Source organism: Nomascus leucogenys, chromosome 4, assembly GCF_006542625.1.
Source record: "Nomascus leucogenys isolate Asia chromosome 4, Asia_NLE_v1, whole genome shotgun sequence".
Classification (NCBI taxonomy): Eukaryota; Metazoa; Chordata; class Mammalia; order Primates; family Hylobatidae; genus Nomascus; species Nomascus leucogenys.
The window spans coordinates 20,978,248-21,113,136 of record NC_044384.1 but is presented as its reverse complement, the minus strand read 5'-3'; the positions used below and the strand labels follow the sequence as shown (position 1 = coordinate 21,113,136).

At 40.4% G+C, this 134,889-nt stretch overlaps 1 protein-coding gene and 2 pseudogenes across 1 annotated transcript; all 3 read left to right on the top strand.

Moving 5' to 3' along the window:
• The first annotated feature begins 17,808 nt into the window (after positions 1–17,808).
• Positions 17,809–18,707, top strand: LOC100594816 (annotated as a pseudogene).
• A 38,364-nt stretch (positions 18,708–57,071) lies between these two features.
• MALT1 (MALT1 paracaspase) lies at positions 57,072–131,382 on the top strand. Its single transcript, XM_003264277.2, has 17 exons — positions 57,072–57,532; positions 66,708–66,874; positions 82,243–82,364; positions 83,997–84,147; positions 92,120–92,298; positions 92,717–92,813; positions 93,654–93,686; positions 96,815–96,841; positions 98,655–98,687; positions 105,753–105,956; positions 116,007–116,184; positions 116,930–117,004; positions 117,847–117,974; positions 123,136–123,285; positions 125,603–125,760; positions 126,888–127,013; positions 128,634–131,382. The coding sequence occupies exons 1-17, from the start codon at positions 57,324–57,326 to the stop codon at positions 129,069–129,071; spliced, it is 2,475 nt and encodes an 824-aa protein (XP_003264325.2). The 5' UTR covers positions 57,072–57,323; the 3' UTR covers positions 129,072–131,382.
• On the top strand, positions 75,467–78,242 carry LOC105739613 (annotated as a pseudogene).
• Positions 131,383–134,889: the final 3,507 nt, after the last annotated feature.

Here is a 134,889-nt window from a genome sequence, read left to right as displayed (position 1 = left end):
GTGCAAACAGGATTAAGGATTTTAAGATGGTGACAGCAGAGCATTAAACCAAAGACGGCACCCGGCCCGGCGCAGCAGCTTACGCCTGTCATCCCAGCACTTTGGGAGACTGAGGCGGGTGGATCACAAGGTCAGGAGTTCAAGACCATCCTGGCCAACATGGTGAAACCCTGTCTCTACTGAAAACACAAAAATTAGCTGGGCATGGTGACTCATTCCTGTAATCCCAGCTACTCAGGAGGCTAAGGCAGGAGAATTGCTTGAACTGGGATCTGGGAGGCAGAGGTTGCAGTGAACCGAGATCATGCCACTGCACTCCAGCCTGGGTGACAGAGCGAAACTCCATCTCAAAAAATAAGAATTATAAAAATAAAATAAAAAGACAGCACCCTTCTGGGCTCAGAGCTCTGTGTGAAGACACAGATCTTGGCCCCTGAGGCCCACCTCGCTTGGTGGATGCTGCCCTTGGAGCATTCTGCTCACAAATGCCTCTAGTGCTTTCTTTTGAGATCACTCCTGCTGCTTTGGAAGTTCCCACAGCATTTCCTTAATCTCAAGATGTTCTGTTTAGAAATATGGTGTGAACTGTATTTCCCAAAAAGCGTTCCCAAACTGCCCCTCCATAAAGCACCTACACTCTGTAAATATCAGGGTTAAAAAATAAATTAATTAAGGGGAATACACTGCCTTCCCTTCCTCAGGGAGAGTGTGTGCAGGAAGCAATTTCATGCTTAAACCTGAAGTTAAATTAATTCACATGATGGGTAGAAAGAGCTGTAAGGTTGAAGAAGTGATATGGTAGCAATGAAAAGAGAGAAAACTGCTTGGGCGTGGGACAGAACACATGAGATGGGAGAGAGGTTTGAGAGACATACCTGCTGGGACAGGTATGAAAGACTGAGCAAGAGAGGCTGAACTGAAGATTTTTCAGAAACTATGCATTGTGATTGTGAATTGGGTCCTTTTGACATTCTTTAACAAATGACTTACATTTCCAATTATTTTTGGTTATAGAACTTCTTAAATGTAACTGTGCAGAGGCTGGATGGCATGGGGCTCTGGTTAATACATGTGGTATTTCAGAGCATAGTAAGCCCCTCTCAGCATAATGGCAAATTAGTTGCACAGCACAGGAAGAAAATTCATCTCCTAGATAGCAAATAGATACCTCCATTCCAGAGTAGGTTACGAGTACATTTGGTGGTTAAGCAATGGATATCAATTGGTATTTTTTAAAAACCAGATTTAACAACAGCCCAAGGCTGGTCTTGAACTCCTGGGCTCAAGCCATCCTCCCACCTCAGCCTCTTGAGTAGCAGGGACTAGAGGCTTGAGCCTCCATGCCCAGCTCTTTTACAGCCTTAATGAGATATAATTACCATACCATACACAATTTACTCATTTAAGGTGTACAATTCAATGGCTTTCACTATATTCAGAATTGTGCAACCATCACCACAATCCATTTTAGAGCATTCTCATTACCCTAGAAAGAATTCCTACACCCCTTTTACCTCCTCATCTCCCCATTTCCACTGCCCCAACACACACAGCCAGAGGAAATCACTAATCTACTTTCTGTCTTTATGTATTTGTCTATTATGGATTTTTTTTTTTTTTTTAGAGACAGGGTCTCACTACATTGCCCAGGCTGGTCTTGAATGCCTGGGCTCAAGCAGTCCTCCCATTTGGCTTCCCAAAATGCTAGGATTTAGGCAGAAGACACAGAGCCTGGCCTATTCTGGACGTTTTATATAAATAGAAGCTTTCACTTAACACAATGTTTTTGAGGTTTGACCATGTTGTCACCTGTATCAGTACTTCATTCCTTTTTGTGGCCAATCAGCAATGCTTTTTAGAAGCAACTGTTGAGACAGAGGGATGACTACCCCACTCTTCATATTCCTAGGGAAGTTACTCAGATGGAGGGGGGCAGTGGGGGGCAGGGCAGCTCTCATAGCAAGAAAACACCCTCCTGACCAGGAGGCCCCATAAAACTGTGAACACAATGCAGGCTTTGCCACCTGCCAGGAACAAATCTACATCCAGCTCTGCCAATTATAAGGCAAGGCATTGAGCTTACCTTCTCATCTGTAAAAGGAGGGAATGATAATAGTCTAAGGATTGGAATAATGTATGTCAATTGCCTTGTAAATATCTGTTACATAATTAGTTTTCATAATGGTAATCAGGGTAGTATAAGGAAAGAGTTCACTTGTTTCATCAGTTTCCTTTTCTGCTGTGGGTTACCACAATGATTCTTTTTTAAAGTGATATACCAACTAATGTATAAAAATGTCTCTGGGTGTAATTCTCACCTGCAATAGTAATTTACAGGACATGACCTTCCATTCTCATTCCTGGAGATAACTGCTATGAATGGAGAAGGAGGAAAGGATAAATCCAGCTGTCAAGAGCTGGGCTGACGTTGAGGAGCTTCTGTGTCATCTGTGACTCCTCCCCAGGTGATGACTTCCTGACAGTGTTGTCCCACATGTGAAAATACTGACAAACACACACTATTTGACTCACATAGTCAGTTTAGTGACCACATATCTGAGCCACAGAGCACTGACTGTACTCTGGAGAGGAAAAGGACAGTTAAGTCAGGCTGTGGCTCGTGTTTCGTGGCTTCTCTGAAGGTGAGAACCCTTGATGACAGATTTATCATTCTCTGCTAGAGATGAACAATCAATATTGAATTATTGGTATTAGTGGAGGAGTTTGTGGTAGGCTTCACAGATTACCTTGGAAAAACAATGTTTTAATTGGAAAGAATGCTGGATTTGCCTTTTTTCTTTTCTTTTTTTGCTGTGTGGTTATGGTGTTATGATATATCTGTATATTTACTGGTTCCCATCCACAGTTCCTGGCTCCTAACTCCCATAGTCCTTGTTATAATGCTGGGGCACTTTTGGCCTCAGGAAACAGCATCTCTCCCTCTGAGCTTCTATCCTTCTTTTACCTGTCCAAGGCAGGACTCTGTGGTCAAAAGGCCCTTATTCCAAAAGACCCTCATTCCTGCCTCATACTCTAGAGGAAAGAATGCCACACAGAGAAAAGAATGCCAAGAAAAGTCTGAACAGATAGGCCTTGCTGGGTTCAGATCAGGGGCTTTTTGTCCAGTCACATTTCTACATGGTTGTCAATCGTGCCTGTGTAGCGAAGCCTCCATAAGAACCCAAAAGGACAGGGTTTGGGGAGCTTCCAGAGAGCTGAACATGTGGAGGCCGATAGGAGGTGACGAACTCATCCACACACTGAGAGGGTGGCACATCCCAACTCCATGGGGACAGAAGCTCCTGCAAATTGCCTATGCATCTCTGCATCTGGCTGTTTACTTGTATCCTTAAAATAAGCTTTGTAATAAACCAGTAAATGTGTTTCCCTGAGTTCTGTGAGCTACTCTAGCAAATTAACCCCAAGAGGTGCTCATGGGAACCCCAACTTGAAGCCAGTCAGTCAGAAGTTCCGGAAGCCTTGACTTGCAGCTGGTGTTCTGGGGGCTTAGGGGGTGGGTGAGGAGTAGCCTTGGGGACTGGGCCCACAACCTGTGGGATCTGACACTATCTCCAGGTAGACAGTGTCGGAACTGAATCCGAGAACGCTCCACCGGTGTCTGCAGCTTGGCGTATGGGGCAAATTCACCACAACTTTGGTCACAGAAGTCTTCCTCTTCCTCTGTGTTGATGATTGTTGTTGTGGTGGTGGGAGAGCAGAGAAAAAACAGTTTGAGAGAGATTTTCCCTAAACAGTGGATCGTGGCAAGTTTCTTTTTATTTGTATTTGAATTTATTTATTTATTTATTGAGAGAGAGTCTCGCTCTGTCACCCAGGCTAGAGTGCAATGGCACAATCTCAGCTCACTGCATCCTCCGCCTCCTGGATTCAAGTGATTCTCCTGCCTCAGCCTCCTGAGTAGCTGGGATTACAGGTGTGCACCACCACGCCTTAATTTTTGTATTTTTAGTAGAGACAGGGTTTCACCATGTTGGCCAGGCTGGTCTCAAACTCCTGGCCTCAAGTGATCTGCCCACCTCGGCCTCCCAAAGTCCTGGGATTTATCATTCTCTGCACAGGCATGAGCCACTGTGCCCAGCCAACTTCTTTCTTTTTAAAAATTTTTTTTACCTTTAATTATACTGATCCTAAGTGGATACATTTATGTTCTCAAAAATACATATAAAGGTAAAGTCTTCCAGAGGCATCATCTCTCCATCTCAGTTCTCTACCAAGAGGAAGGATCTGGTATCCTTTTAGGCATTTTTTTCTATTCATTACACATATAATCATCTAAATATATGATAATTTTGTTGTATGTATGGCATGAATGGTATATATGTATGTTGGTATGTATGGTACCTACTTTGTTGGCAATTGGCTTATTTTGCTTAATAATAAGTTTTGGCAATCTTACAGTGTCAACCCAATCCATAAGGCTCTCTATCAGTTTTTGAAAGCTGCTAAATATTAGTATTCCATAGTATGGCAATATCCCACTTAACCCATCTGCTCTTATATTGATGTATAGCTTGGCTGGAGTGTTTTAGACTTCCAATGACATCCTAGTACATGCTTCCTTAGACACATAACTGGTCTCTAGCCTAAATGCCAAGAAATAGAATTACCAGAGAGAAGACTATTCACATATCACATTAAAAATATATATATATTTTTGAGATGGAGTTTTGCTCTTGTTGCCCAGGCTGGAGTGCAATGGCATGATCTCGGGTCACGGCAACCTCCGCCTCCCAGGTTCAAGCGACTCTCCTGCCTCAGCCTCCTGAGTAGCTGGGATTACAGGCACATGCCACCATGCCTGGCTAATTTTTGTATTTTTAGTAGAGACGGGGTTTCACCATGTTGGCCAGGCTGGTCTCGAACTCCTGACCTCAGGTGATCCACCCGCCTCGGCCTCCCAAAGTGCTGGGATTACAGGCATGAGCCACCCCGCCTGGCCTACATATCACATTTTAATAGCTACTCTAAAATGGGCAGGACCTTTAACAGGTAGCAGAGTGATGTCATGATGCGGGGCGTGGATTCCTGTACCTGCTCCCTAGGCTCCAGCCTCAGCTCTGCCACTCAGTAGCTGATCATCTCTCTGCCTCAGTCACTTCTTCTATAAAACTAAAATAATAGCAGTATCTGTTCATTTGACTGTTATGGAATTTGAGTCAGTCTATGAAATGCTCTTCTGAATAGTATATAAAGTAAGCACTATCTAAGTGTTAGCTGCTGCCAGTGGCTTTGGGTTTAACATTGGCAAGATTAAAAAATAATGTATTTCTCTCAAATTATTGTAGAACAAAGGCTACAGGAGTGTTATTTGAACATTTAAAACACTCAAGTGATGTCAAGTTTATTTTGACTAATCTGCATCCCCCTTCCCCTACTCTCAATAGCCAGCAAGTCGCGTGGCTGCTGTCACCAGAAAGCTTGCTGTCAGCTGAAAGGATCAGGGAAGAGGTCACAGCTCACAAGCAGACCATGGGTAACCAGCTCTTGTGGAGCTGGCAGGAAAGCCAGGAGTCAGGGCACCTACTCAGTGGGGACAGGAGGGATTAGTTCTGATTACCCAGCCTAATCCAATGGCAATTGTCTTCCTGAATTTGCCATCTCAGTTACTGTAGATTTGGACACCACACCCTCTGTCACCTAATACCCAGTCCCGTGTTAGTTAGGGAACCTTATCCAAAGATGGTTTCTGTAAATTGCGTGGGGAGGAAGCAGACCATGTCAGGAGAGACACTTAACACATTTCGGGTGCCTACTGTGTGTCAGCCCCAAGGCTGGGCACTTCACAGACGAGATCGTATTTCATCTTCACAGTGAACTTGTCTGGTGGGTATTCTTTGCTATTTCCCAGCTAATGACTTGGAAGCTTCAGCCACTTCTAAAGGTTGGTGTAAGAAGCATAACTTCTCACAGCCTGCAAGTGGCAGAGCTGAAACATGAGTCCAGATTTGCTGGAGTGGAATATTGGTGAGGATGTGGAAAAGAACAAGAACCCTCATTCATTGCTGGTGGGAATGTAAAAGTGGTACAGAGAGTTTGGAAAACACTTTGGCAGTTTCCTAATCCATTGAGAATACTGTTGTCTCCAATCCTAATGTAATATTACATACATTTCTGTTACATTAGAATTAGAGATAAATTATGTTTAGAAATAACTCCAAAAACAGTTTTTATATTTGATTTTCACATTGAAAATCAGCCAAATTTATTTCAGCCTCAAAGAGTGTGTTTATGTAAAATTGAGTGCTGGCAGCAAGCTGCACTTTTTGTTTTTTTCTAAACGGGAAATGGGTTTCAAAGTTAAACATAAATTTACCAAATGACCCAGCAATTCCACTCCGAGTTATCTTCCCAAGAGAAATGAAAATGTATATTCACACAAAGACTCGCACACAAATGTTCTTAGCAGGATTATTCATAATAGCCAAAAATTGGAAACAACCTAAATGTCTATTGGAAATAACCTAACAGTCCAGCTAGTGAATGGGTAGACAAAATGTGGCATAGCCATACAATTGAATACCACTGAGCAATAACAAAGAACAAACTATGGATACAGTGGGGTGCGGTGGCTCACACCTGTTATCCCAGCACTTTGGGAGGCTGAGGCGGGCAGATCACCTGAGGTTGGGAGTTTGAGACCAGCCAGGCCAGCATGGTGAAACCTGTATCTACTAAATACAAAAATTAGCCAGGCATGGTGTCGGGCACATGTAATCTCAGCTACTTGGGAGGCTGAGGCGAGATAATTTCTTGAACCCTGGAGGCGGAGGTTGCAGAGAGCCGAGATTGCGCCATTGCACTCCAGCTTGGACGACAGAGCGAAGCTCCTTCTCAAAACAAAAAAACAAAAACACAAAACTACGGATACATGGTATGACATAGATGAACCTCAAAAACATTCTCAGTATGCTCAGTGAAAGAAGCCATACACAAGAGACCATACAATAAATGGAATTATACAATATAATTATACAATATAATTCCATTTATATGAAGTGTCCAATAGAAACTATAAAGACAGAAAGTAGATCAGTGGTGGTTGGAGGTGAGGGCAGCGGGGATAATGCTAATAATAAATGTGCCTGAAGGATCTTTTCGGGGTGATGACAATCTTCCAAAACCAATCTATGGTGATGATTGCCCAACCTAGTAGATTTGTTTTTTAAAAAAAAATCATTGCATTTAACAATTAGAAATGGTGAATTATATGATATACAAAATATGCCTTTATAAAGTTAATTTTAAAAATAGGAGCAAGGAGACAAACATTTAATGAGCCCCTACTAAATTCATTGCGGCGTTGCCTGTGATAGCAAAAGCTGAATGTCCATCAATAGGAATGTGGTTATTGTATATCTAAAGAATAGAATCTTTTTTTCTTGTTAACAACAATGTACATTTAAAAAGAATGAGACAGGCCCGGCATGGTGGCTCCTGTGTGTAATCCCAGCACTTTGGGAGGCCAAGGTGGGTGGATCGCTTGAGCCCAGGAGTTCAAGATCCACCTGGGCAACATGGCGAAACCCCATCTCTACAAAAAATACAAAAATTAGCTGGGTGTGGCACATGCCTGTAGTCCCAGTTACTCAGGAGGCTGAGGTAGGAGGATGGCTTGAGCCTGGGAGGTTGAAGCTGCAATGGGCCGTGATTGCACCACTGCACTCCAGTATGGGCAACAGAGCAAGGCCCTGTCTCAAAACAAAAAAAAAATGAGACACCGATAATGGAACAAAAAAATGCACTGATATGGAATAATCTCCAGGATACATTAAATGAAATAAACAATGTATATCACTTTTTTTTTTTTTTTTTGAGACGGAGTCTCTCTCTGTCACCCAGGCTGGAGTGCAGTGGCACTATTCTCGGCTCACTGCAAGCTCCACCTCCCAGGTTCACACCATTCTCCTGCCTCAGCCTCCCGAGTAGCTGGGACTACAGGCGCCCGCCACCACACCTGGCTAATTGTTTGTATTTTTAGTAGAGACAGGGTTTCACTGTGTTAGCCAGGATGGTCTCGATCTCCTGACTTCGTGATCCACCTGCGTCAGCCTCCCAAAGTGCTGGGATTACAGGTGTGAGCCACCACACCTGGCCAATGTGATCACTTTTATAGGCAACGAAGAAGGAGGAGGAGGAGGAGAAAAGAATCTAATATGCTTGTTTATACATATATTGACTAGAAATACACAAGAAAGCCGTAGCTTGGTTGCTCCTGGGAGGAGGCCTACGTGTTGGGGGGAAAAGAAGACATGCCATTTGGAGACAGTGATAGTCTTTGTATATCTTTCTGGATACCTTGAATTTATGTATCTTACCTAATAAACAAGTAAAAGCTAACTTTTCAATATTAATACTGAGCGCCTCCATGTGCCCAACAGTGTGTTGGGTGCACAATTTGTCACATAGACATGGTGAATACTGAGCTGGCAGCAGCTCCCTCTGGATTTGTCTTGAATTTATTTTAGGTGGAAGAGTCTTTCCACTGACTCTCCTCTCCCCTGCTGTTCAAAATGTGTGGCAGTTTCCAATCTTTATGAGAGGGCTAAAAAAAAAAAAAAAAAGCTCAAGGTTAAATAAAACCGTTGCGAGGCTGGGCATAGTGGCTCACTCCTGTAATCCCAGCATTTTGGGAGGCCGAGGCGGGCAGATCACCTGAGGTCAGGAGTTCGAGACCAGCCTGGCCAACATGGTGAAACCCCATCTCTACTAAAAATACAAAAATTAGCCGGGTGTGGTGGCACACACCTGTAATCCCAGCCACTTGGGAGGCTGAGGCAGGAGAATTGCTTGAGCCTGGGAGATGGAGGTTGCAGTGAGCCGAGATCACACCATTGTGCTCCAGCCTGGCCAACACAGCAAGACTCTGTCTCAAAAAAATAAATAATTAAATACATAAATAAATAAAACCTGTGTGAGAGTTTAGTACCTCCCCTGATTTTACAACTGAAAAACGCACCTGAAACACAGACAGGTTAGGTGACATTTCCAAGGTCACACAGCTTGTTAGTGACAGAGTCCAGGTTTCTTGATTCTGATTTTCCAGGTACTGCATTGAAAGGATACATCCTCTTGCCTATCTTGGGGTAAAAACAGGGAAGAGAGGAGACCTTATGGTGCTATAAACATACTAAGTGTGGCAGTGCTGTAATTGGACCCACTTCCATGAGTTAACTGATTAAAATCACTTTGGTTTGAAGTTGAATGTCATGGGCCGACTGCTGTGTCCAGTCTAGGAATGTCATCAGTGTCATCACAAACACTTCGTAGTAAAGAAAGCCCCTCTCTGGCTCATTTTCCTCTTATCCTCCGCATTTGCCCAGGCTCCTTATGTTCCCACCCTCACTCCCCTGTAATGAAAACTCCAAAGCCACTTCAACTAATCCCTCTTGGGAGAATGTTTACTTTCAATGTGACCAAGAGGTGAAATGCTGTGGAATTTCTGGCATCAGACAATATAGGGGAGAACCTGAAAAATCTTAGGCTATCTTCTGTCTCACTCCCCACCCCCCAACAAAAATAAGACCAACCCTGAGTGTAATTAACTGAGCCCAAGTGTAGTTAACTGAGCCAGAACTCATTATGCTGAACTAACCACCTGTCAGCAAGTCCATTCAGAAAAAAGTGGTGTGAGGACAGGGAAGAGATTCGCAGGAGATTGGTAGTCTGATCTCTGCCACTTTCTACCCTCATCCTTCAGCCCAGCCAGTCAGAGTGTCTTAGGGGAACACTTTTCATATAATGCCTCCACTTGCCTTATTTCCAGAAGATTTTTTTTTAATAGAAATGGGGTCCCACTATGTTGCCCAGGCTATTCTCATACTCCTGGGCTCAAGCAATCCCCCCACCCACCTCAGACTCCCAATACAGAAGATTTTTAATGGTTCTTTATCTAATCTTGTTCTAGTAAATAAAATGTGCCTTAGAGATAAGGAACATCACATGCAATAAAAAGGGCCATAGGGTGTAGTACTGTAGCCAACGGTTCATTCCGTTTCTTTTTATTTCTTTTGAGATAGGGTCTCGCTCTTTCACCCCGCTGAAGTGCAGCAGTACAATCTCGGCTCACTGCAACCCCCGCCTCCTGGGCTCAAGCAATCCTCCCTCTTCAGCCTCCTGAGTAGCTGGGATTACAGGCATGCACCACCATGCCTGGCTAACTTTTGTATTTGTAGTAGAGACAGGGTTTTGCCACGTTGGCCAGGCTGGTCTCAAACTCCTGACCTCAAGTGATCCTCCCATCTCGGCCTCCCAAAATTCTGGGATTACAGGTGGCTCACGCCACCATGCCTGGCTGGTTCATTCCATTTCTGAGGCAGGACTGTTCTGTGGAAGAACATTTTAACTTGTCTGGGCTGAACTGTAAAGCACGCCCATCCTAATTTTTTTTTTTAATTTTTCCTGGCTTGCCTTTAGCAGTAATATCCTAAATCTTTAAAGTATAAATGCTCCCCATGGCTAACTTTATGACTAAGGGAAGAGGTGGTAAGATTTTAGAGGCCTTTCTCCAAAATATCCAAAATCTCCTAAAGTGACCATTTGCTTGTCCTCCTAACCAAGCCTCTTCCGTCACTCAGCAGCCTGGGGACTCGGTTGGCGAGACCTCACTCTTCCTGCTTTGTTGGCTCTGATTGGTCTAAACTGTGGTGCTCTTTGTCACTGATTGAGTCATTAACCAAAGTTTAAGCCAATCACATGTGGCGCTCTCCAAAAAGTAGTTCAGGGGTGACCGAGTCAATGCAAAGCTTAGGTTGTTCACTCTATCATCCACAGAAAAAGGAAAGCACGTGAATCTCAGTGAAAGCCAATAGCTATCTTGAGACTGTGCTAAAGCTGGCCTGATAAAACCAAAACAGAAATGAGCAGAGCTTCCAGAAATGCAGGAAACAGCAGGGTCCTGACCAAACTCCTGGACCCTTCCATGGTATGAGCAATAAATCCCTCTTACTGATTTAGGTAGTTTGAGTTTCTTTCTTTCTTTTTTTTTTTTTTTGAGACAGAGTTTCACTGTTGTTGCCCAGGCTGCTGTGCAATGGCACAATTTCGGGTCACTGCAACCTCTGCCTCCCGGGTTCAAGCGATTCTCCTGCCTCAGCCTCTCAAGTGGCTGGGATTACAGGCGTGTGCCAGCATGCCCAGCTAATTTTGTATTTTCAGTAGAGACAGGGTTTCACCATGTTGGCCAAGCTGGTCTCAAACTCCTGACCTCAAGTGATCCACCCACCTTGGCCCCCCAAAATGCTGGAATTACAGGCGTGAGCCACCCAGCCCGGCCAAGTTGATTTCTTTGTTGCTTCTAGAAGGCATACCCTCTCGTCATTGGCCCACAGTGCCTGAAATTCCTACCATTTGGCTCTCCATTCCAGATCTCTATGTTGGATATCAAGTTACAACCAAGTTACCGACAGAAGTAATGGATTGAAGATTAAATGGCTTAATCAAAACCATCTAACTCTTGACAATTCTTTCATCATCAAGAAGGCGGGGGAGGAGAAGTGTGAAAAGCGTAGCCCAACCACACTAATTTCTGATTTTCATATTCATTCTTTCTCTTTCTGCCCTCCATGTTTTTATTTTGCTTTTCTGGATTTCCTTTACATAGAAGGACCACTTTCCATCTCAGTCTGTTCAGAAACCCCGCCAGGTTTTCAAACCCCTAGCTCAAATGCTGGTTTCTCTTTGAAGGCTTCCCTGATATCCTCAGCTGAAAAAAAAGAAAAGCCCCCTAAAAACTAGAGACCATTAGCCTCAGTGTATTGTCCCCACATTCAGTGTCACCCCCAGCAGCTAGACTGTAAACTGCTTGCCTGCAGGGCCCCTGATGGGTTAACCTTTTGTGTTTGCAGCACTGGCACACTGTATCTGTGTCTCTGGCACCCCCTGAGAAGTAAGGAAAGTTTGGTGGTTGAAAAGAATAAGCACAAATAGGTTTTCTTCAGGAACTGCAGGCCGAAGAAACGGCTACAGCAGTGGTTCTCAGAGTGGCCCCTGGGCCACGCCATTAGCATCACCTGGGAACAAGGAAGAAATGCAAATTCTTGGAAACTTCAGAATCAGAAACTCTGGGGGTGGAGCCCAGCAACCTTTATTTTAATAAGCTCTTTAGATTCTGTTGCACTTGAAAGTTAAGAACCACTGGACTCAGAGGAAGGTCTTAAACTAGGGGTTGAGGAGCAAATGAGCCTGTCTAAGAGCAGGGGCCTGGTTGTCTAAGAGCAGGGTTGAAGATCAAGTGAAAATCAAGGTGAGTTGTGCAGCCAGGACATGAGGATAGCAGTGGAGGGGCTGGCCCTCGAGAGGGAGGGTGCAGTGTATCCAGACCTGAACTCTCGGACTTGAGCTTCTCTTCAACTTGCTGCCTGTCTCTTCGAGCTGATGTCTGAAGTCTCCTGATCAGTTTTGTCTATTTGGGCCATGCCCGGTGGGTGTGCATAGGCGGAAATCCCAATAAGGGCTTGAAACATGTTCAAATGTTTTATTTGATGTAGGTTAGGTGTTTATTCTTTCGTTTTCGCCAACCCTAAGATGACGTGATTACGTTCTCCCAAGTTGGTTTACATGTTTGCTTTTTCAGTTTTTCTTTTTGGCAGCATTCAACCCAGAGTAAAGTATCCTGGGTTCCTTGTGAACCTGTCTGTAACCGAAGCGAAGAATGTATCGAGGTACTCCAGTGTGCCTGGGAAAGAGCTGTGGGGTATCTCAGTAAAAACAAGGGGCAACAAGAAAGATGTCTGATAAAGTTCTTGGGAGCTAGCCCACAAGCCCGCTTGTGAATCTCTGCTCCCTCCCATCCCTGACTGGCCTTTCTCCCTATTCATTGTGTACTTTTATCACTGACCCCGCGCAATTCTATCCCACAGTGCGATCCCTACCCTGGAAACTACACTTCTTCTGAGTTGGCCCAAAGCTACCGCCCCTGCTCAGCTCCTCCAAAGGCTAGTCCACTTCAGAGAGTTTTCACCTCCACTCCTGCCCCCACCTCTCTCAATGCAAGACTCGACTATAATGTTTGAGGAAAGGCTGGGCGTGTGCCTTCATTTTCATAGTTTTCATCATGATCACAGGCCTTTCATTACTATGGATTCCCAAACACTCATATTTAAATATGGTAATGATATGTATTAAAAAGCATTCCCAGAGGATGTTGGTAAATCTCTACTTCTGCTTTTAGATAATAAGCATCAATTATCCGTCAACTATTTTCAGTAAAAAAATTTTTTTTCTTATTTATCATAGATACATTCTAAAATATAATCTTTTTTAATTTTGTTTTCAAACACATTGTTTCCAAGTGTAGAATGTTTCTCAAAGAATCTAATTGTCTGTGTTATGTTTGTTTGATTATTGCACTCATGCAGATAATGTGTAGTTTCTATTACTTTATATAGTTATATTTATGGTAGTATTCTAAAGTTTTAGCAAAAAAAAAGACAGAAACTTTTAATTAAGGTGAAAAACTAACTTTTGTTGAGAAACTATGATTCGACAGATACTTTAGGTATATTTATTCATCTAATCCCCCATCAATCCTGTTAAAGTGAATACTGTTATGATTTTACAGATGAGTAAACTGGGGTTCAAACAGGTTGAAAAGTTATGCTAAAGTTAGGAGTCGATTCCAAATCTGACTCCAAAGCCTTTCTCAGGACCTCCCCTGCTTCTCCCACCTCCATCCAGAGTAAGATACTAACTCAACTGCATCGCCATCACAGGGGCTGGTACCTACACACAAGTGTTCAGGAGGCTGTTAAAAACTCAAGAAATTGGAGGAGGAAAAAACTTTGCAGGTAATGACGATAGGAACTCTGCCCTACCTAAAAACTTCCCCAAATTATGATTAAATGTTTGGTAAAAACATCAAAAAGACAATATAGGCCAGGCACGGTGGCTCACGCCTGTAATCGCAACAGTTTAGGAGGCCCAGGCGGGTGGATCACCTGAGGTCAGGAGTTCAAGACCAGCCTGGCCAACATGGTGAAACCCCATCTCAACTAAAAATACAAAAAAATTAGCTGCGTGGTGGCAGGCACCTGTAATCCCACCTACTTTGGGAGTCTGAGGCAGGAGAATCGCTTGAACCCAGGAGGCGGAGGTTGCAGTGAGCTGAGAGCGAGACATTGTATTCCAGCCTGGGCAACAAGAGCAAAACTCTGTCTAAAAACAAAAAACAAACAAACAAATAAAATAAAACAAAACAAAACAAAAAAAGGACAATGTAATTTGGGAGCTAAAGTTCATTTTATTTGTTTTAAGTCCTGATTTCCAAGATCTGAACATGGTTATTGGCCATCCATGCTTTTTAATACAGGATTTGTGAAGTTGTTGATTCAGAAGGTAACCCACAACATCCTTGGTTTCAATTCAGAAGCCACATGGCAAAAAACTCCTTCAATTTGTCCTTAGTTGATATAGAGTTATAAAACATATCACATATCTCTGGAATGACCATTCCTGGTTAATTAATCTTTATAAATAAAGGCTACCTTTACTTAAGGAAAAGGTTGTGGAAAGAAAATAATTAGAGCAGAAGCAGCTCTAAATGCTGTTCTTGCTTTTATCTATTTTTAAATGATTGCCAAATGTCTGTAACTGACACCCTTAATCAAGGCTTTTAAAGTTTAGATGTGTTCATTAAACTGTAATGTGACAGTGGTGGCATTTAATTGATGGATTTTTTTTGGCTGACTTTTTGCCTTAAATTTTTTTAAAAATCTATTTAACAACTTGATAAATGTTTACATCAGCCATTTTGAAATGCCTGATAGCTTTTCAGCAAATTGCATTACCTGTTGTCAGACAATATACTCCTGTGTCTACCCAGATAGGAGAGATTTTCAATCATTCAGTTAATTCACAGTAAAAGGAATAACTCTCAACTAAAATACTCAAATATTTCAGACAAAAGTCTCTGGGGCCTGAGTTACCTGGATAGTTGACTTAACTTTTTCTGTTACTTTGCAAAGCTTTACATATCACTCGTTTGAGTCATTCTGTATATTTTTTCTAACTGTTAAGATAGACATGATGTGAAAGAAACTGTTTTCATTCATTATTGTCAAGCCAAAATAAGCACACTTAAAAATAGCAATAATTTTCAAAAAGGGTCAAAATGGACTTAAATTACAAGACTGTGAGAGTTTGCCCACTTTAAAACCTTATATGCCCAAATATCCCATATAGCCACTATTTGTTTCATCTCATTCTATTTCATAAGGAAACCATCTGCTTCGTTCTTTGTTGCAGAAAATGTAAACAACTATATATTGACAGCACAGCCATTCCTTATATAAAAACCAAAGTCTACATACTTACTTTTCAGTACTCTTTGTCCAAGAAATGTTATAGGAGGGCTGGCTCGGCTGTGGATTCCCCAGGCTGTGCGTGAGGAATTGATGGGGTGTCCCTGTTCCCGGGACAGGGATTCAAAGGAGTTTATAGGACTCAGGGTCTTCCACGATCAGGTCAAAGCACAGATGGGTCTGCTTCCAGAAAGTTCATATCTTCCTAAGAAGGGAAATTCCATGCCCGGGGAAGTTCTGGAAGAAGAGCGTTTTTTCCCCACCCTTCAATGAACTAGGTCATTGCTGAAGCTGGAGAATATATTTTAGCATCCCTGTGATGAAACTTGAGGGCTGTTTCTGCAGTAGGTGCAACACTTGTTGACACGACACGCTGGGGAGGCCCTGGCAAGGGGGCCTGGTGAAATGCAGCCCCAGGGAGCTGACGAAACCCAGACGAGCTGTCACTGGCTGCTGCTCAGGAGACCGAGCAGCTCTTTACAAAGCCCATGCTGGACGCTGGGCTTAGTTGCTCACTCCTTAGGAAAGGAAAAACTTGCTGCCTGATAAAGGGATTAAGGCCGGAGTAACACAACCAGTTCTCGTACCAAGGTTATCAGGCATTTGAAGTACACATAGGAAACCCATGGAGGGGGTGGTGGGGAGGTGAAAATACAAGTCATATGTTGTTTGTTTAGAACAGGCATTATAGCCGTCCTCTGAAGTTCTCTGAGAAAGGCAGAAGCCACAGAAGGAAGGCAGGATCCACCCTCCTCACCCTCCTTACCCCCCTTACCCCTTGTCTGTCTGTCTATCTGTCTCTCTCTCTCTCTCTCACACACACACACACACACATGCCCCTTCCTATTTTGACCATAATAGAAAGAAGAGAACAAAGATCAGAAGAAATCCACAGAAAAAATACCACAGGTCCTATTCCTTCAAATTGCCTGGAATGGTTCTTGTTGGGAAAGTAGATTTTGTAATATGGGCATTTCTTTTATTGAATTTTATCCAAGTCCAAAAACATAGAGAATCCTTTAGCATCATTCTGTAACTACTTAGCCTCTCCCCAAAAATATTTTAATGTATGACACTTGGAAATTGACAGCTTAGACAGAAACCTCTTTTGAGACTCACGGAGATGGCTCAAATTAGCAGCTCCAGGGGTGACTTTGAAAGGGACATAGCTGTAAATATTCACTCTGTGTTGAGCACTGCAATCCTCAAAAGCAAATTGTTTTTACATTGCACAGAATGTACATCATTGTCCCTTGATGGAATGCAACTTTTCACAAGATGAAAAATCATCTAAAATGATGAAATATTAAGAAATGTAGGGGTGATGTGTTCTGTTTTTCAGTTTTATCTTCATATGAGAAAAAAGATATTAAAGCTGAGGCACTGTAAAATAATGACTATCTCCTGGGGAACACATCTATGAAATGCCACAGAACGCAGAAATTACCAACTCTTTGCAAATGGTTGGCTTTATGGAAAGCTGAGGTCTTCACCATGTAAGGTCTTTTCCAGACAAGAAAGAGGAGATAACTTCAAGTTGGGAATGAAGAGAGGAGGAAGGTGTGATGATAAAGAATAAACAAATGCTGTCGCACACCACAGAGAGGATAAAGTCAAAAATGAAGGAATGTCCCAAAGCAATAGATAAATGTGATATGGTTGTGAAAGAAGTGTTGCCTGGGAGTTCTTAAATGGAAAAGTTGAAATTCACTATGAAACTTAATTTTGTTCCTCTGAAATAATTTGAAAAACCAATTCCCTCAACTCCTAACATTCATCTCCTAGCAAAATAAATGTAAAGAGCAGAAGGTTTATATGTGTGTATATATAGATATATATACACACACATGCATACACACATATACATGCATGCATACACACATGCATATATATACACACACGTACATACATATATATACACACATGTACATACATACATATAATGGATTTAACTGTATTTGTTTTATTCATCTCATGAATTTGCAGCCACAGAATGTATGTTTTAATCTTAGGTTTGGGGGAGGAGGCATGAAAGAAAATCAGAAACAGAAATCTTGGAATTAAACTCAAATTAGTCCTGTAATCCCTGCACTTTGGGAGGCCGAGGCAGGTGGATCACTTGAGGTCAGGAGTTCAAGATCAGCCTGGCCAACATGGTGAAACCCCCCGTCTCTACTAAAAATATAAAAAATAGCTGGGTGTCGTGGCTCACACCTGTAATCCCAGCTACTCAGGAGGCTGAGGCAGGAGAATTGCGTGAACCCAGGAGGTGGAGGTTGCAGTGAGCCAATATCACACCACTGTAATCCAGCCTGAGGGACAGAGCAAGACTCCATCTCAAAAAAAAAAAAAAAAAAAACCAACCTCAAATTAGACCAGGACACTAGTTCTGAATTTTCTGTGAATATCAAAGGAGGGATGGAAGAAGTAAGACGTTGAAGAGAAAAAGAAAGGCATATATCTGTGCCCCGCTAATAGCATCAAAAAATACATGACTCTCTTTGTCACATCTACTGCGAGATTGAAGACCATTCTTAGCAATCAGACTATTGACATTCCCGAAGATGTCAACATCACTGTGAAGGGACACAGTTTTTGTGAAGGGCCCCAGAGGACCCCTGTGGAGGGACTCCAGTTACATCAGTGGAGAACTCAGTCTCCTTAGAAAGGAAAAGAAGAGGCTCCAGGTTGACAAAGTGTGGGGAAATAGAAAGGACCTGGCTACCATTGGCACTATTTGTAGTCACAAACAGAACATGATCCAGGGTGCTGCATGGGGCTTCTGTTGTTAAGACGAGAGCTGTGCATGCTCACTTCCCCATCAACATTGTTAGCCAGGAGTCTTTTGTTGAAATCTGAAATTTCTTGGGTGAAAAATAAATCTGCAGGGTTTGGATGAGGCCAGTTGTTGCTCATTCAATATCTCAAGTCCAGAAAGAGGGGTTAGTTCTTGAAGGAAATGATATTGAACTTGTTTCAAGTTCAGCTGCTTTGATTCAGCAAGCCACAACAGTTAAAAACAAGGACATTGGCAAAGAGCAGTGGCTCATGCCTGTAATCCCAGCACTTTGGGAGGCCAAGGTGGGTGGATCCCTTGAGCTCAAGAGTTTGAGACCAACCTGGGCAACATGGTGAAACCCCATCTACAAAAAAAATACAAAAATTAGCCAGGTGTGGTGGCGTGTGCCTGTAGCCCCAGCTACTTGAGAGGCTGAGGTGGGAGGATGGCTTGAACCCAGGAGGCTGAGGCTGCAGTGAGCTGTGATCATGCCACTGCACTCCTGCCTGGGTGACAGTGAGATCTTACCTCAAAAAAAAAAAAAAATCAGAAAATGTTTGGAGGGTATGTATATCTCTGAACAAGGAACAGTTCAGCAGCCTGATAAATAAGATCTAAGAGTTGTCCAGCTACACAAACAAGATGCCAGATGATTCCCCAGACATATGTGTGATGTTTAATAATTCAATAAAATACCTCAATTGAAAAAACACCTGAGTTTGAGATTAAAAGTAAAGACATAAAAATGTGTAGCATTATTCGAAGTAAAGTAATGTAGAGTATAAGAAATTATGTTTAATCTATTTTTCTGAAACTATAGGGAGAATTTTCTTAAAACTTAATTTTAGGAAGATTCTCCTTCTAAGGAATGTATTTTTGTATCAGATGTTTATTAATTCTCTCTCTCTGAAAGTTTATTAATTCTCTCTCTCTGAAAGGCATTTTCAGCTTTCCCAAGTTCCAACTGTTATTTTCTTGGTTTCTTGAATGAATGAGCGCCACTTGGTTCACCGACCACCCTAAGTCTGCTGGAGAATGGGATCGAATCAGTTCCCAACGAATCTGAACAATTAAAGCAAATTCATTAGGCTGTTATGCTGCTCTATGCTCCTATAACGTGCACTGGGATTGGTACGTGAGAGGTTTATCTGCTCATTTTATTGTTTCTTGCACTGAAGGCCCTTGGACACTAGTGGCAAGGCTGATGGGACAGTCTTTCCCAGTAAAGCATATTCTTGGCGGAGGCTTAGTACCAATCACGTGGCAGATCAGAGACTCTGCCAGGGTCCTCGGGCCAGACTGGAACTGAGCAGGTCACTCTTGCTGCAGAGAGAACTGTCAGTGTTTGGGAAGCTCTCTGGAGCACCGAGAGCCTCCCTTCCCAACAATTCATCCCTATCCAGGGTCCAGGGATTCCCGTTAGCAGATGTGACCTGAATCATGCATTTGCAAACTTCATTCAGTTATTTTATTTTATTTTATTTTTTAGACGGAGTTTTCACTCTTGATGCCCAGGCTGGAGTGCAATGGTGCAATCTCGGCTCATTGCAACCTCTGCCTCCTGGGTTCAAGCAATTATCCTATCTTAGCCTCCCAAGTAGCTGGGATTACAGGCATGCACCACCACGCCCGGCTAATTTTTTGTATTTAGTAGAGATGGGGTTTCACCATGTTGGTCAGGCTGGTCTCAAACTCCTGACCTCAGGTGATCCACCTGCCTCGGCCTCCCAAAGTGCTGGGATTACACACGTGAGCCACTGTGCCTGGACCAGTTCATCTATTTAAAATAGCTGCCAGTCACTCGGGTAGGTCAACTAAGCAGGCATTTTCCTCCCATAAGTGCAGTGGCAAAAGAAATATGAATGTAAATGAAACTCTGTCCTCTCATGATGTTTCTCATCCCAGGTAACATCTTTCTATAATATTCTTAATGAGAAGATGGAATTTAAAAATATTTGCAAAACAAGCCAGGCATGGTGGCTCACGCCTGTAATCCCAATATTTTGGGAGGCTAAGGCAGGAGGATTGCTTGGGTTCAGGACTTTGAGACCAGCCTGGGTAATATAGTGAGACCTTGTCTCTACAAAACATCATAAAAGTAGCCCGGTGTGGTAGTGTGCACCTGTGGTCCTACCTACGCAGAAGGCCGAAGTAGGAGGACTTTTGAGCCTAGAAGGTCGAGGCTACAGTGTGCCATGATCGTGCCATTGCCCTCCAGCCTAGACAACAGAGTGGGACCCTGTCTCAAAAAAAAAATTGCAAAACAACAATAAAAATGCAATTTTATCAGAATTGATATATCTGAGAGGGACTCTTTCAAGCATATGAGTGTTGTTCGGAACCTGGAATTCATTTTCCCCCAGAGTAGCAAAATTATAAATGGTAGTTAGGTTCACAGACACAGAAGTATTTTATCCATCATGTTCCTGAAGGACTGTATTTGAGCTACCTAAAACCAAAATAGCAAAACCAGCTCAAAATTCAATGTAACAAAATATGAGAATCTAAGTACCTGAACAAAAAGTACCCAAGTTTCCAAGATAAAATTTGTCACAGTTCATTCTAATGCTTCAGTTTCAGTTTTAGAACAACCACAAAAATGCATTGCAACTCTCCGAACAGGAGCAAAATTCCAATTTTGTAAATGTGAGGCCCTATTTCACAAATGCTAAGTAAAATTCACTAGTTGCTATGAAAACTTAAAATTTTAAAAATATTTGCATATGTTCTATGTACTACTTTGGAACGGTTTACTTTGGTCTTTTTTCTGATTATAAGAGCAAAACATACTCATTACTAAAACTGCTGGATATTTTCGTCAACCAAAGACATATAACAATTTGAGAAGCATTTATGATTGGAAAACTTCTCAGCTTCGGGTACTAACAGTGAGTCTCTGCAGTGCTTTTGCCTGGAGCTGCTCCCATTCCTCCACCCTGTTCTGCTATCACAGGGGTTCTACCAGGGCCACCTGTAAGCACTGGCATTTTCACTGCCATGGTCAAGGGGGTTCACTGGATTTGAAGCAGTGGACAATGCCTATGCACAGCAGTGTTATTGATGGACATGATCCTGGCAACAGGCGAGTGGAGTGGGATTGGGGCAAGCGTCTGGCTGATGCGGGCTGCACGTGTGTGCAGGGCAGACCGTGGGGAACCTGGCTATCCACAGTTTCCCAGCATGCTCAGAGGAGACATGAAAGGGCCCAACAAATAGTGAATATCAGGCAGACTTGAAAATGGAAGAAATTTAAATGCAACTTTTGTGCTTCAAAAGCCATCATTACCTGCCACACACTGGGAGAAAATATTTGCAAATCGTATATGTCATGAAGCACATACAGCCAGAATATATATTTTATTTATTTATTTTTTTCCAACTTTTAATTCCAGGGTACATGTGCAGGATGTACAGGTTTGTTACGTAGGCCTACGTGTGCCATGATTATTTGCTGCACAGATCAATCCATCACCTAGTTATTAAGCCTAGCATCTATTAGCTATTCTTTCTGATGCTCACCCTCCCCGCCAGCCCCCAATAGGCCCCAATATGTGTTGTTCCCTGCCACGTGTCCATGTGTTCTCATCATTCAGCAACCCTTATAAGTGAGAACATGTGGTATTTGGTTTTCTGTTCCTGCATTGGTTTGCTGAGGGGGAGAGAGCAGAATATATATTTTAAAAACCCATGAAACTCAACAATAAAAAGATTAAAAACCCATAGCCAGGGATGGTGGCATGTGTCTGTGCTCCCAACTACTGGGGAGACTGAAGTGAGAAGATGACTTGAGCCCAGGAGTTTAAGACTGCAGTGAGCTACGATTATGCCACTGTACTCCAGCCTGGGCAACAGAGTGAGACCCCATCTTTCGATAGATAAATAAATAAATAACAAAAACCCAATTTAAAACATGGGCAAAAGATTTGAATAGACATTTCACCAAAGAAAATCTATAGATGGCTAATAAGCACATGAAAGGATGCTCAACACGTTAGGCCAGGCACACTGGCTCACACCTGTAATCCCAGCACTTTGAGCGGCCAAGGTGGGAGGATTGCTTTAGTCCAGGAGTTCTAGGTCAGCCCTGGCAACATAGCAATACCCCATCTCTACCAAAAAAACGAAAACAAAACATTAGCTGGGCGTGGTGGTGTGCACCTGCAGACCAAGCCACTCAGAAAGCTGAAGAGGGAGGATCACTTGAACCTGGAAGGTCAAGGCTGCAGTGAGCCATGGTTGTGCCACTGCACTCCAGACTGGGCGACAAAGCAAGACTTTGTCTGGAAAGAAAAAAAAGATACTCAACACCTTTAATCAATAAAGAAATGCAAATTAAAATGGAAACACAATGAATAAAACAAAAAAAGAAATAGAAAAAAACATATTGGAAAACCACGATGCCCACAAGGATGGCTATAAAAAAAAAAAAAAAACAAGACGAACAATACCAAGTATAATGAGGATGTGAAGAAGAAACTGGAACCCTAATACACTGCTGGTGGGAATGTAAAGTAGCACAGCCACTTTGGAAAATAACTGGTCATTTCTTAAAACATTAAACACAAGCTTCCCATATGACTCAGCAATTCCACTCCTAGAACCCTCCCTATGAGAAATAACAACACAAGTTCAAATAACAACCTGTATGCCAAAAACTGAAAACAATCCAAATGTCTGTCAACCAATGAATGGATAAGACAAGTTATGGCCCGCGTGCTATTCAAGAACAAAAAGCAAAGGACAATTGATTCATGTTACAGCTTGGATAAACCTCAAAAACCCTGTGCTAACTAAAAAAGGCCAGACACAAAAGACGACATATTGAAATATTCCAATGTTATGAAAGTCAAAAAAGACAAATTTATAAAAACAAAACATCAGTGGTTTCCTAAGGCTAAGGGAAACAGGGTTAGCTGCAAATAGACATGAAAGAATATTTTGGGATGATGGGACTATTCTTGAACTGAAGTATGGTAACAGTTGCACAAACCCATAAATGTAGTAGAAATTGTTATACTGTACACTAACAATGACAAAATTTTATGTAAATTATCCCCCAATAAAGCTGTTTATGGCTGAGTGTAGTGGTCTAAGCCTGCAATCCCAGCACTTTGGAGGCCAAGGTGGGAGGACCACTTGAGGCCGGGAGTTTGAGACCAGCCAGGGCAACATAGCAAAATCCTGCCTCTACCAAAAAAATTAGCCAGGCATGGTGGCATGCACCTGTAGTCCCAGCTACTCAGGAGACTGAAGGAGAAGGATCACTCAAACCAAGGAGGTCAAGGCTGCAGTGAGCCATGATTGTGCCACACTGCACTCCAGCCTGGGTGACAGAGTGAGGCCCTGTCCAAATTTTTATTTTTATTTTTATTTTTTTTTTTATTTTTTACGATGGAGTCTCGCTCTGTCACCCAGGCTAGAGTGCAGTGGTACAATCTCAGCTCACTGCAATCTCCACCTCCAGTGTTCAAGCAATTCTCCTGCCTCAGCCTCCCCAATAGCTGGGACTACAGGCACGCACAACCACCCCCAGCTAATTTTTTTTGTATTTTTAGTAGAGACGGGCTTTCACCATGTTGGCCAGGCTGGTCAAACTTCTGGCCTCAAGTGATCCACCTGCCTCGGCCTCCCAAAATGCTGGGTCAATTGTTTTAAGAAATGTAAAACAATAGAATAAAGCAGTTAGTGGATCCCTTGCTTATCTTGCCCTACAATAGAGTATTTTCTGACTTTTATTCTTAAGTCACGTTCAAAGCATCAGACCTACTTGATAAAACTGTGACTTGAACAACTACTTCAGATTTTCATCTCCATGAGTCTGAGAAGCAGATACCTAGTGAGTAAATCCTCCTGAACATGATATTCCTCGTGACAGATACCCGGAGAGCCAAAAGTCTAAGGCAAGAATTATCACCAGCTGCCTCGTGTCCCATTGCTCATTTGACAGTGTTACTATGCTGTTCCCTTATGTACCAAGACAGTGTGGAGCCTGTCCTCCGACAAATGGAAAGGTGGCAGGGAGAACAGGGTGCTCTAGGAGCTCTGCAAAGGTCAGGAGATGGGGCTCCTGGACTCTGTCACCACCTGCTACTGGCTGGTCAGGGAGCCTTGAAGAATGCAACGCCTAAGTTCTTATTAATGACATTCTTTTTTTTTTTTATAAAAGGCATAATGAAGCTTACCTGGTCTTAAGTCAGAGTTTTTGGCAAAATATTATGTTTCCTGTCCCTACCATTTACTTTTATGGTTACGTGGCCAACTGAGCGATCAATCAATTCTACCTGATTGATCAATCAGGAAGAAAACTTAAGTTTCTTGCCTGTAGCAAAATTTCACAAAGGAGGTTCACTCCAAGCCACAGCTTTCTGAAGCATAGTCTACCCCAGTTGCCCTCTTTCCCTTTCTTGAGCTCCTAAGTCTCATCCAAGCCTCATGCAACTAGTCCTTTTCTTGGTGTAAAAGATCCATGAGGCTGAGTTCTGGGCTCAGTTTTGCCAGCCCCACAAACTCCCATCTTTGTTGCCCCCAGGAGAGGCCATGACTACACCCTTGAGAACTTGGCCCTTTCCGCTCTCTGTGTTCCGCAGCCCCCTTTCTCATAAGCTGTCCAAACCTGTCTTCCTGAGGACAAAAAGAACTTCATTACAGGGTGAAAAACTATCTTCCCAATCTGCAAATGTGGCTGCACGTGACAGGAATAATTTAACTACCAATTAAAGTGTGTGTGCTACACAAGCATTTCTCATCCTCATTTGCTTTATCAGTGTTCATTTATGAGTCCATTTTTTTCCTCTATTACTCTACACCCGTCGGTAATGAGACCTTAGCAATAGCCTCCCTGTCCCCTCTTGCCAAATCTGCCATCACCACCCCTTTCCAGCACCACAGACACTATCGTGAGGACTGCCCAGACAGCCATCAGGCCAATCTTCTTAGACACTTGTTTTTCATCTCTCTCTCTCTTGCTTATGAATCTTCTGTGATTCCCCATCACAAACAGAATAAAGCTAAAACATCTCCACTTGACATTCCTGAGTTTAGCCGGCTCTTTCTCCATTGCATTTCTCTTGTCTTAATAAATCGGTTCTATGTAGGCATCAACCAAGAAGAATCCACTGGGCTAGGTTACAGAAGAACAAGAATAACTTCAAAAGCACTTCACAACTACCCCATCCAACTTCCTCATTTTACTCACTTCACAGATTCAGACAAAGTTCCAGACACACTCAAAGACCTGGTGGAGTAGGAAGTGGAGATATTTCTGCTGCATTCTGAAAACCACACCATTAAAACAGATTAATTCCTGGTGTTCAGAGAACAATTTACATTGCTGATGAATTCATTACTTGTGCCACAATGCTTTCTTACCCATTGCTTGGCTGAAAAAAAAAGTCTCAAACCGCATAAGTCCCCAGAAGAACAAAACATAGACTGCAGGATATTTTCATCTCATTTTATTGTAAGCTTAATAGACCTTAAAGCAGTTAGTTTTGAACTTTACCATGTGTCAGAATCACCCAAGGCTCTCATTCAGATGCAGATTTTAAGGACCCAGAGACTCTCATTCAGCGGATCTGAATACGGGGCCACAAATCAACAGTTTAAATAAGCTCCCAGTGAACAGCACACCATGAATCACTACTTTAAGACATTTATAGACAATCAACCACATTTCACCAGATTGTGTAATCATTTTCTGCCCAGTATTTTTCCAATCTGCTTTAGGCTAGAGTAAAAGTCTGTGAAAAATTCATACTCAATATACTGTTAGGAATTTAATGCTTTAACATTGGAGAACATTTGCATTTTAAAGAGAATGCCCAAAGAGAGCAAACATTTACCTCAAAGCAATGAAGCTCGAAGGTTGATTCTGAGTTTCAACCATCATCATTAAAGGTGTGGGGCAGTAAAAAACACCCTCTTTAATATGCAAATGTGCTCTTGTACTATTTAAATAAAGGAAGCAGTCTGATCAGCGGAGTGACCTGTTTTCTGAGGTTTGTTTACACCGTGCTGTTTCAAATGTAGGCTTACTAATCTATCATGGTTTAGGCTACTAGTGAGAATAAATAATATTATTAACTTCAGCTCACTCTTATTAGCACCTCTGCCCCAAGATGTGTGAACCTTGACGTGTTCTATCTCCCAGAGTCTCCTTTGTTAAAAGAGAATGATTACAGTTCCTTCCTTGTGTTGATGTGAGGATTGAGTTACTTATGCACTATTCCTAACGCCGTACTTGCTATGTAGGAAGTATCCACTAATAGTTGGTAATTGGCACTATGATAGGGGCTGGGCAAGCAGATTTGCAGAGACAAAATTCCTGCCCTTAGGGAGATATGCCCAGGTAGCAAAGGGAGCTAGGGGAGGGACACTTACCAGGATTGGAACAAAGAATGCCTGATGGAAATGACATCTGAGGGTTTTTGATGGATGGGTAGAAGCTTCAGGGAGGAGGATGCAGGCTCTATGGAAGAATATTCGGATAAAAACAACAGCTTGTGCAAAGTGATGAGTAAAAACTTGGCTTGTTTAAGAGAACTGCAAAAATAGTTTAGTATGGATGAAATATAATTCATGGAAAGCATGCATCCCCGTGACCTGTACAGACATACAGGGCCCCTTGTTTACAAAGATTCTGTGCTTTTTAAATGTTCTGTTGTTATCATCTTGAAGTTACTAATTTTTGGACAAGAGACCTTGCATTTTTACTGTGCCATGGGCCCTGCCAATTATGGAGTTGGTCCCGAGGGCAGATGTGATAGCACGCTTCATCAGAAAATGTGTAAGTGTAGGATTACTCATAGACAGGGAAATACGGGTATTTATATGAGAGGAATTCATGTAAAATTTAATGTCAGTCCCAGAAAAAATCTTGAAGAGTGTCACGCACATCCATGTGAAGAGACCACCAAACAGGCTTTGTGTGAGCAATAAAGCTGTTTATTTCACCTGGGTGCAGGTGGGCTGAGTCCGAAAAAGGAATCAGCAAAGGGACATAGGAGTGGAGCAGTTTTACAGGATTTGGGTAGATAGTGGAAAATTACAGTCAAAGGGGTTGTTCTCTGGCAGGCAGGGATGGGGGTCACAAGTTGCTCAGAGGGGTAGCTTCTGAGCCAGGAGAAGGAATTTCACAAGATAATGTCATCAGTTAAGGGAGGAACCAGCCATTTTCACTTCTTTTGTGATCGGTCAGTTGCTTCAGGCCATCAGGATGTGTATGTGCAGGCTTGGGCTCAAAGGCCCGACATTCCTGTCTTTTTATATTAATAAGAAAAATAAAATAGTGTTCAAGTATTGGGGCAGCGAAAATTTTGGGGAGTGGTATGGAGAGATAATGGGCAATGTTTCTCAGAGCTGCTTCGAGCGGGATTGGGGCGGCATGGGAAGCTAGAATGGGAGAGATTAAGCTGAAGGAAGATTTTGTGGTAAGGGGCGATATTATGGGGTTGTTAGAAGGAGCATTTGTCATATAGAATGATTGGTGATGGCCTGGATGAGGTCTTGTATGAATTGAGAAACTAAACAGAAGACAGAAGGTCCGAATAAGAGAAGGAGAAAAACAGGTATTAAAGGACTAAGAATTGGGAGGACCCAGGACATCTAATTAGAGAGTGCCCAAGGGGGTTCAGCATGATTATTTGCTTGGTTGGTGAGTTTTTTGGGCTCTATCCTTGAGTTTTTTTATGTTGTCATATACCAGGCCAGATTGATTTAGGTAAAAACAACACTCTTCATTTAAAAATATACAAAGTCCTTTTTTTTAGCAGTGAGTAAGCCGAGGCCTCGGAGATTTTGGAGGAAAGAAATGCAAAGCCAGGAATTGTTTGTTAAAGAAGGATTAGAAATGGCTACGAGAGAGTGAGTGAGATTGATAGTGTGGTGGAGATAGCTGGGGAGAGGTAGATGGTGGCATAAGAACCAGACCGAGAATAAGAGTGAGTATAAAAGTGAGTATAAAATAGGTATAAAAGTAAAGAATAGGACTTCATCAGGGTGAAAGTATTGGAATGTACCTTGCCACTGAAGATCTGCTATCCACTTCAAGAGAGACTTATGGGTGGCAATTTGAGGTAAAACCAGGAGCCACTGAATACCAAGAGCCTGAGAAACTGCTTGGGTGATTTGACTAATAAAGGCTGGTCCGTTATCAGACTGTATAGAGGTAGGAAGGCCAAACTGAGGAATTATGTCTGACAGAAGGGAAGAAATGACCGTGGTGGCCTTCTCAGACCATGTGGGAAAGGCCTCTATTTATCCAGTGAAAGTGTCTACCCAGACCAAGAGGTGTTTTAGTTTCCTGACTCGGGGCATATGAGTAAAGTCAATTTGCCTGTCCTGGGCAGGGGCAAATCCCTGAGCTTGATGTGTAGGGAAAGGAGGGAGCCTGAGAAGTCCCTGAGGAGTAGTAGAATAGCAGATGGAACACTGAGAAGTCATTTCCTTGAGGATAGATTTCTACGATGGAAAGGAAATGAGAGGTTCTAAGAGGTGGGCTAGCGGCTTGTAACCTACATGGAAGAGGTTATGAAATGACGACAGAATAGAATGGGCCTGTGAGGCTGGAAGGAGATATTTTTTTGGTCTAAAAACCATCTGCCTTGAGTGGGGAGGGATTGATAGGTGGAAACTTCAGTGGGAGAGTATATAGGAGTGACTGATGAGAAGGAAAAAAACTGGCCATGAGGGACAGAAGTAGGAATATTGGTTGCTTTTGTAGCTGTCTTATCAGCATAATTGTTGCCTTGAGCAATGGGGTCTGAGGCCCTTTGATGGCCTTTGCAGTGAATGACTCCAGCTTCCTTTGGAAGTAAAGCAGCCTTGAGAAGAGTTTTTATTAAAGAGGCATTAATGATGGAGGACCCTTGCATAGTGAGGAAACCTCTTTCAGCCTATATAACAGCTTGGTGGTGCAGGATATGGAAGGCATATTTAAAGTCAGTATAAATATTGTTGCATAGTCCCTTTGTAAGAGTGAGGGCCTGAGTTAAGGCAAAGAGTTCAGCTTGCTGAGAGGCAGTGGAGTCGGGCAGAATGGTAGCCTCTATGGTAGATGTGGAAGATACGATAGCATAGCCTGCCTTTGCTGGTGAGTGGAGATTAGTTTTGGTGGAACTGCCATCAATAAACTAACTGTGATCAGGGTGAGAAACAGGAAAGAAGGAAATATGGGGAAATGGAGTGAATGCCAGGTGGATCAGAGAGATACAGTCATGGGGGTCAGGTGTGGTATCAGGAATTTTGTGGGGGGCCAGCCTAAAACAGTGAGGTCAAGTTCTTTGTACAGAAAGGCTACAGGGCGCGGTTCTGGCTCTTGTGTAAGAATTCCGACGGCAACGCCCTGCACTTTGGCTGTGTGTAATGAAAAAGGGCTGGGATGAGTTAGGGAGAGCTGGTGTGGGAGCAGCTTCTAGGGCTGTTTTTAAGGATTTCCTTTTGTGAGTTTATATAATGGTTTAGTCAGGATGGCAAAACCAGTTATCTACAGGTGAAAGTACCTAACAATACCTAGGAAGGAAAGGAGTTGTTTTGTAGAAGGAGTTGGGGTTTGGGAGATTAGCCAGACATGATCAGCAGGGAGAGCACGTGTGTTTTTATGAAGAATTATGCCGAGATAGGTAATGGATGAAGAAGAAATTTGGGCTTTGGAGGGAGATACGTGGTATCCCTTTGAGAACAGATGACAGAGGAGCAGGAGGGTGTCCTGTTGGGAAGATTTGTAGGAAGCCTGGCCATCAATACCCACAACAGTTAGGGAGGCAAGGGAAACAGGCCCTTGAAAAGAAGTTAATGTGGAGTGGGTAGCCTCTGTATTAAGAAGGGGATGGATTTACCCTCCACTGTAAGAGTTACCCAAACCGTCTGTGATGGTCTAGGAGGCCTTTACAGTGATTGGGCAGCGTCAATCTTCAGCTGCTAAGTCGAGAAGATCTGGGAAGAAGTCAGTCAGAGAGCCTTGGGCCAGAGTTCCAGGGACTCTGGGAGCCGCTGCCAGGCAAGTTGGACAGTCCAATTTCCAGTGGGGTACCGCACAGATGGGACACAGCTTAGGAGGAATCCTGGGCTGCGGGTATTCCTTGGCCCAGTGGCCAGATTTCCAGCACTTGAAGCAAGCTCCTGGGGGAGGAGGTCCTGAAGGAATTCCTGGCCACTGCAGTTCAGGCATTTTCAGGTTCTTGTGTGCTGGAGATGTGGCTGGGGTTTGTCTCACAGGGGAGGCAAGTAATTGCAACTCTTCTCTATTGTACACCTTGAAAGTGAGGTTAATTAAGTCCTGTTGTAGGATTTGAGGGCTGGGATCTAACTTTTGGAGGTTTTTGTAATGTCAGGAGCAGATTGGGTAATAAGATGCATATTGAGAATAAGACGGCCTTCTGGCCCCTCTGGGTCTAGGGCGGTAAGGTGTCTGAGGGTTGTTGCCAAACTGGCCATGAACAGGGCTGGATTTTTATATTTGATTAAAAAGAGCCTAAACGCTAACTGATTTGGGAGAGGTCAGATAAAGAAAAAGGAGCATTAACCCTGGCTATGCCTTCAGCTCCAGCCACCTCTTTAAGAGGAATTTGTTGGGCAGGTGGGGGAGGGCTAGTCATGGAACGAAACTGTAAGCCGGACCGGGTGTGAGGAGAGGAGGTGACAGAAGGATTATAGGGTGGGGGAGCTGAGGCTGAGGAAGAATTGGGACCTGGCTCAGTCTGGCGAGGAGCAGCCTGGGGAGGAGGGGAGAGGTCAGATGGGTCTGTAGAAAAAGAGGATTCAAAGGACTCAGAGCTTGGGGTGGAAACTGAAGGAACAGACAGGAGAGAAAGAAGAAAGATTTGGGATGAGTGGCATTGGGAGCAGAGACTAGGGACGGACTAATGTGTAAAAGAATGCCTGGACGTCAGGCATCTCAAACCATTTGCCCATTTTTTGACAAAAATCATCCAGGTCTTGTAAGATGGAGAAACCAAAAGTGCCATTTTCTGGCTATTTAGAACAATTATCGAGTTTGTACTGGGGCCAAGTGGTGTTGCAGAAGAAAATAAGATGCTTAGGTTTTAGGTCAGGCGAGAGTTGAAGAGGTTTTAAGTTTTTGAAAACACAGACTAAGGGAGACAAAGGGAGAATGGAGGGTGGAAGTTTGCCCATAGTGAAGGAGGCAAGCCCAGATAAAAGAGAGAGTAGAGATACAAAGAAGGGGGGCGGTGAGCAGCCCTGGGCTGCAATGTGGGAGAGGAGCCAAAGCAGGCGTCCCCACATTGACTTGCCACCAAGGGAATGTGGGTGAATGATGAAGGCAGGCATCCCTGTGGTGATCAGACACCAATGGAGTATGGGCGAATAATCAGGCCGGTGTCCCTGCAGTGATTAAACACCAAGGGAAGACTGTCTTCCCGAGTCCATGACCAGTGCTGGAGTTTTGGTTCCACAGATAAAATGTGTCTCCTTTGTCTCTACTAGAGAGGAAAAAGAACTGGAATTAGAAGGACAGGGAGATTGAAGGGTAGGGAGACAGGGAGATTGAAGGGTAGGGAGACAGGGAGATTGAAAGGTAGTCGGCTGGGCACAGTGGCTCATGCCTGTAATCCCAGCACTTTGGGAGGCTGAGGTGGGCAGATCACGAGGTCAGGAGTTCGAGACCAGCCTGGTCAACATGGTGAAACCCCATCTACTAAAAATACAAAAAATTAGCCGGGCATGGTGGCATGCACCTGTAGTCCCAGCTACTCAGGAGGCTGAGGCAGAAGAAGCACTTGAACCCAGGAGACGGAGATTGCAGTGAGCCGAGATCATGCTGTTACACTCCAGCCTGGGTGACAGAGCTAGACTTTGTCTAAAAAAAAAAAAAAAAAGAAAAAGAAAAGAAAAGAAAGGTAGCGAGAGAGGCTGGAGAAGGGACTGAAAAGACCACTTACCCGATTTGAAATTGGTGAGATATTCTTTGGGCTGTTTGGTCTGAGGACCTGAGGTTGTAGGTGGATCTCCTTAAGGAGTAAGGGCAAGGACAGGGGACCAGTCTCCCAAAGGAGTCCTCCTGTCCCAGGTTTCGGCACCAAATGTCATGCACTTCTATGTGAAGAGACCACCAAACAGGCTTTGTGTGAGCAATAAAGCTGTTTATTTCACCTGGGTGCAGGGAGGCTGAGTCTGAAAAAGGAATCAGTGAAGGGAGGTAGTGGTGGGGCAGTTTACCAGGATTTGGGTGGGTAGTGGAAAATTACAGTCAAAGGGGTTGTTCTCTGGCGGGCAGGGACAGGGGTCACAAGGTGCTCAGTGGGGGAGCTTCTGAGCCAGAAGAAGGAATTTCACAAGGTAATGCCATCAGTTAAAGGAGGAACCAGCCATTTTCACTTCTTTTGTGATTCTCCAGTTGCTTCAGGCCATCTGGATGTATATGTGCAGGCTTGGGCTCAGAGGCCTGACAAAAAGCTCCTTCTCTAAACTTTAGAACTCAGCAAGCAATAGTTTTTGCTTCACTTAGGTTTTTTAAGTCATCCATATGAACATACATGAACTGTATCACACATTGGCTGTCAGTGAGGAATTTATCTTATTGTAGCTAAGGAAGTGTGTGATATTTTATTCTTCTGGTGATGGCTCCCCTCTGAAAGTCTCTTGTGCACCCTCCTCTGCCAGAATTAATCATTGCTTCTAGAATGTTCTTAGGGTATCTTTGTATATGGGTCTTTCATAATTATCAGAAAAATTCCTAGAAATGAAATTGCTAGGTCAAACAGGAAATACATTTTTCATTTTGATAGATATTTTTAAATTGTCCTCAGAAGAGTAATGCCAATTTACATTCTTCCTAACAGTATATAAGATGTCAGACTTGAAATACTTTTGCCAACACAATGTAATACCAGAAATTTTTATTTGGTAACTTGATAGATAGGATTAGTATTATTGTATTATTTAATTGCATTTCTGTTATTTAAAAAGAGGTGAAGTATCTTTTCATATACATATTTAAAAGCCATCAGAATTATTATTGTATTTTTTAAGACAGAGTCTCCCTCTGTCGCCCAGGCTGGAGGGCAGTTGCCCGATCTTGGCACACCACAACCTTCACTTCACTGGCTCAAGTGATCCTCCCTGGCTTCAGCCTCCCAAAGAGCTGGAACTACGGGTGCATGCCACCACGCCCAGCTAATTTTTGTATTTTTTGTAGAGACAGGGTCTTGCTATGTTGCCCACACTGGCTTTGAACTCCTGAGCTCAAGTGGTCCACCCACCTTGGCCTCCCAAAGTTCTGGCATTACAGGCATGAGCTATGGCACTCAGATGATTTGAATTATTTCTGTGAACTGCCGGTCCATGTTCTTTGTCAACTTTGCTGTTTATAATTCATCTTTGTAATTGATTTGTAAGAACACTTTATATATATTAAAAATAGTACACCTTGTCCCTCATATATTTACCAGCTTGTCATTTCCATTTTTCCAGGAAGAAAATCTTAATCTGTACATAGACAAATTTACCAATCATTTCTTTGAAAGATTCTGAGATATTTCATTTTTAGAAAACCCTTTGTACTCTGAAAGTAGACGTTCTCCTGAATTCTCTTTTTGAATTTTTATGGTTTCACTTAAAAATATTTTTTTAACATCTTGAAACACTTGCAACTTGCTTTGGTGTGATGTGTGAGTTAAGGAAACAAATTTTTTCCCAATTGTCTCAACACCCAATTATTTAAAAACAAATTTTCCCCACTGATTCAAATCGCCACCTTCATTATAATTTAAATTCTCATCTATTTTGCATCTGATTTATAGTTCTGTATTTTGTTCCATTGATTTGCCTATCCATGAGCTGATGTGAAACCGGTTCAGTACTTATGGCTTTTATAATCAATTTGTTTCTTTGTTTGTTTGTTGTTTGTTTGTTTGTTTTATGACAGAGTCTCACTCTGTCACCCAGGCTGGAGTGCAATGGCATGATCATAGCTCACTGTGTCTTCGAACTCCTGGGCAAGAGTGATCTTCCCACCTCAGCCTCCAGAGCAGCTGGGACTACAGGAGCATGCCACCACACCCAGCTAATTTTTTTACTTTTAGTAGAGACAGGGTCTCACTGTGTTGCCCAGGCTGTTCTCAAAGTCCTGGACCCAAGTGATCTTCCTGCCTCAGCCTCCCAAAGTGCTGGGATTACAGGCATAAGCCACCGTACTTGGCCTGTAATCTACTTTAATATTTGATGGGGCTGACCCCTTCTCATTACTCTTGTTTTTCAAAAACTTCCTGAGTGTTACCTGTTTACTTTTCCATATGAACTTTATAAGCATCTTGTTAGGTTCCTCCCAAAATCCTGTTGGTGACATGATCAGATCTGAATTTCAAAAAGATTATTCTGGCTACAGTGTGAAGAAAAGAGTATATGTAGGGAGACCCACAAGATATGCAGAGGTTCACCAGAGATGAGGGGAACTTGGACAAGGATCGTGGCAGTGGAGATGGAAAGAAAACAGGATCAAGTGATATGGAGGAATAAGAATTGTCAGGACTTGGTGATGAATGTGATTTAGCAGCTTAGGAAAATTTAAGTGTTTTTTCTAGTCTTGCTTAGAGCAGTCCTAGACTTTAGTCCAGTTCCAGAAAAGCCCCAGACAAAATCAATCCAAAAATACAGAATTAGTTTTATAGTTGCCCTAAAAATAAGGGTCCTCTTGGGGAAGGACCTGGAGCTCTTCTGTAGAGAGATATCACAGGTTCAGACAAGATACCCCAAACTGAATTGCCCTTTATGAGAGATACCAAACCAGCTCTAGAGCATTTGATAGGCTGAAGAGATGTCCTCCTGACCCCAAGCCTCATTCTAAATGGCAATGGTATTCTGAGATATTATGTCACATCACATTTGGGGCCTGGAGATACAACTTGTGGTTGGTGAAGAAAAAAGTATGATACCGCAACAGTTTTCCTTTGCTCAGTTCCTCAAAAAGTTAAGCAGAATTACCATACCATCCAACAATTCCACTGCTAGGTGTATATCCTAAAGAACTAAAGCAGGGACTCAAACAGGTCCTTGCATGCTAATGTTCATGGCAGCATTATTCACAATAACCAAAAGGTGGAAACAACCCGAGTGGCCCTCAACAGATGACAGATAAGCAAGATGTGATACATACATGCAATGGATTATTCAGCCTTAAAACCGAATGACACTCTGATCCAGGCTACAACATACATGATCACAGAAAACATTATGCTAAGAGAAACAAGCCAGACACAAAAGGACAAATATTGTTTGTCTTCACTTCTATGAACACCTAGAGTAGTCAAATTTATAGAGACAGAAAGTAGAATGGCGGCTACCAGGGACTAGGTGGAGGAGGAAGAGGGAGTTATTGTTTAATGGGAATGGATAGTGGTGATGGTTGCACAACCTTGTGAACTTAATGCCACTGAATTATACACTTGAAAATTGTTAAAATGGGCTGGGAGCAGTTGCTCACGCTTGTAATCCCAGCACTTTGGGAGGCCAAGGCAAGCAGATCACTTGAGTTCAGAAGTTTGAGACCAGCCTGGCCAACATGGTGAAACCTTGTCTCTACTAAAAATACAAAAATTAGCTGGGCATGGTGGTGAATGCCTGTAATCCCAGCTACTTGGGAGGCTGAAGCAGGAGAATCACTTGAACCTAGGAGGAAGAGGTTGTAGTGAGCCAAGATTGTGCCATAGCACTCCAGCCTAGGCGACAAAGCAAGACTCCGTCTCAAAAAAAAAAAAAAGAAAGAAAAAGAAAATGGTTAAAATGGTAAATTTTACTTCATGTATATTTTACTACAATAAAAAAAATTAAGTTTATTCTTTCCTAGGAAAGAACTGGTCTTGGGAGAAGCACCTCCTCTCATCACTGGGACAAATTATGATCATGTGACTATGTTTATAAATCATATCTCTGCAGCCTAGGTATCACAGAGTAGACAATGCACTCTCTCACACAAAATGATACAAAATATTTTGGGAAACAAACTGTAAAGCCTGCATCTCCGGAAATCCCCTCCCAAAGTGGCTAACCACAAAGGGAGGAAACATAACAGGGTGAAACCAAAAGTTTACAGTCAAAACTTAGAGTCCATGTTACTTCATTCTGTACTAGATAGATGCAGTGCAAATGTGCATTCAGGAATGATAGGATTGGAGCATTTAAGCTGTCTTTGCTTTAGTCTTTGCTCCACATTCTAGGGATAGTCTTATCCCCAAATGTCTTTTGAAGCAAATAAGTTTGAAGCATTTGGCTAAACAAATGCTGTTTAACTCAATTTTCAAACCACCTGAATATGAAGTTACCAGAATTAGTATCCATTGAAAATATCAGAAGACAGCTAGGGACAAAACTGAGTTACTTTCAGTCAATGTGGTGTTACAAATGAACACTGAGCTAGGAGGCTGTCAAGCTGCCCATACTACTTCCATGACCTCCCCAAAAAATATTCCAGAGGACAGCCTTAGTGATCTGTCATAAAATATGGGAACATATACATGCATACATGCATGAACAATCTACAGAATGAATAGTAACATGGTATCCAAAAAAAGGAAAGCATAATTGATTAATATCATGCTCATTAGTGGCTATCAATTACTTATAGTGATGAATTTCTTTGGCCAAGTTCCACACAAAAAACAAATTTTTCTAAACACATAGTTGACATAGGATTGAAGAGTGTGCATCCGCTCAGCTGTTGGCTTTGTGATAGGACATGAAGGGTAGGAATAAAGGGAAATGCGTCTCAAGGGAGGAAGGCAACAGTTCTTTCGAGAGTCATTGTTGGCCAGGCGCAGTGGCTCATGCCTGTTATCCCAGCACTTTGGGAGGCTGAGGTGGGCAGATTACCCGAGGTAAGGAATTTGAGACTAGCCTGGCCAACATGACAAAACCCCATCTCTACAAAAATACAAAAATTAGCCAGGCGTGGTGGCACATGCCTGTAATCCCAGCTATGTAGAAGGCTGAGGCAGGAGAATCAAGCCTCTCGGGAGGCTTGAACCCAGGAGGCAGAGGTTGCAGTGAGCCGAGATCGTGCCACTGCACTCCAGCTTCTAAATTTCTAAGGATTATTTTTTCTAATTCTGTGAAAAATGGCATTGGTAATTTAATAGGGATTGTGTTGAATCTGTAGATTTCCCTGGAAAGTATGGTCATTTTAATGATATTCGTTCTTCCAGTTCATGAGCATGAGATGTTTTTCCATTTGTTTGTGTCATCTATGATTTCTTTCATCAATGTTTTGTAGTTCTCCTTTTAGAGATCTTTCACCTTCCTGGTTAAATATATTCCCAGGTAGCTGAGATCGCGCCACTACACTCCCGCCTGGGTGACAGAGCAAGACTCCATCTAAAAAAAAAAAAAAAAAATGTGTAGCTATTATAAATGGGTTTGCCTTCTTGATTTGGTCCTCAGCTAGATCATTCTTGATATATACAAATGCTACCAATTTCTGTACATTAATTTTGTATCCTGAAACTTTCCTGAATTTATTTATCAAATCTAATAGTTTTTTGGTGGAATCTTTGGAGTTTTCTAGATATAAAATAATATCATAGCAAATAATCTAATTTGACTTCTTTTCCAATTTTGATGCCTTTTATTTTTTTCTCTTGCCTGATTGCTCTGGTGAAAACTTTCAGTACCATGTTGAATAAGAGTGGTAAAAGTGTTCTTGTTCTAGTGCTTAGAGGGGACGCTTTCAACTTTTCCCTATGAAGTATAGAGTTGGCTGTGGGTTTGTTGTATATGACCTTTACTCTGTTGAGGCACATTCCTTCTATGCCTAGTTTGTTGAGGATTTTTATCATGCATGAAGGGATGTCAAATGTTATCAAGCATTTTTTCTGTGTCTATTGGGATCATCTGGTTTTGTTCTTAATTCTGTTCATGTGATGTATCATGTTTATTGATTTGCATATGTTGAACATTCCTTGCATCCCTGGGATAAATCCCATCTGATTATGTGTATTATGGGGTTTTTTTTTTTTTTGAGATGGAGTCTCACCCTGTCACCTGGACTGGAGTGCAGTGGCATGATCTCAGCTCACTGTAACCTCCGCCTCCCGGGTTCAAGCGATTCTCCTGCCTCAGCCTCCTGAGTGGCTGGGAGTACAGGCGTGCACCACCATGCCCGGCAAATTTTTTTTTTTTTTTGTATTTTTAGTAGAGACGGGGTTTCACCATGTTGGTCAGGCTGGTCTCGAACTCCTGACCTCATGATCCGCCTGCCTCAGCCTCCTAAAGTGCTGGGATTACAGGTGTGAGCCACTGCGCCCGGCCATGTATTATGTTTTTGATGTGCTGCTGGATTCAATTTTCTCATATTTTGTCGAGGATTTTTGTGTTTATGTTCATCAGAGATATTGGTCTGTGGTTTTGTTGTTGTTGTGTCCTTGTCTGGTTTGGGTATCAGGGTGATACATCTCCTTGATTTTTCAGAACAGTTTCCAGAGGATCAGTATTAGTTCTTCTTTGTATGTTTGGTAGAATTTGGCCATGAATCCATCTGGTCTTAGACTTTTTTTTTTTTTTTTGCCTTGGGGGATTTTTTTTATTACTAATTCAATTTTGCTGCCCGTTATTGATCCATCCATGTATTAATCCATTTTCACACTGCTGATAAAGACATACCTGAGACTGAGAATTTACAAAAGAAAGAGATTTAATGAACTCACAGTTCCACATGGCTGGGGAGGCCTCACAATCATGGTGGAAGGTGAAAGGCACATCTCACATGCCAGCAGACAAGAGAAGAGAACTTGTGCGAGGAAACTCCACTTTATAAAACCATCAGATCTCATGAAACTTATTCATTATCACAAGAACAGCATGGGAACGACCTGCCCCCATGATTCAATTACCTCCCACTGGGTCCTTCCCACAACACATGGGAATTGTGGAAGCTACAATTCAAGATGAGTTTTGGGTGAGGACACAGCCAAACTATATCAATCCAGATGTTCTGTTTCTTCCTGTTTCAATCTTGGCAGGTTATGTGTTTCCAGGAATTTATCAATTTCCTCTAGATTTTCTAGTTGATGAGTGTACAGCTACCCATAATAGTCTCTAATGATCTTTTGTATTTCTGTGGTTTCAGTTGTAATGTCTCCTTTTTCATTTCTGATTGTGTTTATTTGGATCTTCTCTCTTCTTTGTTAGTCTAGCTAGTGGTTTATCATTTTTGTTTATCTTTTCAAAGAACCACTTTTCATTTCAACAATCCTTTGTATTTTTAAATCTCTATTTCATTTAGTTTTGCTCTAATCTTTGTTATTTCTTTTCTACTACTAACTTTGGGGTTTTGTTTGTTCTGGTTTTTCTAGTTCCTTGAGGTGTAACATTAGATCATTAATTTGTGATCTTTCTACTTTTTTGATGTAACTTCTCACCTAGCACTGCTTTTGCTGTATCTCACTGTTTTGGTATGATGTGTTTTCATTTTCATTCTTTTCAAAAACATTTTTAACTTCTGTCTTCATTTATTCATTGACCCAGCGATTGTTCAGGAGCATGTTGTTTAATTTGTATAGATTCCAGAGTTCCTCTTGATATTGATTTCTAGCTTTATTCCACTGTGGTCTGAGAAAATACTTGATATAATTTTGATTTTTAAAAATTTGTTAAGACTTGTTTTGTGGCCTAACATGTGGTTTATCTTGGAGAGCATCCCATGCGCTAATGAAAAGAATGCACATTGTAGTTGTTTGTGGTTTGGGGGCAGAATGTTCTGTAAATGTCTGTTAAGTCTATTTGGTCTAAAGTCCAATTTAAGTCCAGTGTTTCTTTGTTAATGTTCTGTCTCTATGATTTCTCTAGTGCTGTGAGTGGGGTATTAAATTCCCCTGCTATTATTGTATTGCTGTCTATCTTTCTTTAGGTCTAGTAATATTTGTTTTGTGAATTTGGGTGCTCTGATGTTGGGTGCCTATATATTTAGAATTGTTATATCCTCTTGCTGAATTGATCCCTTGATTATTATATAATGGCCTTCATTTTTTAAAATTATATTACGTTTTTGGTTTAAAGTCTGTTTTATCTGATATAAGCATAGCTATTCCTGCTCACTTTTGATTTCCATTTACTTGGAATCTCATTTTCCACCTCTTTACTTTTAGTCTATGTGTTTTTATGGGTAAGGTGAGCTTCTTGTAGGCAGCATATAGTTGGATCATGTTTTCTAAATCCATTCTGCCAAACTCTACCTTTTAAGTGGCACATTTAATCCATTTATATTCAAGGTTAATATAGGCACAGGAGGCTTTGTTCCTGTCAAATTGCTGATTGTTTTCAAGTCATTTTTATAAATTCTTTGTTGCTTTTCTTTTCCTTGTCTTTGTAGTTTGTTGAAATTCTGTTGTGTTGCCATTTGATTCCTTTCTTTTCCTCCTTTGTGTTGCTGTTTTATATGAACTGCGAATTTTCTAGATTTTCTAGTTGGTGAGTGTACAGCTACTCATCATAGTCTCTAATGATCTTTTATATTTCTGTGGTTTCAGTCGTAATGTCTCCTTTTTCATTTCTGATTGTGTTTATTTGGATCTTCTCTCTTCTTTGTTAGTCTAGCTAGTGGTTTATCATTTTTGTTTACCTTTTCAAAGAACCACTTTTCATTTCAACAATCCTTTGTATTTTTAAATCTCTATTTCATTTAGTTCTGTGTGTCTTTTATATTTCTGTGTGTTTTCATAATGGTGAAAATTAACCTTTCATTTCCATGTTTAAGACCCCTTTGAGCATTTCCTGTACAGCTGATCTAGTGGTGACAAATTCCCTCAGTGTTTGCTTGTCTGGGAAGGAGTTTATTTCTCCTTGATTTATGAAGTAAGCTTCTGGCAGGACACAAAACTCTTGGCTGACAGGTTCTGCTTAAGTTTAATATTTTTCTGTGGCTGCTAATTGTTCAGATGTTTTCATTACAAAGTAATTTTAATGCCACTTTGGTGGGCTGTTAATCCCTTTGGGGGCCTCATGCAAGCAAGAGCCAGCACAAAGGATCAATTTAGGTCTTGTCCTGGGGGTTACCTAGAGGGGCAGCAAACCTCAGTAGAGTAAGCCATAAATAATCTGAAGTTCTGAAGGGCTGAAGAAAAAGGAAATGGCCATCCAAAATAGAGCTGTACTTGCCGCAGCTAGGGAAATTAGGAACGAGAGATACCCAGTGATGAGGGTTGGGTCTTTGAAGAAGAGTCTATTAATATGGCCACCAGAGAGCTCTAAACATCTGCCAAGTTTCTAGAGCCCCCTGTTAGCTCAACACAACAGTACCAGCCAGGTAAGCATTCCTCGTACCCCATACCTCTTCTCCCTTCCTGCAGTTTATGCTTGCAGGGTCAGAAACCACACTTGGCAAACTGCAGAAGAAAAGGTAAAAGCAGGCTGGGTGTGGTGGCTCACACCTGTAATCCCAGCACTTTGGGAGGCCAAGGCGGGGGGATCACGAGGTCAAGAGATTGAGACCATCCTGGCTAACATGGTGAAACCCCATCTCTACCAAAAATACAAAAAATTAGCCAGGCGTAGTGGCAGGCACCTGTAATCCCAGCTACTTGGGAGGCTGAGGCAGGAGAATCACTTGAACCTGGGAGGCAGAGGTTGCAGTGAGCTGAGATTGTGCCATTGCACTCCAGCCTGGGCAAAAAGAGTGAAACTCCGTCTCAAAAAGGAAAAAAAAAAAGTAAAAGTATTAGATGGAATCATATGGAAACAGCCTACCTCCTTCCTTCCTCACTGCAGGCTTCTCATCTGAGCTTGGGAAAGGAGGAGCCTCCTAGATTTGATTATGTGATGATTACCCAAGATTGGACATTTTAAGTACTAATTGCAAGACCTTTTTATTACACATGAATAAATGGAATAGTCATATTGTCCTAAATTTAATTGAGGGTGGGACAAAGACTAATTCCACAGAATACATTTAAAGCAATAGTAGGAGTTAAAAGTAAAATTGCATTATAATTAGACCCTCCAAGTCCTGCCCGTTCAACTTAAGGTTACTCACACTACTGAGGCAAGATAGAAAAGTAGTTGGTGAATTTCAACTGGAAAAGTGTAGCCATGGGAAGGAACCTAGGAGTCTCATCTCTCTCCTGAAGTTAATCTGCCCAATGTCTCAAAGGCCTCAAGAATTGTTCTCAGGGAAGTATTAGAATGCAAATAAAACCACCATTCTACTTTTGACTAGAAATCCTCTGGTGGTTGCCTGAGATGGGGAGGTATTGTTTAATGGGTATAGAGTTTCAGTTGGGAAAGATGAAAAAGTTCTGGAGATGAATGGTGATGTCACAACAATGTGAATGTACTTAATGCACACTAAATTGCACACTAAAAAATGTTCAAATGGCAAATCTTATGTATTGTATATTTCACCACAATAAAAAAATAGCATAGGATGATTGTTTATCCACTGGGAAAATAAAATAAAATAATCATTATTACTTCTAAAACCAAAATAAAACCCTGATGGATGCTTTGCCAGTTAAAGCATCTTCAGAAAGATGACAAGAAGTTAGACACTGTATCCACAGGGACAATTTGGCTTAGGCAGAAAAGGGACTGGAACACCACCTACCCTTTCTCTGTCTCTTGTTTCTGCTTCTCTCAGTGCACCAGCTACTCTCTCCCACCACAGACTGGCTTCTTCTGCACAGCCTGTGGGACATGGCCACCAAACAGCTCAGACTCATACCTCACAGGTTTGCCACCTGAGCAAACCCAAGATCTTCCATCTGGTTGAAGGTCAGAAGTCTCAGGACTGAACTTGGGGAACATGCCTACCTGTAGCCAATCACTGAGTTAGGGAAGCAGATCAGTCAGAAACTGGGGGATCCCATTAAACCACACTGTGCAAAGCAGTATTTCTGAGAACAGAGTGCTACTCCACGCTAGGCAGACAAAACAGTAGCCACCATCCATCTGCACAGTCCTTCCCTTCTCTGGAGCAGATCCCAAACAGCGCTGGGAAGACCTCAGCAGCACAGTTGGACCACCTATATGCTCCTTCCGCCCTCATTACTTGTGCATTCTGGATCCCTGGATTTCTTAGCTGATGCTGGGTTGGCAGAAATGACGGGGAGGGGAGCAATAGAATCCTGCCCTAAATTGCAGCCAGTCATCTGAGGCCATTTTTTTTCCTTGTCAATGCTATATCCCCAGAGGGCTGGACCCTTCTCTATTCTGTTATGCTTTATTCAGACAATTTCTAGAACAATGTTGGCCAGTGTAGATGATTCCCATCATCTTATCTCTACCACCTAGGTCCAAAGATTCCCCCCCCAACCTTGTGAATCTCTGACTCAGTGTTATTAGTCTTAAAAACCCAGGTCCTGAACCAGACTATGCTTTGCTCCTCTTTGGAGTGAATCTTGGATTATCAAATAATCAAATAATGGCTAAGATCAGCCCTTGTTTCCCCACGTCCCTGCTCAGTGCCAGCCCTGTCTTCATCCCCTCCCAGGCTTGTCCCCTCTTCTGCTGAGATGCACCCTAGCCTGTTGCCCATAAAGGAATGTGAAAAAAGTATCTACACTTTTGAAGATAGTGTGCTCCACCCTTCAAAGCTTTAGGAAGATAAATTTAGACATAAAACAGGAAGTATTTCTCTGTGTGGCTAAGAGTGATCTAAGAGAAGTTATTGCCTCAAGATATTTTGAAGCTGTAGTGTGGGGAAACAGTTCTCAAACCCCAGTGTGGATCAGGATCACCTAGAGGGCTTATTAAGCTACATATTGTTGGGTCCACCCCAGAGTTTTGATTCAGTCGATCAGGGGATCAGAGGTGGGGCCTAAGAATTTGCATGTTTTTAACTCTTTTTTTTTTTTTTGAGATGGAGTCTCGCTCTGTCGCCCAGGCTGGAGTGCAGTGGCAAGATCTCAGCTCACTGCAACCTCTGCCTCCCAGGTTCAAGCAATTCTCCTGGCTCAGCCTCCCAAGTAGCTGGGATTACAGGTGCAGGCCGCCATACCCGGCTAATTTTTTATATTTTTGGTAGAGACAGGGTTTCATCATGTTGGCCAGGCTGGTCTCAAACTCCTGACCTCAAGTGATCAGCCCGCCTCGGCCTCCCAAAGTGCTGGGATTACAGGTGTGAGCCACCACACCCAGCCAGAATTTGCATTTTTAAAAAGGTCCCTGATGTTTCTGAGGCAGGACCACACTTTGAGAACCACTATGGTAGAGGTTTAGGAAGAGACAGAGAAAAATCTCTCCAGGCTACAAGACTGTCTGATGCTGAAAGTCTTGGCCTAGGTCAGCTAAGGTGCTCTTTAGGGCTGACATTCTGTGATTGTTAAACAGGTGACTAAATATGTATCTGTGTCAAGCTACTCTTACTATCATTAAACAATTCTTGACTGCTTACTTTATTAAAATATAAGAATTTCCAAGAGCTTCGGACCTCTGATCTATATATAACAGAACTTCACTAAATATAACTCACTAAGTCACTTAGTGAAAAGCTTGAACTATAGAATAGTCTAATTGCCCTTTCAAATAGGCATTTAACAATAATTTCAACTAGGCTCCTACAAAAATGTTTCACAGCAAAGCTTTCACTGATGTTTTTGCAAAATGAATTTAATTACTCATTATCATATAAGGATTAGCATATAGCTGATATGTAAATGTCTGAGATATGATTTAAACTATTGAGTCAACTGAACATGTACCTTCCTCTCCCACTTCCTCCAACAAATAAATCTTACTTGTATTTTAATTTAATACTGTGTCCATTCTTCTGAAATAGCTGTTTATTCTCAACATCTAATTTTAGACATATAACTAATATGTTACAATTTTCAACTGCCAGTTATTTAAATGCTGCCCCCTCCCTGACACAAATAAATCTTATTTACATATTATTTGCTTCATAAGTATTCCACCATCCTGCAGTCACTGTGATCATTGTCCCCAGCTAGTCTTTGATCCGTGATAATTGTCCACAGGTAGTCTTTGATCATATGTTCTTTCTGGAGGAACTAATGTCCTTCCAACTCTGCTCAGCCTTCAGGGTACAATTTAGGCCCCTACTTTTCTCTTAGGCTTTCTTTAGCCACTGTAACTTTTTTAAGTTTCTCCCTTATCCAAGTCCCTTACTACTTAGAACCTCAGGAGTAAAGGGACCTCAGAGAACATCCAGTCCACACTGCCCTCTGTTTAAACGTGTCTACGGTGTACCACACCAAGGAACTCCCACACTCCGAAGGAACAGCCCAGCAATCAGGAGCTTTGAATCAATTCTTAGCACCTAACACTTTGTGATGAGTCTGCTAAACTCCCTCTATCAGAAATCCCAGAAACTGAGAACAGGTCATCCTTGGAGGTATGTAATACAGTATTTAACCACCTTTCTACCTGAGTGTGCTTACCTGCAAAGGGTTATGTCGATATTAACCAGGAATGGTCATGGTTGTCACATTTAAACTAATAATAATAAAGTACACAATTTATTATGCAGAAAGAATCATGCCTTCATAATCAGTCTTCACAAAGATTCCTTTAACGCTCTGCACCCACCATTCCTAATCCTGGAAAATTATTTCTCTTTGCTCTTTGCTCATCCATAGGCCCTTTGACAAGTCTCCAGAAAACTACTGAACTACATACATCAACAATAAAGAAGTCCTAATGTCCAAAACCTTGCTTGTCACTTTTTTGTGTGTATAATTTATCTCCTCAACTAGATCATAGGCTTCTAGAAAACATGAGTTCTGTTTTACATTTTGTGCCCCTTGGCAGCTGTATCTGAAAGGAGTCAGGATCTGGAAGCCCAAGTCTCCTTGTCAATGTCTGCTTGGTTCCCAAGGACATCTGTAAATGGAAGAGGGGCATAGTACACAGAAGACATTGCTGGCAAGTGTGCTCTCTTTACGATTGGGTGAGTCATCCCCTGAAATCTTTATAATAGACTTCAACCTTGATGGAATGGGTTGGACTAACGAGGAACCACCGTTACTCCAAGGCCCAGAGCAGAGCTGGCCTCATCAATTGTCTCCATACTTCCTGTCTTCTAGGTGCCACCCTGATCCCTCATTGCCTTTCAGCTGCATGTCTAAATCCCCACCCCACCCCTCGTCTAGTTGGCTTTGATTCCAAGGACCTAGGGCTGGAGTAGGGCTTTCACAAATAAGACAGCAGGAATGTAATGCAACCTAATAAGCAGACTAAGAAAGCATCTATACAGAAGAACAGACATACAAATACCAAGGCAGATAAGAGTGACAAAAGACAAAAGAAAAAAAAAGAGAGAGAAAAAGCTGAAGCCGGTCAGAATTCATCAGAGAATGGTGTATGTCTACCACCTCAGTGGTCCTTTAAAGGTAAATGGGCTTATTTTTCATGCACCAGCCTATGGTCCCTTCACTGGGACACTCTCAACAGCTCCAGCTTTTTATAACTCTGGCTGGAAAGGTCAGCTCTGAACTGTTCCTGGGCAGGGAGAGGGGTTCACATAGGGGTTGGGGATGGAGTAGGGGAGCAGAGGAGCCGTGCCTATGTTAGAAACCCGTAGGAAGGCCGGGCGCGGTGGCTTGCACCTGTAACCCCAACACTTTGAGAGGCTGAGGTGGGTGGATCAACTGAGGTCAGGAGTTTGAGACCAGCCTGACTAATATGGTGAAACCTCATCTCTACTAAAAATATAAAAATTAGCTGGGCGTGGTGGCATGTGCCTGTAGTCCCAGCAGCTGGGCAGGAGAATTGCTTGAACCCAGGAGGTGGAGGTTGCTGTGAGGCAAGATAGTGCCACTGCACTCCAGCCTGGGTGACAGAGGAAAACTCCGGTTTCAGGAAAAAAAAAAAAAAAAAAAAAAAAAGCAGCAGCAGCAGCTGGTAGGAGCTGGATGCCTGGAAGAATAAAGAGCCTTTCTCCCTTAGGAGTGAGCCTAATAGATGGATCTTTACTCCCTTTCCCGTGGGCCCTCTACTGGTCTTTGCTTCTTCCATTTTTCACATTCTGACTGCATATACATACATGGCAATATATAGAGAATTTGGCCCCTTGACTCTCACCAGAGCACCTCCCCAGCCCCATGACTCTGATTTCTTCAATGACGTATGTTAAGTACTTTTTCTCCAAAGGTGAAATGATCCTAGGCTTTCTTAAGAGTGATGATTCTGAGCCTTACCCACATTTTAGAATCAGCTGAGGAATCACAAAAAAATCTCAATGACCAGGCAGCACCCCCAAGCCAATCAAGTAAGAATCTTGGGTGTAAGACCCAGACATGAGTGTATTTTTAAAAATTGTTTATTTTTATGGGTACCTAGCAGGTAACTATATTCATGGGACATATGAGCTATTTGGATACAGGCAGACTATATAATAATCACATCGGGGGAAATGAGGTGTCCATCACCTCAGGCATTTCTCATGTCTTTGTATTACAAACATTCCAATTATGCTTTTAGTTATTTTTAGGTGTACAATGAATTTTTTTTTACTTTAGCCACAGATCTAGGTACATTTTTAAACTCCCCAAATGATTCTAATATGCAGTCAAGGCTGAGCCAGCTGCCCTGGAGATGGTCCATCCCTTTTCAGGCCTTGCTGCACATCAGACCCATCTGAGGAACTTTTAAAACCACTGTTGCCTGTGCCCTACCCAGACTAATTAAAATCACTGTCTCTGGGGACTACAGCCAAGATATCAGTATGATTCTTTTTGTGTGTGTGATAAACTATATATAACATAAAATTTACCTTTGAACTATTTTTGAGAGTGCAAATCAGTGGCCTTAAGTCCGTTTGCAGTGTGTACAGCCATCCCCAGAACTTCTTCATCATCTGAAACAGAAACTCTGTACCCATTAAACAATACCTCCCCATTCCCTTCTCCCGCTAGCCCCTGCAATCCTGGCAATCACTTTTCTACTTCCTGTCTGTATGAATTTGACCATGTGAAGTACCTCCTATAAGCAAAGTTGTACAATATTTGTCCTTTTGTGTCTTATTTCACTTAGCACAATACTTTCTAGGTTTATCCATGCTGAGCATGTATGAGAATATCATTCCTTTTTTATGGGCCAGACATAGTGGCTCATGCCTGCCATCCCAGGTGTGGGAGGGATCATACGCCATTGGGAGACTGAGGTGGGAGGATGGTTTGAGCACAGGAGGGGTTCAAGACTAGCCTGGGCAACAAAGGGAGACCCTATCTCCAAAAATAAAAAAGAAGCTGGGCGCGGTGGTTCACGCCTATAATCCCTGCACTTTGGAAGGCCAAGGTGGGCTGATCACTTGAGGCCACGAATTTGAGAACAGCCTGGCCAACATGGCGAAACCCCCTCTCTACTGAAAAATACAAAAATCATTTGGGTATGGTGGTGCACGTATGTAATTCCAGCTACTCTGGAGGCTGAGGCATGAGAATTGCTTGAACCTGGGAGGCAGAGGGTGCAGTCAGTCGAGGTGGCGCCACTGCACTCGAGCCTGGGAGACAGAGTGAGACCCTGTCTCAAAACAAAAATAAAACAAAAAATAAAAACAACAAACAGACACTTACTTTTGAAAAAAGAAAAAAGAATGTCATTATTTCTATGGCTGAATATTATTCCATTGTATGGATATACTATATTTTTTTTAAAGAACTTTCAATTCTTTGGAGTATGTACCTAGCAGTGGCATTGTTGGATCCTATGGTAATTCTATGTTTAGCTTTTTGAGGAATTCTTTATCCCTCATGTAACTCTTAGGTACAGCCAAGGGAGAGGAAGGAACACTGATATGGCCAGCATTCCTCTTAAAACCTAAGAGTGGCCAGGCGTGGTGGCTGATGCCTGTAATCCCAGCATTTTGGGAGGCCGAGGTGGGGAATCACGAGGTCAAGGAATCGAGACCATCCTGGCCAACCAACATGGTGAAACCCTGTCTCTACTAAAAATACAAAAATTAGCTGGGTGTAGTGGCGCACACCTGTAGTCCCAGATACTCGCAGAAGGCTGAGGCAGGAGAATTGCTTGAACCCGGGAGGCGGAGGTTGCAGTGAGCCGAGATCGCGCCACTGCACTCCAGCCTGGGCGACAGAGCGAGACTCCGTCTCAAAAAAAAAAAAAAAGAAAAAAGAAAAAAAAACCTAAGAGTGTACTGATTGGTCGTTGGTAAATATTATTGAATGAATTTCTTCATAAATTATATGATAGTCCAATGCATTTGTTATTATCCCACATTCAAAAAACTATTCCGTGGATTAATGTAGTTATTACCCTGTTGAAAATCCCATTTTCCATTCAAAATAACATCCCAATTGAAGTTTCTACCCACAGTTGAAATGTGTCCCCTGTGATAATTTAAGTATCAGAGTTTCTTAATGATTGGCTTTGTAGATAATAAATTAGGCCTGATTCAAGACTTTTCCTATCACAATGCCATTTTTGTAATAATGCCTGGTGTTATTCCTATTGTAATACTAATGCTCAGATAGCTTCTCTTGAATAGAAAGGAGAAGCTGTCTATATCCATAGGAACAAGTACATATAAATGTCTTCCATCTCATAAAGCATTGCCAAACTCTCTTTTTCTATCAGGCCTCAACACTTTTACCTGAAAATTAACTGCAAGGATGCTTTACTACATTATAATATACCCTTCCTACCCAAGCAGTGTCTGCTCTAAGATGTCAATGACCTTTTGCAATGCACTATTGCCCTTTCTGCAAATTGAACAGTTTCTTCAGAATTTACAACTTCTGTTTCTTTTTTTTTTGAGACGGAGTTTCGCTCTTGTTGCCCAGGCTGGAGTGCAATGGAGCGATCCCAGCTCACTACAACCTCTGCCTCCCAGGTTCAAGCAATTCTCCTGCCTCAGCCTCCTGAGTAGCTAGGATTACAGGCATGAGCCACCACGCCCGGCTAATTTTGTATTTTTAGTAGAGATGGTGGGGTTTCTCCATGTTGGTCAGGCTGGTCTTGAACTCCCAGCCTCAGGTGATCCACCCACTTCGGCCTCCCAAAGTGCTGAGATTACAGGCATGAGCCACTGCGCCCGGCCTACAACTTCTGTTTCAATGTAGGAGCCAGGTGGGATGCTCTATGCAGAGACAGGGATGGGTGGAGAGAGACAGAAATACATGCAGTCTCCCTATAAAGGTTCTTCAATTCCATACCTCAGTGTATACAAATCTGTTAAAATGTATACATGGATAAACATGCATCAAATACAGAAATACCAAAGTGAACTTTGGGGGAGAAAAAAAAGAAAAAGTTGCCAACCAGTCTAAGCAATAGTGAAAACCACTGTTGTCTCAAATAATTGATCAATCTCTTACCTTTTTCTTGTTGCTTTACCATTTTTAAAAAATGTGTCTGAAGTTTTACAACCATTCCTGGATGTGAAGTGGAACAATAGTGGTTTGGGGCATCAGCTGGGATAGGTCAGGGGGATAGGAAAAGCAGAGGAGAGTCAGTGCCGCCTGGAGAGTTGATTGATCTGAGAGGAGAAGTGGCAGCACCTGTGAGTTTTGAGCTCTTCCAGGTATGTTCTAAGATAGCACTTCCTAAAGGAAAATCCATAGAACACTAGTTCTGGGACACACTTAGCAAAAACAGGCCCAGTAAGTAAAGAAGTTTGGAGACACTCTATATACCGGTGAAGCCACAACATATTGCAGTTTCTTAAAGGCTCTGAGACACATAGAAAAGAAACCTGAAAAACTTTAACAGAGGGTTTACCAAATTAGTTTTGCCATGGAGCTCTTTTTGTAAGTAATGCACTAATAATGTGTTTCAAGGAACTGGTGTTCCCCAGGACATAACTTGGGAAATTTTGCTCTAGAGCAACTGGATACTCTTGCAACCATTGTTCTTACATCCCTGGACCTTCAAACCCTATTATTATTATTTTGAGACGGAGTTTCGCTCTTGTCACCCAGGCTGGAGTGTGATGGTGCAATCTCATCTTGGATCACTGCAACCTCTGCCTCCCGGGTTCAAGCGATTCTCCTGCCTCAGCCTCCCAAGTAGCTGGGATTACAAGCATGCACCACCATGCCTGGCTAATTTTTTGTATTTTTAGTAGAGATGGGGTTTCGCAATGTTGGCCAGGCTGGTCTCGAACTCCTGGCCTCAAGTGATCCACCTGCCTTGGCCTCCCAAATTGCTGGGATTACACGCATGAGCCACCGCACCTGGCCCTTCAAGCCTTATTCATTCTTCCTAGTGTTCCAAGTCCTCATTCAACCACAGCTTCTCACAACTCTCATTTCCTTTTATTAGCCACTTTTCTTTCCAAGACAATGTGTATCCCATCCCTTGAATGCCACCTATTAAAATCCACCTCCTGCACCTTTGCCCCTTCTCATTTCCCCCACTTGGAACATATCCATCCCTTCCTTCAAGATCCAGCCCTAAACTCTGACTATAGGAAGCCTTTTCTGAAGAAGTCCACTTACATGGAAAGTTCAGTTATTTAAATTCTGCTTTATTTAATCCTAGTGTGTCACAGAGAAACTGCTGATGATACAGTTACATGAATCTTCTCTTGGGAATAATTTGTCATCTCTACCTTTCACGCTTACTCATTTAACAACAAGACTAAATCTAATACCATTGCCCTCTCTACTGCACGTTTACTATATTCCATACACCAGAAATGTTTGTTTCATTTCCTTCTGACTAAACCAAGTAGAATGTAGAATAACACATTTGAAAGTTGGCTGAGGCGAGTGGATCACCTGAGGTCAGGAGTTGGAGACTAGCCTGACCAACATGGTGAAACCCTGTCTCTGCTAAAAATACAAAAATTAGCCGGGCGTGGTGGCGCATGCCTGTAATCCCAGCTACTCAGGAGGCTGAGGCAGAATTGCTTGAACCCGGGAGGCGGAGGTTGCAGTGAGCTGAGATCGTGCCATTGCACTCCAGCCTGGGCAACAAGAGCAAAACTCTGTCTCACAAAAAAAAAAAAAGTTTAAACGTTCTTTATAGTGATTCATGCAACCAGGCACAACCACAGACTAGTAAAAAATAATCCCAAATATTTGTTCAGTTTGCCCCTCCTCTCCATGCCCAATGTTGTGGCTCTTGGTGGAGGCCTTTTTTTCCCATCTACATTACTAGAATACTTCTTGGACTTCCACTCTTTCCCCTCCCCACATTGCTGCCCAAGAGATGTTTCAAAAATCCAAAAGTGAAATCACTATCCTGCTTAAAATATTTCAATTACTCTCCATCACTTAAAGCAGTGTTTCTCAAACTGTAAACATTTAGCTTTAGGGGTTTTGACATATCCACATGCCACCTGTTCTCTTGGGTATTTAATATACTTCCTTAAACAAAATCAAATTTTAACAAGTAAATTTGATATAGTCCTAATCAATACTATTAGTTGAAGGCAATTTTGATTGGCAGCTATTTTTCTTTTCTGTATTAATGTATAACTATTAAGATAAAAATGTTCATCCATGTTATGACTTAAAAGCATCTTGTATAACACCAGTGGGGCATAGATGGCTCTGTGATAGGTATGTAGCTACAGAATAAAATCTCAGCTTTTGGCATGACATAATCTGGTCTTCACTGCCTTTTACATCATGGTCTCTGTCCCTTTCCCATCAGTATCCCCAGCTCTCCTGGAGCAACTTCAGTTCTCCAACCTTGCTGTGATGTTTTCTGGCTCTGTGCTTTTATAGTATGGTATTCTTTTTTTTTTTTTTTTTTTGGAGACGGAGTCTTGCTTTGTCGCCCAGGCTGGAGTGCAGTGGCACAACCTCGGCTCACTACAACCTCCTCCACCCCCCGGGTTCAAGCAATTCTGACTCAGCCTCCCGAGTAGCTGGGATTACAGCTGCCTGCCACCATGCCCGGCTAATTTTTGTATTTTTAGTAGAGACAGGGTTTCACCATGTTGGTCAGGCTGGTCTTGAACTCCTGACCTCGTGATCCACCCGCCTTGGCCTCCCAAAGTGCTGAGATTACAGGCATGAGCCACTGCAGCCGGCCTACAGTATGGTATTCTTTCTACCCTGTTTCCCAAGCCATCTCCTCTCATCTTTCCACATGGACTGAAGGGCTCTCCCCTGGATTTGTATACTTCTTGCTATCAACAGAGCACTTACCCCTCCCATTCCTTGTCTTAAGCAGACATCGGGTTTGGCCAACATTGTATTCTGCAAACTCTAAGGGAAAACTGGTAAAGACTGAACTGTGGTGTGGGAATCCCGCCTAGCTCATCTGCCTGGGTTGTCTTCGTCTTTGTCTCATGACTAGGCTATTTTACAACTCTGAGATCGCAGTGAACTTACAGAAAACTGATAGTGATGCAAGTGAATCTTGTTTATAATTAAATAAATTCTGTCAGGTGGAGTTCAATTGCATTCTCTCCTCCACTGTGGAAGAAGCTGGTTTTGCATTTAGGAAGCAACTTCGTTTCAATGGGCTGACATATTTATCTGGTCTTTGAGTTCTCCTCTGAAGTAATTGTAACATCTTTCTGATTCCCTTGTTAGTTAATGACTTAAAATCTCTGATATGTGTTCATTGCATATTCGTTGCATCATGATTTAAACTTTCTTGTAGAAACTATTCTTAAGGCCGGGTGCGGTGGCTCATGCCTGTAATCCCAGCACTTTGGGAGGGCCGACGTGGGTGAATCACCTGAGGTCAGGAGTTCAAGAGCAGCCTGGGCAACATGGTGAAACCCGTCTCTACTAAAAATACAAAATATTAGCTGGGCATGGTGGTGCGCACCTGTAATCCCAGCTACTCGGGGGGCTGAGGCAGGAGAATCACTTGAACCTGGGAGGCGGAGGTTGCAGTGAGCCGAGATCGTGCCATTGCACTCCAGCCTGGGCAACAAGAGCATAACTCCGTCTTAAATTAATCAAATAAAAACTATTCTTTAACAGTATGTATTTGATACAGAGCCTGGTACCTCATGAATATGTGTTCATGACAGAATGAATGACTGAGTGAATGAATAAATTTAGACAAGTAGGTGTAGACTTTCCATGGTCAGGATCAAATATTTAGGTCTGGATGATTCATCATGAAGGAAGGGTGTGGAATACTAGTATGATGCTTAGCTACTATTACAAAGTTGAAATTGAAATGAGAAAATTTCCCTAATCCTTTGGAAGATGGTGGCAAGAATGGGCTGCAGGGGATGTGCTAAGCCTGTGTCTCTGGGTCACCTGAGTGGCCCCTACAGAGGCTGAGTCAGAGAGGTCACAAAGTGGCTGAGGATGGAATAAGGGATGGGAGACAGTGAATGCCCTTTTTTCTTTTTTTAGACAGAGTCTCGCCCTGTCGCCCACACACTGGACTGCAGTGGCACGATCTCAGCTCACTGCAACCTCCGCCTCCTGGGTTCAAGCGATTCTCCTGCCTCAGCCTCCCAAGTAGCTGGGAATACAGGCACGCGCCACCATGCCTGGCTAATTTTTTTGTGTGTATCTTTAGTAGAGACGGGGTTTCACCATGTTGGCCAGGCTGGTCTCGAACTCCTGACCTCGTGATCTGCCCGCCTCAGCCTCCCAAAGTGTTGGGATTACAGGCATGAGCCACCGCTCTGGGCCATGAATGCCATTTGAGCCACATAACTCCTGCTTCCTTTCCCTCCATTGTATACAGATCCAAGGACCAGCAGGTTTTCTCCTGCACTGAGTCTTTTAAACCCTGTTCAACTGTGAAATAATATATCATTCTGGCATTTTTTTTTAGTTGGAGTACCATCTATAGTTAAACTGTATAAAGGAAAAAAATCCTATGAGTCAGTTTCCAGACCTATGAGTGCTTTGAAGATTACATCAATGGAGTTCCATATATTGAAACCACAAGCTTCCTGCCAATTGTCTGGATTTACAAAGATCTATTTCACTTTGAACTAATGAGGAAGAACTCCCAAGGCTATTATCTATAGACATGCATGAACTTTTAAGGGACGTTTAAAAGCCAGATCTTTACCCCCAATTTTTCTTCTATCTTTATATAAACATAATGGTTAATATAGAAAAGGAAGCTGAATTACTATTTATGTCGTTCCCAAAATTGATGTAGCAATTTTAAGAGTACTAATATACAATGCACATACTTCTCCCTGACACTATATAATACTATTAGGTACTATTATTTTCCACTTTTTACAGGTGTGGAAACTGAAGCTCAGAGAGGTTAAGTGGATCACCTAAGTTCCACCACTAGACTAGTAAGTGGCAGCAACATCAAGTTTCCAATTCAGGACTAACTTTAAAGGTCACATTCTACTATACCATTATGCCCATAAGAGAACCACAGGAGTGAAATTATGTCATAGAAATATTAACATTTGGTTGAGGCGAGAAAAAGACCAGTCAAAAAATGTAATGTCAGTTTGGGTAGAGGATGGAGGGTGGCGGGTAGTGACTGGATAGGGTATAAAATTGCTAGGTGGAAAAAAAGGTTGGGAGTAGAGTAAAACGAGGCAGGCAGTCACTTGGGAAGCCAGGGTGGGGGGTACAACTCGAGGTCAAAACAGTGCCCAGCTGAGCTATATTGGCTAAGAGTAAATAACACTGGCACCCATTTAACTCATATGCACACATAAGAGGTTGCATAAGCAACACTTTGTACATGGCAGACTTTTCTAAGAAGTCTAAATTTAGAAGACCTCTGTTGAATTTAAATTAAAAGGCAGGATTCCAGTAAAGACTAGAAGATTTTATTTCCATAATTGGCACATGCAGATAGTAGATCCTCAGAAAATATTTGTACAGTAATTGAGGACAAAACAGGAAGGCACCTGAAGTGGTTGGGAAAGGCTTGCCAAGTCAAACTGAGTATGAAACGGCACTTGTATGTGTAAGGGTAATAGCATTTATTGAGTTATCTACGATGTGCCAGTTACCGAGTTAAGTCCTTCACATACATCAACTCCTTTAATTCTGGCAACAACTCTATATAAACTGTATTGTCAGTCCTATGTTAATAGATGAGGCACAGAAATTAAGAAACTTATTCAAGCTCCTAACACTTGAATTGAGCAGATCTTTCATGCTCTTAGCCATCTCACTGCAGTCTGAATTCTTAACTTATGCTAGAGAGAAGTTTAATGACTGCTTGTGCTAGAATGTGGTGGAGACTGTATGGCGCACCTACCTCGCCAACATGTATAAGAATATAGGTATCCAAATTATTGGTCAGAAAATCCTGCGGCCTTGGGTGATGAAAAGCTAATGGCAACAGAAATTGGGCCAGGAAGCCTTGTGTAGGGAACTACCTGACTGGTCACATTTCGTAAGTTACTTCCTTTTTGTCCCAAACGAAGCCATAGTTTTCAAAGGGATAATGGCCTTGGATGTTGCTAAGAGTGGCAGAGAGAGCTCAGGTGTCGTCCATTCCGGATCATTCCAGGGAAAGGCATCCTCTACAGGGTTGCCTGCTTTGATGACGGAGATTGCGGGCGGCAGTCTGACGCGGTGTAAACCTGATGATTCCTGCTAAAAACAATCATTTCCAAGATCTGATTAGCCTTAAATATGCCACAGCTCGGTTTGCAAAGTAGTAATTTTTTTAAAGTCTAGGCAAAGATTTTGGCCAATTCCAACTCAAGTATCCGGATCTCCAGCACTACTTCCCTCTAGCAATGCCATACACATCTAACCCTAAACCGAGGAAGCGTCCGCTGAGGTTGCCCATTGCAGGATGCTGGTGTGTTGCCGGGCACATGAAAGTCCCTGAGTCAGGGGACAGCGCCCGCCAGAGACTGCGGGCGGGAGCCGGCGACTGAGAACCGCATGCCCCGCTCTCTGGCGTGAGTACGCAGGCCTCCTCCCACGGTCTCGGGAAGCCCAGACGCCGCAGGCTTCCCCGCCGTAGAGGAGCTGCCGGGGCGTAGTTCCTCCACCGCTTCCTCCTCCAGCTGCACCCACCCATCCTTTCCTGCTCGGGAGGGCCTCCTCACCTCCCGGGTTTGAAGCGCGCGCCACGGCCAGCCCGGGACCGCGGGGGAGGGCGAGGGAGGCGCGCAGCCGCACGCACGCAGTAGGCAGCCCCGCCCCGCCCCGCCCCTCAAGGCCCAAGGTCCCGCCCCTCGAGGCTCCGTGCCCCGCCTCGCGGGTGCCCCGCCCCTTTGCGCGGCTGGCGCGGCCAGCCGGCCCGGCTCCCCTCAGCAAACCTGTCTAGTTGGGGCGGGGAGCGGAGCTTCCTCCTCTGAGGGCCGTGCCGCGCTGCCGGATTTGTTCTTCCGCCCCTGCCTCCGCGGCTCGGAGGCGAGCGGAAGGTGCCCCGGGGCCGAGGCCCGTGACGGGGCGGGCGGGAGCCCCGGCAGTCCGGGGTCGCCGGCGAGGGCCATGTCGCTGTTAGGGGACCCGCTGGAGGCCCTGCCGCCCTCAGTCGCCCCCACGGGGCCGCTGCTCGCCCCTCCGGCCGGCGCGACCCTCAACCGCCTGCGGGAGCCGCTGCTGCGGAGGCTCAGCGAGCGCCTTGACCAGGCGCCCGAGGGCCGGGGCTGGAGGAGACTGGCGGAGCTGGCGGGGAGTCGCGGGCGCCTCCGCCTCAGGTGAGCTCGGGGCCGCGGCAGGCCGAGCGCGCCGGCCGAGCGAGGTGGGCTGCGGTGGGGAGTTGGGGGCGCCGTCGGCGGGGCTGAGCGCGGCGGGGGCCGCCGGCGTGAGTGAGCGGAGGTGGGGGAGGACTTCGGTCATTGAGGCGGAACGGAACCCAGCAGCTCCCCGGAACGCCGGGGGTTTGAGAGCGGGGCCCAGGGCTCTGGAGGGTGGAGGCAAAAGTGGCCCAGCGGCTGCCTCGCTCCCTGTTCCCACCCCCGCCCCTGGGTGAAAGGGAGAAGTCGAGGTTGATCCCGGAGAATAGTGAGAGAAGGAAAGCTGTCAGGAGACCCCTAGGATGGGGCAGTCATCCAGAGGGCTTAAAATGCAAAAGAAAGGAGTGTGGACACTGCCCTGAGAGACCTAAAGGAAGGCTGGGAAGAAGCGCAGGCGAGACGATGAATGCAGAGGGTGGGGTGCAGGAATCCATGAACATCTTACAAGGTATTGGGAAAGACTGACGCCGAACTCATCATCTCCCTCAATCAAACCAGGTTACCACGTTCTTTTCTTGACTTCACCATGAACATGAAACTCGAAGTAAAACTATTTTCCTTGTTAGGTTTGGAATGGCTGTATTAGGGTTCCTGAAGTTTTGGTGTCGAGACTCCTTTACCCTCTTAAGAATTATTGAGGACCCCAGAGAGCTCTTATGTGAGTTAGAGATAATACATACATGTAATATATACTGATATTTACCACCTTCGAAATTAAAGCTAAGACATTGAAAAAATATTAATTTCTTTAAAAAGAATAACCCATTATATGGTAACAGAAATAATACTTTCGTGGAAAAACAAATTTTCCAAAACAAAAAAGTCTATTAGAGAAGTGGCATTGGTTTTCATTTTGAAGATCTCTTTAATGTCTTGGCTTAATCACAGAGCTGGATTCGTTTATGTGCTTCTGCATTCAGTCTGTCGCACTATTACAAGTCACAGAACACTGGAAACTGCAGTGTCCACTCCTGAAAGAATGAATGAAAAAGCTGAATAAAGTCTTAATATTGTTATGAAAAATCTTTTTGACCTTGTGGACCCCGCGAAAGGGTCCCAGGAACTGCATTAGGGGTTCCCAAACCCCACTTAGAACCATTACTTTATACCATTGTTGTAACTTTGGCCTGCCTTTGAACCCCTTAGCAGTTTTTTAAACTTCTCAAATGACTAAGGTTTGTCTTACAGTATAATTATTTGTACACATCTTTATAAATGGCTTAAGAACAGAAACTGTCTCAATATTGTTATGTGTAGAGGTTAGTAAATACTTGATGAGAGGGAGGTCATTCATTCAAAATGGTATTTATTAAGTGCTTATTATTTGCTAGAAATTTTAGAAGATAAAAAACTAACAAAATATTCAATTCCTAATCATAAGGGTTTATCCAGTAGTGGACTATTATTTGGGGACCTTTACAATAACATATTAAATGCTGTGTTGGGTATGAATGATAATGGATTTTTATCATTTATTGAGGACATGGTATGTACCATAAAATGTACTAAATGTTTACATGCTGTTGCTGCTTCATTCTTCTTCTTTATTCTTCTTATTTTTGCATTATCTTTTTTTTTTTTTTCCCGGGATGGAGTCTTGCTCTGTCGCCCAGGCTGGAGTGCAGTGGTGTGATCTTGGCTCACTACAACCTCCGCCTCCCAGGTTCAAGCAATTCTCCTGCCTCAGCCTCCTGAGTAGCTGGGATTATAGGCATGCGCCACCACAGCCCGCTAATTTTTTTGTATTTTTAGTAAAGAGGGGGTTTTGCTGTGTTAGCCAGGCTGGTCTTGACCTAAGGTGATTCAGCCGCCTTAGTCTACCGAAGTACTGGGATTACAGGCATGAGCTACCCTGCCTGCCCACATTATTTTCTTAAACTCTCCTGACAACTCTCAGTTTCAGAGTTTGGGATTGAGGCAAAGGGTAATAGTGACTTAGGATTATTGCTTGTGCAAAGAAGCAATGATGTGAGGAGGGAATAACTAGCAAGGCCTAGCAGAGAGGTGGCATAATTTTTTTCTGTTCTAGGAAAAACACGTTGGGCTTTTGGATATGAAAAAAAAAATACAAAATATTGTTATGCTAGGTCCATAAATTTTTGAATTTCTGGACTTACCATAATGTAAAAAATTGTCTTTGGGGGCAGATCTCCAGAGTATTACAGTGTTAACGAGTACTCTAGTTAGGGAAGGTTCTGGGCTTCCTGAAGAAAGCCGGGTTTGGAGGACTCCTACATGGCCATGAAGGGGGGAGAAGAAAGTCAGCAAGGCCCTGCCAGGGAAGAAGCGTGGCTGCTGGAATCTGAAAGCAGCGGATACTTGATGTTGGGTGTTGTGTTTTTCTCGCCTGCCTTCAGTCAGTTCTTGTTAAAGGCTACAAAATGGTCTTAGCTTTGTTTGGGGAAACTAAAGGAAATATTCGAGGCCACTTTTCTGTGGAGTCACACAGAAAGAAGGGGACAGTTGCCTAACAGGTGGCAAGCACAAAGGGCATGCGGTTGTGGAATCTGAGAATTTGGGGTGGGAAGTCTGATGAGAGGCAGATGAGTTTCACCCGTCTTTCAAGATGGTGTAAAGATTAGTTTTGAGGAGGTTGGTTGGGGTGAGAAGGGTTGGAGAATTTGGGAACGTTAAGCTCATCCTTATTGAGGTCAGAAGAATTAAACTGACTTTTTTCAAAAAACAGCACTGGAAACTTGGGGGCTGGACAGTGAAGCAAGGTCAGTTGGGGATGCTTACTCTTATTTAAGACAAAAAAGTTATTGTTAAGTGATTTCATGCTGATGGGAGAAGATCTGTGATACTAGAATGTTCTAAAGGTATTTTTTCTCTGGTGCCAAAGACGGGAATTGTAGTATGAGTGTCTAGTCCACGTGGATGACAAGTCCCACGAGGCTGTGAAGTGCTTTCTTCAGTCGCTGGATCTGCAGCCCTAAAATCTCGAAATGTTGCCCATTCTGTTTCTTTTTCTTCTCTTCACTTTTTTTTCTGGCACTTTACATCTTTCCTCGAACTGGGTGAAAATTTAATAATACACGTAAGTAAACCACAAGAAAAGAGCCCGTTCAAACTGTCTACAAGAGATTAGGAATAATTGTAAATGTTTTCATTGCTGATGACTCGGAGTAAATCCTTGTTGATAGCTTAGTTCCCCACAACCATGTACATTTGGGAATGCGCTATAGTCAAACCCGGCCCTGATTCCATTCAAGACTGACCTGGACACCCTTTGCTGTTAGTGTAGATAGACACAGACTCTGAGGGTCTTTCCCAAGCTATGTAAATTCTTTGGTGGCATGGAACATCTGAGCCCTAAGGATGGCAGACCTTACAGGAGGTTCTAAATGCTGCCTAAAATTCTGTTAAGTAGGGAGCTTAGAAATGGGGCTGTGGAACCTGGACCATGGAAAAACAGTCATTGCATACCTGCTGAGTAGAAGGTGCACTTTTAGCTGCAGAAATCCTGCTCATGCAGTTTATTATAGGAATGAGAACGTGTAAAAGGCTCTAACAAAAGGTTTCCTCCCAGCCTGGGAAACATACTGAGACCCTGTTTCTACAAAAAATAAAAAATTAGCCAGGCATAGTGGCACAGGCTTGTAGTCCCAGCTACTCTGCAGGCTGAGGTGGGATTGCTTGAGCCCAGGAGTTCGAGGCTGCAGTGAGCCTCAACAATTATAATTGAAAATCATTCAGTAATCATTCATTTATGAATAATTAATATGGACAAGACAGAATTTTATTGATTTAGGTATTGTCAACCTCCAGCATGGTTGACAGAGTAAGACCTTGTCTCTAAAACAAATAAACTAAAAAAAAGATTTCCTTCTCGCCCTCTTGGTCTTATCCTTCAGTCCCATGACTTTACATGTATTTGGATTGATTACTCCTAATTTCTGTTTCCAGCCCGTTTCTCTGCTTTGAACTCCTAGATTCATGTATGTAAACACTTGTTTGCCATCTTCTCTTGAATGACTAAGACACGTCTTAAATGTAACATGTCCAAAATTTAACACGTCTTCTCTTATAAACCTCTTTCTTTCACAGTTTCTGCACACTCTGGTTGTTCAGGCCAAAAACTTCGAAGTCATTCCTGACTCCACTTTTACACACAGATCATTTTTATCAGCACATCCTGCCTGCTGTACCTTCACTAAATATATGCAGAATGCAGCCTCCACTGCTGGCACTCTGGGCCAAGCCACGTTGTCTCTCAACTAGATTATTCCAGTAGCCACTTAACTTCTCCCTCTTTTGCTTTGCTCCCACCCCAGTCTGTTACCAATATAGCAGTAAGAATGATTCTTTTAAAACATCACATCAGGTCTTATTCCTCCTCTGCTCAAAACTCTCCTCTGTGAGGCCTGTGTGAGGCCAGGCGTGGTGGCCTCACACCTGTAATCCCAGCACTGGGAGGCCAGGGTGGGAGGGTTCCTTACGCCTAGGACTTCAAAACCAGCCTGGGCAACATAGAGAGACCCCATAAAAAAAAATGCCAACTCTCCTATTGCTTTTCCATCTCAGAGTAAGAACACCATTAGCTACCAGTTCACTCTTAATCCTGATATCTTCTTATCTCCATCCTTCTCTACTCTGGTCACATGTGCTTTTTTGCCTTCCTTTGGACACAGTAGTCTTTGTACTTGCTGCCTACTCAGGCTGAGATGGTCTCCACAGGTAACCACATGACTTATTCATCTCACTGAGCTCTTCTCTGATGATAATATTTAAAATTACCCTCTACATCTGCCCAGTGTTACCTGTCTACTTGCGTTACCTTAGTTTCCTCCACAACACTTAATGACCATTGGCTGGTTGGATACATACACAAAAAGATATCTCTGTGTATATTTAAATTTATGTCTGTACTTCTCGAATAAAAGATCGAGGAAGATACAGAATTTTGTTTTGTTTGCTGCTGTATCCTCAACACCTAGAAAAAAACGGTGGCCTATTTTAGGTGATTGATAAATAGATCAAATTAATGAATAAAGATTCCAAATAGTAAATGTACCAAGAGGAGAAGCAGAAGAACCTAAAAACAGCATTATGGTTTGTCCCCTAAAGGGTGTATAATACATTCTATTTGATTATATATTTTTTAAAGATAAAAATAGAGATATTTTTAAAAAGCAGAGTACATTTGTTTCAGTAATAAAGCAGTTTTTAAATTAAATCAAAAATTCTGAGTTAGGACTTTCAGAAACTACTTCAAAGCACACTCTTACAGGAATGTAACTTAAAAAGGAAAGAAAGAAAAGTTAGGTATGTATAAGCATCATCTTAGCTGAAAGCCAGTGCCCATGCGGAAAATCAGTAAAACAAAAAGAGATACAGAATCTTCTTTTTCTCCTGTGCCTCTTGTAATGGAAGAGAAATCATCTATAGTTCAATTTGATCTTTGTTCTTTTGGGGGGAAGGAAAGCCAAGTGTTTTTAATTTTCTCTATATCAATATAGACATTAATTAAAGCATCACTGGGTTGCATTTGATGAGATGGCTTCTTAATTTCATTTATCAGATCCTGGTAAATTTCTGAATCATAAAAATTATATTTAGCATACAGCATCCCTATTTTTACAAATCTCATTCTAATTATTTACAAAATTAGTAATCCTTGTATTGTTTCTAATACACGTTCTTTCACTTGGGCATTTCAGAAACTAGTAAAATAAAATTTCACAAAATAAGAGCACTAACAGGCAGCTTCACCTTTTTATGTTTTCTGTCATCGTAGTCACCATTGTTTCTTAAAGAAAGAACACTTTAACACCTAAAAATAGAAAAGACAGTTTTAGAATAAAAGACAGCTTTGTTGTCCTTATTTTTATCATTTTACCTTGGACTGCAGATTGTGCTGCCACTGGTCTAGAGTCCATAATTTGGGACTGGTTGACCTGTGATATGATGATTCACATTTAACAAGAATGGCATATTGAATACAATAAAATTGAACTAGGATGCTTAGAAAAGAATACCTAGTAAATATAGTGATCACAGGCCTTAGAGGACATTTTCAGGTTACCAAAATAATAGTTACTCAAAAAAATGTTTAAGGAAAAGCTAAAATTGTTTCAGAAATAAGCATAGTTAAGCAATTAGCTTTAATATTCTTTTAGTATCCCCATATTCTTATTGCATAATAAGAGCTAACCTTTATTGAATGTCTGTTACCTGCCAAGCACTGTATTAAGCACTTCTTACATGGATTAGCTATTTAATTCTAACAACCCTATGAGGTAGATAATATTACTAATGAAATTAATTTGATCATATAGATTTTTTCCATATGAAATAATCAACATTATCACTGAATTTTAAATCTTGGGTGACAGTATAAATGCTATGATAGCATCTTAATAAGACTGCTCGAAATGAATGAGGATTAATATTTCAAGCAATAAAATAGCTTGCTAACCTTGATTCTGTCACACCCTGGCACTATTATGTTTCACCCCTTGCATCTATTCAGGCTTTCAGCCTTGACAATTATGATTGAAATTCATTCAGTAATCATTCATTAATGCATAATTAATATGGACAAGACAGAATTTTAGGTATTGAGGGATTTTATGTCTGTATGTGTGTGTATACACACACATATGTTTAATATGATGGGGTTTCTGTTTTCAAGGAGTTTGCTATAATCTAGTAGGATAAAGCAGCTTTTCTTCATGCTCATGAAGAAAAAGCTCACAGTTCTAAGGTGAAATTATGTGAGGTAAAACATGAAACAAGTCTGCACATGACTGCTTAAGGCCCAAATTCAGGCTGCTACCTGTTTTGTATAGCCCATGATCTAAGACTGGTTTTTGTATTTTACGAATTGTAAAACAAAACAAAAAACAACAAAGAAAAATGTGTGATAGAGACTCTATGGCCCAGAATATCTAAAATATATACTCGCTGGCCATTTAGAAAAACAATTGTCTATAAAATAAGTGCAGTTAGGAGACTGTGTCTATAAAGTGTGTTTGGTGGACTGGTGTGGTCTAGGAGGACCTTGTAGAGAAGCTAGAGTTAATATGGGACTGTAATTCAAATTGGAAAAGGAGCAGGATCTGCAAACATGGATGTGGTATGAAATCTACAGTATATCGTGCAGATTATCTAAACACTTTGGTTGGCTGTTGTTGGTTATGTTTCTTTGGGAAAGTTTTTGTGTCATTGATTGCTCGGTTTTTTCTTGATTCTTTTGTCTCCCCTTGAATGTTTAATACTTGTACTTTCCCCTTCTATAAAATGATTACAATTAATATCATTGTTCCATTCTTCATGGCCTTCTATGATCTGATCTTAACCTGTCTTTCTAATCTCGTATACCACTACTGCACACAATAACATGGAAAAGGAAATTGTATATGTATGTTAATTACTGGTATTTTAAAAAGAATAGTTTTAACAAAAGGACAATAAGACACTCTTTAAAGGAAGGGTTAGCAAACTATTTCCATAGAGGGCCCAGTGGTAAATATTTTTGGCTTTGCAGTCAGGTATTCAGCTGTACTTTTGTATCAGGAGAGCTGCCATAGACATTTGTAAATATGTGAATGAATGAGTGTAGCTGTGCTCCAATAAAACTTTATTTACAGAAATCAGGTAGCTGAACACATTTGGCCCACAGGCCATGGTCCCTGCTGTAGGATATTTCTAGGTACTTAGAAGTACGTTGGTTTTTTCTTTTTTTTTAAGACAGAGTCTCGATCTGTCGCCCAAGCTGGAGTGCAGTGGCACGATCTCAGCTCGCTACAATCTCTGCCTCCTGGGTTCAAGCGATTCTTGTGCCTCCTGAGTAGTTGGGACTACAGGCGTGCACCACCACACACCTGCTAACTTTTGTGTTTTTATTGGAGATGGGCTTTCACCATGTTGGCCAGGCTGGTCTCAAACTCCTGGCTTGATGAGATCCACGTGCCTTGGCCTCCCAAAGTGCTGGGATTACAGGTGTGAGCCACCGTGCCCAGCCTAAGTACTTTGAATGTCAATAGTACTGGTTCTCTTTCTAAATATACTTTTTTAGAATTATCAAAAGAGCCAGGAGTGGTGGCTCCAGCTCTTTGGGAGGCAGAGGTGGGATTATCGCTTGAGCCCAGGAGTTCGAAACCAGCCTGGGCAACATAGCAAGACAACATCTCTATTAAAAAAATTATTGAAAAATTAATTCACGTAAAAAAATCAACAGTACAAAAGGGGTTATAGTGAAAAGTAGATCATCCAGCCATGAGCTCTACTCTTTTACCCTCTCTGAGGCAACCACGGCTACGAGTTTCTTAGATACCTTTTCAGAGTTTACTCTCCATGTATAAGAACACACACAAATGATCTTGGTAATAACAAACACTGTTCTGTTTCTTCCTTTTTTTGTATGAATACACACATAGACATACTACCTTGTTAATACAAATAGTAGTGTATTATACACAGTTTTTTATGTTAATTCCTTCATTTCTCAGTATGTCTTGAAGGACCTGTGCCTTTACCTCAGGCTCAGTTTTTTTAATGATATACATGCTGTAATTTATTTAAACTAGTAATTAAGGATATTTTAAGTATTTTTCAATTGCTAACCTTGTAACACTGATTGTTCTATCTAGTGTCATTTTCGAGACATTAGCCTCTCTTCCTTTCAATTCAGAGTACTACCAACACCATTTATATATATGCATGTGCCATGATTTAAGATATTTTGGCTCCCTAATGGAATGAGTGCATATTTCTTTCACTCAGGAGGCAGCAGAATGTAGCCTACTGGGACTTCATTTGGTGTCATTCTGTATTTCATCATCTTTGAAGAAGGAGTAAGGATATTTTTCTGGCCTTCCTATTCCCCATTCCTAAATTAAAGGCAAAAAAACCTTTGTCAGTATCAAGGCTCAATTTCTCTCACATCCTGTTTCTGGGTTTCTCATTCTCCTGATTTAATAATCATGGGAGCTGAGTGGGAGAAGGGAATAAAGAGGAATTCCCCATGATGAAAGAGGAGGAAAGGATACTCGCATTCATTATATGAATAGTTTGTCACCACTCACCCACTCACTTGTGATTTATTCCGTACAGCACCACCGTGGTCCAGCTATATAGCAGGTGTATCATGTGGAAGAAAGCTGTTGACTTGAATTCTTTCTGTTGCTTTTAGTTGCCTAGACCTGGAGCAGTGTTCTCTTAAGGTACTGGAGCCTGAAGGAAGCCCCAGCCTGTGTCTGCTGAAGTTAATGGGTGAAAAAGGTTGCACAGTCACAGAATTGAGTGATTTCCTGCAGGCTATGGAACACACTGAAGTTCTTCAGCTTCTCAGCCCCCCAGGTAGGTTTTGTTCTTAGGATTATTCTCCAGGAGTTCATGGAACCAAACTTAGAAGAAAATGTCTCTTTTGACCAGGTGAATTGTGTTAAGTATTTTTGGAAAATGTAAATGCGTAGTGCCTTGTTTGCTTTCCCAGGTTGAGACTAAAGAACACATAAAAAGCAAATGCAATGCATGAATATTGGTTGGATTGTGGTTGAAGAAACCAGCTACATGAGACATTTTTGAGATAGTTGGAAAAATCTGAATGTAACTACATATTTGATATATTAAGTAATTATCATATGAGGATACTATAGAAGAATGTCCTTTTTTTAGAAGGAGATGCGTTTTGAAGTATTAGGGAGACGATTCCTATAACGTACATTGGAATAGTGCAGCCAAAAAAATGAACATATATTTATTCCTATGTATTTATATAGATGAAGTAAAGCAAGTATGACAAATGTTTAAGTTTTTTTTTTGCTGCAGTGAGGCTTTTGAATGTTGATTAACTCAACCTTGTAACCTTATGAGTTTTTCCTGAATTACTGATATTGGGTGAGGCTTTGCACTTCCCACATCAGGTGAGGCTTAGGAAACAGTCCCTCTTCTCCATTCAGCTCCTCTCCTCTCAACTGCAGATAGAGTTGGTCTACAGCAGTGGTGGGGGGCAGGAGGGACATGCCATCGAAGTTGCCTGGTTGTGGCAGCACTGCAGACCTCCTTCCTTACCTGGGGATCCAGTGGGCCATTATTTGTCCCACAGGAAGCAAAGAGGCTGGTTGAGCTTGGAAAGGCAGGTTGAGCTTGGAAAGACAAAGGACCTGATACACTCTATTTTACGTGGTTTTGATGTATACCATTTCAGTATATAACCAGCTTGGTTATGATATATTTTTAAGTTAACATGAGGAACTTAAAACCATAATTGAGATGTTATTTTTTATTGTTAGTTGTGGGATAGGGAATTAGGAACACATGGTATAGTGGTAGGCTGTCAGTTACATGTACCAGAAACCCCAACCCAAATAGGCATAATAAAGAGAATACATTTCTCCTTCTAATTGAAAAGCTTAGAGCAGGTTTGGCTTCAAGAGAATCAAGGAACAATCCTGTTCTCAAGGCGTCGGTTGGTTTTTGTCTTTGCTCTTCCTTTCTTGGCACTGGCTTCCTTCCACGACTGACTCTCCACGTAGCGCAAGACGTGTGCTGGCTTTTTCTGGGCTCCTTCATTCTTGCCCCAGCAAAACCCGGAGGGTTCATCTAGTTAACTAGCTTCGGTCACATGCCTAGCTCTAAACCTGTCACTGTACCAAGGAGATGGAATGTGCTGACTCACCTGGCTTGAAGCCAGGAGTGGAGTTGGATTGAGTCAGCTTTCCTGGAACCATATGGATCACCAAACAAAATTGAAACTATTAGAAGGAAAAAGGAAGCAGCAGATACTGGGGAGGTAACCAAAAAGTTTACTACAAATGGAAAGGGCCCTGGATTATAAATAAGGAGACTTGGACTCCCAATCATCCCCTGCTTTACAAGGCCCGCTGTAGATGGTAAAATAGGCCTCTGATAAATGCCCTATGAATTTGATACACACTGTATTGGATGCTTGCCTTCTATTTCCCAGTGCCTCTTCCTACCAACAGGGCTGGGGTGGGAATAACTAGCTGCTAATACCACCCTCCCAAATGCAACTGTTGTTTGGCACCAAACAGTAAACTTTCTTTTTTAAACCTGGTCCATTACTGATAGAAACAGTAGAGTTCCTAAAGTGGTATGTATCAATTTTTATATTGCTGGTGCCTGAAGTAACACCCAGGAGTTGTGACATTTGAAATCTACTAGTCTAGGTTTCGTACTGGTAAAGTCCAAGTTCTCATACTTATTAAAGTCTCATACTTAGTAAAGTCTACTTTTGCTTACTTTACTAAGTTCTCATACTTTATTGAATACCAGGGCCTCTGAAAGCTTAGGAAACCTTTCTGGGAAGTAAATATAACATGTATTTCATTCTCTTTTTCAGTAATTATGCTTAATTACTCTGTTATTTGTCAAGTCTATAATATGAACATAAGTATTCTCTACCTCGCAGAGTTATAGGAGCTGCATGAGATAATGTTGTGTTGAATTTCATCTATACAGTGACAGGGGCCTCATATCTCTTTTGATGTGTGTTGTGATCACTGGCCTGAGATCTAGGGTTTCGGAATTTTTAAGTTTCCCATATGTGAAACCGGGCTTGACTGAAATTGAGTCATATATTTATTTAGGTGTAACAATTTGCCTGAATTTTAAAAATAACACAATATTTTATATTTTTATTTTTGATAGGCCAGCAACTAATAAAGTGCCACCCTAATAAACATTAGTAATCTTCCTTTGAAAAATCCATTTTTGCTCTTTGTGTTTTTCTCCAAATAGGATTAGCACTTTTCTATCAATGTTCCCCAGTGCAGATTATCCTGATAATATTTGGCTTACAGGCTTTCTCAAGATTATCTCATAGGGCTTTTTTGCATTTGAGGAGAGACTAGGAAAGGAAAGCAGTTATTTTTTTCTTTTTGTTTTTAATTTTCTCTTCAGTACATTTGTGAGCTGTAGGGAAATATTATTTGTTTTATTTTGTTTTTTTTTTTTTTTTTTTGAGACGGAGTCTCGCTCTGTCACCCAGGCTGGAGTGCAGTGGCGCGATCTCGGCTCACTGCAAGCTCCGCCTCCTGGGTTCATGCCATTCTCCTGCCTCAGCCTCTCCGAGTAGCTGGGACTACAGGCGCCCGCCACCACGCCCGGCTAATTTTTTTGTATTTTTAGTAGAGACGGGGTTTCACTGTGGTCTCGATCTCCTGACCTCATGATCCGCCCGCCTCGGCCTCCCAAAGTGCTGGGATTACAAGCATGAGCCACCGTGCCTGGCCCTTATTTTGTTTTTTAAATTTTTTGTGAGAAAGGGTCTTGCTCTGTCTCCCAGGCTGGAATGCAGTGATATGATCTCAGCTCACTGCAACCTCTGTCTCTGGAGGCTCAAGCAGTCCTCCCGCCTCAGCCTCCTGAGTAGCTGGGACTACAAGCATGCACCACCATACCCAGCTGATTTTTGCATTTTTGGTAGATACGGGATTTTGCCATGTTGCCCAGGCTGGTCTTGAACTCCTGGGCTCAAGCAATCCACCTGCCCTGGCCTCCCAAAACACTGGGATTACAGGCAGGAGCCACCGCCCTGTTTCTGTGTTACCACTTGTGCACTGTTTCTGTGAAGTTTTATGTCATGTTAGCCACATGATATCCTTAGGAACTGGTTGTTGCTTGAATGTTAATTATTGATTTAACAGCAAACATTTTGAGATCTAATAAAGCTCAGTAATTTTAGGAAGAAGTAATTAATTTGTTAGCTTACTATCTGCATCTAATATGCATAATCTAAGATTTACTCTTTTTTTTTTTTTTTTTTTTTTGAGATAGAGTTTCGCTCTTCTTGCCCAGGCTGGAGTGCAATGGCACGATTTCGGCTCACCGCAACCTCTGCCTCCCAGGTGCAAGCAATTCTCCTGCCTCAGCCTCCCGAGTAGCTGGGATTACAGGCATGTGCCACCACGCCCAGCTAATTTTGTATTTTTAGTAGAGATGGGTTTCTCCATGTTGATCAGGCTGGTTTCGAACTTCCGACCTCAGGTCATCCACCCGCCTCGGCCTCCCAAAGTGCTGAGATTACAGGCGTGAGCCACAGTGCTCAGCTGACTTACTGTATTTATAGATAGTAGAATAAAGAAATAAAAATTATAGAGAAGAATTTTAATATTTTAATAAAGATATTGAGAATAAAAACTATTGTAATTATATTAAGAAGATAAGCACAGATAGAATCAACTTAATTGGTGGTTTGCCTCATGCATTCAATAAAGTTCACTGTATTGCAGTGCCCTTGCTATGCTAGGCATTATGCTAGATACTGTGAGTTTAGAGATGAATAAAACAATAGTTTCCACCTGCTGGTAGGTCATAGTTTAGTAAGGGAGACAAACATATAAAAGATCATATCCAAGACAGTTGTAAAAAATATATATATATAGAAAGTTTATCTGATCTCCAGTTTTCCCTCTTTGCTATATTCTTGAGTCTTAGTGAAAATACAAAATAGAAATATTCTAATGTTTTCTCTCTTTTTTGCATTGATACTATTTCATAGGAGGACATTACTTCTTATTCCACAGGAAGTCTGATGATTTTCCTCTGTCCTTACAGAGGGAAGCCTGGTTTGGGTTATGCTGTGAACTGGCCTTTGAGGTCTAAATGCAGGGAGAAGGGGAAACTTTAGATTTATTTTGATTAAACGAGAAACTATAGTCTTAGGTTGCCATATTCTGTTCCAAGTGATGGTGGAACAACAGTCAGAGGTAGCTCTGAAAGGTAACTGTAACTGTCATGTGGAGTTTCTCTGTCTTTTGAGAAACTGACCAAGTTTCTTTTCTGGATTTGTTTTGGTGCCCAGAAATAGCTAGGGCAGTATCCATGCTTCTCTAACTAGAACAGTTTGCGTGATGAGGAGCCAGCTTCAGCAGTCACTCAGCATGAAGTCTGAGTGTAAACTCACTCTGGAATTATAATTTTATATATTTTGTGAAGGAGCCTCAGAGGATCGAGGTTTACTCTCTTGCTTTCTCTTTTGTGGAGCATTTCCACTGCACATGGGTTGGCCAACTTGCCCCTCAGTCTGGTCTTACTTGAATTATATGATAGAGAAATCACTTCTAGTTTTTGTGTGTGGATGATGTTCATCCCATTTTCCAGCGCTAGTAAATTGTTTCCCTACTTTTATTCCTTCGCTCATCTCAGTGGGAATTGGAGAAGGGGGTTAAATGAATGTGTTGAAATGGTTTTGAACCAAAGGTCTGTAATGATTTTTTTTTTTTAGGTCTTATTTAAGTTTCAAAGACTGATTCCAAAGCAACCAATATTGACATCTGTATTATTGGCAAATGTAGATAGACTTAGATATGTAGCTCAAGGTGCTTTTGTTTCTTTTGTTGTTGCTGTTGTTGTTTGTTTGCTTTTTGAGTCTCACTGTGTCACCCAGGCTGGAGTGCAGTGGCGCGATCTTGGCTCACTGCAGCCTCATCTCCCAGGTTCAAGCGATTCTTCTGCCTCAGCCTCCTGAGTAAGCTGGGATTACAGGCACGTGCCACCATGCCCAGCTAATTTTTATATTTTTAGTAGCGACGAGGTTTTGCCATGTTGACCAGGCTGGTCTCAAACTGCTGACTTCAGGTAATCCGTCCACCTCAGCCTCCCAAAGTGCTGGGATTGCAGGCATGAGCCACCACACCCAGCCTATTTGTTTCTTTTGTTTTAAGTGAAAACATTGTGAGTGTAGAATTATAGGCTTCATCAGTCCTAGTTACATACGTCACGAAATGGTTGCCTGGAGAAGTGATGCCCTTAACCTGGAATGGGCAGAGCAGAGGCTGAACGATGGGAGCTGTTTAGAGAGAACTAGCATTCTTGATGTGGGTCTCATTAAGATGAATCCCAAGTTGCTTTTCAACTCCAGTGCTGCGATATTGCCGTTTTATTTCACTCTTCATATGAAAGGTGCCTCACTGAGGGTACCTATGAGATGTCTGTGGCAGGGTCATGTGCCATCTTTTCAGTAGCACCTTTTCCATTTGCCTCTACTCCTTGTTTATTTCATACTGTTTTTTCTCAGATCCATTGTAACATATGCATTGTTATGTTTTGGCTATTAATTTTTATTACTTTTTTATCTCTAAAATAAGTGCAAAGGTTGTTTAATATTATGCTTTAGTTTCTAAAATACCTTTACTTCACATTTTATCTTTACAATTCTGTGAAGCGACAGAACAGTGCTTTTGTGAACATTTAAATTTTAACCAACAAACATTTACATGGAAAATGAGATTTCCAAAAGTTATCATTTGGCCAAAGTCACAATTATTAACAAAGGTAGGATTAAAAACCAGGTCTGCTGACCCTGACCTGAACTCAATACCATTTCCATAATGCTAGGAAATTTCTGAATTAAGAAACTTAGTTCTGTATTATTACCTCAGTTGCCCCTTTGACCCATGGACTTCAATTTTTTTCTTCCTGCCAACTTAAAAAGTGCTCAAAGACTGGATCTTATTTGTAAGGGACTTCTCTTATTTCATGAATATCAGGAAATTGGCAATTATTCCTAAAAGAAAAATATCAAGAAGTGAAAAGAGAAAAAGATGGTATGGAGGGGCATGAAGATAAGGAAGAAGTAGAGGGAGAGAAAGGGCTGGTGAACAAGGCCTGAAGGAATGTCTTTCTGGATGTGGAGTGTTGAGGGGAGTCTCAGGCAATGTAACAGAATAAGGGATGTGATGTGGGAAACTAGATTTAGCTACAATCTATACAAATTTCAATTGACATGTAAGAGAAACATATGTGAACATACTTTGTATAATGCCGTAGGAGGGACACACAGGGACCTACTTTGGTTATATAGTGGGGGAAATTGTTAGAGAAAGAGGAATGATATTTATTTGGGCACACTGTAGGGCATGTGGGTACTCTTCTGTGATAGCATAGAAGATTGCAGAGTAACTTTGAGGACGAGTTTTAGATGGAAGTTGATGAAAATCATTTTTTTGTTTCATAGCCTCTGAAAGTAGATGGCCTTCAGTGTATGGAACAGATCTGTTTTTGGAAAAAGTATTTATTGATAAACTACATCAACATTTAAATGTGTTGTGAGAGAGAATAACTTCAAGGGAAGCTATGATGTGTCCTTTTGTCAAAAATTACCCTAATTTATCTTATAATTTCAGCAGGGTTTTAGATTTTTGTTTTATTGCTTAATAGCATGTACTTGTTTATCGGCATATGTGTGTGTAGTTGAAAGCACAATCCTTGGTTCCATCGTACCTAGTCACATTCTCCTAGGCTTACAGGAAATCAAGTAACTTCTCTGACTTCTTTGTAGATGTTATCTGAAAAATATGCTTGTTTACCAGGAAGCTGTGTGTTCACCGTTTAAAATAGAACTTTCATTTGTATGCCTTCGTACAGCCTACGTAGCACTATACCATATTCTTTTTTTACCTTTGTTCAGCACCTTCTCACTAGTGGGTGCAGCATTCGGGTGGCTAAGGGTTGACCATGGGTCCCTGTCGCACAAGGCTTTGTGGGAGGAAGGAAATTTGTGTGGTTAAAACATGGGAGGTATTGCAACTCATTTTCTTGACTATTCACCAGGGGTGGTTTCCAAATCACATTTTGCCTTTCAATTCTCAGTCTTTGAAGCAATAAATTGTATATATATTTTATACACACACACACACACACACACACTTGCTTGTTAATAAAGTTGTTGGTGCAGGACAGGCTTATAAACTTTTAGATGTACATTAAAAGCCACTTTGTCTTGGCCAGGCACGGTGGCTCACACCTGTAATCCCAACACTTTGGGAGGCTAAGGTAGGAGAATCCCTTGAGGCCAGGAGTTCTGGGCAACATATGAGGCCAACCTGGGCAACATAGTGAGGCCCTGTTTCTACAAAAAAAAATATATATACTAATTTTAAAAATCACTTAGTCTTGTGTCCCACACAAAGGAAGGATAACTTTTAGAACCTGGCCATATGGTCCCTTTCCAGTAGTCACCTGCTTCTTTGTAAGATACTCTAGAGGAAAAACCCTTTCCATCCTTCTTGTCTCTTATCTCCTTGTATAATGGCAGAGAATATTTGCCATGGTATATTCATGAGCCGTGTCCTGGTGTGGGATTGCTCTTTGTGTGATACACTTCCTTGGTAAGATAGGCTCACCGTGGCAGAAAGTGGGATTACCATGGGAGATATATTGAGAATCACCAAGAGGCTGGGCATGGTGGCTCACTCTTATAATCCCAGTGCTTTGGGAGGCTGAGGTAGGGTGGATTGCTTGAGCCCAGGAGTTCAAGACCAGCCTGGGCAACGTGGCGAAACCCTGCCTCTACAAAGAATGCAAAAATTAGCCGGGTATGGTGATGCACACCCGTAGACCCTGGGGGGCTGAGGTGGGAGGATGGCTTGAGCCCAGGAGGTTGAGGCTGCAGCGAGCCCTGATCATGCCACTGCATTCCAGCCTGGGTGACAGCGCGAGACCCTGTCTCAAAAAAACAAAAAAGAATCACTGAGAAAGCAAAACATAAGGGTTTAAAACCTTTAAAAGGCAAGAAAACCTAGGGTTGCATCCTGGTTCTGCCATTTTACAATGTGAAAAAAAAAAATAGTCTCAGAGAGTTTAATTTACCCCAGGTAATTTGGGTGACCTTCTGCAAATTATGTACCTTTTTTTCATTGTAACATAGATCTAATTAGTATCTACCTTGTGTGGTTATTTCAAAGGTTAGTGATAAAAATGCCTGGTGCATGTAAATCAGTCAGTAACTTGCTGCTGTAGTAATTTCTATTATTATTATATATATTCAACAAACAACGTGTTGAACACCCACTAACACCCACTGCAGTGCCATATGCTGGGCACAATTCTAGGTGCTGAATGAACTGGTGACTAAGACCATCAAGGTCCTTGCTCTCATGGAGCTTCTATTTTAGTACCTAAGACGGACAGTAAGAAACAGGGATTTTAGAGAGTGAAGGACAATGAACTGGGTGAATGTAGTAGATAACTAGGGGGTGGGAGGGTACCTAAATCAGAGACATTTGCCAGAGAAGCTGGTGATATTTTAGTAAGAAACCTGGATGATGAGGAAAGAGCCTGCCATGAAACAGTAGAATAGTGGAAGCCAGTGGGGTGGCGGTTGCGGGGGATGGCAAAGCGGAGCTTGTGGGGAGAACCCAGCAGAGGACTGGTAAGTGGAAAGGCAGAAAAGAGCTTGGCTTGTAGAAGGAAGGAGGCCCAGTACGGCTGGAGCTTGGTGAGCCTGGAGGAGAGCGGAGGGGCCGAAGGGAAGGAGCAGTTCGTGGAGGACTTTGTAGCCATGGTAAGGAATTTGGATTTTTTATTCTAAGTACAGGCACACTTTGTTTTATTATGCTCCACTTTATTGCACTTTGCAGATACTTCACTTTCTACAAGTCGAAAGCTTGCGGCAACCCCGTGTCTAGCAGGTCTGTCAGTGCCATTTTTCCAGCAGCATGTGCCTACTTCATATCTCTGTGTCACGCTTTGGTAATTCTTACAATATTTCGAACTTTTTCATTATATCTGTCATGGTGATCTGTGATCGGTGATCTTTGATGTTACTTCTGTGATTGTTGGTGTGTGGTAAGATGGCGGCATCCAGGTGGTGGTCTTAAGAAGGCCAGATCAGTATGGTGTTGGCACTGGGGCCCGCTAGGCAGGCACTGGCTAGCTCCAGGCAGCTCAACCTTGGGAGCTTTGGGGCCCCAAGACGTGGAGCCTGTGAGTGGGGCATGTACTCCATGTGGAAGCCAGAGCCTCCTCCCCTGGATGGAGTGTACGAGATCCCTGGACTGGAGCCCATCCCCTCTGTGGGAAAGATGTACTTCATGCCTGGGCTGCCACCACTGATCGTCCTGCCCTGGGACCCTGGGTAGAAACACCCAAAATTCTGCTCACCCCATTCATGACCCTGGGACCCTGGCTCGAAGCACCCAAAGTTCTGCTGCTCAAGCTCCATTCACGAGCAGCCACCATACAAAGACCAGGCCTGCTATGTCTTTCACCAGCGTTGCCGCCTTCTCAGGGGTGTCAAGCAGGCCCTCTGGCTTACCGAGGCCAAGTTAATAGAACGCCTTCCTGAGAAAGTACTTGGCCTTGTTGACGATACAAGGAACCACATAGAGAACCAAGATGAGCGTCTTCTGAATTTGATCTCTCATGCCTGTCTCTGGCACTGTACTGAGGACGGCCCCAGGAGAGAGGCCTGCTGTATAGTCATTGTGGACAGTCTGATACAGTTGTGTAAGTCTCAGATTCTCAGGCATCCTTCTCTGGCCAGGCAGATTTGTGCCCCAAATGCCACGTTATCCACCACCTGGAATTGTGTCTCTTCTTCAGGGTCATGGTTCTAGTGGAGCCCACTGAGTGCCAAGGATCCTCTGCCCCCGCCATCTCCTCCAGAGAAGAGGTCGAAGCTACTAAAAATCATGTTCTTGAGACCTTCTTTCCCCTCTCCCCACTACTGATCTTCAGGAATGCAATGTTTATGATATGAAAGATGACACAGGATTCTGGGAGAGCTGTCCTTACCCCTATCTCCATATCCTGCACTTCCTGGAGAAAGCTGATTTACAACAACATAGCCTTCAACCAGACCAGCTGTGGGCCAAGATGATCCTGTTTGCTTTTGGCATTGCCCTGGCTCTGGCCCAGCTCCTCTGTGGGAATGACACCAAGATCTCAGAGCAGCCCGTGGTTGTGCAGAGTAAATGCACAGACGGACATGCATTCCATTTCCTGGTGTTACAGTTGAACACCACAGACCTGGCCTCTAACAAGTGTGGCAAGAGTTTGGTCTGGGTGGAATCATGCCAGCTACTCTCTCAGCATTTTTGGTGTCTCCCAATGATCAAAAAGAAGGTGGGGCCGGGCCCATTGGCTCGCGCCTGTAATCCCAACACTTTGGGAGGCTGAGGTGGGCGGATCACGAGGTCAGGAGATAGAGACCATCCTGGCTAACGCGGTGAAACCCCATCTCTACTAAAAATACAAAAAATTAGCTGGGCATAGTGGCGGGCGCCCATAGTCCCAGCTACTGGGGAGGCTGAGGCAGGAGAATGGCGTGAACCCGGGAGGCGGAGCTTGCAGTGAGCTGAGATTGTGCCGCTGCCCTCCAGCCTGGGTGACAGAGTGAGACTCCGTCTCAAAAAAAAAAAAAAAAAAAATACAAAAAAATTAGCCAGCCATGGTGGCAAGTGCCTGTAATCCCAGCTACTCAGGAGATGGAGGCAGGAGAATTGCTTGAACCCAGGAGACAGAGGTTGCAGTGAGCCAAGATCACGCCACTGCACTCCAGTCTGGGCGACTGAGCGAGGCTCCGTCTCAAAAAAAAAAAAAAAAAAAAAAAAAAAAAAAAAAAAAAAGGGTGTTGTGGAATGTGTTGGGCTGACTGGTTTCCAGTGGGAGACATCCAGTAAGTTTTTAGCTCTGTATTTACATGGTGCTATGTGAGCCAAGGACCACTCTGAGGCCTGAAACCCGCCTTTGCCTTCTCCCACTGAAGAGGGCCTGGGGTCCCCCTGGAGCCTCAGTGCTCATCTAGCCTGGTGGTCTCGCTGACAATAAAGAGCCCTTGCATTGCAAAGGAAAAAAAAAACTACTATAATTGTTTTGGGTGCCACAAATTATGCCCCTATAAGAAGGTGAGCGTAATTGATAAATGTCATGTGTATTCCAACTGCCCCACCGACTGGCCATTCCTCTCTCTCTCTCTCTCTCTCTCTTGCTCTTTCTTTCTTTCTTCCTCTCCCTCTCCCTCCCTGTCCCTCTTCCTCTCCCACCTCCCACCTCCCTCTTTGGGCCTCCCTATTCCCTGAGACACAACAATATTGAAATTAAGCTGATTAATAACCCTACAATCATCTCTGAGTATTCAAGTGAAAGAACAGTGAGACACAACAATATTGAAATTAGGCTGATTAATAACCCTACAGTGATCTCTAAGTGTTCAGGTGAAAGGAAGAGTCGCATGTCTCTCACTTTAAATCAAAAGCTAGAATTGATTTTACTTAATGAGGAAGGCATATCAAAAGCTGAGATAGGCTGAAAGCTAGGCCTCTTGTGCCAGTTAACCAAGTTGCAAATGCAGAATAAAAGTTCTTGAAGGTAATTAAAAATGCTACTTCAGTGAACACACAAATGATAAGAAAGCAAAACAGCCTTATTGCTGAGATGAAGTTGTAGTAGTCTGGATAGATCAAACCGGCCACAGCATGCCCCTAAGCCAAAGCCTAATCCAGAGTGAGGCCCTAACCCGCCTCATTTCTGTGAAGACTGAGAGAGGTTAGGAAGCTGCGGAAGAAAAGTTGGTTCATGAGGTTTAAGGAAATAAGCTGTCTCTGTAACATAAAAGTACAAAGTGAAGCAGCAAGTACTGGTGGAGAAGCTGCAGCAAGTCATCCAGAAGATCTAGCTAATGCCAGGCATGGTGGCTCACAATTGATCATGGTGTCTATAATCCCACCACTCTGGGAGGCCAAGACAGGAGGATTGCTTGAGCTTAGGGGTTTGATACCAGCCTGGGCAACATGGTGAAACCTCGTCTTTGCAAAAAATACAAAAAATTAGCCAGGCACGGTGGCACCTGCCTGTAGTTCCAGCCACTCAGGAGGCTGAGGTGGGAGAATTGCTCACACCTGGAATGTGGAGGTTGCAGTGAGTGAGATCATGACACTGCACTCCAGCCTAGGTAACAGAGTGAGACCTTGTCTCAAAACAAAAAAGCAAAAAAAGATCTAGCTAAGATAATTAAAGAAAATGGCTGTAATAAACAGATTTTTCAGTGTAGATGAAACAGCCTTCTATTGGAAGAAGATGTCATCTAGAAATTTGATAGCTAGAGAGAAGTCAGTGCCTGGCTGACCCTTGTTAGGGGCTAATGCAGCTGACAACTTTACGTTGAAGCCAGTGCGCATTTACCATTCTGAAAATCCTAGGGCCCTTAAGAATGATGCTAAAAAACTGCGAAGTTTTTGTCCTGAGTAACCGGATGGATGGTGGTAGTCTGTAAGACTGGTTTACCATCTTTGAGATGGGGAAACTGTGGGGACTGGCAGAGGAGTAGATTTTGTGTCAGAAGGGATTTGGGACATATAAAATTTGTGGTGGCTATAGGACATTCAAATTTAAAGCCAGGATAGCCAAAACTCCTATATTTTTTAGATTTATTACTTGTTCTCTTTCGTCCTTGTTGCAACTTTTTCCTGTCACATCGAAATTTGGGAAATTAGAATCTTTGTATTTTAAAGTTGTGATGTAAAACTCTCCTGGCAGATGAATGGTAAATGTGGGGACATTAAAATACAGTGTTATGAATTTGCTGGCTTCAGCAAGAGTGCTTTTCCCATTTTCCACCTTTCCTACCAACATGTATCACAGATTTCAGAAAAATTCTGAACTTCATCCATCCTGTACTAACTTGGTCATGACATAAAGGATTAGTGAATATGAATGTCCTCCCTTGGCAAGAGTTTAAAATTCTGAGAGGCTCTACTATATTTACTAAAGATTTTCTAGGGTTTCTCGAGACCCTCAAATGTGCTAGGTATACAATAAATATTTACTCATTTTTAATTTTGGTTTTATTTAGTATCTTTGTGCTATGACTTTCATGAACATTATTTTTTTCCTAGAAAGTTTAGTACCTTTGATATATTAAGATTACTGTTATTTACACTGTTTCCTTTTTACTTGTAATCTTGTTTTGTTTCTTTGCATTGGTGGGTGGTAGAAGAAAAAGACACTGTTACGAGGTCACATTCAGTATAGACAAGGAAAGAAAATAAAAGTAGGTGCAGGAAATTAAGTTTTAATTATCTTTTTCTTTCCTTCCTAAAAGCCAGCTAACCCAGTTTTATTAATTACAACTTTTGCAAATGTAAGCTTTTCTAGCTTTGGTTTCTTTTATGTCAGTTATCTATTGCTGCATAATAAATTACCCCCAAGTCGGAAGTGAAAAACAACAACTGTTTATTATCTCACACAGTTTCTGAGGATAGCAGTCCGGAAGTGGCTTAGCTGGGTAGTCCTGGCTGAGGGTCTCTCGTGAGGCAGCAGGCAGACTGTCAGCCAGGTCTGCAGTCATCTGAAGGTTTCCCCAGGGTTGGAGGATCCGCTTCTCAGATGGCTCACTCACAGGTGTTGTCAAGAGACCTCATTTCCTCACTGGCTGTGGTGGGAGGTCTGTTTCTTTCTATAGAGATATGGTTTGGCTGTATTCCCACCCAAATCTCATCTTGAATTCCCATGTGTTGTGGGAGGGACCCAGTGGGAGGTAATTGAATCGTGGGGGCAGGTCTTTCCCTGCTGTTCTTGTGATAGTGAATAAGTCTCATGAGATCTGATGGTTTTATAAAGGGGAGTTTCCCTGCACAAACTTTTTTCTCTTTTGTCTGCCGCCATGTGAGACATGCCTTTCACCTTCCACCATGATTGTGAGTCCTCCCTAGCCACGTAGAACTGTAAGTCTATTAAACCTCTTTCTTTTGTAAATTGCCCAGTCGTGGGTATGCCTTTATCAGCAGTGTGAAAATGGACTAATACTCTTACCACTTGGGCCTCTCTGCAGCACTACCTGAATGGCCTCCTGCCATAGTCACGTGCTTCCCTGGGCGAGTGAGTGAGAGAGAGGCAAGAGAAGAGAGAGGCAAGAGAAGGAGTGGGGGTGTTCCATTATTAACTAGGATTTTCTTCCAAATTCCTGTCAAAAGTCTTCCAAGCTTTGATGTTGGCAGTTATTCCTCAAATGAGGAATATTTATGTCACAGGTATATCAAATATATATCTCACTCACTGCTCTGTTTCTGTGTCCTCTTCCAAAATAGTTTTCATTTCAATGCTAAATAATAATGCATTCATTTGAAGACATTTTCAATGGTGTTGTCTTTGTCCATTACATGCTTCCATAATAGAGTACCACAGACTGGGTAATTTTTAAAGAACAGACATTTATTTCTCACAGTTTTGGAGTCTGGGAAGTCCATGATCAAAGAACCAGCTTCTGATGAAGGCTTTCTTGCTGTGTCCTCACATGGCACGAGGCAGAAGGGCAAGCAGGGAAGAACAATGTGTCCTCACATGGCAGAAAAGAGAGAGAACCCACTCCTGCAAACCCCGTTATTACAGCAGCATTAATTCATTCGTGAGGGTAGAGCCTCCCGCTAGGCCCTACCTCCCAACATTGTTACATTGGGGATTCAGTTTCCAGCGCATGAATTTGGGGGCACACATTCAGACAATAGCAGACATTGCAACTTAACACTTGTGTTACTAACAGTGCACGTAACTTGACTGGAGTGGCAGCCATATAAGCATTTATGACCAAACATTTCCATGAGCTGACACTGAGGACTACCCTGTGGCTGTGCCTGACAGGCATCTGTTATAAGGTGCATCCTGATTTCGGAAGTGTTAGAAAATGGGGAAAAAAGCTTGTAGAAACTGAAGAAATATGGTAAATAATTTTCTCCCCCACCCAATCATGGGGAAGTACAATAGATCAAAGTCTTCTGCAAGTAAGTTTCTTTCCTCTGATTTTACAAAAGCTGCAACTCACAAAGTGTAAATTGATTGAGAAGGAGATGTGAATGAGTGATTTATGACAAAGATAAATATGCAGGTTATTTCTAAAATGTTTCAATTTTTGGTTTCAGATGTATAAACAAGGAAAATCCCTCTTTTGTGACTTTAATATTTTTTTTTTTTTTTTTTTTTTTTAGGAATAAAGATTACTATAAACCCAGAGTCAAAGGCAGTCTTGGCTGGACAGTTTGTGAAACTGTGTTGCCGGGCAACTGGACATCCTTTTGTTCAATATCAGTGGTTCAAAATGAATAAAGAGGTAATATCTTTTAATTCTTGTGTTATAAGGAGAGAGAATGGTAGAGAATTAATTAACATTATTGTCCTAAATGTAGTTTTAACAGTTTGATAAAAGAGTCTGATAGACATTGCTAGGTTATTACTGAAGTAGTCAATAGTCATTATTTTGGTAAGACAGTTCCAGAATTGTCTCATGAAAACGTTGTAAACAATAATGTAAACAAATAAATGTAAATAAAGGAAGCCTGAGAAGACGTCTTTCTGCATCTGTTGAATCCCAGATGTCTTCAGTTTAATATAGTCTTCATACCAACTCTGGGGTTCTGAGTGGGTCTCCACAGGTCTTCAGCCCAAGTAGCCTTTGTTAAGAGGATGCATCTTCCATTTTAACAGGAGGGAACAGAGCAGTTATAAATAGGTACAGACATGGATAGGTTTGTGATTTGTTGGCAGAAAAAGGAGATAATTTCTATCTGAAGTCAGTGCCTGAGAGAACTAGGATTACAGGAGGTTTGAGGAAAGAGTATACATCAATAGTCTAGAAGGAAAACACACTTAGGACAATATAGTAGGATTGTCAGGCAGTTCTAAGTGCAGCCTGTCATCCCAGTTGTCACATCCTCAGCAAAATATTCTTGCTTTGGTGTAGGTACTGCAAGGGGAGAGAGTAGAGTTCAGTTACTTGGGATTTGGAGAGGGAGGAAGTGAGCTTGTTAAATCACAGGTTGAATGTTCCTTGTCCGAAATGCTTGGGACCAGAAGTATTTCAGATTTTGGATTTTTTTTAGGTGCTGAAATATTTGCATTGTATACTTAAAAGTTCAGCATCCCAAATCTGAAATGTTCCAGTGAGCATCGTGGAGGTGCTCAAAGAGTTTTGAATTTGGGAGTATTTCACATTTTAAATCATCAGATTAACCTGTTCTTTGCAAGAGAGTTATTGTAATGAGGCACTTGAGTAAGCCCCTTGGCAATGTGCCAAAGTTGGGTGTAGCTGATCAATTGCTGGGAGCAGAAAAAGCATTAATAAAAGAAACCTTACTATTGGAGGTGGGGCCTGTGGATGGCCATCCCATCTTACTGTCTCATGGATATGCTTTCCCTAGCCCTTCTCTGTCTAGACCTTGAAGGAGACTGGATATTGTTTGGTTAAGGATTTATCCTCTTACAGAATTTTGCAGATCAGAAAGGTGGGGTCTCAAGGTGAAATAAGTTGCCCGTGTCTTCCCAACTAATGTGGTCAGAGCTGAAAGCAATAGCCAAGCCTAATTCTCTGTGTTTTCTCTATGCTGTTGTGGTATTTGTATGTTGTATGGCTGCTAAACTCATAAATGTTGCAGTTGTAGATTCTTTCAGTACTCAGTGATTGATCTCTTAAATGACAGAGCAAATAGTTTTCTGTCAGTGAGCCTTTGGAAGATGTTTGGGGGCCAGCTTAACTCTCTGGTTAATGGATTTGTAAAAAACTGGATTTTTAATACTTCAGTTCTAAATAACTCACAGTGTTACTGTTTTTAACTCAGAAATGTTTTAGAACTTGGGGGAAAATGTACTTTGAAAGCTTCATACTGAAATCATAGATTTTGTACAGCGTATTTTATAAGGTGTGTTTTTGATGAGTCATACACTTCTCTTATTGATTCTTTCACAGATTCCAAATGGAAACACATCAGAGCTTATTTTTAATGCAGTGCATGTAAAAGATGCAGGCTTTTATGTCTGTCGAGTTAATAACAATTTCACCTTTGAATTCAGCCAGTGGTCACAGCTGGATGTTTGCGACGTCCCAGAGAGCTTCCGGAGTAAGTAATGAAAGAAGCTGAATGTTGGGATGGGGATTCTCCATATTTTATTTTATTTTGAACGTTTACTTTTAAACAATTTCAAAGTATCAAAAAGCATAGCAAAATTTCACATAGGTACTTCATCCATTATAATGTCAACCATTGTTAAGATTTGATCCATGTGCTTTGTCTTTCTTTTTTTTTTTTTTAATTTAGTTTTTGGTTTTGTTTTGTTTTGTTTTTTAAGACAAAGTTTTTTTGTTGCCCAGGCTGGAGTGCAGTGGTGCCATCTGATCTCAGCTCACTGCAACTTCTGCCTCCCAGGTTCAAGTGATTCCTCTTGCCTTAGCCTCCCAAGTAGCTGGGATTACAGGCACATGCTACCACACCCGGGTAATTTTTGTATTTTTAATAGAAGTGCGGTTTCACCATGTTGGCCGGGCTGGTCTTGACTCCTGACCTCAGGTGACCCACCCGCCTCAGCCTCCCAAAGTGCTGGAATTACAGGTGTGAGCCAGCATGCCTGGCCTGCTTTAATTGTCCTTCTGTGTGTGTGCACACGTTCACACACACACACACACACATATACGTGTGTGTGCAGATACTTTAGGATGACATAGACAGGCCTTAGTCTGGTCCCTGCCACTGACCTCTTCAAGTTTGCCTTCCTTCATGGTCCATTACTCTGCCCTCACACACAGCACCTATACTCAACTTAGTTTCTCCCTGCTGCTTCCGTTGTCTCGAAAATGTCTTGCATATTCACACTCCACATCTTTGCATCAGCTCTTCCTTTCATCTTGAATACCTTTTCTGCCTGGCATACTTTTATGACTCTTTCAAGCCTCGGCTCCCTCTGCTCCCTTGACATTCTGATTTTACCTCTATTATAGAACTCGTTGCATTGCTTTTGAAATTATTTGTTTGCTAGCTGTCTGAGCAGTGTAGGGATAAGGAGTTCCCTTTTCTCTTTCTAGTTCTTAGAACAAAGCCTGGCAGGTAGTAGTCGCTTATTGGTTATGCAATTCATTGACCACCCTCATGAGGCACAGCCTTGGGCTTCGGTGTTACAGCTATTTTAAACTAAGCATGAGAGAGAGCCCCTGACCCCAAACTACTTACACAACTATCAGGAAAGATTATCTGCTGCAATAGAAAGCAGGAAGACTTTCTTGCTACCACCTCTTTCTCCCAAAAGTTAATCTTTTGAACATATTTCTATGTTTTGGTTGTTTGTGTTGTCAGGCTTGTCTCCCTATTTAACTGAACTCCTGAAGGGAAAGTCTGGGTCTTAATAATCTTTCATAAAACCAGACACTCAATAACCAATAGCACTCAGTAGATGTTTGTTGACAGAATGAAGAACCAGGGTGAATTCTGTTTAACAAAGTACAGATGGAAATATTTCCATCAAAAACATTTCATATTCTTATATTTAAAGCACAAATTCAAAGCTATCTAAAAATCTCTGAAGGATTATTGATATCTAAAACACTTTTCCTTATTTAAGAAACAGATTGTGGATCTGGCATGGTAGCTCACACCTGCAATCCCAGTACTTTAGGAAGCTGGGGTGCTGGGACCGGTGAATCACTTGAGGCCAGGGGTTCAAGACCACGCTGGGCAACATGGCAAAACCCTATCTCTACCAAAAAAAATGCAAAAAATATGGGCCCTGATGGTGCACACCTGTAGTCGCAGCAACTCGGGAGGCTGAGGTGCAAGGATCACTCAAGCCCGGGAGGCAGAGGTTGCAGTGAGCTGAGATCACACTAGTGCACTCCAGCCTGGGTGACATAGCAAGACCCTGTCTCAAAAAATAAGAAAAAGAAACAGATTGTGAAACTAACATCGTGGAAAAATGCTATTTCCTGAAGTTACTCTTACTCGTGAATACTAAATATGATCATTATAAAAAGTAGATCAGTAGATAAACACATAGCATTTAAGACCTGATAGTCTTGAGTTCTATAATTAGGATATGAATCAAGAAGAGGTCAGTTTGTTATGGATTTGAATGTTGTGGTCTTCAGTTTTGTAGGAGAAAAAACTCTCATGTAGTAGTCTTGCTGCTCACTTTTCAGTTCTTTTCCATAATGCATAGTTTTCTCCCAAACTGTTGTATTGCTCCTAAAAAATTATGTTGTGGGAAAAAAAACTCTAGTGTTGATGTTAGCGCTAAAGGCCATGTAGTGTATCATTCACTGCAAGGAAACATTCATCAGACTGCTTTGCTACTCACTCTGCTCCATCTTTTTAGTTCAATAACTTTCTTTGATCAAGACAAAAAACCAGTCTACTCTAAAGAGTAGTTGTCAGATATTATTTTGTTTATTCAGTGCACAATCAAGAACCATGTTCTTTGTTGTATTTACTGGACAAAAAGAAGAATAGGGAGGGAAACACTTTTTGTTAAAAGAGTTAAAATGCTGCTGTCGAAATTCTTTTCTCTCACTTCAGCCTTTCGTAAACTCAAATAACATTAAGGTTGTTGAGAAGTAAAATATCGGTCAGGAGCGGTGGCTCACGCCAGTAATCCCAGCACTTTTGGAGGCCGAGGCGGGCACATCACAAGGTCAGGAGTTTGAGCCCAGCCTGACCAACATGGTGAAACCCTGTCTCTACTACAAATACAAAAATTAGCTTGGTGTGGTGGCGTGTGCCTGTAATTCCAGCTACTCAGGAGGCTGAGGCAGGAGAATCGCTTGAACCCAGGGGACGGAGGTTGCAGTGAGCTAAGATCACACCATGGCACTCCAGCCTGGGTGACAGAGTGAGACTCCATCTCAAAAAAAAAAAAAAAAAGAGAAAATATCACCATTTTCTTTAAAGAAAAAATACCTCATGCACCTCTGTATTAGGCCATTCTCACACTGCTATAGAGGTACTACCTGAGACTGGGTAATTTATAAACAGAAGAGTTTTAATTGATTCACAGTTCTGCATGGCTGAGGAGGCCTCAGGAAACTTACAATCATGGTGGAAGGTGAAAGGAAAGCAAGGCATGTCTTACATGGTGGCAGGAGGGAGAGAGAGCAAACGCGAAATGCCAGACACGTAAATAACCAGATCTGTGAGAACTCACTGTCAGGAGAACAGCATGGGGGAAACTGCCCCCATGATCCAATCGCTTCCCACCAGGTCCCTCCCTCAACATGTGGGGATTACAGTTCGAGATGAAATTTGGGTGGGGACACAGCCAACCCATATCAACCTTTCTCAATTTTATTTAACTTTTTTATCCCATTTTTATTAAGGGGTAATTTATATACAGTACAATGTACAGATACTACGTGTACAGTCCAGTGAGTTTTAACATGTGTATATAACATGGGTATATGTACCCATTTAACATATATATAGTCATTGACCAGTCTAGATATTTTATATTCAGCTTCTTCCACTCAGCATAATGTTTTTAAAATTTACTCATGTTGTTCAGTGTATCATTAGGCAGTCCCGTCTTTTTGCTGAGTAATATTCCATTGTATGGATTGACTAGTTTGTTTATTCATTCTCCTATTGATAGACATTTAGCTTGTGTCCAGTTTTGGAATATTATGAATAAAGCTACGATGAACATTCTCATACAAGGTCGTTTCTGGACATATGTTTTATTTCTCCTGGATAGTTACATAGAAGTGGAATTGCTGAATCATAGAGTAGATATATGTTTAATTTTTCTTAACTGCCAAAGTTTCCAAAAGAGTTTACCGTTTTGCATTACCACCAACAGGTATGAGAATTCAGGTTACTCGCCCCGTATCTTGGCCAACATTGGTTGTTAGCTCTTATTGATGAATTAAGCTTTTGGTCATTATGAAATTCTCCTTTATCTCTGGTAATCCTCTTTGTCTTGAAGTTTACTTTGTGTGATACTAATATATCCATGGAAGCTTTCTTTTTTGTTTTGTTTTGAGAGGGGGTCTCACTCTGTCACCGAGGTTGGAGTGCAGTGGCACGATCATGGCTCACTGCAACCTCTGCCTCCCTGGCTTAAATGATCCTCCTACCTCAGCCTCCTGAGTAACTGGGACCACACACATGCACCACCACACCTGGCTAATTTTTTGTATTTTTGGTAGACACGGGATTTCATCATGTTGCCCAGGCTGGTCTCGACCTTCGAGCTCAAGCGATCCACCCGCCTCGGCCTCCCAAAGTGCTGGGATTACTGGCATGAGCCACTGCGCCTGGCCAGCACCATGGCAGCTTTCATAAGCTTTTTTGGACAGTATATATTTTCATTCTTTTAATTTGGAATGTCTTTGTTTAAAGTTTCATTTTAGATGACAGAATACAGATAAGTGTTGCTTTTTGCTCTAGTCTAGAAAAAAAGTCTCTTTTAAGGTGTTTAGACCATTTACATATAATGTGATTATGTTTAAGTCTGACATCTTGGTGTTTGTTTTCAGTTAGTCCCATCTGTTCTCTTTTGATTCTCCTTTCCTGCCCTCTTTTGGACTGTGATTACAGGTGTGAGCCACTGCGCCTGGCCAAAAGAGCATTTTTTAATATTCCATTTTATCTCCTTTATTGACTTTAGCTGTGTCTTAGTGTTATTTTTTAGTGGCTGTTTTAGAGATTACAGTATGCCTCTAACTTATTGTAGTAAACCTTCTACATATTCTACCTTAAAATATAAGAACCTCATATAGTCTATTTTCATTGTGCCCCCCATTGTATATTTGTTGTCATATATTTTACTTCTACATTTACTTTTAAGCAATCTTGTAAAGATATGTATGTGTCTATAATTTTTTTTTTTTTTTTTTGAGACAGAGTCTCACTGTATCACCCATGCTGGAGTGCAGTGGCGCGATCTCAGCTCACTGCAACCTCTGGCGCCCAGGTTCAACCGATTCTCCTGCCTCAGCCTCCTGAGTAACTGGGATAACAGGCGCCTGCCACTGCGCCTGGGCAATTTTTGTATTTTTAGTAGAGACGGAGTTTCACCATCTTGGCCAGGCTGGTCTTGAACTCCTGACCTCATGATCCACCTGCCTTGGCCTCCCAAACTGCTAGGGTTACAGGCCTGAGCCACCGCGCCCAGCCCACGCGTGTATAAGTTTTAAAGATTTTGTTTAAAATATTCACTGACATAGTTACCTGTTGTGGCACTCTTGAGTCTTTCCTTCTGACCCAGGTTTCTATCAAGTAAAATTTCCCTTCTGGCTGAAGAATTCCTCTTAAGACTTCTTATGGTTCAGGTCTGCTGTTTTTCTGTAATAATTTGTAAAAATTATTTGTGAAATAATTTGTAGACAGATTATCTCAGCATTTGAATTCTGTTAATCTCTTTGTCTTCATTTTTGAAGGATATTTTCGTTGTGTATAGAATTTTAGAGGTGTGTTGGTTTGTTTTCACCACTTTAAAGATGCCATTCCATTGTCTTTTGGCCTCCATTGTTTCTCATGGAAATTTATTTATTCCTTTTATAGTTGCTCCCTTGAATTTTTCCTGCTTGGAGTTCTCTTATTCTTGGACCTGTAAGTTGTTATCTTTTGTCAATTTTGAATCATTTTTAGCCATAATCTTCAAATATTTTTCTTCTACTTTCTTTCTGGGACTCTAATTTTATGTATGTTAGACTATTTGATATTGTCCCACAGAGCTTGTAAGCTCTTTTTTTTCTCCTTTCCTTCACTTTATCTCTTTATTTCCAGTTGGATTTCTTTTAACCTGTTTTCAAGATTACTGATTTTTTGGTGTGACCAGTCTGCTGGTAAGCCCATCAAATGCACTGATGAGTGAAAATCTTGATATTTTAAATTTCTGTTATTTCCATTTGGCTTTTTTTTTTTGTTCAGTTTCTCACTGCTGAAATTGTAAGTTGGCCACCATCTTCTGTGCAAGTTGATTAACTGCCTTTCTCACCAGATCTTTTAAGATGTTTATCTTTGAGTTAATGTGAGTCTCTGATAATTCCAGAATGTAGGCCAGCCCTGCTTTTCTTTCTTTTTCTTTTTTTAACAAGTAAACATGGTTTATTTTAGAAATGTGAGGATATTTCAACATTAGGAAATTTTTTTTTTTAATTATACTTTTAGGTTCTGGGATACATGTACAGAACGTGCAGGTTTGTTACATATGGATACACATGCCATGGTGGTTTGCTGCACCTATCAACCTGTCATCTACATTAGGTGTTTCTCCTAATGCTGTCCCTCCCCTAGCTCCCCAGCCCCCAACAGGGTTACATTTTCTTTCTTCTTCATAAGTCTCATAATTATTTATTCAATGCTGAACATTGAGTATAAAAGAAAAATAGCATTAACATATGAGATTAACATATTACACATTAACATATGACATAGAGATTGAAATTAATATTTTTATGCCCAGGAACTAGGCACATCCCTTGCAATGGCTACTAGAATAGGGGTGTGAGTCCATCCAGTTTCTAGTTGTTAGGTCTGGGCTTTAGGTATATTCAGTTTACTACTGACAGAATTGAGGCTAGAATGAGGATTTCCCTTTGGCAGCACTGAAATTGACACATCAAGAAGACTTTAGAAATCTCTTTTTTACACCTCCAGTGCCAAACTGCAAGAGATCTCTCTCCACTTTACATCCAGAGTCTCAGCTTATTGGACCACTGAAGCATTTTTGTTCTCCAACCCCACCCTTGTCTCTTCTATGTCTCAGGGGGTCTGAGACCCCCCTGCCTAGCTGCCTTGCCCCCAGCCAGCCTTGGAAAGCAAAGGCACTGCATTCACTGAGGGCCTTGTGGGCCTCCAAGGGTTTCCCTCAGGCCTCTCTTGTGCCATCAGCCTTCAACAGGCCCTGTGGACCTGCACTTCACAGGTGATCTTTTAGCTCTCCTCTCCTTCGCCTTCTGCAAGAGCACTTGAGAAGGGCCCGAGAGAGGGAGTTGGTGAGTGAGGCAGAATCTTTTGCAGCTGGGGTTCCTTGAGGATCTAATTGGTCATGCCTGCTAGGGGTGACCAGCCATCTGGTTTGCCCAGGACTTTCCTAGTCTTAGCACTTTTAAGTGCTGCATTCTGGGAAACCTTTCTGTCCTAGGCAAACTGAGACCACTGGTTACCCTAATGTCAGCTCATGCTCTGCTTTTAAAATTTTGTAAAACATTCAGCTGGCTTACCCCTCCTTGTCAACTCAGTTCTAAAGGCATTAGGTGGCGCCAAACATGGTAGACATTTGTGTGGGGTGGGAGGCGGTGGGAAGGGACTGGGATGACCCAGAGCAGGATATCAAAGCCCAGGTAAGGTGTCCATGTGGGAGTGGAGCAGTCTCCAGAAATAATCCTGATGAATTAAGAGAGCAACGTATATCTTTCTAGACTATTTTTGTGCATGTAATAATATATTTATAAATGGAATCATATTCATTCAATGAATATTACTGATCACCTGTAATGTGTTAGACACTGAGTTTCATAATGGGGACTTGTTGCATAAAATTGACAAGCTCTTTGCCTTCGGGGAACTTAAAGAGTATTAAATGAGTGTTAAGTAAATGATGTCTAATATCTGCCTGGGGTAGAAATGTTAGTGATAACTCACCCATATTTATTCAGTGCGGGTTATAAAACATTTCAGTATGTCAAAGAACGGAACATAGAGTTTTCCATGTTAAATGCCAATATCACTCAAGATGTTAATAAGTTGTTTACCTCTATCAAAAAGATTCTGCAGCCAAACACATTTGGAAGACACTTGAACTATATTCCTCTCCTTGACTGACAATACATACTAACACTTTGAAAGCTTTGAGAAGTCCTGCAGTCGAGAAATGTGTTTAACCTTGTTTAACCCAGAATTTTCTAAGTTTATTTGTCCACAGCATTCTTTTGGCCACAGAATATCTCTTAATATTTCTACAAGTGCTATAGTTTTTTAAAACAGTTTGGGAAATGTTATTAAAGATTGTAACAAATGAAGGGGGAACTTGACACATCTCTTTAATTATAGGGAAATTTTATTTTTATTTTTAACCTAGAGATTTTATTCTTTCTTTTAATTTAAGGAAGTGTTGATGGCGTCTCTGAATCCAAGTTGCAAATCTGTGTTGAACCAACTTCCCAAAAGCTGATGCCAGGCAGCACATTGGTTTTACAGTGTGTTGCTGTTGGAAGCCCTATTCCTCACTACCAGTGGTTCAAAAATGAATTACCATTAACACATGAGACCAAAAAGCTATACATGGTAGGAAGTTGATTTTGGGGGCTTTTGGGGGAGTTAACAAGTAAAACAAATGGTACAATTGAAATATAAGGTGAACATTAAAACTCATATCCTTTCAGATGTTTTAATGTTTTCAGTATTTTTATTTAAAGTCCCTTATGATTTCATATTAACTAGCTCTTATATTTGCTAAAGTGCTAGAATTCAACTCAGGCTTATATGTAAAATGTCAAATAGTATTGCATGAAACTCAGCACTGTTGGAATCATTACAACATTTACTTGCTGGTATTTAACCTGATGAATGGAGCTAATGTAACAATGTCTAAAGCCTTCTAAGATGTTACGTTTTGGAGGGTATTTTTAAAACGCAAAATGACTTTTTCTCCAAGCCATTAAAATTGAAGAGGAAGCATTTACATCTTCTAATATTGATATAGGTGCCTTATGTGGATTTGGAACACCAAGGAACCTACTGGTGTCATGTGTATAATGATCGAGACAGTCAAGATAGCAAGAAGGTAGAAATCATCATAGGTAAGAAGTATTTCCCCAGTGTTCTGACAAGTGGACTATAATATAAGCTATATAAACTGCAATGTTTAAGCAAAGGAAATTATACTTTTTACCCCATACTATTTAATGATGTTTTAAGTATTAGAAGTTATATTGTTTATATTGAAATTTGAAAGAATGCATACTAAAATCATAATCTAGGTTCACAGAAAGCAAAAAGAATCAGGAAAAAAAGCCATTTTATTTAAATTATTTTAGTTACAGTTTATTTTCAACATTTATGATAAAATATGTATTCTTTAAAGCTTTAGCTACAAAAAACTTGATTCAGTGGGAAAAGATTTTTGGCCAGGTGCAGTGGCTCACACCTGTAATCCCATCACTTTTGGAGGCCAAAGGTTGGTGGTTCAGTTGAGCCCAGGAGTTTGAGACCAGCCTGGGCAACATAGTGAGGCTCCATCTCTAATACAAATAAATAAATAAATTAGCTAGGCATGGTGGCATGCACTTGGTCCCAGCTACTTGGGAGGCTAAGGTGGGAGGATTGCTTCAGGCTGGGAGGTTGAATTAAAAATAATAATAATAAAAGAAAAAGATTTTTAATAAAACATTTTTTAAAACATACACATATAAAGGAAAGAAAGGTTATTAATCAACAATCCCATTCTTAACTGCATTATTTGGGAATTTGTTATATTTCAGCTTAATATATTTATAGTTATATTGTTCATAGTAGGAGGTATTAATGCATGTGTTGGTTTGCCAACATATCTCTATGATATTAATCTCTATTTGCTTGACGGCTGCCCTTCTTAAGATCATGAATTACAATATATTCAAATTTGTTTTTTCTGAAACAAGGAAGAACAGATGAGGCAGTGGAGTGCACTGAAGGTAGTGTAAGTCTTCGGTTTGAAACCAAATCTCCTGCATGCTAGTTACTCTTGGGATTGGTGGAGTGCTCTTAGCTTACTGAGTGCAGTGATGGAAAAAATACTAGCTGTAAGAAATGATTTTGATTGAAGAATATTGTATTTTAATCTTTGAAGTTTTATAAATGGACAGACACGATTAAATTGACACAGTATTACCATAACTAATCTTCAGTTGACTTTCTTTTAATATTACATATAAGAACAAAGTTCCTGCATTGTATCCTTTGAGTAGTGAACATTTGCAATTAATTCTTAATGTTAATTTTTATCTACATAAAATTTGTAAAAAAGATAGGTGGCTATATGTTCATGGATATTTGTTTTAGATTATTTTGTCTGTCCTTTAGCCATGATTAGATGCTCTCAAATGAAATTTAGTTTTTATAAAAGTTTCAGGAGAGGAGATTGTTTAACATATGTTTTATGAAATATTAAATATTCTGTATTAAGATAAAATTGATCAGGATTTTTTGAAGCTACAAGACTCTAGATAATCTACCATGTCACCTTTACCATAATATGTAAAGGGAACTGAAAATCTATTTCAACATAAAGTTCTAATTTATTTTAATTAGCCAAAGCATTGTACTTAAATTATAATGAGTAAATATAAAAACTTGGATCATCTTTCCTTAGTGTGATGTCACATTGTTTTGCAAAATTAGATTTGTGGATGGCAAAGTATTTTTTTCAATTTCTGCCTCTATTACATAAGCTTAGGCTCTACTTGGGTAAAGTAAGGAAATGTTAAATTTTGTATTTTCTGATTTTCCTGTCCTTCATGTCTCTATAGTATCACTTTGAAATACTATAATTACTGTTTTCATCCTAATATATAGTTGCAAACAAGAATTCTCTCTTGTAAGGGAGTTCTAATCCCATGATCTGTTAACCCTGTTTGAGGGAAGCCATGTGAAGAAATCCTAATTGAACTCCTCTTCCTCTCCTAATCCTTTTTGCCTAATTGCATGGTTTTTAAGTCTTCCTAATGTTGGAAACCTCTAAGAATAAATATAAGTTAGCACTGCTGTTTGGCTCCAAGGTGATGCATGTGAATTATCACCTTGCTGTGCTGCTTCTATACCTGCAATATTCTCCATAATTTTTGCAGTAGCAAGCACACTATTAAATAATAATTTTCAAATAACTATTTAGAACACATAGAGATGAAAATCCAGTTACGAAGTTTCTCCAGAAGTCTCAGATGAAAAAATTAGATCCAAATTTTTTTCAATGGAAGTCCACAAAGTTGAGAATTGCATATGAACAGTGTCCTTTATTTTATATATATATATATATATATATATATATATATTTTACCTATTTAGCATGGTGTCCTCTATTTCATTTTGTGTATTTTGTTCAAGAGACTTGATCAGACTATTCAGCCATAAAAAAGGAATGAAATGATGTCACTTGCAGCCACATGGATGGAACAGTCATTATGTTAAGTGAAATAAGCCAGGCACAGAAAGACAAATATCGTATGTTCTTACTTATCTGTGGGAGCTAAAAAAGTTGATCTCATAGATTGAGACTGGGAAGAGGCTTGGGGGTGGATGAAGAGAGGTTGGTTAATAGATACAGACCTGCAGTTAGAAGGAATAAGTTCTAGTGTTTGATAGCACAGTAGGGTGACAATAGGTAACAGCTATTTACCATGTCTTTCAAAATAGCTAGAAGTGAAATGTTCACACAAAGAAGTAAGTGTCTGAGATGATGGATATCCTAAATACCCTGATTTGATCATTATACATCATATGCATGTGTCAAAATATCCTATGTATCCCATAAATACGTACAATTATTATGTATGAATGAAAAAAAACATACTTGATCAGGATGAGGGGTGCGGGTTGAATAGGTGGATTTTTTTTAGGGCAGTGGAACTATTCTATATGATTAATGTTGAATACATGTATACAAATTTTAATCATTTAGGAGGTCAGAGGAGGGGGGTTCCAAGATGGAATACAGACTATGAGAAAAGAACCTAACTGTATTGCAAATGTATGATACAGCCTCACTGAAGAGGGGTGAAAGAGTACGGTGCTGCTGACCTAAGTAACTAAGTAACTGGGAATGAGTTGAGCCTAATACTGAAGGCAAAAAAAATTCCACATAACCCATTTGCTGACTCAGACCTTCTTCAATTGATTTTATGTAACATAAGAATAAAGTTTCTACATAAAAAAAGTATGAATAGTATATAACATTTGTAATTTATTGTTAATGTTAATTTTTATCTTCATAAAACTTGAAAAAAATAGATAGCTATAATGTTGTTGCTTATTTTACCTATCCATTGGCCATGATAAGATGTCCCATGGGGGTACAGGTTAATTCTGAAACCACTATTTCTCCCAAAAACACCTTACACCTTGAGAAACTATGAATCTAACCATGAGAAAAACATCAAATCTCAGTTGAGTGACATTCTACAAAATACCCGACAGTTACTCCTCAAAACTGTCAGTGTCATCACAGACAAGGAACACCTGAGCAGGTGTCAGAACCAAGAAGATACAAGCCTAGGGAGACACAAGCAGTTGTAATGTGAGATCCTGAATGGAGTCCCTGAGCAAAAAAGACCATTAATGGTTCATTAGTTGTGACAAATATACTATTCTAGCATTAGATGTGACAAATACACTATGCTAACATAAGATGTTAATAATAGAGAAACTGGGTATGGGGTATATAGGAACTCTCTCTGCACTACCTTCACAGTAGTTCTGTAAACATTAAAATGTTCTAAAATTAAAAGTTGACTTAAAAAAAAGATCATTCGAGATTACTGTTTTTAATCGGCCAGAATATCTAAAACTATGAATAAATTATGAAAGAGCCTAGTTTTTGTCACTTAATGAAAACAGTGATAGCTTAGACGTCCTAAATGATAAGCACAGCAATATTCACTATTCTTTGCTATTCAGTATTTGCATGGCTTCATTTAATTTGAAAAGTTGTAAACTGATAAAACACTGTAACATGATGCACTGGCTCAAAACTACTTTGATTAGTCTTACTATTTGTGCTAAATTGGCATTTAGATTACTTAATCTATTCTCTCTTACTTTGTTTTAGATGAATTAAATAATCTTGGTCATCCTGGTGAGTAATCCAAACATAAAACTTTAGTTTTAGATTTTTAGGTTGTTGAATGCAGTAAAGTTACCGTAGGTACTCTTTTGTTATAGTAATACTAGTAACTTTTTTCTCTTTATTGAAATAATATAATTTAAGGTTGAAATTAACTACATGAAGTACAATTTTATACAAGTGATACATTAAAAATATTTTAGGTTATAAAACTGTAAGGGTAGAAAAGAAGTGTTTGAGGTAACATAAAACCTCAATGTATTATCATTGTGTATTACTCCTTATATCATAACAAGGAAGTTAATGGGGGAAGTACACGATCTTTAATCTGAAAGCAGGAAGCAGTGTTTGACAGAGTGACAGGGGTAACATTTCTGAACTGATCAGACCCCTGGGACCTTTTTCTCGGTGACTCAGTCATACAGCGTATCTGAACTAGTTGGGTGGGTGCCTATATCTGGAGTAAGAAGTGTGTTTGTGGGGATCATTGGCACCGTACAGGTGGGTTGGTCAGTGACCATTTCTTAATGAGTGACAGTTGTCAAGAGTATGTAGAACTCTGTAGGCTAATTTAAATTAGAACAGATTTCTAACAAGTTAAGCCTTCAACTGCGATAAAAGGCATATCAACAGTGAGAACTACCTGAAGACACAGGATATCAACCTAGTGTAGGCTTTCTGAAAGACGATGATGGAACCTGTGGATAGATCTGAAAATAAAACCTTTCAGGAGTAGATTAAGAAGGTGGTTATGTCATTTAATATTTGTAGAAAACCCTATTACTTCTCCACTTATTTCTCATTATTTTAGCATCATTACTAGTTTGCTTAGTGTCATACTCATACTGCATTAGCAAACATCTATTACTGTGAATGCCATTGGGCTGTGCTGACTGTATATAAGCAAATTAGACACAGCAGAAAGTCCCCATTACCTGTGCGTCATTCTCCTTGCTGTGGTGTCCTCAAATTCACATAAAGCCTCAGTGAGACCTGCTTCAAGTAGGTCTTGAACTGTCAAAAACCATCCTAGTAATTGTTTCTCTTGGTCTGGATAGAATCCCCTTTCCTAAATTAGTCTGTTAATTCTTGTTTTTCTTTAATGAATGTTATGAAAAGTTATTTCAGAAAAACTTTTGTGACTAGCCACCACTAAGATTCAAAATTTTCCTGGCCCTTTGAGTTTTTCCTTATTTCCTACAATTTTCTTATTTCCCTAAATTCCCAAAAATTTAGGTTTAAAAGAAGAATGTTGTATAGGGAAAGCTTTTAATAGGCTTCAGTGGCATTTATTTTACCAGTAGTACAAAGTTATCTCTCGACAGCAGTGGACACACAACTGATGAACTACATGTTTCCCTACATGGTGCTTCAGGTACGGGGAGGGATATTATTTTATGTAGAGGGTGAAAGCATAGAATCTAGAAGGAGACTCCCTAAGTTAGTATCCAGATTTGCTACTTACTAGCTTCATAACTTTGGGCAAGTGACTTTAATCTCTCTCCGCCTTAATTTCTTTATCTATATAATGGGGTTGTTAATAGTAGGCACCTCATAGGGTAGAGTGAGGTTTCATTAGATCTGTTATATATAAAGCATATAGAACGGTGCCAGCTGAGGCATCAGGAAATGGTAACTACTGCTACTTCCTATTGTGAACACCACCATCGTTTTTTTCCATTCAAGAGTGTTTTTATTAAAAATCTGAAGAGTAGAAACTATATTCTGTAAGTGATGCTGCTGATGTTATATACTTTTCATGTATCTTTAACTCTGGAAATATACCATGGATCTTACATGTTTTGCTTTTTTTATCTTTGTATAGATAATAAAGAGCAAACAACTGACCAGCCTTTGGGTGAGTAGAGCTTTAAAATGCATGATCAAAGTATAATTATTGTGTATAACTCCAGAAGGAATTTAAGACATTTTAATTTGATTTTTTAAAGAAATATTTGAATAACATTGGGACCAAATGTTTTATTTTTTTGTATCTTTAAAAGAAGGTTTAGAAGAGGAGGCTTAAAAATGATTACAAATTCAGTTTCTAGGGTCAAGTCAACTTCTGTGGAGTGATTTGTGTGTTTCTCACAATATGCAAACAGACATGCGTACAAAAAGAAACATGTACATGCTGCATAGTTAGCATAGAGGAGGAAGTGGTTAGTGCTGTCTCTTGGTGAGGGATAGAAATCACAGGGGCTGCAGTAGCTTTAACGTTTGCTCCTCTGTCTTCTCCAATGGGAAGAGAAAAGAATTTAGGATAAAATGTAAATGAACAGTTGCATTTGAAGAATGCCTGGGACAAGAAAATGTAAGGGAGAAAACTTCAGCAGATAAAAGTTTAGCAGATTAACATTTAAAGATGGTAAAAATAGCTAACATCTTGATGTTGGCAGAAGCCAGACAAAATATGTCTAAAATTTGTCCATTGGATTCAGCCACTGAAGATGTGATTGGTGGCTTTGAGTGGAATGTTGAAAGTGCCTAATAATGTGTCAGTTACTGAGTTATGCTGGGAATTTAAACATGGATACAATGTATAAAATAGTGGAAAAAGATTCAGAAGTGAACAAATGAAGACAGTACATATTGATTTGTTGGAAAGAAAGAGTGATTTGAAATTAACTAGATAGGGCATATATTCAAAGTGTTTTGGTAGGGGAAAATGTGAGGATATTTACATTTGGAAAGGAAGTATCTGTTGAGACTGTGTAGTAGAGTGATCCATCAAAGAGAGGACAATTTATAGAGCAAGTTCCTAGAAGAGATGATAGGGATTTGGGCCAAGGTGAAAACAAGAGAAATTGGCTTTAATCAGAATGTTGAAACCTCTTTTGAGATTAAAAAGAAGGAGAGATTGGTGAACAGATAGATTTATTGGGAAGCTGAGGACATTTTTAGTTTATGTTTTTTGTTTCTAAGTAATTAGGCATAGTAATATGCTTAAAAGATTGAGGAAAAGGCCGGGCATGGTGGCTCACACCTGTAGTCCCAGCACTTTGTGAGGCCGAGGCAGGCAGGATCACCTGGGGTCAGAAGATCGAGATCAGCCTAGCCAACATGGAGAAACCCTATCTCTACTAAAAATACAAAAATTAGCTGGGCATTGTGGTGCATGCCTGTAATCCCAGCTACGTGGGAGGCTGAGGCAGAAGAATCTCTTGAACCCAAGAGGCGGAGGTTGTGGTGAGCTGAGATCGTGCCATTGCACTTCAGCTGGGCAACGAGATTGAAACTCTGTCTCAAAAAAAAAAAAAAAAAAAAGATTGAGGGAAAAAGAGTAAAGTAAGGCTGAATATAGATCTTACTCTATGGCAGAGGCTTAGAGGCTAAAGAAAATGGAAGTAAGGTCTGACAAGTCTGATCTACAAGTGAATGTGTATTGAGAGTCCAACTAAGACTTTTAAAAAGTAAGAATTTATAATGGTTCAGATCAGTTGTGTGATTTTTCTGTAACAGATCTCAGATTTAAAATAGAGAAGATAGGCTGGGCACGGTGGTACACGCCTGTAATCCCAGCTACTCGGGAGGCTGAGGCACAAGAATCACTTGAACCCAGAAGGCAGAGGTTGCAGTGAGTGGAGATTGTGCCACTGCACTCCAGCCTGGGCAACAGAGTGAGACTCTGTCTCAAAAAAAAAAACAAAAACCTGCTCCTGCTATGTTTCATTCCTTGTGGCAAGATTTCATGTATTCCAGCTCCATGATCTTTTCTTTAGATCTCCAGACAGACCTCACTGATTAAGAAATACCTATTAAAATAGTGCTCTGAACAAAGACATAGCCATCATATTCTGTAAAGAGGAGCATACGTATGTCTTAGGTACACAAAATGACAAGATCCAAATGTAACTGGGTTAGTCGTTGAAGATGGTTTAATCACAAATATGCATTTAATAGTAATACTAATAAACTAAGTGTTTTCACCTAGTGAAATGTATAATTTAACCCTGAGATGTAGGTATTTTTCCTCATTTTTAGTAGATGAAAATTTAAAACTGTAAGTGTTTAATAAAACTTGCTCAGGATTATACAATGTAGTAGTTGAGACAGGATTGAAACCCAGCTATCTCTCATTCCATAGCCTCTGTTAGCTCCATTATGCCAGATATTCTTTCTCAAACATGTCCCAATTGAAAGAATAACAAGATAAATGGAATATCAGGTCAACTTCTATCATTGAAGTTCACCAAACATTTATCTAATGTTTCATCTGTGCTTTATGACAGGCGTCCCCCACCCCCAGGCTGTGGACCAGAACCAGTCCGTGGCCTGTTAGGAACTGAGACACACAGCAGGAGGCGAGTGAGCGAGCATTACCACCTGAGCTCTGCCTCCTGTCAGATCAGCAGCGGCATTTGATTCTCATAGGAGTATGAACCCTATTGCGCACTCCTTAGGAGAATCTAACTAATGCCTGATGATCTGAGATGGAACAATTTCATCTCAAAACCACCCCTCCCCTGACACCGTCCATGGAAAAATTGTCTTCCACAAAACTGGTCCCTGGTGCCAGAAAGGTTGGGGACCACTGCTTAATGAAACAAGAGAACAAGCCTTGGTTTGTGAATTCAAGGCTTTGGATACTAATAGGAGGCAGACATTAAATGAATAATATAGTACATGATACATGTCTAGTAGAAATATGTAAAGAATCTAGAAATTGTTCATAGAAGATGGTGATCAGATTAGTCTAGGAGAGTTAGGGCTTTACCTAAGAGGCAAAGCCAAGGTGAGGATTTTCAAGGATGAATTAGGAGCTCTCAAGGGCATAAAATGAAAATGTATGGGATGAGAGTTCATTCCGAAATGAAGGAGAGGGAAAAAATGGTGAAGACATGGTGAGAATGGAGGCATGAAATAGATGGTGTGGGTGAGGAACAAGTAGTTCAGTATTGCTGAAAGGTAGAAAACTAGGGAAGGAGTGGCTGGAGGCTATACTGGTTATGTAGTTATTTATTGCTGAATAACATTGCAAAATTTACTAGCTTAAGAACAGCATTGGTTTTATTATCTTTCATTGTTCCTGTGGGTTGGACTGGGTTTAGCAGGTGGTTCTTCTGGTCTTTCTTGGGGTCTCTCATGCAGTTGCAGTCAGATGAGGCTGGGACTGCAACATTCAAGATGGCTTCGCTTACATACCTGGCACCTTAGTGGGGGTTGGTGAAAGACTGTGAAGACTGAAAAATCTCCCTCCCTCTCTCTCTCTCTCTTCCTCTCACTCTGTCTCTCTGTCTCTCCCTTTCCTTGTCTGTCTCTCTCTGTCCTCCCCTCCTCTTCCCGCCCCCAACTTCTTTCTCTTCCTTTCCCTCTCCCTCTTTCCCTCGATTCCTTCTCCCTCCCTGAGTGGTCTCTCCATGTAGCTGTTTTGTTTATGTCATGGCTGGATCTCCAAAGTGGAAACTGTCAGAGCTTAAGGCTTAGACCCTGAACTGGCAGAGGGTCACACATATTATGTTGCTCAAAGGAAGTCACGATACAGCCCAGATTCACAGGGTGGGGGTGACTGTACTACACAAGGGCAAGGATACTGTGGTTTGCTGGGGGCTACCTGCTACCACAGCTGGAAAGACAGGCATGGACTAGAATGCAAATGGCCTTGAATGCCAAACTACATCACCAGTGTAACCCCCAGCCACTCCTTCCCTAGTCTTCTACCTTCCAGCAATACTGAGCTGCCTGTTCCTCACCCACACCATCAAACTGGGACTTTATTTTGTAGGACATGGAGAGTCATTGAAAGATTTAATACATGAGATTTTTAAACAAATACTTAATAGCATTTACTATATGCGAGCTGCTTTTCTAGGTGCTTCTGAATATTAACTCACTTTAGATAAGTAACATAATAATCAGAATTATTAGACATGGGATTAATGATATAACACCAGTTTTTGAAGAATATATTACATTAAACTTTGGAAGATGTTTAGGATCAAGTTAAAATGTCTTTCTGAAGTGGCTTCATTATTCTTTTGCTGAATCCACTGGCATTTTTGTTTCACTTTTCCAATAAATTGTTTGTGCTCAAGAAGTTGTGGGCAGCTCTTACAGTAAATGTTTTTCACAGAAAAACTCTTTCATTTATGTTATCACTTGAAAACCATTATAAATTGCTTTATATTTGCCATCTTGAAGTTTTATTCCTCACTCTTAACCTCCTCAAATTCATTTTATTGTTCGTTTCTCTGTCGTGTCTTTTTTCCTCTCCCTTTCTGCTGCTTCTCGATCTTCCATCCACCCCAGTTCACCTGTCACCCAGGAACTGTTTTACAAGTAGATTGGACAGGTAAGATTTACTTACCATCTTTTTCACCATTAAAGTCAAGGAAATGCTCTAAGACATCTTAGGAACTAGCTATTAAAAATTATCATCGGAGAAGAATTTTAGAAGTGTTACAGTCAATTATCGATACATATGTTTTAAGACCTGTAGTTCTCACACTGTTGAACCCGTGCATTCTGTAAACTGTACCAAGTATTCTTTCCCAAATAGATATCAAATCTTTATTCACTGGTTTTGTTATCAGCAAAAACATCCCATGATGCTTAGTTTGACGTTAATTTTATTTCCCCAAAGACCCAGTGATTTCTTATTATATACTTATAATTGTTTTCTACCAATAAAAATCTATGATGTGTATAATTAAATGATGGTATTCCATGGAAAAATGGAATGATTTACAAGCATTTTATTACCCCAGTAACTTTTTAACCTCTTGCTGTAAACCTATGATTTGGGCTATAATGATGTAAACCAGAGACAATGCATTCTCGCATTTCCCCTCACTTTAGAAGAAGATTGATCTGAGTCTGTCACTCTGTTGAGGTTGGATCCTTATTCTAATAGCATTGATGAACTCACAAAAAATATGCTGTGGATTAGCCAGCTAACAGTCTTGCTATAGCGGGTACTTTAGTGTAAGAATACTAGTTTATTTTAAAAGAAATTTTAAAAAGGAAATATAAGACCAGGCGCGGTGGCTCACACCTGTAATCCCAGCACTTCGGAAGGCCGAGGAGGGCAGATCACCCGAGGTCAGGAGTTCGAGACCACCCTGACCTAAGTGGAGAAACCCCATCTCTACTAAAAATACAAAATTAGCTGGGCGTGGTGGCGCATGCCTGTAATCCCAGCTACTCGAGAGGCTGAGGTGGGAGAATCGCTTGAAACCGGGAGGCAGAAGGTTGCAGTGAGCCGAGATCATGCCATTGCACTCCAGTCTGGGCAACAAGAGCAAAACTCCATCTCAAAAAAAGGAAGTACAAGTGATGTTAAGTTTTATGCTGCCTCCTATTGAAATTCATGCTGAGTATTCTCAGCTTTTTCATTGAATTAATAATGTGGCTTAAGTATCATTTCACTGTTATATATATTCGTAAGGCTGGGCAGTTGTCTAGAAATCTCTGAACATGTACATATAGAATAATGACATGATGTAAAATTACTGAGGCTTTTCACAAAGTAGAGTTTTTTTTATCCTTTGAGAGAGTCACAGTCTTTTAAATTAATGCTAGTTTTAACACTAGGTTTAAGTGTTCTATGGAAAGAAAAGCAATTTTACCAGAGAGATTTTTGGTGAAATAATCATCTCAATGATTTGAAACATCTGAAATTACATACTGTAGACGTTGAGTCAGCAATGTGATGATTCATGCCTGTTTCGACTTCATAAGAGTAGTATTCATAATAACTTACAAATAAATACTTAGCAGCACTTTGTGGCAGGGGTTGGTTACCAAGTCCTGGCCTGTGTCAGAGGGGGTGGCCTGCGGTTCTACCCAGGCGGCTCTTCAGCCAGTTGGCTGGTGCTGCAGGTGCTCTTGTCACCCTGTCTCTCTGCTCCCTGGCATTTCTATCACTGCTGCTACCATGACAGGTGCTGCAGACGTCCCACTGTCAGCCCTCAAGAAGAAAGCCGTCACAGGCTCTTATTGTCACGGGATGCTCTTGAGGTTTTGGTGTGTTCTTTATTTTTTTTTATTTTAATTTTTTCCTCCCTTTGATACCAGTGGGTCTTGAGTTTTTAACCATTGACCCCATTCCAGGCTATCAAAGAAAGGTACCATGTTGAAGACCTCATAAGCACTAAGCTATGTCTGGCCTTCCACACTGTTTTAGATGGGCTACACACCTGGTTAAGCTAGCTGCTACTTTTTAAGGCATAGATATAGATCTTTTTTTCTCTTATGAACAAAAAAAAACTGTTTCTATCAGAATGCATTATCTTTGAGCAAAGTCTCAGTGCACTAATTTCAAAAAATGAACTTTTAAGGTACTCATACACAAAATCTTCACATACCCCTGAAATAGCCTCATCTGAGTCAAATGGGGAGTATTTTTAAAAGATGCTAAGAGGAGACAGTAGTACATCCACATGGCTACTGCAGAAACCAAGAATACAGTATTCATGCAGTTCTCTGTCTCTTTGGTATTTCCCCTCATTCACTCTGATGGGAATTCTTCCTGTCCCTTTTTTAGTCATTTATCTTGTTTTTAGCCTCTTCCATTCTCAGCAAAACGTAACCCAATTTGATGGGAACCCAATTTCAAATCCTTGTTTAAATTTGCTCCAAAAGTCTAGCTGAATATTATATCCCTTTTGTTATAATTTAATAAAAGTAAACTTTAATATTAATTACTGTTATGCTTCATATACAGCTAATAAATATCCTTTGCCTGGCTCTCAAAAGTGTGAATATGTTTTATTTCAGTTTGATGTTTTTAGCATCTGTGTTCCTCAGAGAATATTGATCTGCTACATAAATAGTTCTAAAATGAAATTAAATAATAATGAAATCTTATTTGAAATGAAATAATGCAATCTTAAAGCATACTTTTTTATTATAATACCATTTCCATAGGTTTTGTTTTAATCTTTATATCTTCTTTAAACACCCCCTTTCTTTTTTTTCAAAGCGAAGGACAAGGTTGCCCTTTTGATAGGAAATATGAATTATCGGGAGCACCCCAAGCTCAAAGCTCCTTTGGTGGATGTGTACGAATTGACTAACTTACTGAGACAGCTGGACTTCAAAGTTGTTTCACTGTTGGATCTTACTGAATATGAGATGCGTAATGCCGTGGATGAGTTTTTACTCCTTTTAGACAAGGGAGTATATGGTAAGATATTTATAATGTTTGTTTTTACAATTATCCGTTATTCTTTTCATTATACAAGTCAGGTTAAGAGTTGAAAATCAGATAAAAATAAGGTAAACCTGTTGTTGAATGGAAGCGTTTTATTTTTCTTATTAAGATGATACATTTGATCTTCATTCCATCTGAATAACTAATTAGCTTCATGTCTTTACTTTTATGTTTCCTGTTTTGTCAAAACTTATTTTTCTCGCTAGAATTCTTGTCTTTTGTGATTTTTTATTGATAGAGCCACGGTATAGTAAAACTTGATGACCACACAGCAAAGTTTACATTCATATTTGTAAAATACTACAGTACGTGGGGTTTTCTTTGGGGGGGGGGTGGTTAGCATAAAAGGTTCTAGTAGAATGTATATTTCGTATGTTTCCTTTTCCTAATTATTGCATGGTCTTTTCTAGTCTTTTAATGGGAACTAGATTTTAACAAGGAAATATTGGTAGGTGGGGCATATAAAAGCAATTTGTAAATTAAAGTTCTATACAGATATGCTTAGAAATGTACGTCTACAAAAAGTCTAACAGTAAATGTTTTCTGTTTTTTCCCCATTCTTTCACCTAAATATGTTAACAAAGCATATATGTTAAAGAATTTCAAAAGAGACAGAATGTGCTGTCAGTAGCAAATCATTTATTTGGTGATTTATTTGTTTCAATATGGGAAGGCCAGCTGTTGAGCTCATCTGAACCGTGTTTTGCAGGATTGTGCTTCCATGACATTGTGCAATAACATCAGATTGCCAGGGAAGTGACATTTCCAGGCCCGTTGTTAGGCATGCAATGATAAACAAAAAGTACCGGTTTGGCTCCTGTATCTTTCCAGTTATTTTATTTTAATAATTTCTGAATTTACTCTTATTATTTATAATTAGATTGATATGATAAGGCAAGTTTGGTTAGAATTTTTAATGGTTCTCAAATAGAATTTTTAATGTAACAAAAGCTTTTTTTTTTTTTTCCCCAAGATTTACCACACTGTTGTGTAAGGGATGGGGGAAAATCTTAAAATCTTACTTAAATGAATTTCCTTCTCTAAATAGTGAAGATTTAGAGAAAGACAAATGAAGTTAACAAGGTAAACACCTCAAATGTGAGATTTCGGCTATTATGCTGATGTGTTAATAAAACTTTGCTTATAAGTCTTATGGAGTGATAACTAATGGGTGAATCCGTCCATTTTTCTCTTATGAAAATATGAAAGAATATACAATGCAAATATGCCACCTTGGTAATTGGCTTATACAGGTTAAGCATTCCTTATCTGAAAATCCAAAGTCTAAAACTTTGTGAGTGCCAACATGATGCCACAAGTGGAAAATTTTACACCTTACGTCATGAGGGGTCGCAGTTAAAACTTTGTATCATGCACAAAATTATTTAAAATATTGTATAAAATTACCTTCAGGCTCTGTGTATAAGATGTATATGAAACATAAATGAGGCTGGGCATGGTGGCTCATGCCTGTAATCTCAGCACTTTGGGAGGCCGAGGTGGGTGGATCACTTGAGCCCAGGAGTTTGAGACCAGCCTGGGCAACATGGCGAAACCCCATCTCTACTAAAAACACAAAAATTGGGCCAGACGCAGTGGCTTATGTCTGTAATCTCAGCACTTTGGGAGGCCGAGGCGGGCAGATTACCTGAGGTCAGGAGTTCAAGACCATCCTGTCCAACATGGTGAAACCCCGTCTCTACTAAAAATGTATGGTGGCAGTCACCTGTAATCCCAGCTACTCGAGAGGCTGAGGCAGGAGAATGGTTTAAACCCAAGAGGTGGAGGTTGCAGTAAGCCGAGATCACGCCACTGCACTTCAGCCTAGGTGACAGAGCAAGACTCTGTCTCAAAAAAAAAAAATAGAATAAAATAAAAACACAAAAATTAGCTGGGCGTGGTGGTGCATGCCTGTAATCCCAGCTACTCAAGAGGCTGAGACACGAGAATCGCTTGAACCCGGGAGGCAGAGGTTGCAGTGAACCAAGATCACACCACTGTACTCCAGCCTAGGCGACAGAATGAGACTTGGAATCTTGGTCTCAAAAAAGAAAAGAAAGACATAAATGAGTTTCGTGTTTAGACTTGGGTGGCATCCCCAAGATAACCTCATTATGTATATGTATATATTCCAAAACCTGAAGAAAAAAAAAACCTGAAACACTTCTGGTCCCAAGTCTTTCAGATAAAGGATACTCAACCTGTATTTTCAATTTGGCATCAGGGGTGTTGGTTGTTTTTATATTATACAATTGATCTCAGCTTTTAAGGTGCCTACGTGGCATAAAAAGGAAAAGGCTTCCAAAACTTCACTAGAAGTGATGAGGTGTAAGGAAAAAATATTGATCAGTTTAGGTTTCTGTATTGGTGAAGTATTTAAAGATTGAGGGAATTATATGAAGAATTACTACCTTGGTTGTTTATTCTCATTTCTTATTGATATTTTCACTGTGACTTTTAAGCCCTTTGTTTGGCTTGTAAAACCAAATCCTGTGGCCAGTGCATGGTGGCTTACACCTGTAATCCCAGCAGTTTGGGAGGCCAAAGCAGGCAGATCACCTGAGGTCAGGAGTTCGAGACCAGCCTGGCCAACATGGTGAAACCCCGTCTCTACTAAAAGTACAAAAATTAGCCCAGCATGATGGTGGGCACCTGTAATCCCAGCTAATTAGGAAGCTGAGGCAGGAGAATCACTTGAACCCGAGAGGGGTAGGTTGCAGTGAGCCAAGAGCACACCACTGCACTCCAGCCTGGGCAACAAAGCAAGACTCCATCTCAAAATAACAAAAACAGATCCTTTAGTTGCCCCTGTGAAGTAGAGAACCAGAAATATTAAAAATTATGACAAGATTGCAGTTTAAGCTGAAGCTTTGCCCCAATATAAAAACATCATCTTGGAGTACAAAATAAAGAGGCATGTTAAAGCAAAATGTCAGCTTAAGAAAGCTAGAAAACTTTTAAATCCTACTGATTCGTGTCTTAACAGGGTGGCTGCATTATATTTTGAAGTATTGTGAATGTTCCAAACATCAGACACATCTACACTAAATGTAAGTGTGGTAGAGGCTTGAGGGTTTAGGGCATATCATAATAAAGAAACCTTTAGTTTTTCTTTTGGACTATGCCTTTACTGCTAGTTGATATTACCAGGGGACTCAGTGCTTGAGGGCTGTGGGGGAAGATGGAAGACAGAGTCACAGGAATTTCAGCATGAACAGCTAGATATGGAGAATAGAGGAACCCGAGTTCATGCCCTTTTATATTATAATGATGTCCACGCAGGTTTGTAGAAGAAATAGACAATAATTCAGTTTTAAACATAAAAAACAGGAACCAAAACCAGAAATAACTGACTTACACTACATGTCCTTAAAGATAAATAAGGAGAAAGATTTCTAGTTATGTTGTATAGATGGCCAGGATAAAAAGTAACTCTTTGGCCTGAGATCTATCCCCACATAGCCTTTCTGTGTTCATCACTTGCTACAGCTTAGCTGTGCTTTCGTGTAGAAGAATGGTAAAGGAGTCCCGTCAGAATATGGCAAAAGTGCTATTCGGCCTGCAGTGGAGCAGGTGTTCAGTTCATGTAGCTCAGTGGTTGGTTAAGCAGTGGGCCTTAGCATAGCTAGCGTGGGTTCGAAGCTTTGGCTTTCTGCTGACTAGCTGTGTGACTGTGGTTCTTTAACTTTTCTAAGCCAAAAGGAATCTACAAAATGGATAGAACTAAATTAATGAGGTTTACAGGATAAGATAAAATAATTATCCCTGTGCCTGGCACACTAAAATGCTCAAAATACTGTACCTATTATTATTGTCGTTTCCTGTCAATTTATTAAAGACATTCAAGCACTTTTTCATCTTTAGATTGGGGATTTGGACTAAGTAGCATTCTACTTCAGGCCTCAGTGAGAGAAACCCAGCTTTAATCAGTTTCTGTGTATTAAGGGTCTGCCTAAGGTTTTTAGGGGTTTTGTTTTGGGGTTTTTTTTGTTTGTTTTTGATACGGACTCTTGCTCTGTCGCCCAGGCTGGAGTGCAGTGGCGCAATCTCGGCTCATGGCAACCTCCGCCTCCTGCGTTCAAGCAATTCTCCTGCCTTAGCCCCCCGAGTAGCTGGGATTACAGGCACATGCCACCAACGCCTGGCTAATTTTTCATATTTTTAGTAGAGACGGGCTTTCACTGTGTTAGCCAGAATGGTCTCGCTCTATCTCCTGACCTTGTGATCCACCCACCTTGGCCTCCCAAAAGGCCAGGTGTGAGCCACCGCGCCTGGCCTGCCTAAGGTTTTTTTTTCTGAGGAAAAAAAGTCAAGGGGGTTAAAGCTGTAGTGTCGTAAAACAGTGAAAAACCAGTGCACTGACATTTTACATTGTCTGAGAGTAAAGTTACCTAAAAAGCCAGCAGTAGATTATAGAGACAGTATTACATAGCACAGTAGTGAGGCTGGCCTGCATCCGTATTTTGGTTCTGTCACTTACTAGGCATTTCAGTTTGGGTGAGCTTTTAAACCTCTTCATGTCTCAGTTTTCCCATCTGTAAAAGAGGGATGTTAATATTACCTACCTTGTTGTGAGGATTGTGTGAGGCAGTATAACTAGTGACCTTTCTTGGAACCGTGCCTGGCACAGAGTAAGTGCCGTGTAAGCCTGCTGGGGTGGCGGGTGTTGTGCTCATCAGCCACTCACTGTGCTAAGTGGAGTGCATATTCAGTTGAGTGGAAAAGTTTTTCATTTAAATGATTATTTTCTCTGTAGACAAAAATAAATATCCGTGACTATATTCTTGAATCATCTTCCCAAGAAATAAAACTCCCTAAAGATCTAATTTGCAGAATTACATTTCTAAGTACAATAAGTTCTTCGACATTTGTTAAAAAAAATACCTATTTTCTTCTCTATCCTTGAGTAATGGGATAGTTAATTAAATAAATAAGCAGTACTAGAGATGGAATTTAACAACAACAACAGCAACAACGATTTGGGCCATGCACAGTGGCTCACACCTATAATCCTAACACTCTGGGCAGCTAAGATAGGAGGGTTGCTTGAGCCCAGGAGTTCGAGACCAGCCTGGACAATATAGTGAGACCTCATCTCTACAAAAAATTTAAAAATTAGCCAGGCATGGTGGCACATGTCTGTGGTCCCAGCTACTTGGGAGGCTAAGGTGGGAGGATAGCTTGAGCCTGTGAGGTCGAAGCTGCAGTGAGCCATGATCGCACTGCTGCACTCCAGTATGGGCAACAGAGAAAGACCCTGTCTCAAATAAATAAATTTTTTTTAAAAAAAAGATTTGGACTAGTTCATTTTACACGAAAGTACTTAATTCCCCTCAATATAATTTGATTGCAGACTTTGATACAAAATAGTTATACTTTTCGTAAGACATTTTGGGAAAGAGAAAAAATATTTTGGTGTTAAGTGCCTTAATTTCATTCAGCAGTTGCAGGGCTGGGCATGTAGCATTAATGTAACAGAACAACATTCAGCTTTTCCCTGGATGAATGGGAGCTAAGCCTTCCCTCAGAGTTGTATCTTCACCCCAGTCAAGTCTTGCTGGAGCCAGACATATTACCTGACATGAGGGAGGCAGCACCCAGGCCTGTTGTTAGTTGTCTCTAAGTAATACCAGTTGAAATGGTACCATTTCTACTAAAAGTCAGACCCTTGAAAAGAGACCTCCGGATCTGACCCTGTCTTGATTGGTTTGCATTGTTAATTTAATGCAATTCAGTAAGTAATTACTGAGTTATTTTTGTTACATCTATAGTCCAGATAAAGGAGTATGCTATGTGCTGAGGGAAATAATAGTGAATAAAGATCATGATCTGTCCTCCTAAGAAAATTTTAGTCCCGGGCTGGGCACAGTGGCTCAAGTTGGCCTGTAATCTCAGCACTTTGGGAGGCCGAGGCAGGCAGATCACCTGAGGTCTGGAGTTTGAGACCAGCCTGACCAACATGGAGAAACCCTGTCTCTACTAAAAATACAAAATTGGCCGGGCATGGTGGCATATGCCTGTAATCCCAGCTACCCAGGAGGCTGAGGCAGGAGAACCACTTGAACCCGGGAGGCAGAGGTTGCAGTGAGCTGAGATCACACCATTGCACTCCAGCCTGGGCAACAAGAGTGAAACTCTGTCTCAAAAAAAAAAAAAAAGAAAACGATAGTCCTTTAATACAAGGAGAAAAAAACTCTATGTAGTCAAAACATCAACTCTGTGATTTTAAGCAAATCATTTAATCTTTGTAATTTAATTTTCTCATCTATAAAATAAGGGTGGAAATCATTTAAAGTTGTTATATGGATTAAAATTAGATTGTGTGTGAAAGTCCTTTGAAAACCAAGAAAATGTTATACAGGTTGAGTATCTCTAATCTGAAAATCCCAAATCCAAAACACTACTGGTCCCAAACATTTCCGATAAGAGCTACTCAGAGTGTGCAAATGTAAAAGATTAGTGTCATTATGATTTCTTATCAGAAAAACTAAGTAGACATAGGACTATACAATGTCAGGAAAAGCCAGTATGTGATGGTCAGAAAGTGCTGCTACAGCATTTCAAGGTAGGGAGAATTTGAAGTGTGTTAGAAAGCCACAAACCAGTTACCAGGTAGTAGTTACCAGGTAGTAACTTGCCAAGGATTACTGAACATTGGAAATAGCCCTTGAGGACTAGTTATGGTTTGGGTAGATAGAAAGGAGATAGAGTAACTTGAGCAAAGTTGTGGAGGTTAAAAATAAGTTTATCTTGCTCTTGAAGCAGTAAAGGGACTGATGGAAAATAGAGTTATATTTTGAATACTTGATAGAGAAGTATAAGTTGTACTCTTTTTAAAGTGTATAATTCGGTGATTTCAGTATCTTCACAAAGGTGGGCATCAGTCACCACTACCTACCTTCAGAACATTTCCATCACCCCAAAAAGAAACCCCATATCCATTCATATCCATTAACAGTCACTCCCATTCCCCTGGCAACCACAAATCTATTTTCTGTTTCTATGGATTTGCCTATTCTGGACATTTCATATAAATGGAATCACCCAATATGTGGCCTTTTATGTCTGCCTTCTTTCACTTCGCATAATGTTTTCAAAGTTCATTCATATTGTAGCATGTACTACAACTTCATTATTTTAGGGCTAGATAATATTCCATTATATGATTATACTATATTTTATTCATTTATCATCTCATGGACATTTTTGGACATTATAATACTGCTATGAGCATTTGTGTACACATTCTTGTGTGAACATAGTTTCCATTTCTCTTCGGTATGTACCTGGGAGTAAAATTCCTGGGTCATATGGTAATCTATATTTAACTTTTTGAGGAACTGCAAAACTCTTTCCAAAGTTCTTACACCATTTTACGTTTGTGCCACCAGAAATGAATGAGGGTTCCAATTTCTCTGCACCCTTGCCAACACTTGTTCTTGTCTTTTTTATTGTAGCCATCCTGGTGAGTATAAAATGACTTGGATTTGCATTTCGCTAGTGGCTAATGATGTTGAGCATCTTTTCATGTGCATATTTGCCACTCATATATCCTCTTTGGAGAAGCATCAGATCCTTTGCCTATTTTTAAATCAAGTCATTAGTCTTTTTTTTTTTTTTTGAGATGGAGTCTTGCTCTGTTGCCCAGGCTAGGGTGCTAGTGGCACAATCTCAGCTTACTGCAACCGCCGCCTCCTGGGTTCAAGTGATTCTCCTGCCTTAGCCTCCCAAGTAGCTGGGATTACAGGCTCCTGCCACCACACTTGGCTGGATTTTTGTATTTTTCATAGAAACGGGGTTTCACCATGTTGGCCAGGCTGGTCTTGAACTCCTGACCTCAGGTAATCCACCCACCTTGGCCTCCCAAAGTGCTGGGATTACAGGCGTGAGCCACTGCGCCCGTCTTTTTGTTGATGAGTAGAAGAGTTCTTTATTCTGGATACAAGCTGTCCTTATCAGTAAATGATTTGCAAATATTTTCTCCCATTGTGTGGGTTGTCTTTTCACTTACCTGATCTTCGTGGTTTATTGAATTAAATCCATTCTTTTGGTCATTATTTTTAAAACCCTCCATATCTATGCACTCCTTTTTAAAATTCCCTGTGTGTGCACTCTTATTTTCATTCACAACAGTAATTTAGTTTTTTGCTAGGCTAGTCTCTTTTCTGTTAGCTTTCATTCCAGGTCCAATCCGTGTTTATTTCTGTTCTTCTGCCCATAATCTACCTCGCTCTCTCTCTGCCTTTCCAAATTTCTAGCCATTCCCTCTCTTAAGACCATCCCCCCGTTGTTTCACTTCATACTGATATTCCTCTCTGTACTTTACTCATTTCATACGTACATGGTGGTTGTCCCACTAACATGATTTATGGCATTTAATTATGTGATGACTTTCACTGTTGTTTGATAACATAAACATGTGTGAATCTCCTGATCTCCTGCTTAGAGGTCAGGAACTTTGTCTTTCTTTTTCGTTTCTCTCAGTGCCTACATGATAACTTCCAGTGCACACATGAGCTGTAGGATAAACCCACACTTGATAAATGGGTATATCCATTTTCTCATTTTAGCTGAAACGTATTTGAAAGAACCATTTTTCTCATTTTAATCGAAATTCAAAAAAAGCAGAGGACCTGGAGTTTGTCCTGTAGGACCACATGAAGCAAATTGTCTTTAATTCTCAAAGCCGCATTCTCCGCTAGGAGTCGGGGCCATAATTACAATGGATTAGCTATTTTTGGTTCCCTGTCTAAATGGCTTTTCCTATTTGCTTTAAAATACCCTGTAAAGAAATCATTAAATCCAAAATATTGAGAGAGCAAAATTAGTGGGCTCTAGAGATTACAAGCAGAGGGGAGGATATCTTCAAAAGTGTTTTGTCCAGTATTTTTATGAAGAAGTTCAGACTGATATTTTTGTTGTTTTTTACAGCCAAAACAAATTTCAAGAAAACATTGAGTTGTTTGGGTTAGTTTTTGTAGTGTCATTTCTCAGTAAGGAAATATGATTTATCTGTTGAGTCCTAAAACTATCCCAAATTTTAGATTATTAATTCAAAAGACTGTAGATGGAAGATTGATATTTATATCTCATAGCAAAAAGAAAAAATAGCAATCTGTGAAGTCATATTTCCCATCTGTGATTATAAAACCACATTTTATTTTAATAACCCTTAACTGTTTATGGTGATACCTGCAGTTTCTTGACTTCATATTGCAGTTGCTATTCATCTGAATTGTGTGTGTTTGTTCATCTGTTAAATACTTACTAAGCTCCTGCTCTATGCCAGGAACACACAAATAAATAAATGTAAGACTATCTCTGCCCTAACAGAACTCCTAGCTTCATGGAGGAGACAAATGAGTCAGGAGATAAATCCTAGCTGCATTCTTTTTTATATATCATAACATAAAATCGTATTTTATATTATACTATTGGTTATAAATATATTACTTTTATAAATTAGGATATACTTCAGACAGCATTTTGATATTGTCTTAAAATGCAAATTTTAAGTGCAGACTGTTGGTAATAATTTCATTTATTTATTTATTTTTTTGAGACGGAGTATTGCTCTATCACCCAGGCTGGAGTACAGCAGCATGATCTCGGCTCACAGCAATCTCCACCTCCGAGGTTCAAGTGATTCTCCTGTCTCAGTCTCCCAAGTAGCTGGGATTACAGGTGCCCACCACCATGCCCAGCCAATTTTTGTATTTTTAGTAGAGATGGGGTTTCACCACCTTGGCCAGGCTGGTTTCGAGCCCCTGATCTCAAGTGATCTGCCTGCCTTGGCCTCCCAAAGTGCTGGGATTATAGGTGTGAGCCATCATGCCTGGCCTGTTGCCAATAATTGTAAATGCAAATTAACATTGTCTATATTTATAATTGGGTATTTCTTACATATGCTCGCATCAACTTGAAGAAAAAGTCAAGGTTTTTCTACAAAAAGTTATGCAGTCTATATGTTCAGAGTGCATTTAGAATTGACATCTACCTCTCTTTTATTTTTCCTCTTTTCAGGGTTATTATATTATGCAGGACATGGTTATGAAAATTTTGGGAACAGCTTCATGGTCCCTGTTGATGCTCCAAATCCATATAGGTCTGAAAATTGTCTGTGTGTACAAAATATACTGAAATTGATGCAAGAAAAAGAAACTGGACTTAATGTGTTCTTGTTGGATATGTGTAGGAAAAGGTAAATTTTCTAATCTCTATTAATTGTTGGAATTAAATATCAACCATGACAAACTAGAGAAACCTGTGAAATGCTAACAGCCATTTGTGTTTGTGAATTTTAGTTTATACATTGAAACTGGAAGAACAAAACTAGAGGAAAATATATTTACTCCATGTATATCTAATTATTTTAATTCTTCGTATTTGCTATAGAACACAAATGAAGAACTAAAGGGCATGGGCATTTATTCAATTCATACTACAGGGGATTCAACTCTCCAGAATGCCTTTAGATGTCTTTAATAATCATTATAGTTATAATCATTATAGTTATTCCCTCAGGAATTAACAAACCCAACACCCATGGAGTTGGGATTTCTGGTCACTAGTCAGTCCTGGTCTTCCAGACACAGAATGAGTAGCCGAAGCAGATGTTTGGAGGTTTGGATCCCATTTGTCTGCCATTGCCTTTCTAAGGAATAGAACCAATGACTACTCCTCTAGATTTACTATTTTTTGCTTGCTCAGCATTTACCAATCAAAATCCAATGCCAGAGTTCAAATGCAACTCCAGTTTTAAAGCTAACAAAGAGATAGTGGGTTATTTTGGGTAGATATGTAGCTACCTAGATGAAAAATTTCGAATCTATAATTTTAAATTATGTATTCTAAAAAACTTGTATTTTCTCATTATTTATACTCTTTTAAGAATGCTCTTTAACTTTTCATATTTCTATCTGCCCTTCTCCGCCTCCCTTAAATAGAAATGACTACGATGATACCATTCCAATCTTGGATGCACTAAAAGTCACCGCCAATATTGTGTTTGGATATGCCACGTAAGAACATTTTATGTTTACATTGAGGTTTCCTTTATTGTTTGATGTCTTTTTGTTTTTGCTTTTTAGGAGCAGGGGTCTTAACTCTGTCACCCAGGCTGGAGTGCAGAGGCGCCATCATAGCTCACTGCTCCTGGGCTCAGGCGATCCTCCTGCCTCAGCCTTCTGAGTCGCTGGGATTACAGGCATGTGCCACTATGCCTGGCTCCTGAGGGTTTTTTGATTATAGATTAGAGGCCTAGAAAATACCTATAGACATGTAAGCATAAATTTACCTCCTTGATATTCTGCGTAGAAAATTGTAAATGATCGACTTTAGCATTCCATATCATGGTATCTTAATTATTAAGCCCAAATTGGGCATGTAGTTCCTGCTTAAAGATTAACTCTTTAATTATCAGTGTCATGTGAGAGGCAGAAGAGAAAATGAAGCTTATCGGTGTATACAGAAGTCCCATGTGGCAAGTGTTTGCTTTTCTAACATTTTCTTTTTAAAAAATTATTTTTATTGGATATTGACAAGTTATAATTGTATGTATTTATGGGATACAAAGATATGCTATGATGTATGTATTCACTGTGGAATGATTGAATCAAAATAATTCACATATCACCTCAAATACTTATCTTTTTTCCTCCTAACTGAAACATTGTACCCTGTGACTAACAGTCCCCACGCCGTCCCCACGCCGTCCCCACGCCATCCCCACCCCCCAGCCACTGGTAACCACCATTCTGCTGGCTGCTTCTCTGAGTTCATTTTTATTAGCATCCACATATAAGTGAGAACATACAGTATTTGCCTTTCTGTGCCTGGTTTAACTTCTTTTTCTATTTTTAAGGTGTCAAGGAGCAGAAGCTTTTGAAATCCAGCATTCTGGATTGGCAAATGGAATCTTTATGAAATTTTTAAAAGATAGATTATTAGAAGATAAGAAAATCACTGTGTTACTGGATGAAGTTGCAGAAGGTAAAATAAAGAGAAAATTACTCAGAAAAAGGAGAGCAGGGGAGACACACCTATTCAGGGTTCCCTCTCTGGCGATTGTTTTATTCTTATTGTTATTATGTGGGTTTGGAATTAGTATCTACTTTACAAAACAATTTTTATATTAATATAACGTTCAGCAACACTTCTATTTAATGTCATCTTTCCTTCCCTTTTGACATAGCTCTCCACCATCTGTGCAGCATTACTTAGACTACAAGGCTAAGCCTAGGCACAGTCATTAAATAAAGTTGAATCGTCAGAGCTCTACTTTGCTTCTATGCCCAGTGCCTTGGTGCTGGCAAATCTCCCTATGTGGGGGTGGGTGGGGGGCCTGGAGGGGTGGTGGGGAGTTGTCCAGTGAGCAGTCTCTCCCAGGACGGGAGAGAGAAAACTACAGAAATTTTTAGACACAGCTGGGAAAAGCTAAGTTCATTTTTTTCCTTGATGAACTTAGTAGTTTTAAAATCTTGATTTAAGGATGTGATCCTAGGGGGTCTAATGCCACATCTTCTATCTGTTCTTTCCCTGCCTGCTGGTATAATGCTATGCATATGTCAGATGCTGGATAAGTACCTATTATTTCAGTAGATTGCACTGTGTTTTTTGAAAAAACATTTTATAAGCCATAGCAAAAAGAAGGTAACTTGGCCAGGCATGGTGGCTCAAGCCTGTAATCCCAGCACTGGAAGCTGAGGCAGGAGGATCACTTAGGGCCAGGAGTTCAAGAACAGCCTGGGCAACATAGCAAGACCCTGTCTTCAAAATAAAAATTTAAAAAAAAAGTCATTCTTTCACAAACTAGCACCACTAGAAAATGGAGTTTCATGGATGTTCCAGTGATGGCAGTTTGGGTATAAGGTGTTTGACCAACTGTCAGCCATATTTATTTTCATGTTTTTATCTGTGTAGCTATTTTAGACCACTTGACTTAGCCACTTTTCCATTTAACATAACCAGCCAGGGCTTTGGACTTCCTGCCACCCTCCCGCTTCAACCAGAGAAGTTCCACTTTTATTTGTTTTCTACAGTAGGCTTCTTCTGAAGCTCACATTTGAAGGAAAGGCTCTGCTGCTTAAAAAAAAAAAAAGAAAACCTTTGGATTATGTCAGTTATATTTAAACTGAGATCCAGTAAGGTGCTCCAGAAACTCTACAGTGTTTTATTTCAGTTTCGTTTTTAAATACATTTTAACTATTTTAAAACTTAATAAAAAGCACCATGCTCACCCATATATATTTACCAAATTGTCATAGCAATGAATGGCATCCCGATATGTGCTGTGAGGATATTTGAACTTCTTATAAACGTCTCAGAAAGTTTTGCTTTTCACTGATCTTTTTCAGTCTTACCATGTCTGCTTAACCAGAATTGCCCAAGCAGGAAGACGCTACAGTGTACATGGAGCACACTCAGCTCAGTGCCGTGCACATTGTACCCTTCATGGGTAACAGCCCACTCATTGTACAAAATAAGTAAAGGCCTAATAGCATCATGATAAATAATACAGTTAAATCTAGCCCTTATTTTGAGTTTTGGGTGCTTTGTATCTGACCCCTGTCTTAGTAGTAAAGAGCAAAAGTAGTTGTATGAAATTTTTCACAAGTCATCCAATTTTGAAACAAAACTTTGCTGCTTCTCCCTTTGGATCTTCCAGATTATTTAATTAAAAATTATTCCATGGCTGGGCATGGTGGCTCATACCTGTAATCCCAGCACTTTGGGAGGCTGAGGTAGGATTGCTTGAGCCCAGGAATTCAAGACCAGCCTGGGCAACACAGCAAGACTCCCTCTCAATTAAAAAACAAAATTATTCAGGGCCAGGTACAGTGGCTCATGCCTGTAATCCCAGCATTTGGGGAGGCTGAGGCAGGAGGATCACTTGAGCACAGAAGTTGGAGACCAACCTAGGCAACACTGTCAGACCCCCATCTCTATAAAAATTTAAAAAATTAGCCAGGCATTATGGTGTGCACCTGCAGTGCTGGCTACTTGTGAGGCTTAGGTGGGAGGATTGCTTGAGCCTGGGAGTTTGAGACTGTAGTAAGTATGATCACACCACCGCTCTCCAGCATGTGTGACAGAACAAGCCCCGTCTCAAAAAAAAATTCCAGAGGGAAAAAAGTATTCAGAGATTATAAGCCAAGCAGTTGAAGGGAAAAATAAACATGTTACCAATTTCTTTTTTAATTTTTTGGTTTCTTTGAGACAGAGTCTCTGTCACGCAGGCTAGAGTGTGGTGGCACAATCTTGGCTTACTGCAACCTCCACCTCCCAGGTTCAAATGATTCTCTTGCCGCAGCCTCCGGAGTAGCTGGGACTGCAGGCACGCACCACCATGTCCGGCTAATTTTTGTATTTTTGGTAGAGATAGGGTTTCACTATGTTGGCCAGGCCTGTCTCGAACTCCTGGCCTCAAGTGATCCACCGGCCTCAGCCTCCCAAAGTGCTGGGATTACAGGTGTGAGCCACCATGCCCGGCCCACCTTACCAATTTCAACTGTGTGCAAGGAAAACAAAATATGAGGTAAATTGGTTATAAAGCTACAGCCATCAGTCTGTAACCTGACTTTTATTTTTGTACTATTCAGGACAGCATTATTATTAGAAGTATTGAACATACTACTGAGGGTTTTTATTGTGAGTAGATGTTTGATATGAGTATAGGACCTTGTCAGTAACCTACATCTAATTATAGGATCCCTCTTTTCCCTTCCCCTACTCCGTGATAAGTACCATTCTAAACTTATTCCTTTTTCTTTTTACATAGTTTGAGTTTATATATACCCAAAAGTATGCATAGTTTTGTTTTTAACTTTATAAAAAGGTATTATGCTCTATGTAGTCTTTTGAGACTAGAATTTTTTTAGTTAATATTATATTGCTAAGATTGATCCATATTGTTACATGACTGTAGTTTTTCATTTTAACTGCTATGTAATACTCTATTATGCAAACATACTAGTAGTTTTTTTCAACTACTCTCCTGTGTTGGTGAGCATTTGTTAGTTGCGGTTAACAGTCTTGTATATGTCTCCTGGAATATGTATGCATGAATTTCTTTGCGGTGTAATTCTAGGCCTTGGAATTGCTGTGTCATAGGGTATGACAGTATTCCATTTTAAGAGAGAATGCCAGACAGTTTTGTAAAGTGGTTGCCGAGTCTGCACTTACCCTACTCCCCCCAGCCAGCAAGGGATAATGTGAATCTGTACTCTCTCCATCACTTGATAGACTTTTATTTTTGCCAATCAAATGTTAAATAGTATCTCATGTAGTCTTGATTTGGTTTTCCCTAACCATTAGTGATATTGAACATTGTTCGTATTTTTAATAGCTATATGTATATCTTATATACATACAGTTACACCATGTAGGCTTTTCATTTCTTGAGTCAATTTTGATAAGTTATATTTTCCTACAAATTTGGGCAGTTTTCAAATTTGTTGTCATTAGTTGCTCATATTTCTAATAGTATTCTTTAATCTCTGCTTTATCTGTAGTTATGTATCCGTTTTCATCAGTATTACTTACTTGTACCTACTTTGTGTTTTTCTTTATTGACAGCTTTTGCCAATTGTGCTATTTCGTTTTGAAGAAGCAGCCTTGGGCTCTGTTGATCTCTTCTACTTTTTCATTGTTTTCTACATCATTAACTTCTGCTGTTTATTTATGTCTTGACTTGCATTTAATTTATTCTTTTTCTAACATCATCTAGTTCATTCACTTTTAGCCTATTTTTTCCAACTTAAATTTCTAAGGCTTTACATTTCTCTTAAAACATCACTTTCATCACATCCTACAAGTTTAGGGATTTTTTTACTTTTTTTTTCTTTGACCTTTAAGTTATATAATATTGTCTTTAATTTTCAAATATGGCAGGAATTTTCATTTCACTTTTATTTCTACCTTAATTGCTTTGTGATCGAATATAGTCTAGTTGCTATGCTTTGAAATTTGTGGAGGTTTTCATTATGGCCAAGTAAAAGATGAAATTTTATAAATTTTGCATATGTACTTGAGAAAAATTTATATTTTTATAGCACTGGTTGCAGAACTCTATGCCCATTAGGTTTGGCCTATTAATTTTTATTTTTTTTCAGTTCTATATTTCTGCTGATTATCCCTTTGATCAATAATTGAGATGTTGAAATCTCTCAATTTACCAAATTTTCTTGTAATTCTAGCACTTTTTACATCATAGTGACTTTTTGTTTTAAATGTTTATATTTTCTTATTGAATTGAACCTTTATCATTATGTAGTGATGCTTCCATTTCAAATGCTTTTTGTCTTTTTGTATCATGTTAATAGAGCCATACCAGCTTCCTTTTTGTTGACCTAATATGCTATTTTTTACACTTTTACTTCCTACTCTTAACCCCTAGGCTAACCTGCTTCTCTACACTTTTACTTTCAAACATTTCATGTCATTCTGCTTTGCTGTAGCTTTTGGAGGCACCATATAACAGATTGTTTAAAATCCAATCTGATAATTTTGGTCTTTTAATGAGAAAATTTAGTTAATTTACATTTGTTATTTTTTGTACCTTTTTAACCATCAAATTTTTTGATTTGGATCATTTTATCTTTTTTTAATTATATTTATATCTTCTCTAACAAATAATTTTAATGTACTCCTACAATACTTGGTGTCTCCTTTTAACCTCCAACATGTTGATTTAACTTAGACTTAGTTCTGGATCACTATATATTTTTGTCTCGTTTTTTAAAAAAAGAACCTTACCATTGTTAATTCATAACATAGTAGACAGAAATGGGATAAACTATAACTTAAAGAATATGATACTTCTAAATTTAAATTGATGTGTATCCATATACATTAGTCTGTATCTAAAACATATTGAATGAAAATGGCACATTACAAAGACATACATATAACATTTTTGTTGAATTCAAAAACCTAAAACATTGGCATATACTATTTATAAATACTTACACATGAGTAAAAATTAAAACATGCCTGCTATGTCTTACACATAATAGGTGCTCAGGAAATATTTGTTGAGTGAATAAATGATACTGAGAATATAACCTGATAATGTAGGATAGTTCTTAGCCTAAATATTTAAAACATAAGAATTGGTGGTCTTAAAAATAATATTTATTTTCATATCTTTTAGATATGGGTAAGTGTCACCTTACCAAAGGCAAACAGGCTCTAGAGATTCGAAGTAGTTTATCTGAGAAGAGAGCACTTACTGATCCAATACAGGGAACAGAATATTCTGCTGAATCTCTTGTGCGGAATCTACAGTGGGCCAAGGCTCATGGTATGGTAAAGCTTATTTTTTGTTAGATCTATAATATACTTACGTTAAATCATAAAGTTTCTTCTGAATAAATAACTTTCCTCCCAATTTTACAGTGAAAATATTTCGGCCTACTAGGCAAATCTCAAACCAAACAAATATTTCAATTATGGATATTACACTGGTTTATTTGATGTTAGAAATATCAAATTATTTAGCCCATTATTGTCACCATTGGTAAAATTAAAATGACCATTTAAAAATTTTTCTATTTTTAAAATAGGTTAATTTTCCATTCGTCTAATACACAATCCTTTAGTTCTCCTATATTTGTGACCTGTTAAAGTGTGCAGCTGTCGAAAATCATGGATTGGGTTCTGATCCAGTCTCTACCACTCTATGAACATGTTATCTATAACATGTAAATAAGAAATAGTACCTGCTTCAGGCTGGGTGTGGTGGCTCACGCCTGTAATCCTAGCACTTTGGGAGGCTGAGGCAGGTGGATCACCTGAGGTCAGGAGTTAGAGACCAGCCTGGGCAACATGGCAAAACCTCATCTCTACTAAAAATACAAAAAGTTAGCCGGGTGTAGTGGCACGTGCCTATAATCCCAACTACTAGGGCGGCTGAGGCAAGAGAATCTCTTGAACCTGAGAGGTAGAGGTTGCAGTGCAGTGAGCAGAGATTGTCCCACTGCACTCCAGTCTGGGCAACAGAGTGAGACTCTGTCTCGAGAAGAAAAAAAATAGATAGCACCTGCCTCATAGGTTATTGGGATTGAGTGAGTGCACAGGTAGAAATGAGCATGGCACTAGACAAGTCCTCTGTACTTGTAATTATTCATATAACTGAGCATCCTTTCTTGGACACTTGATCAGTAAGTTGAGTGATCAGCAGAGAAGATGACGTGAAAATCAATCTGTAGCTTAATTACCTATGTTTAATGAAAAAATCAGTTTAAATTACCAATTGAAATAATTTTGGATTTTCTGAGTCCAAGTGTCTATTCTGTCTCTTATAGATAATTGAAAAATAATTATTTAATGAACTTCTATAAAATATCTTTATTTTCATAAATAATAATTTTTGTTCTTGGCCAGGTGTGGTGGCGCACACCTGTAATCCCAGCATTTTGGGAGGCCGAGTTCAAGACCAGCCTGGCCAACATGGTCAAACTCCCATCTCTACTAAAAATACAAAAAATTAACTGGCCATGGTGGCAAGTGCCTGTAATCCCAGCTACTCTGGAGGCTGAGCCAGGAGAATCACTTGAACCCAGGAGTCGGAGGTTGCAGTGAGCCAAGGTCACACCATTGCACTCCAGCCTGGGAAATAAGAGTGAAACTCAGTCTCAAAAAAAAAAATTGTTCTCTAATATATATTTTTAGTAAATTAACATATTAAAGCACATTAAAATGTAAAATGCTATAAATATCTCACCATTCCAGATAACTGGATAAGTAATTGAATGTCTTTTCTCTAAAAAATATATAAAAAAAGATCTAAACAACAAATAACAAAATTACAATGGTAAATAAAGATCAATAGTAAACGAAACTTCATAAAACAAAATGAAAAGGTCATATAGAAAATATTTGTAACAAATAAGAGAAAAAAATTAAGACCCTCAGTAAACAAGCAAATGATGCAAATTCAACAATCCACACTGCTGGAAGTATAGAGAAAAATTTTTTAAATGGCTAATTTAAGTAATTAAGGAATAATTAAAACTATGATGGTATCTTTCTACTTTTTAATACCATCAAGTAGACAAATGTTTTAAAAATTAATACTCTGTTTTGGACATGTTATGCTGAAACTTTATATTCCATGTAAACTGAAAATAATTTGTCCCATATGTAAAGGAACAATCATATAGCTTTATCTAACAATCTTAAAGCATTACATATATATAAAGAAATATTAACTATGATAGAAAAACAATAAAACCCAGAAGTATTTTAAATATTCAAGAGTTAACAGAATGGTTAAAGGTAAACAAACTATAATGTGGCTGTTCAGTGACATTGTGCTTTATTAAAAATTCTGGTCATATAAATTGAGGCAACAGTAAAAATTTATCTACAGTTGTATGCGTATTTTTGATTGCCACAATGAAAATTATATATACAGTTGGATAAGAACTATAAGCAAATGGTAAATGAAAGATTTTGTTTGGCCAGCAGAATATTGAGCGTTATTTTTTAAATTGTATGTGTTTAAACAATGTAAATCATGTTTTTAAGCAAAAGAAATGCTCTCTAACTATATTCTCCATAAATATTTGCCTCTTATCAGGAAACCTACCAAAGTTGTTCTTATTGTTCTTTTTCAGAACTTCCAGAAAGTATGTGTCTTAAGTTTGACTGTGGTGTTCAGATTCAATTAGGATTTGCAGCTGAGTTTTCCAATGTCATGATAATCTATACAAGTATAGTTTACAAACCACCCGAGATAATAATGTGTGATGCCTACGTTACCGATTTTCCACTTGTGAGTCTCTTCTTTTATTTAAAATACAGTGATATATTCTCACTCATTAAAGACTAAATTTTTTAAAACAAAATTGATGGGAAATATATATAAATATATATGTGTATATATTTATAGTTTAGTAACACTGGTCATAATATTTACTAATTGCCAAAATACCTTAAGTTTATGAGATTTAGAAGTGTCTAAAGTTCACTTAGGAAGGATGCCTTTAATTTCTTATATCCTAAACAGGAGAGCCAATGTGAAGGAATAAAATGTGCTATAAACATGTCAAGAATAATTTCCTTTTAAACAGTGATAACTTATATTGGAAACAGTAGTTTTTAAGTCTTATTAAGGTGTGGTCATATGCTGGAATAATAGAAATCTAGTTCTGCTCTTTTCAAACATTTAGGTGTGATAGTTATTTTATGTTGGTCTAAAGAAGCCAGTAAATAGTACGCCTCTTTCCTACATGAGTGTGACAAACTGAGAAGCAAGCCAAGGGGTAAGACAAGCAGAAACCCAAAATATCACTTTTATTACTGATAGAGGCTTTGTGGAGGATATTGCTTCATGTCAGAGTAAACGGTCTAGCACCAAACCCCAGAATTCAGTGGCCACCCCACACCTCCAGTCTCAGCAGTACAGAGGCCAGATAGGCTTCCTGAGGTGCTGAGCAAGCTAGGGGCCTGTGGGCTTCTCACTTACTCTTGGCCATTGGGTTGGCTCTAAAAGAAGAAAAAGGAAAAGGCTGTTTATTTATCCTTCTTAAATATTCTAATCATATAAATTTCCCTGCACCTTCTCAAAAGTGATGAGTAAGAGGAGAGAATCCGGGAGTCAAACTGCTTAAGAGGAAACTTGAGTAGCTCAAGAAGCATTTCTAGGAATCAGTTGAAAGGAAACTCTTTCAGAGCTCACTTTACTTTTTAAATGGCTTAGTACAGAATTGAGAATTCCTATTATAACCATAGATTGTTGTTTTCATTGTTTAGTCCTGGATAATTTCGGGATTCCCAAAATTCACAAGAGGCCAAAATTCACGAGAGAACAATATCCGTTAAGACGTTTTATGTACTAGATTATATTGTGGCTTTCACTGATTTCATTATTAACAGTCCCTAATTTTTTTTTTTTTACAGGACCTAGATATTGATCCAAAAGATGCAAATAAAGGCACACCTGAAGAAACTGGCAGCTACTTGGTATCAAAGGATCTTCCCAAGCATTGCCTCTATACCAGACTCAGTTCACTGCAAAAATTAAAGGTTACTACCTTTTCTGTTTATAGCTACTAATGGAAAACTTTACGAAACTGGAAACTTATTTTGGCGTAGACCATAGATATGCTGCCTTATTATTAAACTAGAGATAACCAATCTACAGAAGGTCCTATCAGTGACCCTTTTTATATTCTGTTTCCGATGGTGGCCAGAGGACTTTATGTGTGCTTACCCTCCATAATGCTGAAAAATTAATAACAGAGCATATTCTTTTTTCTTTTTTTAGAAACAGAGTCTTAACTCTGTCGCCCAGGCTGGAGTGCAGTGGCATGAACATGGCTTACTATAACCTCAAACTCCTGAGTGCAAATGATCCTGCCACCTCAGCTTCCCAAGTAGCTGAGTCTACAGGCACATGCAACTACACCCAGCTAATTTTTTTAAACTTTTTGTGGAGAAGGGATCTCACTATATTGCCCAGGCCAATCTCAAACTCATGGCCTCAAGAATCCTCCCTTCTTGGCCTCCCAAAGCACTCGGAGTACAGGTGTGAGCTTCACTCCCAGCTCCATATTCTACTTTTAAATATATTCAGATTTTCAAGTAATCATTTCCTAGTTCTATGACTAAACATATAGCAAATTAGAATTTCTTTTCCATTTTTTATTTCTAATTGACTTACAAATGAGAAGCTAGTTCTGCATGTTGAGTGTTCTAATGAAAGCTTTTCTTTTCAAAAATTGAGATTTTAATTTGTTCACAACTACATGACCATAGAATGTATCAGCTAAAACTCAGGCAATGGAATGGGCACAATTGAGAATTACACACATAAACCTGTTGTCATCCTGTTCGGAGCTCATCTACTTAAAATTATTTCTTCTCTTTTATATTTTCCACCTACTATTATGGATTACTATAATATTTTAAAGACAGCTTAAGCTTTTTTTATAAAAGTGGTATAAAACTAGGTTTTTTTTTTGTTCTGTTTTTGTTTTTTGAGATGGTATCTCTCTGTCGCCTAGGCTGGAATGCAGTGGCACAATCTCAGCTCACTGCAACCTCCACCTCCCGGACTCAAGTGATTCTTGTGCCTCAGCCTCCCGAGTAGCTGGGACTACAGGCACACGCCACCATGCCCAGTTAACTTTTTGTATTTTTAGTAGAGACGGGTTTCACCACGTTGGCCAGACTGGTCTCAAACTCGTAATTTCAAGTGATCCGTCTGCCTCATCCTCCCAAAGTGCTGGGAATATAGGCGTGAGCCACCACGCTGGGCCCAGATCATTTTTTAATTAAAAGTTAATTCCCCATCTCTAATAATAGGGAATGATAAGTTTCCTAAGCTGCACTGCTTGGAAAATGTTTTCCCTGTTCATCTAGAATATAAGATCTCTTTGACTTTGACTACTAACAGTAGTAAAAACTAGAAATTCTAAATGTGTTGTAAGTATTGCACGAAGGAAAAGGAAGATGATGATAGCTGGCATTTCTCAGTTTCGAGGACATATAAAGGATGCCTTGAGGATTTGGAACCTGGGAAAGGAGAGTGAGTGGATTGGTGGTGGTGGTGGCGGGGGTGGGGGTGGGTATGTGTGAATATTTTCAGATTGCTATATATTCACTGTTAATGCCAATAATAAACCAGATTTTTTTCCTTTTCAGGAACATCTAGTCTTCACAGTATGTTTATCATATCAGTACTCAGGATTGGAAGATACTGTAGAGGACAAGCAGGAAGTGAATGTTGGGAAACCTCTCATTGCTAAATTAGACATGCATCGAGGTTTGGGAAGGAAGACTTGCTTTCAAACTTGTCTTATGTCTAATGGTCCTTACCAGAGTTCTGCAGCCACCTCAGGAGGAGCAGGGCATTATCACTCATTGCAAGACCCATTCCATGGTGTTTACCATTCACATCCTGGTAATCCAAGTAATGTTACACCAGCGGATAGCTGTCGTTGCAGCCGGACTCCAGATGCATTTATTTCAAGTTTCGCTCACCATTCTTCATGTCATTTTAGTAGAAGTAATGTGCCAGTAGAGACAACTGATGAAATACCATTTAGTTTCTCTGACAGGCTCAGAATTTCTGAAAAATGACCTCCCTGTTTTTGAAAGTTAGTTAGCATAATTATAGATGCCTGTGAAATAATACTACACTTACATAAAAGTGAGACATTGAGAAAAGGCCAATGTGTATATGTAGAGAAAGAATAGTAGTAACTGTTTCATAGCAAACTTCAGGAGTTTGAGATGTTGGAATTACATTATTTAATCATAGACTTCCTCTAAGATTTTGTGAATTGGTTAATTAGTTCTGTACAAATGAAGTATGGAGGTGTGTATGTTTATATGTATGTAACAAAATATTTTCATTGTGACCACTCTGAAGTAAGAGCAATGGGAATGGCGTTCTTGTAGAATAAGTCATTGTATTTTTAACACCAGAAAGAACCTTGCTGATCACGAGTCATAACTTAATTTTATCCATGGAAGAAACACAGAAAGGCATCTAAGTTAGAGTTGGCACCAGAACTGAGACCTCCAGAAATCTATTCCAGTATTTTTTCCACTACACACTGCCTTCCTGACAGGTTCTGAGATAAGTGTTATGTTTGTAGATAGAGTGAAAATATATTTATATATATATAAATATATACAGATACATATCTGTGTATTATCTCAAGGAATGTACAAACTTTAGTTTTTTATTATAAGGACTTTGCTGCAAGTTTCAGTTAAGAGGTTTGTATATAAATCTGTTGTAGAACAGGCTGAAATTTCTTGTTCGTAAGATTATGAAACTGCATGAGAAGTGATAAAATGTTTGTTAAAAAGCTAGATAGAGGTTAAGAATCAAGATGTAATGGATAATTTTCATAGCTGCCTATCTGAATTTTCCAAATACTTAGCATCTTCCTTGATAATATGTATTTTCTTCTTGAATTTCACTGGCCTAATGAGGTAATATTCTTATCTTTGGTTCTACCTAAAAGTTGGTTAAAAATGCAATTGGCATTAACAAGGAAAAATACTGAATTAGTAATTTTAAAAGGCTCACAAAGAAAATCCCAGGCCTAGATGGCTTCACTGCTGAATTCTACCAAACATTAAAATTAGCACTAATTTTTTGCACACAGTTTCTAAAAGTAGGAGAGGAAAGAACACTTCCCAACTTATTCTAGGTCAGTATTACCGTGATACTAGACTAGACATCACAAGAAAACTATAAGCCAATATTCCTTATTAATACAAACACAAAAATCATTAACAAAACTATTAGCAAACTGAATCCAGCAACTTATAAAAAGGATTCTACATCATGACCAAGTGGAATTTATCCCAGGAATTCAAGGTTAGTTCAACATCTAAAAATCAAATAAGCTAATATACAGTCAGTTCTCATTATTCACAGTGATTATGTTCTACAAAATATTCTCCCACAGACACTGAATTAAATATGGAACAACTGCTTTTAGGAGAATGTGTGTTTGTGTATATGTGTGTATACATATGTTTATCTCACACACATTATGAGCTTGAATTCTTAATTCATCCTAGCAAATTCTACTTTATTTTACAGAAGTGAAAGTGAGGTATCAGAAGTGTTAAGTGACATGCCTAAGGCACCCCACTAGCAGGTGACAGAGCTGAAATTCAAACCCCATCTAGCTGGCCCCGGAGCCAGAGCTTCTTGTACTACACTGAATTGCCCCTGCGGTTTCCATCCTCCAGTCATTTCTCTATGAGACTGAAACAGGAAGGCAGAGCATCATCTTGTTCAGCCTCAGCTGGGAACATGTGTATTGGGTGACTCAAATTTTTCACCCATTTACACATATCCACAAATGACCGCAAAAGCACCACAGATACCAGTTTGAGGGTTATAAGTTTTAGCAAGTTGGTAAATTCACAAATATATAACCGCGAATAATGAGGATCAACTGTACCATATTTAATAAGGCACAAAACCCACACAGATTGTCTTAATAGAGACAGAAACAGCATTTGATAAAATCCAAAACCCTTTCATAAAAACACTCAACAAACTTAGGAATAAAAGGAATCTCCTAGATATGATAAATATAATATCTATGAAAAGCCCACACCTAACATTATACTTCATGGTGATAGACTGAAGGCTGAATGTTTTCCCCTTAAGATTGGGAAGAAGGACAAGGATGTTCACTCGCACTACTTCTATTCAGCATTGCATTTGAAGTTCTAGCCAGAGCAGTTAGTTAGGTTAGGAATTCAAGGTTTGTTCAACATCTAAAAATCAAATAAGCTAATAAGGAAAAGCGCTTTATACTGCAAAAGAAGTGAAACTATATGTATTCATAGTTGATATATAGTTGTATATATAAAATGCTAAAGAATCCGTAAAAAGTAATAAATGAATTCAACAGGTTGCAGGATACAAGATCAGTTTTACTTCTATACTAACAACAAACATTCTGAAAACGAGAATAAAGAAATCCTATATACAGTAGCATCCCTATATACAGTAGCATCAAGAATGAAACTCTAACACGTTGTTTAAAGAAATTAAGATCCAGATAAATGGAAAGACATCCATGTTCATGGATTGGAAGACTGAATAAATTGATTGATAGGGAAATGCAAGGGACCCAGAATAGCCAAAAAAAACATTGGAAAAGAACAAAGTTGGAAGACTTACCAATTTCAAAATGTGCTACGAAGCTACAATAAGACAGTGTAGGCATATGGATAAACATATTGATCAGAGGAATGGAACTGAACATCCAGAAATAAGCCCATACATTTCTGATCAACTTGTTTTCAACAAGGATGCTAATACCATTCAATAGAGAAGGAGTGGTCTTTTCAACAAACGGTGCTGGGACAACTGGTAGCTACATGCACAGCAAAAGGATCCCTACTTCCTACCACATAACAAATTCTAACTCAAAATGGATCATAGACCTAAATATAAGAGTTTAAACTCTTAGAGGAAAACAGAAGTAAACCTTTGTGATGTTGGGCTTAGGAATGGTTTCTTAGATACAACACCAAAAGCACAAGCAACAAAGGAAAACAATAGATAAATGGGACTTCATCAAAATTAACTTTAGTGCCTTAAAGGACACCATTAAGAAAGTGAAGTTAACCCTCAGAATGGGAGAGAAATTTTTGAAAAATCATGTATCTGATAATAAAAAACACACATGCAGGTGCTCAGCTGCGGTTACCACAGAGCAGCACTGTCCAGTGAACTTGCTGTGATGATGGATGCTTGGCATCTGCGCTCCCAGTGTGATAGCCTTTAGCCTCATGGGGTTGTTGAGCAATTGAAATAATAGCTAGTGTGAGGAACTGAATTTAAAATTTTGGTTTTAGGCCAGTTATGGTGGCTCACGCCTATAATCTCAACACTTTGGGAGGCCAATGCAGGCGGATCACTTGAGCCCAGGAGTTCAAGACCAGCTTGGCCAAGATGGCGAAACCCTGTCTCTACTAAAAATACAAAAAAAATTAGCTGGGCATGGTGGCACACGCCTGTAATCCCAGCTACTAGGGAGGCTGAGGCAGGAGAATCATGCTTCCCCTTTATACTCTTCTGTATATTTGATTTTTTTTTTTAAGAAAGAGTCCTGGCTCTGTCGCCCAGGCTGGAGTGCAGCGACACAGTCTTGGCTCACTGCAGCATCCGCGGAGGCTGAGACAGGAGAATCACATGAATTTTTAAAAAAATCTAAACATGTAATTTTAAAACTGGCTTAAGAATGATACAGTTTTGGTCTTTTTTATCAACCATGTTTTTATTTTACTTGAATCTCTCATGCCAATTGCTTTGTAATATTAAAGTAGGATTTACACAAGTGGAATTTAGAAAAGATAATCTATCAAATCTATCAATACTAATTAGAATGTAATAAAGAAATTAGGATAGTGGAGGTTTGAGCAAGTAAAGATTCACCCAAATTCAAAGCCAATACTTGATGCTGAGAGGGGATATTTTCTGGAAGGTAATTTTTAAAAATTAAAGTCACAATTATAAATTATATATTTTCTAATAAAAGAAATCTCAACTCATGGGATAATTTGAATATAAAACACTGTATTGTTCCTCATTCAGTGATGAACAAGTCAAAACGTTTCAGAAAAGAAAGTTTTTAAAGAAGAATCCTGGCACACAAAAGGTCCATTTAGACGTTGCCTTCTTCCCCCATCTCTAATGCCTCTTACTTTTCAAATCTCTGACTTGCACATGAAGTAACAGTGAGGTGTCCTGTTCAGTAATCGCAATTTTTTGACTTGTCAAATTCAAGAAATTCAGTTATGTAGCCAGAGCTTAGATCATTGACATGTATATTGGCATAAGCTTTTTTGTTTTTAATTTTATTAGAAGTGGGATCTCATTTTGTTGCCCATGCTGGTCTCAAACACCTGTCTTCAAATGATCCTCCTGCCTCAGCAGCATCAGTTTAATATCTAGATAAAATCTGATGTATGTAATTTTACTTTTAAGGGTTTTTTTTCCAAACAGACGTCCTAACAATGTTGTTTCCTATTCCTTGAACATTCACCTGATACTTATATACTGTCATTACTTTTAACTGTCAACTGATGTCAGCTACTCAATTTACACATTACTTTTGTGCATTGCATCCTGTTTCTCAGTTTGACATTGACATTCAAATTCAGAGTTTGACACTGAAACCCTGGGCATGGTGGCTCACACCTGTAATCCCAGCACTTTGGGAGGCTGCAGTAAGCAGATCATTTGAACCCAGGAGTTTGAGACTAGCCTTGGCAACATGATGAAACCCCATCTCCACCAAAAAAAAAATAGCAAAAACAAAAATTAACTGGGCATAGTTGCACACACCTGTAGTCCCAGCTACTCGGGAGGCTGAAGTGGGAAGATCGCTTGAGCCCAGAAGGCAGAGGTTACGGTGAGTGGAGATTGTGCCACTGCACTCCAGCCTGGACGACAGAGCAAGACGCTGTCTCAAAAATAAAGTATTAGTAAAGAAGAGTACACTCAGAATATGAAAATGTGTAAGTGTGCATATTCTCTTTTTTTATAATTTGGTAGCATTAAAAATACTTAAGCATCAAAGTTTGGCTTTATGAAGAAGGAGTCTGAGACACCTCAGGTTTCAGCCCTTACTAATAGCGTGGCTCAAAGAGTGTTACTTGCCTGTGCTTCTGTTTCCTTATCTGTAAAATGGGGATGATGCTATAACATCAAAGAGCTTATAATACTTTACAGAGCTGGCAGTACTAAATAAGACCATTCCTCTAAAGTGCCAGCATTTTGAAAAGCATCAACCCATCAACCTTGTGCTTTAAATCTGGCATTCTTAAAGCTATACCTGTAGGCAGTATAGAGTGTTTTTTTGTTGTTGTTTTTATTTTTTGTTTTGTTTTTGTTTTTTGAGTCTCTGTCTCCCAGGCTGTAGTGCAGTAGCGCGTCTTGGTTCGCTGCAACCTCCGCCTCCCAGGTTCAAGCAATTCTCGTGCCTCAGCCCCCTGCGTAGCTGGCATTACAGGCACACGCCACCACGTCCAGCTAATTTTTGTATTTTTAGTAGATACGGGGTTTCACCATGTTGGCCAGGCTGGTCTCAAACTCCTGACCTCAAGTGATCTGCCCGCCTCGGCCTCCCAAAGTGCTGGGATTACAGGCATGAGCCACCATGCCTGGCCGGCAGTGTGTTATCTTCTAAAGTTGCAATTTTTATTCACTCCAGAATCGCTTTTCAAAAAGTGTGCAGATTTAATGCCACCAGTTTTTTGTGTTAGGTATCTACCCTGCAAAGCAGCTCTAAAGGTGATTTACTAAAAGATTAACAGCATTTATCTCTGGTGGGATAATTTTTCTTTGCTTGCTTACCTGTATCTTGCAGATTTTACACAGTGAACAACGACTGTATAATTTTAAAATACA

Excerpts from the sequence above, each read along its gene's own strand:
- MALT1 (XM_003264277.2), top strand. The coding sequence starts at position 57,324 with ATGTCGCTGTTAGGGGACCCGCTGGAGGCCCTGCCGCCCTCAGTCGCC. Across the intron at positions 57,533-66,707 it reads CGCGGGCGCCTCCGCCTCAG|TTGCCTAGACCTGGAGCAGT; the intron begins GTGAGCTCGGGG and ends TGTTGCTTTTAG. Across the intron at positions 92,814-93,653 it reads GAAGGTAGAAATCATCATAG|GAAGAACAGATGAGGCAGTG; the intron begins GTAAGAAGTATT and ends TTCTGAAACAAG.